Raw genomic sequence first — 144,179 nt, 5'->3', positions numbered from 1 at the left:
CCTCCCATTTCAGCCCCCAAAGCAGCTGGGACTACAGGCTATATTACCGTTATTTTATTTATTTTTATTTATTTTTATTTTTTTATTTTTTGAGACGGAGTCTCGCTCTGTAGCCCAGGCTGGAGGACAGTGGCCGGATCTCAGCTCACTGCAAGCTCCGCCTCCCGGGTTCACGCCATTCTCCGGCCTCAGCCTCCCGAGTAGCTGGGACTACAGGCGCTGCCACCTCGCCCGGCTATTTTTTGTATTTCTTAGTAGAGACGGGGTTTCACCGTGTTAGCCAGGATGGTCTCGATCTCCTGACCTCGTGATCCGCCCATCTCGGCCTCCCAAAGTGCTGGGATTACAGGCTTGAGCCACCGCGCCCGGCCTACCGTTATTTTAAAAAAGACTCTTTATCCTTTAGAGATATATGCTGAAGTATCTTTGGATCAAATGACATGATGTCTTCAAATGATATGATTAACTATAAAAGAGTCTAAGTATAGGAGGTCAGGACCAGCATGGGCAGATAAAACAAGATTGGCCACATGTACATGACTGCTGAAAATAAGAGATTCAAGAGATCTTTGCTATTCTTTTTACTTGTGCATATGATTGAAACATCTTTTTATAAAATTGGGTTTATGTACTTGGTTTTATAGACAGGACCTCGCTCTGTCACCCAGGCTGGAGTGCAGTGGTGCAATCATGACTTACTGCAGTCTCTACCTCCTGGGCTCAAGTGATCCTCCTGCCTCAGCCACTCGAGTAGCTGGGACTACAGGTGCACACCACCATACCAGGCTGTTTTTGTTTTTGTTTTTGTTTTTTCATTTTTTGTAGAGACAAAGGTCTCAGTATACTGCCCAGGCTGGTCTTGAAGTCCTGGTCTCAAGTGAACCTCCTGCCTCAGCCTCCCAATGCTCTGGGATTATAGGCATGAGTCACTCTGCCTGGCTTTGACATTTCTTATAATTAAAAAAAAAAGCAAGTACAGGAAAAAAGAATATATGTAAATATATGGAATATATGGAATTAATATCTATATTATTTTTACACAAACATCATAGTATAAAAATATCTAAACATACAGAATAGGAAATCATATTACTATCACCCAAAAATACAGTTCGCCCTCAGTATCTGCCAAGTTCTGCATCCCGGGATTCTTCTCTTTTCTTTTTTCTACACCATCTGGAAATCAAAGTCTGTATCCCAGGATTCAACCAATCACTAATGGAATATTTTCCATCAGGTCAGGCAGAAGCCTCCATATTGAGGCAAACTGTAAGGGATCTGAGAATCCATCTGAATTTTGTTATCCAAGGGAGTCCTGGAGCCAATCCTCTGCAGATACCGAAGGATGATTGTAATCATATTCTAAAGTTTGTATATTGAGACTTTTTTTTGTTTTTTTAGAGAGAGGGAGTGTCACTCTGTCGCCCAGGCTAGGGTGCAGTGGTGCTATCATGGCTCACTACAGCCTCAAGCTCTTGGGCTCAAGCAATCCTCCCTCTTCAGCCTCCCAAGGAACTGGTACTACAGGCATGGACCACCATTCTGGCTAATTTTTTTTATCGTAGAGACAGTCTTGCTAAGTTGTCCAGACTGGTCTTGAACTCCTGGGCTTAAGACATCCTCCAGCCTCAGCAGCAGTATATTTTTTCAAAAAGTATATTGTAAACCTTTTTCTAGAGAATATATTTAGTACTCTTTCTCTCTCTTTATATATATATACTCTATTTATATATATATATACTCTATATACTTTATATATATATTCTCTCTATATATACTCTATTTAGTACCTCTTAGGGTCATACAGCATCATGTAAGTACAGTATAATTTATTAAATCACTCTCAATATCTAGGCTGTTTTAAAATTTTGACATTAAATATAAGGCTATGGGAAAATTCCTTGCAATTTCGGCAAGGATTCCTTTTCTCTTTTCTTTCCTTTTCTTTTCGTTTCTTTTTAGTAGAGACGAGGTTTCTCCATGTTGGTCAGGCTGGTCTTGAACTCCTGAGCTCAGGCAATCTGCCCACCTCAGCTTCTAGGATTACAGGCGTGAGCCACCGAGCCTGGTGTGAGCTAGTCTCAACACTGCACTCCAGCCTGTGCAACAGAGACCTGTCTCTAAGTTTTGTTTTTGTTTTTGTTTTTGTTTTGAGACGGAGTCTCGCTCTGTCCCCCAGGCTGGAGTGCAGTGGCCGGATCTCAGCTCACTGCAAGCTCCGCCTCCCAGGTTTACGCCATTCTCCTGCCTCAGCCTCCCGAGTAGCTGGGACTACAGGCGCCCGCCACCTCGCCCGGCTAGTTTTTTGTATTTTTTAGTAGAGACGGAGTTTCACCGGGTTAGGCAGGATGGTCTTGATCTCCTGACCTCGTGATCCGCCCGTCTCAGCCTCCCAAAGTGCTGGGATTACAGACTTGAGCCACCGCGCCCTGCCTAAGTTTTACATATAAATAGAATTTACATATAAGGAAAAGACTTCCAAGGCAGCCTTGTTCACCTATGGTCCATTATGCACAACATTCACTATACTCAGCAGCCCGAAAACCAAACAGACCTAAGGATAAAAAATGCAAATCAATGTTTGGAAGATCTTGAATGTTTGTGTCCAAAGAAATCTGTGTTATTTAATACCAAAATATCCCATTAGCTCTCTACATTCTTCCTGTCTTTCCAAAAAGGCAGGGAGGTGACGGGTGTTTTCCTTGTGTCCTGAATCCTTGTCAGTTAGAGGGTTAAATGATTTATCTCAACCAGGTTACACTGGGAGGAAGTAAGCAGTAAGTCTGGATTCCAACTCACCTAACATCTACTTGAATCCAAATAGTTTGCTTTTATTACAGCTCCAGTCTGCCTCAGTAGAGTGATTTGGGGTGCCCAGGGTGTGGAAGGGAGGAAAAGAGAAAATGGGGCTTGGAGGGATGGGTGGTCATTAAGTGTGGGAGGGAAAAAAAATGCAGTTAACTTGATAGGAAGAGGGGCCTTTGGGGGAGGGGAATCAGCAGGGGGCCGGACATGCCATCTTCTCACCTACAGAAATGAAATAGGGCCAGCTAGGCAGCCAGTCTTCCCATTACCTCTGAGTGTTCTATTTATGTCGTTTCCCCTCCAGGGTCAAAGATCTTTCCTTTAAAACACAGCACTTTCTTCAGTGCCCTCGGCTGTGTCTTGTGGCATTCCTTTCATTAGTTTCAATTGTTTATAAGCAATTACAGTACAAGATACTATGCTAACTAAGGCTTTGGTCAAACGGTTGGATAGCTTCAGTCTCTGCTTTCGCTGAGGAGGGCGTTTATAAATCTAGTCATAGGACAGACACTGCAAGAGTCATTTTACTAGGTGTCCTGAGTGGGTTTTTTTGCTGTTGTTTGTTTGTTTTGAGACAGGGTTTCACTGTGTCGCCTCACCTGGGCGGTGGAATGCGGTGGCACAATTAGGGATCATTGCAGTCTCTTACAAATCCCAGTCTCAAGTGATCCCCAAACTTCAGCCTACCAAGTAGCTGAGACTACACGCATGGGCCACCATGCCCGGCTAATTTTTTCCATGTTTTTGTAGAGGCAGGGGTCTCACTGTGTTGCCCAAGATGATCTCTCAAACTCCTGTGCTCAAGCGATTTTCCTGGCCTCCTAAAGTGTTGAGATTATAGGCATGAACCACTGCGCCCAGCAGTCCTGGATGCCGCAGAACAGTGGCCTACAGGAGCAGATGACAGGCTTACCTCCCCTAGTGCGACCCGGCCTATGAAGGCTTCCTGGGGAAATGGCTAAGATCAAGCTAAGGCCTCAGTCTAAATCAGGGGTAACCAATCTTTTGGCTTCTCTGGGCCACATTGGAAGAATTGTCTTGGACCACACATAAAATACATTAACACTAACAAACAGCTGATGACCTTAAAAAAAAAATGCAAAAATGGGCCGGACACGGTGGCTCACACCTGTAATCCCAGCACTTTGGGCAGAGGCAGGCAGATCACAAGGTCACGCATTGGAGACCACCCTGACCAACATGGTTAAACCCCGTCTCTACTAAAAATACAAAAATTAGCCGGGTGTGGTGGCCAGCATGCCTGTAATCCCAGCCACTCAGGAGGCTGAGGTAGGAGAATTGCTTGAACCCGGAGGCAGAGGTTGCAGTAAGCCCAGATACGGAGGTCCTGGAGGTTGCAGTGAGCCGAGACCGCGCCACTGAACTCCAGCCTGGGCGACAGAGCAAGACTCTAAATAAATAAATAAATGCAAAAAAATCTCATGTTTTAAGAAAGTTTATGAATTTATGTTGGGCTGCACTCACAGCTGTTTTAGGATGCATGCAGCCTGCAGGTTGTGGGTTAGACAAGCTTGGTCTAAGTAGTGATCATCTGGGTGAAGGAGACTATACTTGTACAGCACGTATAACGGTAACTTTGTGCCGTTTTACCAACATCTCCCCACTCTCCCGCCTCCCAGGCCCTGTTGACTACCATTCTACTCCCTGCTTCTATGTATTCAATCTTTTAAGATTTCACATATATGTGAGATCACGCCATAGTTTTATTTATTTATTTTTTGTTTTGCTTTTGAGACGGAGTCTCGCTCTGTCACCCAGGCTGGAATGCAGTGGCGCGGTCTCGGCTCACTGCAACCTCTGCCTCCTGGGTTCAAGCGATTCTACTCCCTCAGCCTCCCAAGTAGCTGATACGACAGGCACACAACGCCACGCCTGGTTAATTTTTTTTTTTTTGAGACGGAGGCTCGCTCTGTTGCCAGGCTGGAGTGCAGTGGTGCGATCTCCACTCACTGCAAGCTCCGCCTCCCAGGTTCACGCCATTCTCCTGCCTCAGCCTCCCGAGTAGCTGGGATTACAGGCGCCCGCCACCGCGCCCGGCTAATTTTTGTATTTTTAGTGGAGACGGGGTTTCATCATGTTGGCGAGGATAGTCTCGATCTCTTGACCTCATGATCCACCCTCCTCAGCCTCCCCAAGTGCAAGGATTACAGGCGTGAGGCACCACGCCCAGCTGCCATAGCTTTATTTCTGTGTCTGGTTTATTTCATTCAGCATAATGTCCTCCAGGTCCGCCCATGTTGTCACAAATGCCAAGATCTCCTTTTCTTTTTTCTTTTTGGCTGTAAATTTATTCATTGCAAAATAATCTTCTCCAGTTTTACCGAGGTGGCTGACCACGTCCATGACCAAATCTGCCTGTAAACTGGAATTCAGTTGCTGACCCAGCCCCAGCCTCAGCTTTCTTGTTGGCACCAGGGGGCACAGCACTCCGTCGGTTGGTATCTCTGTCGGCTTCCCCTCTTGTGAGTCTTGCAGGTCACTCACCCTACAGACCTTCAGGCCAAGGCCTGCCAGTCTCCAGACAGCTGCGGCGTCGAGTGGCAGGCCCAATCTCTCGGGGGTAGATGAAGGTAATCATGGAGATACTGGAGGTAATCATGGAGATACTTTACCTCAGTGGTAAGGTAACAGTAGAAATGTCTCCAGGCACTGGGCCTGGTGGCTCATGCCTGTAATCCCAACATTTTGGGAGGCTGAGGTGGGTGGATCATCTAAGATTGGGAGTTCGAGATCAGCCTGACCAACATGGAGAAACTCTGTCTCTACTAAAAATACAAAATTAGCCGGGGGTGGTGGTCAATGTCTGTAATCCCAGCTACTCAGGAGACTGAGGCAGGAGAATCACTTGAACCTGGGAGGTGGAGGTTGTGGTGAGCCGAGATCGCACCACTGCACTCCAGCCTGGGGACAGAGTGAGTATTGGTATTATTTTATTCTTAATATGTATTGAAAATTCCCCAAGTGCCTTATAAAATGTCTTTTTGGCCAGGTGCCATGGCTTACGCCTGTAATCCCAGCATTTTAGGAGGCAGAGGTGGGTGGATCACCTGAGGTCGGGAGTTCAAGACCAGCCTGGACAACGTGGTGAAACCCCATCTCTACTAAAAATACAAAAATTAGCTGGGTGTGGTGGCACGTGCCTGTCATCCCAGCTACTTGGGAGGCTGAGGCAGTAGAATCACTTGAGCCTGGGAGGCAGAGGTTGCAGTGAGCCTAGATTGTGCCATTGCACTCCAGCCTGGGTGACAGAGCAAGACTCCATCTCAAAAAAAATTAAAATAAAATAAAATGTCTTTTTTTTTTTTTTTTTGAGACAGAGTTTCGCTCTTTTTGCATGAACTACCGTGCCCGGCCAATAAAATGTCTTTTTAAAGTTGGTTTGTTCAAATCTGGATTGAAAGAAGTTTTATGTTTTACATTTAGAAATTTTATTGGTTTCAACTAAAAAAATATCATTGCCTTGTTGAGTAGAGTAGGTAACTGTCCTGTATTATTTCACACATTTCTGTGTCATTTCCTGTGTCACTTAACTTATTCCTTGACCCCCATATTTTCTGTAAACTGAGAGTTAGTTATAAAGGCTTGCTAAATTCAGATTTAACTTTTTTCTTGACAATAATTCATAGATGATGTAGTGTACAGTTGACTCTTGAACAACATGGGTACAAGCTGAGCAGATCCACTTATACAGATTTTATTCTGCCTCTGCTACCCGAGACCAACTTCTCCTTTTCTTCCTCAGCCTACTCAACCTGAAGATGACGAGGATGTAGAGCTTTATGATCTACTTCCACTTAATGAATAGTAAATATATTTTTCCTATGATTTTTTCCTTTTTTCTTTTTTGAGACAGGGTTTCTTTCTGTCACCCAGGCTGGAGTGCAGTAGCACAATTATAGTTCACCGCAGCCTCGGCCTCCTGGACTTAAGTGATCCTCCTGCCTCAGCCTCCCAAGTAGCCAGGACAACAGGTACTCACCACCATGCCTGGCTAAATTTTAACATTTTTTGTAGAGGTAGCATCCCACTATGTTGTTCAGGTTGGTCTCAAACTCCTGGGCTCAAGTGACCTCCCATAGTGCTGGGATTACAGGTGTAAGCCTCTGTGTCCAGCCTTCAGCATTTTTTTTTTTTTTTAAATTTTTTGCCTTCCTGAGCTGTAAACATCCACTTTTAATAAGGATTTAACTTTCTCATATCAGAAACAGGGCTTGGTTGCCCTTAATATTGTTACCAGTTCTCTAGTTCTGTTCCTCAACGTATTTGATCCAGGTATCTGCCTTATACAACAGCCTCCTGGTGACCATCTCCCTAATAAGACATGTAGATAAAACCTACTTGACTCACCCCACTGGCCTGCGCACCCCACAGGGGACTGTATACATTTGCTGCAAGGACTACCTCTCATACAGTGTGACCCCACAAAACTCATGCCTGCTTACCTCAAATCCACCAACTAGAATGCCCCTTGGGAAATGCACTGGACCCCAATAAAGGCCTTGGCCCATTGGTCTCTCTCTCTCTCTGGCTCCTCAACCGCTAGGTGAGCAGCACTGCCCCTGCAGCCTTCTCATCAGCCCTCAACAGTACTGTCTTCTCTCATGGACCTGTAATAAAACTGTTTCTGTTATTTAATGTGTTTTTGTTGCGTTACCTCCTCTATGTCAAACTCTACTAACACATGGGCTTAACTTTTCTCCTGGTCAGGGCTCTCCTACAGAGTGGCTGTCTTGGCATGAATAAGCTGGAAATAGGTCCGACAAGAGCCACAGGGTGTTTGTCAGTATAAACAAGTTTCCTGTGAGAGGGACTCCTGGTCACAGATTGGATACTCAGGCATTAGGCCATCCACTAGGATAAAGAAATATCCCATCAAAGGCACCCTGTAAATATCCACTACCAAATCCCCTGGAGTTGGGGCAGGGCAGGGCTGGAGGGTATAGCCACTCTCTGGAGAAACCCCAAGATCAAATAAGAGAGAAATATACTACCTCTCTGACCTTACTCCAGTATTTTTCTTTACTCACTACTTGTCACCGGCTTCCTTGCTATTATTACAGCTTGACAGTCCCTTCCCCATACACTTTCTCAAGCCATGCACTCTGAAATGAAATTTGATGAGGATCTATTTCCAAGCCTATTCCCTCAACTCAAATGTTTGCTCAGATTCCACGTTCTCCAAGATACCTACCCTGACCACCCACCTCACATAGCTAACTCTCCCGCATGCACAGCACTCTCATACAGGTGACATTGACCTGCTTTTCCCCATCACCACAGTATCTGATCAGCATCTAACACACTACAGCAATTCTTTGTGTTTACTATTTTATTGTTTCCTTTCTCCCCTCCAGGAAGTCTGCTGCTTAAGGATGGAAACCTTTGTTTTGCTCATCTAATACAATTCCAAATTGCAGGCAGATGTTCAGCATCCCTAATCAAAACACATAAAATCAAAATGCTCCATAATCTGAAACACTGAGTGCTGCCATGACACCCAAGTGGAAAATTCCACACCCTACACTTTTGCTTTCTGAGGGTTCAACGTACACAAACTTTGTTCCATGTAATTACCTGCAGGCTGTGTGTATAAAATGAATTTTTTCTTTCAAATTGTGTCCCATCCCCAAGATATCTCATCGTGCATAAGCAAATATTCCAAAATCCCCCCCAAAATCTGAAAGCTGAAACACTTCTGGTTGCAAGCATTTTGGAAAAGGGATACTACACTAAGCTTTGATTAGTCAGTAAAATAAACAAAGTCCAAACACTAGGGCTACAAAAGATCTTAAAGGATTATGAAAAACAGTGGTATCCAAGCATCAAGAATCAGACTGATATCAGACTTGTCAAAACCATCAAGTTTTAAAAATTAAAAGGATTCCAAATATTCTCTTTAACTGCCACCCAAATGTGGGAAAAGTCATTTGCAAATTTGTAGTCTGACAAACTTTACAATGCTGCAACATTTGGGTTGATGATACCCCAAAATGAAAAGATAAAGAGGAAAACAGAGGCTTAAACCAAGAAAGAAGCTAAGAGTAGAGGTCAATTCCTAGAATGGTAGTGCCTGGAAGTAGTCACGAGTGTAGTTGGTGTAGCTTGGCCGGTGATACACAGAAAGAGAAAAAGAGCTGTTAGAGATTACTTATGCATTGTGCACAGGTAAGTGTATGTGGGGAAAGTATTTAAACAAAGTGAAATCTTCATTAACCACAAAAATAAGTCAGTTGTTTCAACTGACACACACAAAAGAACAGAAACAAATTATGAGAAATATGGAGGTAAACAGAAGAATCCACTAAAAAGAAAGGTATGTGACAAGTATGATATTCATATAATGTATGCAACTTTAAATAATTGTCTTAACTAAAAAAAAAATTATAGGCAATTTGAAAACATTTTATTAGACATGTTAAGTAACATAATTCTAAAATATTTTATCTTAGAAATCAAAGCACTTGACAATTGATATTCATAGACTAAATATATGAAAGTGGCATTATGAACATCTTTTTATAGTTGCCAAAAATTTAGGAGAAAAATCAACTCTGGTTTTCAGTGGTAAAACTTAAAGATTCCAGAAATGAGATTAAATTTACTGGCTAAGTTACCTACAAAAACTGAAACAGACTCATTTACCAATTCCTTCTTTCAGAATCTGATACTGAGCAGATTTTAAGAGGTTCAGAATCTGTTCCAGTATAGAAATAAGGCCAAAGGGCTTCTGTGAAAGAATCATTAAAAGTATAGAGAACAGACCTATCATTCATATTATAAAAGGAAAGATCGCCCAATTCATAGTCCAGAAAAATACCAATCTTACTGGGTTTTACTACTGGCAAAAGCCGGGTTGTCTTAGGACCTGATGCAACATAACCACTCTTCATGTATCGCCCAATTGCCCAGAATCCACCCAGAACTGATGGCTGATCCTGCCAGTTCCTAAGAAGACAGGCTTGACACACACCCAATATCCATTTAGGTTTGTTTCCCACTTCTACCTCCCAGTAATGTCGCCCAGAACTCAATCGCTGAGAGCCTAGGACAGCAGGGCAGACATAAAATCTCTTTGGGTTATAACAAATGTTTGGTTTTGTTCTTCCATATCGCACAGCTTTTCTATCCTCAGAGACAATAAGTTGAGGATGTGCTGTGTCAAGATCTAGGATCACATCTACTTGAAATGGCTTGATAATTCTGTCCAAGCCAGAATATTGAGGAGGAAGACTGAAACCATATTTTGTTAATCTAAATGAAAAGAGTTCAGGACGTTTTAGATTTTGATAACTGTGGTGCACACTCTTAACACGTGTCAGTAATTCCAGGTTTGACTGCACAGACTTGCCCTCTACCTCCCTCAGTAGATGTTTTAACGTGGAAACATAATCTGAAAATTTTACAAGGTTTTCATTTAGTTTTTCTAAAATATTCATCTCTTCATCTTGTATCTGCCTAAGAATAGTCTCTTGCTCGTTCTGTAAAAACAATCTAATTTGCTCAAACTCAGAATTTATTTCTTCCCTCTTATATTCTACCTTCTTTTTCAGCTCCACTGATTTGCTGCCTTGCAGAATTATCACTTTTTCAACTCGTTCTATATTATTCTTCAAGGGCTCAATGCTACCTTCTAGAATTTCTCTGTGATAAGAGGCAGCTTTCTTAACAGGGCAAATGTAGTGCTTCTGGTGTTTAGTGGAGAAACTGCACTGTGTACATAAGATCTCTAGATCCTTCAAACAGAAGAGGGTCAGGAACTGATTGTGTTTTTCACACATGGCATTCTCTTTCTGTCTCTTTCTCTTGCTCCTCCTAATATGGAGTTGTTTAGCAATTTCAGTCAAATTACGGAGCTGGGGGTTCCTCCTGAAGCTCTTGTATGGAAAGCAAAAACGGCAGACAGGACAGGGAAAGGTATCATCTAGATCCTTCCAGGATACATTGAGGCAGGAGCGACAGAAGTTGTGCCCACAGTTGATGGTCACTGGGTCTTTCAAGTACTCCAGACAGATGGGACAGCTAGACTCCTCTTGGAGGTTCACCAGAGCCGTCACGAGTTCCATTGAGCTGCGAACAAAGGTAGTGCGTAAGGTAAGCTCCCTCTGGTCAGTGTGAAGGAACTGTGAAAAGGAAGTTGGGCTGAACTTGTCCGGCCTCCGTAGAACGCAAACCCACTGAGAAGTGGATACCCCTCCCAGACCTTGTAGATTGATCAGGTTTAGGTTTCACTGGCCTGGCATGCTGATGGCACCCACTGGAGTCTTGTTTAGTCCCCTGCTCGTTCACTTGGAGGATAATAATTCAAAGCTTACAGCTCTATTATAGATCAGCCCATCTGAATCTACCTGTAATGATTTTCTTCTTCAATAAACTAGCCACAGGTTATAATACGCAGTCATTCCTGTGGATGAGAAAAGATTTTTAATTTCAAAATCTCCTGGATTTGGAATCACAATATAATAATTTGTTCAGGCAAGAATCATCACTAACTATAAAAACTACCGGGTAGGCCGGGCGCGGTGGCTCAAGCCTGTAATCCCAGCACTTTGGGAGGCCGAGACGGGCGGATCACAAGGTCAGGAGATCGAGACCACAGTGAAACCCCATCTCTACTAAAAATACAAAAAATTAGCCGGGCGCGGTGGCGGGCGCCTGTAGTCCCAGCTACTCAGGAGGCTGAGGCAGGAGAATGGCGTGAACCCAGGAGGCGGAGCTTGCAGTGAGCCGAGATCGCGCCACTGCACTCCAGCCTGGGCAACAGCGTGAGACTCCGTCTCAAAAAAAAAAAAACAAAAACAAAACAAAACAAAAAAAAAACTACCGGGTAAAATGTTATGGGGGAATGATATTCACATTCTCAAAATTTTACTCTAGGATTATATTTTAATTACAAAGAGAAAAATAAGTACCTTTATAATGTAGAGAATACCACCTTATCCAATGATGGGGCAAACTGATGACCTGCAACGGGGAGCAAAGCATTACCATCTGTGGAGAACTTGTGCAGAATATATATATAAAATACATAAGATTCTATTATATGTAACTGTGTATTACATATAAAATTCTATTGTATATAACATACAATTGTTATTATTTTTTGAGATGGAGTTTCGCTGTCACCCAGGCTGGAGTGCAATGGCACAATCTTGGCTCATTGCAACCTCTGCCTGCTAGGTTCAAGTGATTCTCCTGCCTCAGGCTCCCAAGTAGCTGGGATTAAGGGGCCCACCACCACGCCTGGCTAATTTTTGTAGTTTTGTTAGAGACGGGGTTTCACGCTGGCCTCGAACTCCTGACCTCATGTGATCTGCCTGCCTCAGCCTCCCAAAGTGCTGGAATTACAGGTGTGAGCCACTGCACCTGACCTATAAAATTATATATAAAAATGTATGTATGTATATATAATAGTGAAGAAATCCAAATCATACAAGATTCAACATGAAAATGGTTCTTAACAGCACAAATGACAACAGTGCTGGGAAAAAAAGCAGGTTTTTTTTTTTTTTTTTTTTTTTTTTGAGACAGGATCTTGCTGTGTCTCCCAAGCCAGAGTGCAGTGGTATGACCATGGTTCTCTGCAGCCTCAGCCTGCAGAGTAACCGTGACCACAGGCTTGTGCCACCAGGCCCAGCTAATTTTTAAAATATTTTGTAGAGATGGGGGTCTCTCTATGTTGGCCAGGGTGGTTTTGAACAATCCTCCCACCTTGGCCTCCCAAAGTGCTGGGAGTATAGGTGTCAGCCCCTATGCCCAGCCTGTTTCCTAACATATGAGGAAAAACAAATGAACAAAAAAAAGCAATTCATTCTCTTAGCTTAGATTCTAGACTGAGAAAAAAAAAAAGTTGTAATAAAGTGGACAGTATAGGACAAAGTGAAAAAATGGAGGATGTACTCTTTATTAGATATTAGTAATACATCAAAGTTAAGCTTCCTGAATTTCCTAAGTGCACCATAGCTACAAAAGAAAATGTCCTCATTCTTAGGAAACACATGCTTAAATATTTACTGGTGAAGGGATCATGAACCTTATAAACACTTCTCTTTTCCTTCAGGTCACCTCACAACTCCTATCTGCTGCTCATCAATCTGACTGCCTCCCACCCCACCCTCTAGTCTCTCATTATCCCATCTCTTTACTTTCATAGAACTCAATCATACTTGAGATTGTTTTCTTCAGGTATTTGTTTCTCTTTTGGCCTTAGCTGGTGAATGAGATAGACTGGAAGTGGGTACTCAGTCTCCCTTATTCATAGGGAGGTAGTAGAAAATCAGTAAAGACCTTCAAGAAAGTGAATCATGAACAAGTGGATACATGAATGAAAAAAATCCGGCCGGGCGCGGTGGCTCAAGCCTGTAATCCCAGCACTTTGGGAGGCCGAGACGGGCGGATCACGAGGTCGGGAGATCGAGACCATCCTGGCTAACCCAGTGAAACCCCGTCTCTACTAAAAAATACAAAAAACTAGCCGGGCGAGGTGGCGGGCGCCTGTAGTCCCAGCTACTGGGGAGGCTGAGGCAGGAGAATGGCGTAAACCCGGGAGGCGGAGCTTGCAGTGAGCTGAGATCCGGCCACTGCACTCCAGCCTGGGCGGCAGAGCGAGACTCCGTCTCAAAAAAAAAAAAAAAAAAAAAAGAAAAAAATCCAAAAATAATACAAAAAGAGAATAATGTCAATGTTATAAAACATAAAATTTAGGTTGGGAGACTGTTCAAAATTAAAAGAGAGCCCCACTGCACTCAGCCCATTTCAGAATTATTCTAGTATGAATAGAATCATTCATCTTATATTTAATGAAACAGGAGCTGGGCGCATTAGCTCACACCTGTAATCCCAGCATTTTGGGAGGCCAAGGCAGGCGGATCACTGGAGGTCAGGAGTTCAAGATCAGTCTGGCCAACATGGTGAAACCCCATTTCTACTAAAAATACAAAAATTAATTGGGCGTGGTGGTGCTTGTCTGTAGTCCCAGCTACTTGGGAGGCTGAGGTGGGAGAATCACTTGAATCTAGGAGGTGCGGTTGCAGTGAGCCGAGATCACAGCACTGCACTCCAGCCTGGGTGACAGAGCATGTCTCAAAAAAAAAAAGAATGAAAAGAATTAATGAAACAGGTTATATGTAGTTGTCACAAATTTTAAGATCTACTCCTCACCCATTTCATTCCAACACACTTCAGCAGAACACACAGCTACATCAGGCTTAGGGTCCTGAAGGAACTGTGAAAAGGAAGTTGGGCTGAACTTGTCCTGCCTTCCTATATACACCTGCAAGTAATCCCAGTCTATAGGTAAATTCACTCCTTTTCCCTTTGACTCCGAATTACTTACCAGATCTTCTGGCCACTGCCATCCATGTGAGTGCTCTTAAATAGCTGTGCTAGGTCAGTGTGCGGATGGTAGAAACGGACTGGTGAAAGTGCATTCTCTAACATACACTGACTCACAGCTGTATCTTCCTCTGATCTAGTACGGTTCAGAATCTAACCATTCTATGTAAATGTCTCATCTTTGCAAACACTATTTCCTTTACCTAGAGGATCCTTTCCTCACCTTTTCCTCAAGACTGATCTCTCATATTTGGAAACAGCTCGAAAGTCTCCTTCTCTGGTAAGGTTTACTATGTGTCAGGAACAGTGCTTCCCACAAAATAACTGATCTCCTTAATTAAACCCTCACAACAAAGCAGGAGATCTGTCATAGGCCCTGAGTGTACTTCTCTGGTCTCCTGAATAGGCCAAAAATTTCACTATGACCACTCTATCTAGGATATTTCTTATGGTTGTGTTTGCAGGAAGTATCCTTGAAAGAAGACATAAAGTGTCAATTTGGGACAAAGAACAGGTTTGCTAAAAAAATAGGTTCCCAAGCTCGGGGTTCACTGGCTATGATGGAAACCTACATTGTGTATGACATCTACCATGGTCCCTCTGCACCACCTCTGTGGGACTTGGGAGGCATGGGGAACCAACACCAGCATGATGCACATGCTGCCAGCTGTGCCAGGAGTAATGAAGTTCTTTGTCTCCAATCCAAGAGTGTTATATCTTCTGAAAGTATCCATTAAATATTAACAGGATAACTTAATAGCTTGTGAGTAAGGTAAAACCCCAAACCCTGAGAGTTTGGTTATTATCTTCAATTACAAACATGGAATGTAAATGTAATGATTTGGCCAGGCGTGGTGGCTCATGCCTGTAATCCCATCACTTTGGGATGCCAAGGCAGGTGGATCACCTGAGGTCATGAGTTCGAGACCAGCCTGGCCAACATGGTGAAACCCCATCTCTACTAAAAAATATAAAAACTAGCTGGGCATGGTGGCACGTGCCTGTAGTCCCAGCTACTCAGGAGACTGAGGAGAATTGCTTGAACCCAGGAGGCAGAGGTTGCAGTGAGCCAAGATACTGCCACTGCACTCCAGCCCTGGGAACAGAGCGAGACTTAGCAAAACAAACAAAAAAAGTATAATGATTTGATAGGCTTATCCAAAGTCCTAATACTAACTGATGTGACTACTGGTGTGATACTAAATCACTAAGCACACTGTTTTTTTTTTGTTTTGTTTTGTTTTGTTTTTTTGTGAGACAGAGTTTTGCTCTCGTTGCCCAGGCTGGAGTGCAATGGCGCAGTCTCGGCTCACTGCAACCTCTGCCTCCTGGGTTCAAGCAATTCTCCTGCCTCAGCCTCAAGTAGCTGGGACTACAGGCACACACCACCATGCCCAGCTAATTTTTGTATTTTTAGTAGAGATGGGTCTCACCATGTTGGCCAGGCTGATCTCGAACTCCTGACCTCAGGTGATCCACCCACTTCAGCCTCCCAAAGTGCTGGGAACTGGGATTACAGGCGTGAGCCACCGTGCCCAGTCTCTCTCTCTCTCTCTTTTTTTTTTTTTTTTTTTTTTTTTGAGACGGAGTCTCGCTGTGTCACCCAGGCTGGAGTGCAGTGGCCGGATCTCAGCTCACTGCAAGCTCCGCCTCCCGGGTTCCCGCCATTCTGCCGCCTCAGCCTCCCAAGTAGCTGAGACTACAGGCGCCGCCACCTCGCCCGGCTAGTTTTTTGTATTTTTAGTAGAGACGGGGTTTCACCATGTTAGCCAGGATAGTCTCGATCTCCTGACCTCGTGATCCACCCGCCTCGGCCTCCCAAAGTGCTGGGATTACAGGCTTGAGCCACCGCGCCCGGCCTATCTCTCTTTTTTTTTTTTTTGAGACAGAGTTTCACTGTTGTCTCCCAGGCTGGAGTGCAATAGCATGATCTCAGCTCACTGCAACCTCTGCCTCCCAGGTTCAAGCAATTCCCCTGCCTTAGCCTCCCCAGTACCTGGGATTACAGGTGCCTGCCACCATGCCCGGCTAATTTTTGTATTTTTAGTAGAGACGGGGTTTCGCCATGTTGGCCAGGCTGGTCTTGAACTCCTGACCTCAAGTGATCTGCCTGCCTCAGTCTCTCAAAGTGAGACAGATGAGAAAGTCTCTACAGATGTGAGCCACCACGCCCGGCCTAAGCACATCATCTTTTTTTCATATTCACATTAGTGCATAGCCTTGAAAACCTTTATTAAAGTGCTTCATATAGCATTCTGTTTAACCCACCCAGATGGATATCCACAAATTGTTACTATATCAAATAGTCTAACGATGGGAAAATTAAGATTTTTAAACTTAAAAAAAAAAAAAAAAACAAAACTCATAAGATGATGTAAACAGATATCACACAAATTATTAGGTAGCAGTCTCTAATGGGATGGGTGTTTCACTCCAACATTTACTTACCTAGATCTGTATGTCATTGATCAACTAACTTAATTTCTCTGAGTCTGTTTCTATTTCAGAAAGCTGAAAGCATTAAATGAAAAAACCGTGTAAGGATAGTACAGTGCCTGACCCAGAACAGATGCTCACCGAGTGGCACTGTGCAGAAGAATGAGCACGGCAGGCCTAAGGCTGCCACCCTTAGAAAGCTGCTTGCAAGGCTGCTACTTGGCTCATGCCTGACAACTTTGATTTCCAGAATTTATAAGGAACTTACGAGGAAATGGGTCCTGCCATTCCCTTGTAAGAATGGCTCACTATTAGCCGGGCGCGTGGCTCACGCCGTAATCCCAGCACTTTGGGAGGCCAAGGCGGGCAGATCACCTGAGGTCAGGAGTTCAAGACCAGCCTGAACAACGTGATGAAAACCCGTCTCTACTAAAAATACAAAAACTAGCCGGGTGTGGTTGTGCATGCCTGTACTCCCAGCTACTAGGGAGGCTGAGGCAGGAGAATCACTTGAACCCAGGAGGTGGAAGTTGCAGTGAGCCGAGATCGCACCATTGCACTCCGGTCTGGGCAACAGGAGCAAAACTCTGTCTAAAAAAAAAAAAAGAAGAAAAAGAAAAAAGAATGGCTCACTACACCTACACCTACAGTGTTTATACAAACAATGAGGTTTATGATGAATAGCTGCTTTCCTTCTGAGAAACTAGAATTTTGATATAAGCTAGGTGGAGAAGCCTGCATGATCTCTTCTCAGTGAAAATTCTGGAAAGACAAATCTTTAATGAGTATCCTTGGTAGACAACAGTTCACTCATTTATCACTTTGTCTCCAGAGAAATTAAGCAGGTCCTGTGTGACATCACGTAGAGACGACTCTTGGAAGCTTATGCTCTGTTTCTTCCAGACTTCATCCCACACACCCTTTTCCTTTGCTGGTTTTGCTTTGTATCCTTTCACTATAATAAACCATAATTGTTGGCCAGGCATGGTGGTTCCCATCTGTAATCCCAGCACTTTGGGAGGCTGAGGCAAGAGGATCAATTGAGGCCAGACATTCAAGACCAGTCTGGGCAACAGAGCAAGACCTCATCTCTACAAAATTTTATAAAAATCAGCCAGGCATGATGGCATGTGCCTATAGTCCCAGCACTCGGAAGGCTGGGGTGAGAGGCTGTCTTGAGCCCAGGAATTCAAGGCTTCAGTGAGTCATGACTGTGCAGTTGTACTCCAATCTGGATGACAGAGCGAGAAGTCATCTCAAAATAATTAGGTTATAACCTCAAATAATACTATGCTGAGTCCTGAGGTCATTTTAGCAAATCACCAAACCCGGGGTTGGTCTTGGGGATACTAACACAAGTATTATTACAAAATCTTATAAAATTTCCAAGTGAAAAGAACATTTAGAAATCTAGTCAAACTGCCTCCATTTATGTCATTAACTGTTGTAGTATATATATTATAGTGTTATTTAGGTCTAAAACTACTGTATCTCTCATTTTTCCTTTTTTTTTTTTTGGTTTTGAGACGGAGTCTTGCTTTGTCACCCAGGCTAGAGTGCAGTGGCCGGATCTCAGCTCACTGCAAGCTCCGCCTCCCAGGTTCACGCCATTCTCCTGGCTCAGCCTCCCGCGTAGCTGGGACTACAGGCGCCCGACACCTCGCCCGGCTAGTTTTTTGTATGTTTTAGTAGAGATGGCGTTTCACCATGTTAGCCAGGATGGTCTCGATCTCCTGACCTCGTGATCCGCCCGTCTCGGCCTCCCAAAGTGCTGGGATTACAGGCTTGAGCCACCGCGCCCGGCCTTCATTTTTCCTAATTAGAAAAGGTGTTAACTGCTTATAGCAGTAGTTGGGCCAAAAGTATCATGTACATTCCAATTTTGAAGGGACAGTAAGGTATTATTACATCTTAAAAATTATAATATTTTTCAATAATAAGAAATTAAAATAAAATAATGTGTCCTTTAACTCTTCCCACCTTCCAGTTTAACATTTTCATAAATAACAATGTCATTGCATAGGCTCCTAATCCTTATTTCAACACACCATGTTTAATGGATGCTTTGGGGTTGGGTAAATTTGAAGAGGCAGTTTTAAGCATTCTGAACAAAGCTGTACAGCCAATACGTTGCAAAATATGACTGGAATTTTTTAAATTATAAGAAAGAACCACATTGCTATAAAAAAGGATATTTCATGGACGGGTGCAGTGGCTCATGCCTGTAATCCTAGAACTTTGGGAGGCCGAGGGGGGGGTGGATCATGAGGTCAGGAGTTCAAGACCAGCCTGACCAACATGGTGAAACCCTGTCTCTACTAAGAATACAAAAATTAGCCAGGTGTAGTGGCATGCACCTGTAATCCCAGCTCCTCGGGAAGCTGAGGCAGGAGAATTGCTTGAACCCAGGAGGTGGTAGCTGCAGTGAGCCAAGATCACGCCACTGCACTCTGTCTTGGGTGACAGAGTGAGAATCTGTCTTTTTTTTTTTTTTTTTTAAAAAAAAGTGTATTTCATTTAAAATAAAAAAGTGCAGGGAACATTCCTGCATAGATTGCGGGAACTCAATGGTCTGTCCTTCCCCACACACTCCAGCTTCCCCCAACCCATCTTCCAGACTCAGGCAATGAAGTTTATAAAGAACAGCATTGTAAGCCACCCTTCCCAGTCCGAGCTATAAACATTAGCCTACTATAGTAACTATCTTCTGATACCTGAAGACAGGGCCCCTGTCTCCCAGCATCTATGGGAGAGTTGGGGCTTGACTTCCTTAAGTGCCAGTGAGCAAACCCGGGTGTATTTCACGTGACCCAACCACCCCTTTCCCACTTTTTGTAATTTTTCACTTCCCTGACTCTACTGAGCCCCTACTCACTACCTTCATTCCCCAGTTCCCCTTTGAAACACTTGGTTACCTCTGTACAAATCACAGTTGAGTTCTGTTCATGCTGAATTCTTCTCCCTATTGCAATAGTACATTACTGATTAAAATCTGTCCTTATGACTACCCAGTGTCTGGCTTTATTTTTGACATGCTCTGTCTCCTCAGTCAATTCCATAACTCTATAGCTTCCAAACACAAATCCAACCCTATAACCTTCCGATTTCCAATGGAATGGCTTTTCTTACTCTTAAGTATTACAAGACTCACCAACATCTGGACTTTACTCTTTTCCTGGCTCCACATATCCGATCATACAGCAGACTGTAGTTGATATTTTTATATTTATTTTTGTCAACCTTTGGTTAAGGACACTGGAGAGTTCAGTTCGAGGTCTGAATTCTTCCTTGTTTTCCTCAAAACTGAATTACCAACTCAGATTCTTATGCTGGTGTTCGGTGTGTGTTCAATAATTATTAGGCTAATAAATCAAACCTGTGGTAGATTCCCTACTCTCAAAATTCAACCTTTACTGCTTGAGATCTTGTCACATTAAAAAAGAAAAAATTCAACCTCTACTACCTAATTCATTTTATTTTTTGAGACAGGATCTCACTCAGTTGCCAAGGCTGGAGTGCAGTGGCGCGATCTCCATTCACTGCAACCTCTGCCTCTGGGCTCAAGCGATCCTTGCACCTCAGCCTCCCGAGAAGCTGGGACCACAGGCACGCCCCACCATGCCCAGATTTTTTTTTTTTTTTTTTTTTTTTGTAGAGACGGGGGTCTCACTATGTTGCCCAGGCACCAGCGTGAGCTAGAACTCCTGGATTCAAGTGATCCTACCGCATCGGCCTCCTCATGTTGGGGGTTACAGGTGTGAACCACCGCGCCTGGCTCCTACTCTGATTCTTGTGCTAGTCCACAGTGCGGGATCAATGAATCAAATTGAATCAAAATGAATCAAATGAATCAAACCTGTGGGAGATTCCCAGCTCTCCAGATTCAACCTCTATTACTTTAGATGATACGAAACGTTAAGTGAGCCTAAACTTTCTCATCCGTAGCAGTTTCCTAACAGCCAGATCCTTGTGAGGACGGAAGGAGACGAAATCCGCCAGAGAAGTGCTGGCGCTGTAGGGTGGTAGATCCTTCCTTAACGCCCCCACTATAATTTTTGGAGATCACCTGGCCACTTCCCAAACTGGTGTTCAGATCAGAATCTTCATCAAAGTTCAATCATCGGGGTCCCACCACCTCCGCGGCTAAAACAGAAAACGGTGGCTCACGCCTGTAATCCCAGCACTTTGGAAGGCCGAAGCGGGTGGATCACCTGAAGTCGGAAGTTCGACACCAGCCTGGCCAACATGGAGAGACCCTGTCTGTACTAAAAATACAAAAATTAGCCGGGTGTGGTAGAGAGCGCCTGTAATCCTAGCTACTCAGGAGGCTGAGACAGGAGAATCGCTTGAATCCGTAAGGTGGAGGTTGCAGTGAGCCGCGATCGCGCCACTGCACTCCAGCCTGGGCGACTGAGCAAGACTCCGTCTCAAAAACAACAAAAAAAGGATCCACAGCCTGAGCTCAGTCGTGGACAGGTCGCGACCCCCAGGTGTGGGCACAGCTGATACTCAGGAAGCCCCTGCCCAGTTAAGGAGGCCTCCCGCCAGGCCCTACTGCGCCTTTCCTGCGGCCCTCCCAGCTTACCTGGAGCAGCTGGACCGGCGGTTCAGGCCTGATGCCGTGCAGGACCCGTGGAAGCCCGCGGGACGCAGAGCCGAACCCCCACACAACCCTGGGAGACTTGGTTTTCGAGTTTCGGGCGCACAATTGACCGGCGCGGTGGTTGGCTGCTCCACCGGAAGTGGGCGGGAAGGGCCTGAGCATGCTCAATGCCCCAGGGTGCAGGGAGAGTGGGAAGAGTGTGAGGAGAGCCTGGGGCGGCTCCCTCCGTCGTGGGGGCCCTGTCAGCGGGTCATTTAAATCACAATGGCCATCTTTTCAGATTTTTCATTCCTATGAGCAACTTTTTTTTTTTTTTTGAGACAGGGTCTGGTGCGGTCTTGGCTCACTATAGTCTCGACCATCCAGGCTCAAGCGATCCTCCTACCTTACAGGCGCGCGCCACCACGCCCGGCTGATTTTTGTATTTTTTTGGTGGAGGCTGGGTTTCGCCATGTTGCCCCGGCTGGTCTCGGACTCATGGGCTCAAGCGATCCGCCTGCCTCGCTGTGAGCCACCACGCCCGGCCAGGGTGGTTAGTTTTAACGTGCAAGGGGAATAATCAGCTCTTTGGATCAGTTTACGTCTCCGGTTGAGAGGCTGCGTAGTTACCACCCTGGAAATTAGGTCCCACCCTACCAACTCAGACTCACCAAGGTGTCTCCTGAGGAATTGATGTTTAAAGTAGATTTTAAGGGACGAGTATCAGTTTGTTGGACGAACTTGAGGGTAAAATCTTCAAGGCTGAAGGATGAGTAATTGTGAGGAGCCTCTTAAGTCTTATAACTTGGTAAATAAGACACTGAAAGAGGCTAATATTTGCAGAAGAAATCATAGAATTGGCATAGCATTTTTTTTTTTTTTTCGAGACAGAGTCTCGCTCTGTCACCCAGGCTGCAGTGCAGTGGCGCGATCTCAGCTCACTACAAGCTCCGCCTCCCGGGTTTACGCCATTCTCCTGCCTCAGCCTCCCGAGTAGCTGGCACTACAGGCGCCCACCACCGCGCCTGGCTAATTTTTTCTATTTTTTAGTAGAGACGGGGTTTCACCGTGTTAGCCAGGATGGTCTCCATCTTCTGACGTCGTGATCCGCCTGCCTCGGCCTCCCAAAGTGCTGGGATTACAGGCGTGAGCCACCGCGCCCGGCCGGCGCACTTTTCTGTTTAAAATTTAGGGCTACTTGGCCAGGCTTGGTGGTTCACGCCTGTAATCCAAACACTTTGGGAGGCCAAGACTCGCGGATCACCTGAGGTCGGGAGTTCGAGACAAGCCTGGCCAACGTGGCGAAACCCCATCTCTACTAAAAATACAAAAAATTAGCCGAGCATGGTGGTGCATCCCTGTAATCCCAGCTACTCGAGAGGCTGAGGCAGGAGAATCACTTGGACTGGGGAGGCGGAGGTTGCAGTGAGCCGAGATTGGGCCACTGTACTCCAACCTGGGCAACAGAGTGGGACTCAATCTCAAAAAAATAAAACAATAAAATAAAATAAATAAGTAAATAAAAAAACTTAGGGCTACCTTCCCAGAAAAATACCCTCCTGTGATGAAGTCTGAGATTTGATGGAAGAGTGGGAAGTAGGAACAGGGGACAAGTGAAATCTTCAAATCTTCACATCTTAGTGCAGAAGATGCAATCAGAGAGGATGATAAAGGCTGTAGTCAGGAGGACACTGACTGCATCTGGAGTCTGACCAATGGTACGAAGGAAAGGAAACTCCAAAAGCTTAAGGCTGAATGGGGCCAGACTCCACCATAACATTAAACCAAAGGCTGGGCGGGTGGTTCAAGCCTGTAATCCCAGCACTTTGGAAGATCGAATGGAGAGGATCGCTTGAGGCCCTGAGTTCAAGACCAGCCCGAGTGACAGAGCGAGACTGACTCAAAACAGAAAAAGAAAAGATGGATTGTGTTGTGCTCCTGCCCTGGATGGAGGACCACGAATCTGTTCTGCAAGGACATAAGGAGCTCACAATCCTCAGTGAACCCCTGACTGGTGCACACAAGGCATCTCTGAGCCTCTGCTGGGAACAGAATATCTCAGTGAGAATCACCTTAGGGGTACAGGTGAGGGAGACTCAGTGAAAGGCATGGAGCCTTCAGCAGGACCTAAGCTGGGGGTAGCCACATGGGAAAGAACCTTGCTGGCTCATGTATTTTAATTTTTAGCAATACTTATGTACTTTAGAAACATATTTTAATATATATTTAAAATTTCATATAATTATAAACATTTTTATTGTATTATAATAGCATATGTATATATTATATATAAATATTTCACATGATATGTATATATTACCTATAAATACTTAATTAAAATTAAAATTTTTCTTATGGTATTATGTTAACTATATATATATACACATAAACATGTACGGTTCACTTTTTACTCTTAAATCTTCAATGAGGAAGTTCTTTTTTTATCATATGGGAATTGAAGAATTATACTTCTTTGAAAAAGCTTTATGCCAATTTACTTGTGGTCCCTTTAATTTTGTCAAAGGTGCTCTCTATAAACAGAGTATCTATCATTACAGTCAGCAGAAACAAGAGAAACAAAAAAAGTCTTTGCAATATCTTGAATCTGTGCCACACCAAACTCCTATTATTAAAAAAATCGGCCGGGCGCGGTGGCTCAAGCCTGTAATCCCAGCACTTTGGGAGGCTGAAAAAAATTCTAGTCCATAGCTGGGCATGGTGGCTCAAGTCTGCTATCCCAGCACTTTGTAAGGTCAGGGAAGAAGAATCACTTTAGGCCAGGAGTTTAAGACTAGCCTGGGCACCATAGCCAGATCCTCCCCTCTACAAAAATAAGAAAAAATATACAGGTGTGGTGGTGCATGCTACTCTGGAGGCTGAGGCAGGAGGATTGCTTGAGCCTAGGAGTGCCAGGGTGCAGTGAGCTATGATGGCACCACTGCTCTTCAGTTTGAGTGACAAAGTGAGACCCTGTCTCAAAATGAAAAAAAAAATCCACAAACTACTCCAAGTTTCTTTGCCTAGATTCCCATTATGTTGAATATCATAGTTGAGATTTGATTTTACAACTAATTTTGCAATTCTTCACCTAACGTATCCAAATCCCCCATGGCACTATCAGCTTCTTGGTGGAAATATGTCTCAAACTTATTTGGGGAATAAATAAAACCTGTGGAAGATTTGAAGCACTCAGCTTCAACCATGGCCCTTCTGGATGATTCTTAACATGCCTACACCTAAACTGCCTCATCTACACATTTGAAATAATAATCCATACCTTAAAGATTTTTGTGAACATTAAAGGATGCTTCCATGGATTGGAGGATGCAGGCGATGTAGGGTGGTGGGTTCTCAAATGACAGCTACCACTTCACTCCCTTAACTCCCTGCCCCCACTCCCAAACACTTTGAAGATAACATACCATTTCATAAACCCTAATTCAGATTATAATCTTGAAAGCTTACTTTTTGCAGGCCCACCACACCTATTCTAACTGTACAATTCTGGGACCAGGAGTCTGAATGTTTCACAAGACCTTTGCAAAGTTCTCAGCTTTTTGCCTGGGGCTCAGCCTGCTCCGTGGTTGGCGGTTCCAGTGGAAATGGAAAAAGGGAGGGAATGGCCTGTGCATGTTCAGTGTCCTGGGTGCAGGGAGAGTGTGAAGATTTTGAGGAGTGCTGGGGCAGTCTCTTCCGTAATCAGGCTCGTGTTGGCTCCAACTAACATTTAATTTCCCTGGTTATCTTTTCAGATTCATACAATTTAAAAAAAATTTTATGAGCAACTTGAGGGTCAAAATAAGGCTGCAAGTTGGTTTTAAAAGCTTCACGAGCACAGCGTCCCCTCCCAGATGGTGAGGGAGGGGAGAGCTTCACAAGGTCAGCTGCTTCCCATAGCCCGGGGTTGCAGGGTGGAGTCGTGGAGAACTGGCTACCTTTGAAAGAGAAACAAATACCTTTTTGGATTAGTTTTTATCTCAGTGGGTGAGTGGGTGGGTCTCTCCCACCCTGAGGGATTGTGTCCCACCCTGAGGGATTGTGTCCCACCCTACCAATTTAGGTTCAGCAAGGTCTTTCCTGGGGAAGTGACATTTCAGGTGGAATGTGAGGGATGAAGATGCCTTAGCTGGACAAATTTGATGGCAAAACTCTTCAAGGCTGAAAAAAGAGCCAATGTGGAGCTTCTTAACTCTAAAGAATTTAGTACAGGATGGGCATGGTGGCTCACGCCTGTAATTTTAGCACTTTGTGAGGCTGAAGCAAGTAGAATTGCTTGAGTCTAGGAGTTTGAGACCAGCCTATTCAACTTAGAGAAACCCTGTCTGTAAAAAAAAATTAAAAAATAGTTGGGCTGGGTGTGGTGGATCATGCCAGTAATTTCAGCACTTTGTAAGGTTGAGGTGAGAAGATCTCTTGAGCCACCATGCCTGGCCACTTTTGTTTTCCAAGTTCCTGTTCCTGTAACAACCCAATGAGTTCACCTTGGTAGCTGCCTAGATAGAGCCAGTTTATTAAGACAGAGGAATTGCAATAGAGAAAGAATAATTCACACAGAGCTGGCTGTGCAGGAGACCAGAGTTTTATTATTTCTTAAATAGGTCTCCCAGAGCACTCAGGGATCAGAGTTTTAAAGGGCAGACTTTTAAAGGGCAACTCTCAGGGATCAGAGTTTTAAAGATTAGGGAAAGCCAGTGAGCCAGGAGTGCTGATTGATCAGGTCAGATATGAAATCATAGGGAGTTAAAGCTGTCTTCTTGCACTGAGTCAGTTTCTGGGTGGGGGACACAAGATCAGATGAGTCAGTCTGTTGATCTGAGTGATGCCAGCTGATCCATCAAGTGCAGCATCTGCAAAATAATCGCAAGCACTGATCTTAGAAACAATTAGGCCGGGCGCGGTGGCTCAAGCCTGTAATCCCAGCACTTTGGGAGGCCGAGACGGGCGGATCACGAGGTCAGGAGATCGAGACCATCCTGGCTAACACCGTGAAACCCCGTCTCTACTAAAAATACAAAAAACTAGCCGGGCGAGGTGGCGGGCCCCTGTAGTCCCAACTACTCCGGAGGCTGAGGCAGGAGAATGGCGTAAACCCGGGAGGCGGAGCTTTCAGTGAGCTGAGATCTGGCCACTGCACTCCAGCCCGGGCTACAGAGCAAGACTCCGTCTCAAAAAAAAAAAAAAAAAAAAAAGAAAAGAAACAATTAAGGGAGGGTCAGAATCTTGTAGCCTGCAGCTGCCTGAGTCCTAAACCATAATTTCTAATCTTGTGATTAGAAAACTAATAATTTATTAGTTTTACACAGGCAGTCTAGTCCAAAGGCAAGAAGGAGGTTTGTTTTGGAAAAGGGCTGCTATTGTGTTTGTTTTAATCTACAAATGATAAAGTTCCTCCCAAAGTTAGTTCAGTTTATGCCCAGAAATAAATAAGGACAGCTTGAAGGTTAGAAGCAAGATGGAGTTGTTTAGGTCAGATATTTTTCACTGTCTAAGTTGCCATTTTGCAATTTTGGTTTCATTTGCTCATTTCAGATGAGCAAAATAACATTCAATCCCACAGAGTTATTGGGAAACCACTTTGGGGGATTGGTAGTCCTTTCTTCCTCATTTGCTCTTTCTTCTCCTTCTTTTCTAATAAGTGGAATGATTACTTTTAATTAAACAAAAGTCTACATAATTTAAAGAAGAAGCCGAGACACTCTAAGAACAGAACTCCAAAAGTTCCAGTATAGAGAACAGCAATTATTCCCAATCCCATCAGTGAAGAGTCTTAACCAAAAAAACCTTGGTTTTCTGTTACATTTGAAGTTTATCTTAGATGTAGCTTCAGAAAAAAGGAAGGAAAAAGAGAAAAGAAACAGTTCTTAAAAATTACAAGTTTAGACCTTTTTTACTTTTCAGAGCTAATATTGTTTTAAAAGCCTTGACCAAATGCTGAAAAATTACAAATATTTTTGGTTTACTTGTAATATTTTAACTTTTCCTAACATTTATTTTTTATTTTTTTTTGAGACGGAGTCTTACGCTGTTGCCCAGGCTGGAGTGCAGTGGCGCGATCTCGGCTCACTGCAAGCTCCGCCTCCCGGGTTCCCGCCATTCTCCTGCCTCAGCCTCCTGAGTAGCTGGGACTACAGGCGCCCGCCACCGCGCCCGGCTAATTTTTTGTATTTTTAGTAGAGACGGGGTTTCACTGTGGTCTCGATCTCCTGACCTTGTGATCCGCCCGCCTCGGCCTCCCAAAGTGCTGGGATTACAGGCTTGAGCCACCGCGCCCGGCCAACTTTTCCTAACATTTATGATTCAGTTTGTACAAGTCACATTTAGTTAAGCATAACTATTTGAGTTATAAACACACGAGTTGTTTCCCCTAAGCTTGTGTCAGTAAACAAAAATAAAAACAAATGAAAAGATCACAAAAGCTTTGTTTATACATCATTGGAAAAGTATAGTACAGAAATAGATATACCCAAATAACCTCCCAGGCAATGTGACATCAAATACATTAAAAATAATGGGAACTGAAAAATGACTACACACCAGAATATTAATTTACTCTCTTTTATTTTATGCCCAAAGGCCCACAGTTAGAAAATGGTGGAGCTGGATTTGAACATGGGCAATGGACTCAAATCCCGCACTTCTAACACTGAGTTATGTTACTTCTGTTAAAAGAAAAACTTCAGCCAAATTAAATTTAAAGGAGTATAAATGAGCAATGAATGATTCTTGAATTGGTCAGCAGCCCCCAGAATCACAGCAGATTCAATGAGACTCCAGCACAGCCACATGGTAGAAGAAGATTTGTAGACAAAAAAACGAAGTGATGTACAGAAATCGGAAGTACAGAAACAACTGGCTTGGTTACCACTTGGCATTTTCCTTATTTGGAACACAGTTTGAATGCTCAGCAGTGTATAAGTGGTTGAAGTGTGGCTGCTGGGATTCGCCAAGACTCAGCTATTGTTACAGGTGCATACTCCTAAGTTGCGTTTTCAATCCTCTCTACTTATTAAGCTATGTTGCAGATCATCCACAAGGACTCAAATGTGGATGTATGAAGTCTTTCTCAGGCCATATTAAGTTCACTTTAACACTTCTCTTATAGAAACTAAGAAAATCGTAAACCACTCTACAAGTAAGAAGTACATTACTAACTAGTGGTCATTGAAAATGACTATTGATTAGTCAATACTAAAACAAAAAAGTAGATAGGAGGGGAAATCCTGCCAGAGAGAGTCCCTGAATCCAGTCTGTGAGGCTGGGAAAAGTCCCTGTGGTGAGGTGAGAAGGTTGAGGCAAGTGGGTGGAAAGGACCCTGGAGGAGGCCTGTCTGGTGCAGAGAAGCAGGGGCGGCCAGCCAGCTCACTTCCCCACCACTCGACACTTCCATTCTGTCATGACTCTTAAGTAGGGAGGACCTGGACCCCACGAAATCACAGTTCCATGGGCAGGTGAGTAGCTCAGGCTAGGCCAGTGAGTGGCCTTGCTCCCTGAAAATCCCTCCTGATCCTGCTCCTCCTACAGAAAGTATTACTGCACTGAATGACAACATGGCCTGCTGTTACCTCCTACAACCAACTAATAAAGCCAAAAATACTGTAGGGTATGTGGAGACCCCTTCTGGAGGTGAGGACTCACACGGGGTCCAGGTGACCCCTGACAGCTGAGACACACACACTACCCATTGCTTCACCGGGGCAATGTGTAAGTTCGCTCTGTGCATCAGCTCATTAATGTTCCCAAATTTCCCATGGGTTGCAGAAAGCCGAGATCGCGCCACTGCACTCCAGCCTGGGCGAAAGAGAGAGATTCCGTCTCTTATTTATTTTTTTTTTTTGAGACAGAGTCTCGCTTAGTCGCCCAGGCTGGAGTGCAGTGGCGCGATCTCGGCTCACTGCAAGCTCCGCCTCCCGGGTTCACGCCATTCTCCTGCCTCAGCCTCCCGAGTAGCTGGGACTACAGGCGCCCGCCGCCTCGCCCGGCTAATTTTTTGCATTTTTAGTAGAGACGGGGTTTCACAGTGTTAGCCAGGATGGTCTCGATCTCCTGACCTTGTGATCCGCCCGCCTCGGCCTCCCAAAGTGCTGGGATTACAGGCGTGAGCCACCGCGCCCGGCCTCCGTCTCTTATTAAAAAAAAAAAAAAAAAAAAAAAAAAATCATTTCTAAAATATTCTGTAGAGGCAGGGCCTGGCTATGTCCTAAACTTCTGTCCTCAAGCGATCCTCCCACCTCTGCCTCTGAAAGTGAGCCACTATGCCCGGTCTGTACTAAATTCTTTAAAGTTGAGAGGCTCCACATTAGCTCTTCTTCCAGTCTTGAAGACTTTGACCGTGCAATTGATCCAACGAATGCTTCCTCATCCCTCAAATTCCGCCTAAAATGTTACTTCCTCAGGTGAACCTGAGTTCATAGGATGGGGCACAATCCCATAGGGTGGGAGAGATCCACTCACTCACCCACTGAGATAAAAACTAATCCAAAAGGGTGTTTGTTTCTCTCTCTTTCAAAGGTAGCCAGTTCTCAACGACTCCACCCTGCGACCCCAGGCTATGGGAAGCAGTTGACCCTGCAAAGCTCTCCACTCCCTTACCATCTGGGAGGGGACGCTGTGCTGGTGAAGCTTTTAAAACCAACTTGCAAACTTACTTGGACCCTCAAGTTTACTCATATAAATAAAAAATGACAAGAATCCGAAAAAACAGCCAAGGGAATTAAATGCCAGTCGGGGTCAACAGGTCCCTGATCACAGAAGACGGCACACCCAGTTCTCAATTCTCACAGGATCCCTGCCCCCAGGATCACAGAGCATGCGCAGGCCCTTCCCGCCCACTTCGGAACCGCCAACCACCGCGCAGGCGGAGCCCCAGGCAGGAAGTCGCGCACTTGGCGGGGTTGGTTGTCTTGAGGCCTTCTTCGCGTGGGCCTGGTGGGTCCTGATCATCCTCTGGCCAGGGTTACTGATCCGTCTGCTCCAGGTGAGCTGGGAAGGCTACAGGAAAGGCCCAGAAGGGCCTCGCCAGGAAGCTTAACTGGGCAGGGGCTTCCTGAACAGTCGCTCTGCCTAAACCTCCGGGTCGCTGCCTGCCCACGACTGGATCTCCTTAGTCTCTGGCGTAGCTCTTGTGAAAAATTCAAGATTGTAGAGTTAGAATGGGGGTGGTGGGCCTGCGTCAGTTAAGCTTTAAATGTTATGATCTGAATTAGGGTTTATGAAGTGGCCATGTTTCTTCAAAGAGTTAACGTACGTGTTTGGAAGTGGGGTTTGGGGAGTTAAGGGAGCGAAGTGGTAGCTGCCAACTGAGAACCCACCAGCCTACATCGCCTGCACCCTCGAACTATGTAAACATCCTTTAATCCTCACAAGGGTCTTACAGGTACGAAATATCATTTCAACTTTGTAGATGAGGCGCTTTAGGTGCAGGCATGTTAACAATCAGCCAGTATGATGATGGTTGAAACTGAGAGCTTGGAATCTACCACAGGTTTTATTTATTCCTCAAATAAGCTAGAGACACATTCCCACCAAGAAGCTTGCTGCCTAATGAGGGGTTTTTACAGTTAGGTAAAGAATTGCAGAGTAGCTGTAAAATCACATTATAACTGTGATATATGACATGATGGGGAGCTAGGCAAAAAACTTGGACTAGATCTTATTGGATCTTTATGCTTTGTTTTCCTTAAAGCAGAGGTTCACAAAGTACAGTCCGCAGGCCAGCGTCATCATCTGGGAACTTAGGAAAAAACCAGCCCTACTGGATCAGAAACTGGAGATGTGGCCCAGGCAATCTCTTACCAAGACCTCCAGGTGATTATAATGCAAGGTAAGGTATGAGAACTGCTTCCATAAAGTAATAAAAGACCGGTGGAATGTTTTCAGTTGGAATATGAAAGGATTATGTTTGTATTTGAAAAGGTCAATTTAGCTACAGCCTTAAGAAATTGGAGGCACCATTGTGTATCTAGGAGAGAGACAGAAGTGGTTTATACTAGGGTGGTGACCATGCCTGCAGAGCTGTTGTGTTCACTTAATGTCCTGATTTTAAATAGTAGAGAAGACTGATTTGTGTGTATGCTTGGGGAAAGGAGGGCACAATGATACCTGGAGTGTGTACCTCTTGTGTCCTTTGCACTGTGCTAGAGTCCTTTTTTGTGCATGTTTTCTTAAAAGTATATTTCTTCTTCTGATTTTACCATTTTTTCCAATGATGTCTTGCAGTTTACTATGTGACATTGAGCAAGATTTTTTTTTTTTTTTTTTGACGGAGTCTTGCTGTGTCACCCAGGCTGGAGTACAGTGGCGCTATCTCGGCTCACTGCAAGCTCCGCCTCCCAGGTTCGCGCCATTCTCCTGCCTCAGCCTCCTGAGTAGCTGGGACTACAGGCGCCCACCACCACGCCCGGCTGATTTTTTGTATTTTTTTTAGTAGAGACGGGGTTTCACCGTGTTAGCCACGATGGTCTCGATCTCCTGACCTTGTGATCCGCCCGCCTCAGCCTCCCAAAGTGCTGGGATTACAGGCGTGAGCAACCGCGCCCGGCTTTTTTTTTTTTTTTTAAGATGGAGTTTTGCTCTTGTCACCCAGGCTGGAGTGCCATGGCACCATCTCAGCGCACTGCAACCTCTGCCCCGGGATTGGAGCCATTCTCCTGCCTCAGCCTCTCCAGTAGCTGGGACTACAGGCGCGCCACCATGCCCGGCTAATTTTTGTATTTTTAGTAGAGACAGGGTTTCACCATGTTGTCCAGGCTGGACTTGAACACCTGACCTCAGGTGATCCACCCGCCTTGGCCTCCCAAAGTGCTGGCATTACAAGTGTGAGCCACCACACCCAGCTGGGCAAGATTCTTAAAACTTCTTCAGGCTCAATATTTCCAATCTCTGAGCACCCTGTGCACCCTCACTCCATTCCCATGTACTTTCTAACTTTCTTGTTCTGCTCTACAATACCCATTTGAAAGTATTAAGCAAGTATTGGGAGTTACCATAGCCACATTTAGTGTGGGCAGGTAGGAAGAGTGGTTTGTAAGAGACAGTATTCTTTTTCTTTTCCTATTCTTTCTTTTCCTTTTGTAGAGATGGGATTTTGCCATGTTGCTCAGGCTGGTCTTGAACTCTTGGGCTCAAGCGATCCACCCAGCTTGGCCTCCCAAAGTTCTGGGAATACAGTCCTGAAGCCACCACTCCCGGCCATTATTCTATGTTTTCTGTAGTGTTGTGTTAGAATTTTTCACAAGTTACTCTCATCCCTGGATATACACAGGGCATTGGTTCCAGGGCACCCTGAAGATACTGAAATCCATGAATGCTCAAGACCAGTGGATGCAGGTTCTGCATCCCAGGAATAATGTATTTTCGGTTCTATCTGAAGTTAATTGTGTTAGTGGATGCTGAACTTCCTGATATGGAGGGCTATTTAAAATAAAGAATGTATTTTAAAATTCTAAAACTTTTGTCTTACTCCAAAATTAGTATAGGAAAATTTTCTGAAGCATACCACTACTACAGTGAGCCTTTGGAAGTTACTGCCATTACTAATCATTTCAGGACTAGCAACCTTACAAGACATGACAGCTTTTAGGTGAAATGTCAATGTGCTGCTTTTTAGAGACGGAGCCTTGCTCTGTTGCCCAGGCTGGAGTGCAGTGGCACAATCTCTGCTCACTGCAACCTCTGCCTCCTGGGTTCAAGCAATTCTTCTGCCTTAGTCTTCCAAGTAGGTGGAATTATGGGCATGTGCACCACTGCCAGCTAAGTTTTAGATTTTCAGGAGAGATGAGGTTTTACCACGTTGGCCAGGCTGGTTCTCGAACTTCTGACCTCAAGTGATACGCTGCCTTGGCCTCCCAAAGTGCTGGGATTACAGGTGTGAGCCACCACACCTGGCCCGATGTGCTTTATATGTAAGTAAATATAGGTATCTCTATATATGTATTACATATAATACATAAACTATAATACGCTATAATATAAGTTTGTGGATTCAGCTAAATTTGTATGACCTCTTGAGAGATTTTCTGAGATAGTCCTATAATACTTTTTATTGTACATGTGTTAAATGCCAAGGACTATGACAGGTGTCTTACATAATTTATTCATTTATGCTTAAAACCTGAAATAGTATTATTTCCTACTTTCTGAAAAGTGAAACTCAGAGAAATTAACTTGACCAAGTACGTGCAGCTAACTGTTTGAATTGGATGAAAACCCAATTCTATTAGGTATTGTTAGCTCTCAGTTTGCATTTTATGTGTTTTCTCTATTGTAGTGTTGGATCAGCAAGCCCATTTTTCCCTGTTAAAATATTTGGGATGCATTATTAAATATGAGGTACTGAACATATCAAATAGGAAAAATGTAAGTTGATTTGATATATAGAGGGATGCATAGGATGCTGTGAGAGCGTAAAGAAGGAGCACTACAACTTAGTGATTGAGTATCATGCCAGTGGTTATGCCAATTAGCGTAATGTTGGATAAGCATGTTCAAATTCTCATAGACGGCACTTTTACAGCTCTAGGCTTTTACAGCTCTAATTGAGGATAATAGCTCCTAACTTATGGAGTTGTTCTGATCGTTTAATTGAACCTGTGACTATATGGAAGATGCTTAGCATAGTACCTGACATATAATTATCCTTGAGGACATGTCTCTTGGACTGAGTCTCTAGAAGGACCAAAACTTAGTCCTAGGAAAGAAGTGAGGGTAGGGTAATCTAAGCAGAAAGTGGTTTTTGCAGAAGCGGGAAAGCATGATACCTATGTTTGTTTGTTTGTTTTCGTTAAGTACTTTGGGGGGACTGTAGCCAGATGAAGATAATGAAATATGAAGGGTTCTGAATGGTGAGCTAAGGGTGAAAAACTGTCCTGACTTGTGGGGAGTTATAAACAGATTGTTATGAGGGGAAACAAAATTTAATTCGTTTGAAAAGTGAAGGCCTGAGGGACAAGTTAAATGATATCAAGAAGCAATAGGCATGTTGGGCGCGGTAGCTCATGCCTGTAATCCCAGCACTTTGGGAGGCCGAGGTGGGCCGACCACAGGGTCCAGAGTTCAAGACCAGCCTGGACAACATGGCAAAACCCTGTCTCCACTAAAGTTACAAAAATTAGCCGGGTGTGGTGGCACATGCCTGTAGTCCCAGCTACTCAGGAGGCTGAGGCAGGAGAATCACTTGAACCCTGGAGGTGGAGGCTGCAGTGAACCAAGATCGTGCCACTGCACTCCAGCCTGGGCCACAGGCTCCACCAAAAAAAGAAAAAAAAAAAAGCAATAGGCAAATCTTGAATTTGGGGTAGTCTAGGACAAAGGTGGATTTAGGGTGCATTATTCTAGATTGAAAAAGATTTAAAAGAACTAATAAGCAAATGCAATACATGGCTCTTGCTTGGATCCAGATTCTCATACATCTGACAGAAAGCTCCTTTGCTCAAGAATTAACTACCATTTACATGATATTCTTATAACAAAAAGAGGTTGTTATACTTCCCATTTTATAGGTCAAAGAAATGCAATTCAAAAAAAGACACATTGATTTTCTAAAGATACACAGTAAATAACTGAGCCAGGATTCAAATCTGGTGTCCTCTCAATAATGTTAGTGCTTACATTGTTAAATACTGCCTCCTGTAACATGTTGTGATAGCTTTTGCTTGTGCAGCCCTAGGATACTGAGTTAAAACTTTGTTTGGGAATAATTGATACATGGTGACTTTCTAGGGCTACTGCATTTTTTCCTATTCTTCTAGTCTAAAAAGAATGTCTGTATAGTAAAATAACTTGCTAGGTCACCAAGACAGAGCCAATTTCACATGTCAAAACCATGCATATGCTATTACTCTCACTGTCATTGGGTTATGAGGAAAGTGAGAAGAAGAGTTGAGAAGTGTCTAGGGAAAGAGGGTGAAGGGGAAAAAATACTGTATTGATGGTTAGGTGGCTTGCAAGCTTTGATGGAGGAATTTGACTTGCTTAAAATCGGGTACCTGTGGGTGTCTTGAAAGCAAGCCAGGAAGTTGTTCTGCCTCACTCTTGTTTTGAAGTGTCAAACTTACAGAAAGATTGAAAGGGTATGCATCCTTATACCTTTTCCCTGGATTCACCCCCATTGTTAACTGTTTGCTACATTCATATTTTCTCTATTTATACATATATATATATAAAATATATATATACACACTTCTTTTTTTCTTTTGAGACAGAGTTTCACTGTCGCCCAGGCTGGAGTGCGATGGTGCGATCTCAGCTCACCACAACCTCCTCCTCTCAGGTTCAAGCGATTCTCCGGCCTCAGCCTCCTGAGTAGCTGGGATTACAGGCATGTGCCACCATACCCAGCTAATTCTGTATTTTAAGTAGAGACGGGATTTCTCCATGTTGTTCAGCCTGGTCTGGAACACCTGACCTCAGGTAATCTGCCTGCCTTGGCCTCCCAAAGTGCTGGGATTACAGGCGTGAGCCACCGCACTTGGCTATACATTTTTTTAAATTGTTGAACCTTCGGGAACCTTCGGAAACCTTCGGAGAGCTTCAGGCTTCCAGATGGCTTCCTGCTGTGCGTCAATATATATATCTCCTAACAACAAGGGCATTTTACTTCTTACTGTGATAATTTTATTGTGCTCAATTTAACACTGGTACGACAGTATGTGATATACAGTCCATACTAAGAATCTCACATTTATTCGTTCCCAACTGTTTTTTTTTTTTTTTGGGAGATAGAGTTTCGCTCTGTCACCGAGGCTGGAGTGCCATGCTGCAGTCTCAGCTCCCTGCCATGTCTGCCTCCCAGGTTCCAGTGGTTCTCCTGCCTCAGCCTCCCAAGCAGCTGGGATTACAGGCACATGCCACCATGCCCAGCTAATTTTTTGTGTTTTTGGTAGAGATGGGGTTTCACCATGTTAGCCAGGATGCTCTTGAACTCCTGGCCTTAAAGGAGCCGAGCGCCTTGGCCCCCCAAAGTGCTGGGATTACAGGAGTGAGCCACCATACCCAGCCTGTTGCCAGCATTTTTTTGTTTTATTTTGTTTTGTTTTTATTTTAAGATCTCAGATGCAATCAGAGGTCACACATTGTATTTCTCATGTTTGTTTCCTCTCCTTAAATCTAGAAACCTTTTTTTATGCTTGTTTTTCCTGACATTGATATTTTTGAAGAATGCATACCAGTTGTCTTATAAGAATGCTCCACAATCTGAATTAATTTTCTCATGGTTAGCTTGAAGGTCAATATTTTTGGAAAGAATATTATACAGGCAATGTTGTATACTTGCCATAGCATCCTATCAGGAAGCCCGTAAGTTTGTCCCATATTTAGTTTTTTTAAAAAAATAAGTAATGTATGGGGTGAATCTCTGCAGTATTAATATCTTGTTTTTCCAAGAACTTCTACCCAGTGATTTTAGCATTCATTGATGATTCTTGTGTGAATGTTTAATACATTTGTGATTATGGAATCAGATTTTAAACGTGGTGTCTTTTCTCACTCATAGGAAGGATTCCCTGTCTTGGATGTGAGTCTGCTTTCTTGAAGAAAACTTGACTTTATTTCATTCAGTGGGAAGAGCAGCAGCACAGCTATTAAGTTCTAATATGCAATTGGCTGCAAGCTGTGAAGTGTTCGTGGCAGTAGACTCTGAAGCTAAGGAGCTGAGGGCTTAACAAGTTTCTAGAAGCTGCCATTAACATGCCAAGTCAGTAAAACTGAAAGCTGGCCAGATTTCAAGGTCTGGGGAGGATATCCACTGCGTACTGGGTCGTGAGCTCTAGAGAGCTACACCTTGCTAAAATAAAAGAATTATCTTACCTACTATCTTTGTTCAAGGCTCAATGGAATTTGTGGCGGCCCTGGCTGACCTCCGAGCAGAGGCTAGCTGTCCCATCTGTCTGGACTACTTGAAAGACCCAGTGACCATCAGCTGTGGGCATAACTTCTGTCTCTCCTGCATCATTATGTCCTGGAAGGATCTAGATGATAGTTTCCCCTGCCCCTTTTGCCACTTTTGCTGTCCAGAAAGGAAATTTGTAAGCAATCCCCAGCTGGGTAGTTTGACTGAACTTGCTAAGCAACTCCAGATAAGAAGCAAGAGGAAGAGGCAGGAAGAGAAGCATGTGTGTAAGAAGCATAATCAGCTTTTGACTTTCTTCTGTCAGAAAGACCTAGAGCTTTTATGTCCAAGGTGCAGTTTCTCCACTGATCACCAGCATCACTGTGTTTGGCCCATAAAGAAGGCTGCCTCGTATCATAGGAAGAAACTGGAGGAATATAATGCACCGTGGAAGGAGAGAGTGGAACTAATTGAAAAAGTCATAACTATGCAAACCAGAAAATCACTGGAACTGAAGAAACAGGTAAAACATAGGGCAGAAGAAGTCAAGTCTGAATTTGAGCAACTTAGGTTATTTCTGCAAAATCAGCAAGAGACTGTTCTTAGGCAATTACAAGATGAAGAGATGGATATTTTAGCACAACTAAATGAAAGCCTAACAAAATTTTCAGATTATACCTCCTCATTAAAATATCTCCTAAAGGAGATAGAGAGCATACATGTGAAGTCAGAACTGGAATTACTGGCTAATGTTAAGGATATCTATCACAGATATAAAAATTTAAAATTCCCTGAACCTTTTTCATTCAAATTAAAAGAATATGGTTACCATCTGCCTCCACAATATTCTGGCCTAAACAAAATCATCAAGCGATTTCAAGTAGATGTAATTCTAGATCCTGAAACAGCACATCGTAAACTTATAGTCTCAGAAGATAGAAAAACTGTGCGGTATGGAAATACAACACAAAACTTACCTCGTAACCCAAGAAGATTTTATCTCCTCCCAGCTGTCCTGGGTTCTAAGGGATATAGCTGTGGCAGGCAGTACTGGGAAGTAGAAGTGAAAGACAAGCCTGAATGGATTCTTGGTGTCTGTAATGACTCTCTTCCCAGAAGGAGGAAGAGTCAACCAATTTTAGTACAGGATGGACTATGGGGAATTTGGCGATCTAGTCAGAATAATTATATTGTATTGGGCCATAAGGAAATTATTCTGCTGCCCAAAGTAACACCTAGTAAGATTGGCATTTTCTTAGACTATGAAATGAATGAGGTTTCCTTTTATAATTTGAATGATAGATCTCTTCTCTATACTTTTAATGATGATTTTACAGGAGCACTTTGGCCTTATTTTTATACTGGAACTGACTCAGGACCTCTTAAAATTTCTACAGTAACAGATTCTGAATGAACTAGTAGAAGACTCATTTTCTTTCACCTATTGGACATAACTGAGCCAGTGAATCTAGTTTTGGCCATTCTGTATTTTGTCCAGTTTTTCCCACAAAAAAACATTTTTTATCTCAGTTTCAGCAACTTCCAAAAAATGTGATTATGGGACCTACTTTATGATAAATTATGGGGTCAATGACAAGGTAGTTTAGAAAGTCTACAGTAAAATACTTGAAAAATCTATTACTGAATAAATGTATTATGTAAGAAAATATATTACTTTTGTAATTGCCAATAAAGCCCAATAATTTTTTTCTGTATTATATACTTTTAAGAAAGATTAAGTCTTTATTCAAGGCATTCATCATTACTCTTGGACTACCTGCTATTTAAATATAGCCTCTTTTTCTTCTTTTTCCTCTTCTCCCCTCCCCTCTCCTTTTTTCGTTCCCCAGTGCAATGGCTGGGATCTCTGCTCACTCCAGCCTTCGTCTCCCAGGGTCAAGCAATTCTCCTGCCTCAGCCTCCCAAGTAGCTGGGATTATAGGTTTGTACCACCACACCCAGCTAATTTTTGTATTTTTAATAGAGACGGGGTTTCACCATGTTGGTCAGGCTAGTGTTGAACTCCTGACCTCCAGTGATTCACCTGCCTCGCCCTCCCAAAGTGCTGGGATTACAGGTGTGAGCCACTGCGCTGAGCCAGGTAGCTACTTTGAACCTTTTTTTTTTTTAAATTAAAGTTTTTATTTTTCTATTTTGCCCAGGGTGGTGTTGACCTCAAGCAATTCTCCTGCCTTAGCCTCTCAAAGCACTGGGATTACAGGCATGAACCACCATGTCCAGTGCCACTTTCACCTTGCATTTGTCTACCTCCGTTTTTTTTTTTTTTTTTTTTTTTTTTTTTTGAGACAGTCTCACTCACTCTCTCGCCAGGCCGAAGTGCGAGCTCATTGCGAGCTCCACCTCCCGGGTTCACGCCATTCTCCTGCCTCAGCTTCCTGAGTAGCTAGGACTACAGGTGCCTGGCACCATGCCCGGCTAACTTTTTTGTATTTTTAGTAGAGACGGGGTTTCACCATGTTAGCCAGGATGGTCTCGATCTGACCTTGTGATCCACCCGCCTCGGCCTCTCAAAGTGCTGGGAATACAGGTGTGAGTCACCACGCCCGGCCCTACCTCCGTATTTCTAAGTAACTTACTTTATTTTTTATTTTGTGTGTCTTTGTCAGTATTGCCTTAGTCCTATAGAAAATAAGATGGCACTCTTACGTCTTCCTCTGCCACACACACAACCAGTAGATAATCTGTTCCCACTGGACAGAGTACCCTCTAGTGCTGTGCAGCTACAGTCCTTCACTTTGGGAACTGATCACTAGTCTCAGAATCCATCTTAACTTAGTTGCGCGTTTTCCTCCTTAGGTTTATTCTGTTAATTCAGGCATTAACATCTTTCAATAGATCACAGATGGATGACATTTGGAAAAACTTGTGTCAACAAAAAAGACTAGAGCTTTTGATGGGATTATGTTTTATCTTTTTAGATTAATATGGAGAAAACTGACATATCAGCTAGTAGACATAACTGAGACAGTGAATCTATTCCATGCATTTTTATGTAATTGGAATTTAGTTTTTAGTGTATGTGTATTTAACATCTTTTGTCAGATTTGTCCTTAAGTATTAATTTTTTATGTTGATTATTTCAATTCTAATTGTTCATTACTAGTATATAGAAAACTAATTTTTGAATATTAATCTTATTTCCTATAGCTTGCTAAACTCATTTTTAGTAGCTCTTGTTTAGATTCCATTGGATTTTCCATAGAGATAGTCGTGTCATGGGCAGGTAAAGACATCTGTATCTCTTCCTGTGTTATATAGATTTTTTTTTGATAGAGCTCACTCTGTCACCCACATTGTAGTGCAGTGGCATGAATGATCTCGTCTCACTGCAACCTCTGCCTCCTGGGTTCAAGCAGTTCTGGAGCCTCAGCACCGCCCCCTCTCCACCCCAAGTAGCTGGGATTGCGGGTGCCCGCCACCATGCCCGGCTGATTTTTGTATTTTTAGTAGAGATGGGGTTTCATCATGTTGGCCAGGCTGGTCTGGATCTCCTGACCTCAGGTGATCCACCCATTCTGGCCTCCCAAAGTGCTGGAATTACAGACATGAGCCACTGCACCCAGCCCAAAAGCACAATTTTTAAAAATCTAAGTTTAATGTTTGAATTATTGTTCACAAAATTTATTTGATTTACAAATATTGCTCTGTAACCACTTTTGCAAGTTTTTCAGAGGCAGCCACTTTGAACTCCTCAGCTCTTTTGGTATTTGCTTTTATAGTCACTAAATCACGTTCCAGTAATACCTCTGGATTTTTCAGTTTGAAGTGTTAAAATATGATGTCCCACTTTGGAAAACAAGAATTTGGAACAGGCTTCACCTTGTGGCCCTCTTCTAATAGAATTTCTCATTTTTGTTTTAGAATATTTTCTCACATTTATTTTGACTATTTCAATACCATTCATTTCTGAGCCATGTATTGTCAAGTGATTTCCTTTTTGCTTTTTCTTTTTTTCTTTTTTTTTTTTTTTGAAGCGGAGTCTCGCTCTGTCGCCCAGGCTGGAGTGCAGTGGCGCGATCTCAGCTCACTGCAAGCTCCGCCTCCCGGGTTCCCGCCATTCTCCTGCCTCAGCCTCCCGAGTAGCTGGGACTACAGGCGCCGCCACCACGCCCGGCTAATTTTTTTGTATTTTTAGTGGAGACGGGGTTTCATTGTGTTAGCCAGGATGGTCTCGATCTCCTGACCTCGTGATCCGCCCGTCTCGGCCTCCCAAAGTGCTGGGATTACAGGCTTGAGCCACCGCGCCCGGCCCCTTTTTGCTTTTTCTATAACTGTTTCCTGTAGTTAATACTTATCTAATCTTCAATATGCTTTGTATTCCATGTTCTTCTTATTCATTCATTCCCAAACTGTCTGCTGCAGTTGTCTAGTTTTCTGAATTCATTTAAAGGCATGTGGCTTTACACCATTTTCATCTTGCAGAATGCTCTCAAGGAGCCCTCTCATCTGCAACGCAGGCACCTTTGTTCACTAAGCCAGCTGCTCAGGTATCTTGGAGATATTCTTGGCATCTCTTGGATTGTTTTACCTGTCTATGTTTTTCCATTTGGAAGTTGGTTTCTTGTTTAATTGGAGCACATCCTTAAGTAGTTTTCTAATAAGGTGCATGAGAAATAAAGTTTTTGAGACCTTTGTATCTGAAAATGTCTTTAGTCTATCCTGATATTTAACCAGAAGTTTATCAGGGCCTAGAATTATAGTTTTAAAACAATTCACTCTTATGTATTTTTAACCTTTTAAATTGGGAAATATAATGTTGTGATATTTACAATGTATTATGAAATACATTAAGGCCAGGTGCGGTGGCTCATGCCTGTAATCCCAACACTTTGGGAGGCCGAGGCAGGCAGATCAGGTCAGGAGTTCGAGACTATCCTGGCTAACACAGTGAAACCCCGTCTCTACTAAAAATTCAAAAAATTAGCCGGGCTTGGTGGCATGCACCTGTAGTCCCAGCTACTCGGTAGGCTGAGACAGAAGAATCACTTGAACCCGGGAGGCAGAAGGTGCAGTGAGCCGAAATCGCGCCACTGCACTCCAGCCTGGGTATCATCTCAAAAAATTAAAAAAAAAATACAAAAAATGACACATTAGCATAGGCAGAATTCTATAAGCATGAGATTTAATCAATACATTACGTAGATTTGGTCATGAACTCACACCCAAGATCAGCTGGCCTTATAATGGATAAATTTAAGCTCCAGGTGCTATTGTAACGCTTCAGTTTAAGTTTTTTGTTTTTGGCTTTTTTGAGATGGAGGCTCGCTCTGTTGTCCAGGCTGGAGTGCAGTGGTGCAGTCTCAGCTCACTGCAGCCCCCCTCTCCTGGGTTCAAGCAACTCTCATGCCTTAGCCTCTGGAATAGTTGGAGTTACAGACTTGCGCCACCGCGCCCGGTCAATTTTTGTAATTTTAGTAGAGACGGGCTTTCACCAGTTTGGCCAGGCTCGCCTCAAACTCCTGATCTCAAGTGATCCACCCACCTCAGCTTCCCAATGTGCTGGGATTCCAGGTGTGAGCCACTGCAACCAACCAGTTATTTTACACCGATTCAGAGCAAATTACACGTCTCCTGGTTGAATTACAATAATTAGTAGACATCAAAAATAGGATGACATTGGTGAAATAAGTGTTATTAGAGATACATGGGTCAACTGAAATAGTCAAAGATCTATAAACTCGGTGGCTTCCGTGGACAAGAAAATAGTCATAGTTTAAAGACAGAATCATTTCTGTAAGTGAAAAGAGTTTTGTAAATGAAGAATGTAGAATGATGTATTTCCAGCATCCCTACTCTGCACTCCCCTTGCCAGTCTCTGGTTACTTAATATTCTACCACCAACCTTGTGTACCAAGAAATCATCACTATAATATTCTTACCCCATTTCCCCTACATAATCAGGCTTCTTAATTGTTCAATCCCTTACTCATTGCTGAGATACTGGAAAGAGCATGCATTTGAAATCCTATACTAGGTTGGGCAGTTTGTGGCAGTTATCAATATATTGCCTCTATCTTTATCTTTTCAAAGAATCAGCTTTGATTTTGTTGATTTTTCTCTCGTTTCCAATTTTCAGTTTTACTGAGTTGTTTCAATTTTTATTTTTGTCCTTCTGTATGCTTTACATTTAAAAGCTCTCCATCTCCTTTTTTTCCTCTAGTTTCTTTCTTTCTTTTTTTTTTTTTGAGATGGAGTCTCACTCTGTTGCCCAGGCTGGAGTGCAGTGGTGCGATCTTGGCTCATTGCAAGTTCTGCCTCCTGGGTTCATGCCATTCTCCTATCTCAGCCTCCTGAGTAGCTGCGACTACAGGTGCCCGCCACCACGCCCAGCAATTTTTTGTATTTTTAGTAGAGACAAGATTTCATCGTGTTAGCCAGGATGGTCTCGATCTCCTGACCTCGTGATCCGCCTGCCTCAGCCTCCCAAAGTGCTGAGATTACAGGCATGAGCCAGTGTGCCCGGCCATTTTTCTCTAGTTTCTTAAGGTAAAGGGTTAAGTTACTGATTTTAGATTTTTTTCTAATATATGTTATAAATTTAATGCTATAAATTTCACTCTAAATACTGCTTTAGCTGTGTTACACAAACATTGACATATTGTATTTTTATTTTTATTTTGCTCAAAATATTTATTTAATTTCCCTGAGACTCTTTGACCCAAGGGGTATTTAGAAGTGTACTAGTTTTAACTTTTTTGTGGATTTTCCAGAGATTTTTCTGTACTATCTAATTTTGTACAGTCTGATAATATAGTTTGTGTGATTTCTTTTTTTTTTTTTTTTTTTTCCTGAGACAGAGTTTCACTCTTGTTGCCCATGCTGGAGTGCAATGGCACAATGTCGCCTACTGGGTTCAAGCGATTCTCCTGTCTCAGCCTCCCGATTAGCTGGGATTACAGGTGCACACCACCACGCCTAGCTAATTTTTGTATTTTTAGTAGATACGAAGTTTCTCCATGTTGGCCAAGCTGGTCTCGAACTCCTGACCTCGGGTGATCTGCCTGCCTTGGCCCCCCAAAGTGTTGGGATTACAGGCATGAGCCACCATGCCCTGTCATTTGTGTGATTTCTATTCTTTAAATGTGTGAAGGCATGTTCCATAGCCCATGATGTGGTTTATCTTGGTGAGTGTCCCACAGGAACTTGAAAATAATGCTTATTTTGAGTTCTCTGTTTTTAGTTTTTACTGGAGACAAGATCTCACCAATGTTGCCCAGGTTTGTCTCAAACTCCCGGCCCCAAGTGATCCACCCAACTTGGACTTCAAAAGTGCTAGGATTGGCCGGGCGCGGTGGCTCAAGCCTGTAATCCCAGCACTTTGGGAGGCCGAGACGGGCGGATCACGAGGTCAGGAGATCGAGATCATCCTGGCTAACACGGTGAAACCCCGTCTCTACTAAAAAATACAAAAAACTAGCTGGGCGAGGTGGCGGACACCTGTAGTCCCAGCTACTCGGGAGGCTGAGGCAGGAGAATGGTGTAAACCCGGGAGGCAGAGCTTGCAGTGAGCTGAGATCTGGCCACTGCACTCCAGCCTGGGCGACAGAGCGAGACTCTGTCTCAAAAAAAAAAAAAAAAAAAATGCTAGGATTAAAACAGGCTCTGACTATATTGCCCAGGCTGGCATTCAATAGCCTATTCATAGGCACAATCATAGCCCACAGCAGCCCCAAACTCCTACTCTCAAGAGATCTTCCTGCCTCAGTCTCCTGAATAGCTGGACTACAGGTGCACTCCACCATGCCTGGCTTCTCTCGGTTTAATCAAGCATGTTTTAGGATTACATTTTAATCTCTTCTATTAACTTATTTTATACATCTTTTAAGAACATTTTCAGTGGTTCTCCCAGGGTTTATAGTATATATTTTAAAATAATTTGGGGCCTCCTTTAAATGAATTATACTGTTTCCCTTTCAGTATAAGAACCTTGTGGCCGGGCGCGGTGGCTCAAGCCTGTAATCCCAGCACTTTGGGAGGCCGAGGCGGGTGGATCACAAGGTCAGGAGATCGAGACTATCCTGGCTAACATGGTGAAACCCCGTCTCTACTAAAAATACAAAAAACTAGCCGGGCGTGGTGGCGGGCGCCTGTAGTCTCAGCTACTTGGGAGGCTGAGGCGGGAGAATGGCGTGAACCCGGGAGGCGGAGCTTGCAGTGAGCCGAGATCACGCCACCGCACTCCAGCCTGGGAGACACAGCGAGACTCCGTCTCAAAAAAAAAAAAAAAAAAAAAAAAAAAAGAACCTTGTAATAGTATATTCCCAATTCTCACTGATCCTTTGTGGTCCTGTATTCATACAATACTTTTACATATGCTGGAAAAACGCCATATATTATTGTTTTAAACTGCTAGTTATCTTTTAGAGCAATTACCTTTATTTTATTTTTATGCACTTTATTTCTTTGTGTAAACACAAGCTTCTGACATGTATAATATACCTTTGGTCCGAAGTACTTTTATTAACATTTCTTGTAGTGTCCACTTGATGGCAATGAATTCTCTCCATTTTACTTTTTCTAAGTATTTCGACTTAGAAATTTTGATAAACATGCTAATTGGTTACAGAATTGTGAGTTGGCAGGGTTTTTTAATTTACAGAAGTAATATCATCTCCTGGATTTCACATTTTCTGATGAGAGGTCTGTTGTAATTCTTATCCTCCTTCCTTTGTCAGTAGTCATGCACTGCAAAACAGTGGTTCAGCCACTGACCGCATACACAACAGTGGTCCTATAAGATTAGAAAACTATTTTTACCGAACTTTTCTATGCTTAGATACACAAATATTTGCCATTGTATTATAATTGTCTATAGTATTCAGTACAGTAACTTGCTGTACAGGTTTATAGGCTTGGAGCATTAGGCTGTACCGTGTAGCTTACAGGCATAATAAGCTACACAACTGCAATCTAGGTTTGTGTAACATACTCTATGACGTTCACAGAATGATGAAATCGTCCTATGACGTACTCAGAACATATTCCCATAGTTAATGTATGCATGGCAGTAATGTAGTTTTTTACTTGGGCTGCCTTGAAAACTGTTTTTGATTTTAATTTTCAGCAGTTTCAATTTGATATGTTTGGGGATTTGCTATCATTTTTCTTGTTTTGGGTTTGTTTGGTGTTTTTTGATATTCATTATGCTTGTTGTTCTCTGGGCTTCTTGGTTCTGGAGTTTTGATGTCTGTAACTAAATTCTTGGCCTTTTTTTTTTTTTTCCAAATATTTTTCTGCTTTTTTTTGTTTTTAAATTTTTATTTATTTTTGCCATCATTTCCTAGTGATGAGATTTCTTCTTTCTGAGATGCCAAGTATCCACAAACGACACCATTTGATACTGTCCCACAGTGCTTAGGTTCTCTTTTGTATTCTTTTCACTTTATATTTCAGTTTGGGTAATTTGTTTATCTTCAAGTTCACTGATTATTTCCCTCAGTGTGTTGAGGGTACTGATGAGCCCATTGAAAGCATCTTCATCTCTTTTCTGTGGTTTTCATTGCTAGCATTTCCATTTGATCTTATAGTTTCTAACTCTCTGATAAAATTATCTATCTGATCCTGCATGTTGTCTTTATTTTCTGCCAAAGCCTTTAATATGTAAATTATCGTTATTTTTCCTTTTCTTTTTTTGCCTGAGAGTTCTTACTTTGTGTCATAGCTTAGTCTGGTTCTGAATGTTTTGTTTTGTCAGAGTATGGTTTATTGTCCTCTTACATTGTCTTTTTGTATGCCTTATGTTTTTTTTTTTTTTTTTTTTTTTTTTCTTTTGTAAAAACCAGACATGTATAGGCAAATATATACTGAGGTAAATATATGTATACATTTTTTTTTTTAGCCAGAGTCTCACTCTGCCACCCGGGTTTCAGTGCAGTAGCACCATCTTGGCTCACTACGACCTCTGCTTCCTGGTTTCAAGTGATTTTCCTGCCACAGCCTCCTGAATAGCTGGGATTATAGGTATGTGTCACCACGCCCGGCTAATTTTTGTATATTCAGTAGAGATGGGGATTCTCCATGTGGGTCAGGCTGGTCTTGAATTCCTGACCTCAGGTGATCCGCCTGCCTCCGGCCTCCCAAAGTGCTGGGATTACGGTCGTGAGCCACCACACCCAGTTGGTAAATATTTTTATACTTGTAGATTATATTAGTTTTATAGGGAATACCCTAATAAGGTATCACAAACTGGGTGGTTTATGTAACAGGACATTTTCTTTTCTTTTTTTTTTTGAGACAGAGTCTTACTCTGTCACCCAGATTGGAGTGCAGTGGTGCCGTCTCGGCTCACTGCAACCTCCAACCCTCGGGTTCAAGCGAATCTCCTGCCTCAGCCTCCCAAGTAGCTGGGATTACAGGAGCCTGCTGCTGCACCTGGGTAATTTTTTTTTGTTTTTGGATTTTTAGTAGAGATGGAGTTTCGTCATCTTGGCAAGGCTGGTCTTGAACTTCTGACCTCGTGATCCACCCACCTCGGCCTCAAAAAGTGATGGGATTACGGGGTGTGAGCCATCGCGCCCAGCCCATAACAGGAAATTTATTGTCTCACAGTTCTGGAGACTGGGTCTAAATTATGGCTGTTGGCAGGATTGATTTGTACTGAGGGCTGTGATACAGAATTGCTTCCATGCCTCCAGGTTCTATTGTGTTGCTGCCAATGTTTGGCATTCCTTGGCTGGTAGATGCATCACGCCAATGGCATTCCCTCGTATTTCCTCATATAATCTTCCTCTATGCATAGCTTTGTGTCAAAATGTCATCTTTTTTTTTTTTTTTTTTTTTTGAGACGGAGTCTCACGCTGTTGCCCAGGCTGGAGTGCAGTGGCGCGATCTCGGCTCACTACAAGCTCCGCCTCCCAGGTTCCCGCCATTCTCCTGCCTCAGCCTCCTGAGTAGCTGGGACTACAGGCGCCCGCCACCGCGCCCGGCTAATTTTTTGTATTTTTAGTAGAGATGGGGTTTCACTGTGGTCTCGATCTCCTGACCTTGTGATCCGCCCGCCTCGGCCTCCCAAAGTGCTGGGATTACAGGCTTGAGCCACCGCGCCCGGCCAAAATGTCATCTTTTTATAAGGACAGCAGTGATACTAGATTAAGGCCCACCCTAATGACCTCATTTTGACCAATTACCTTCTAAAGACCTAATTTCCAAATAAGGTCACATCTGAAGTACTGGAGTTAGCACTTCAACATACTTTTTTGGGAAAACACAATTCAACCAATAGCAGAGATGAACTTATTTCCCTTCTGCTAGGCCTGTAGTGAGAGTGTGTTTGTATTAATCAAGCCAGAGGTTAGGCAGAGTTTGAAGTTTGTTATTTCTATGGTTACCCTTAGTGCATTCAAGGCTTCACACTCCCCTAGTGATATGTCTTTTTCATTTCTCAAACTGGATTCTACTGTTATTTTTACTCAACTCCTGTTAGTGTGGTTTTGGGAGTTGGGGAAGCTCGTGTTCTCTGATGTTCTGATTGAGTATGAGTCATGGTCAGTCACTCTGAATTCTGGTTTCAGGCATGTGTGGCCTTCACAAATGTTCTTGACCCTCTTCCAGATGTGATGCTGGGCCTAGCATACATTCCCACATCTCACAGCACACAGGGAAATGACTGGCACATCTTCCAAGTCCCCTTTCTCAGGGAACTACCTGGTGATACGCTCACCAAAAGAAGGGAAGAAAACTGAGAAGGGAAACAAGGGATCAGACAACAATAGACTTAAAACCTCTGGACATAAGACAGAAGATAAAAGATAATTCTTAGGGTAATGGAAACATGAAAGGCCTCACAGGATAGCTGTGCATCATGTTCAAATTTCAGTTCATGCTAAGATGATAGAGAGCTTCCGGAGATTGAGCGCTACAAAGAAAATGAATAAAATCAACAAATTACATGTCGAGATTACTTTTATTGAGAGGAACTTTAGAGATTAGCAGCTATGGGGCTGAAAGAGAAAAACAGAAAATGCAGCAAGAAATCAGGCAATTTTAATCACAGTAAAACAAAATTTGTGGGCCAGGGGTGGTGGCTCACACCTGTAATCCCAGAACTTTGGGAGGCCAAGGCGGGTGTATCACGAGGTCAGGAGATCGAGACCACCCTGGCTAACACAGTGAAACCCCATCTCTACTAAAAATACAAAAAATTAGCTGGGCATGGTGGCGGGCACCTGTAGTCCCAGCTACACGGGAGGCTGAGGCCAGAGAATGGTGTGAACCCGGGAGGCGGAGCTTGCAGTGAGCCGAGATCGCGCCACTGCACTCCAGCCTGGGCGACAGAGCCAGGTTCCGTCTCAAAAAAAAAAAAAAAAAATTGTGTATCAAATAAATTATAATTATAGTACCTAAGAGGCTCAGCTGTGAACAATTATATAGTTGTATGAATATCCAATTTTATTACCATAGTTGGATGTTTGTGGAGAAAGATAAGAGTATGTGCCTGGGTGGTGCGAGAGACCTAAATTCTCAGTTTACCTAATAGAATATTAATTTAAAATGTCTAACATTAGACATATTGCAGTTATGGAGAAATAGCAAGGTCACTGGAATAAATCATGTCTCTGTTTAACAGGGATTTGGTGTAGGATGGCATGACCCAGGAGGTTTTTGTTTTTATATAAGCCTGTTTTGTTGTTGGACTGAACTAACAGCTCTCTATATAATTTTGACAAAATTCATAAAGTGGAAAGCATTGAATTATTGACTGTGTAATACCATCTTTCATCTTAGAACATCAAAAGTACTTTACAATTTATTCCTATTACATCTCTGAAGAGTAGGCATTTCTAATACTGATAGTTGCTAAAATAATGAAAGAAAAAAACTTCCTTCTGCTTATAAGTGGCAGACAGAATTCAGAATTGAAGAACTCCTCTTCTAAATAAGACACAAAGTAGCTTTCAAGTAATTCATCCTTCATAATCTATTACTGTACAGATTATAAGAGGTTAGAAATCATACTCAGTGTGAAACACAGCCTAAATAGTTTCATAAAAATATGACTTGAAGAAAAGATATGAGACCTGGCATGCAAGTTATAAGATTAAACCTAATCTCCTTCATTGTCCAGAAAAATCCTAGTATTACTGGGTTTTACTTTTAATAGAACGATTGCCACTCTACGTACTGTAATTACTTTGGCAAAGTTATTACATTTCTGTAGCTGAATACTAAAGCATGAATCCTATTGTGACGGTGTCTTTTTCCATCTCTTGGGAAGACAATTCTAACAAACAAACAACTCTATTGTATCTGTCCAGTTTGATTTTGTCCTCTTTGTCTTCCTCCTAGTAATACCAGCCTTAATCTTTTTTGGACCATGAGTTTTTGTGGTGTCTTTCCAAATCTCACTGTATTCTATCTTCAGAGATAAAAGATTATGACTTTGTTTCAGAATCTAGAGTCAGATCTATGTAAAATGAATTAAGAATGTTTTGTCGACCATAATGTTGTGGCAGAAGTCTAGAATCATCATCCCTTGTTAAAATGGAAAAGCTCATAGAATTTTTATCTTAATACCTGTTGATACATACCCGTATATCAGTTACTAATTATCTGAGTGAATAGTTTGCTATCTCACTTATTAGAGCTTTAAGTAAGAAAACATGGTCTGAAAGTTTTGTTTTCATCTAGTGTGTGTATCATATCCTATTTATATTTTCAGGTTTTCAGAACTGCATCTTATTCATTTTCCGAATAAAGCATAAAGCGCTCAAAATCAGAGTTTACTCTCTTCCTCTAATATTCCACTATCTTCGGTAGCATCCATGTATTTTTAGTTAACATAACTATTGGTTTCGTTTTGGCTTATTTAAAGCATTTCACACTTGCTGTTTCAGAGGTCAGATGTCCCCTGTGAGCTTCTTCCTTGAGGCAGCCTGCTCTACAGGAGAGGCCAGTCCAGCGGGAAGACAGCCCACTGCAGACCAAACAAACCATCTAGTCCTTGTCACAAAAAGAGGCTGCAACCTGATGGTGATTCTCTTCCTGACTTTTCCTGGTGGTCCTTCTGACTTGGAGTGGCCTGGCAATTTCAGTGCCGTGACGGCCGGAATGTTGCCACTAAAATTCCTCTCTGGGCAGCATGAGCGGCTGACAGGGCACGCGGAGAAAACGATTCGCTTTCCCCAGGCTTGGTGGAGCGACTGCTGTTGGACGAGTGTGGTCGTCTCAGGATCTCTGAGCAAAGAGACACTGCCAAGGCGGCGGCTGTTCAACGTTTAAGGTATGTTAGGGAGACCCGAAGCCCTGCACCAGGAACGCAGTTTAGTTCGCCCAGGCCACCCTGAAGGGCTGCCTCTCCAGGCGCTGGGTCCGGGGAGAAGAGGGCAGCTGCCACGCCGCACTACGCATCCTTCCATCCACTGTGGTACCTGGCGCTGCCCCCGGTCTCCAAAGTCGAGCTCCACCTCCGCGGTCTCACCTGGAAGTCCGAAGCCCAGAGAAGGTGCCGGCCGCGGCCAATCACTGTTCTGCCGCCCCCACTTCCGCTACGGACTCGCGCAGCCTCCTGGGCCAAACGCTGCAGTGCTTGGGGCGCCGAGGCCTGCAGAGAGCTGTGTGTTCGGTGAGAAGTTTGCATTCTCAAGGAACCTCAGCTGTTGGGTTTGCTCTTCTGCCACCCACCCCTACGTGTGCCAGACTGAGGGCTCTCCCTGCCCCACCTTAACAGAAGAGAATTCCAGGTGCTGTTTTAATTTATTGAATCTTACTTATAAATGGTTGGAGAAAAATGTGGTTATAATTCACACTGAACAGCTTATTAAAAGTTACAGTATCACTATGATAATTGAGATATTGTCTTTTAGGGAATAAATAATGAAATTATAAGATGAAATATATAAGATGTCTGGGAATTTGCTCCATTGGCAGAAGTTGGTGGGGTTATAAAGACTGTTAATTCAAATGATAGAGGTTGGTTTCTTTTTATGTGTAGGTTCTTCATAATGTTCTCTCTACTATTGTGGATGCACGAAATACTCCACAATTTAAAAGCTTCCTTTCTTGGCCGGCATGGCAGCTCATGCCTGTAATCCCAGCACTTTGGTAGGCTGTGGGCGGATAATATGAGCTCTGGAGTTTGAGATCAGCCAGGCCAACCTGGTGAAACCCCATCTCTACAAAAAATACAAAAATTAGCCTGGCATGTTGGCCCGCCCCTGTGGTCTCAGCTACATCGGAGGCTGAGGTGGGAAAATCGCTTGAACCGGGGGAGCCAAGGTTGCAGTGAGCCAGGATGGCGCCACTGCACCCAAGTCTGGACGACAGAACGAGACCCTGTCTCAAAAAAATAAAAATAAATAAACAAAAGATTTATTTCAAAAGTCTAATCATGTTTCAGCGTTATCAATGCTTCGTTCCAGAAAATCTCATTTCTCTTACTTTTTTCTTTGAGCCGCCTCCCCGCTTTCAGTCCACCTCAGGGCTTTCAGATTCTGTCTGCTTTTCTCTTCCTCCTCACAGTTGTCCCTAATCTTAATCGATTTTCCATCCTCTACCAATCCTATCTCCTTTCCTGTCTGCACCCTTTTTTTATCTCATAAAACTGCCAAATTAGTTTAAACTGGGATTGAGGAAAGACCGAGACCAGGCATTGTGCTTCCATCTGGGCGTGTGTCCGGTGTGTGGATCCCAGGCCTGGTCTCAGATTACCTGAGTCACCTGGGGCTGGTTCCTTGATCCCCCTCTTCACCCTGTAGTGGTCACATGAAAACAAGGACAATCAACCTCAATTGGACTGCAGTGGCAAGATTGTAGCTCACTGTATCCTCAAACTCCTGACCTCAAGCAATCTTCCTGCCTGGGCCTCCGTGCTACTCAGGTTGCTGTCTTGAGCCATTGAGCTCAACCTGGAAAAATTTTTTTAAAACAGGATTTGGTGTGGCACTGAACTCAAGATATTCCAAGAATGGTTTGTGTTTCTCATACTTCTGTTGACTGTTTAATGGTAGATATGCTGATTATGCAGAACAGTTCAGACATAATTAGATGTAATTAGGGCAAACCAGCATGAGGCCCCTTATGAGAAATCCAAATCTGTGATTGTTATACAACATACAAAAGAACTTTCTCATATACGAGTCAGAGTAAAGAATAAACCGCATAGGTATATGTGTAGGATATGTATATGCCACTATAATACCATTATACACACACACACACACACACACATATATATATATATTTTAAGATGGAGTCTCCCTCTGTCACCAGGCTGGAGTGCAGTTGTGCGATCTCAGCTCACTCCAACCTCCGCCTCCCAGGTTCACACGATTCTCCTGCCTCTGGCTCCCGAGTAGCTGGGACTACAGGCACGCGCCACCAAGCCCAGCTAATTTTTGTATTTCTAGTAGAGACAGGGTTTCACCATGTTGGCCAGATGGTCTCGATCTCTTGAACTTTGTGATCTGCCTGCCTCGGCCTCCCAAAATGCTGGGATTACAGGCGTGAGCCACCATGCTGGGCCAATAAAATTTTAAGTAAATATAAAAACATATTTATATTTTATTTTTAGTAGAGATGGTTGTCCAGTCTGGTCTGGAACTCCTGACCTCAAGCGATCCTCCTGCTTTGACCTCCCAGACTGCTGGGATTATAGCCATGCTGCCAGCCATGTGTAGGGTATGTATATGTTCATATAATACTATAAAATTTTAATTACATTTGTAAGATATGTAATTATATGTATTTCTGTATAATATGTTCATATAAATATGCTAATACAAGAACATATTGAAGTATAATCAAATATATATAATTTTAGATGTATATTGAAATATCTTTCTTTCTTTTTTTTTTTTTTTTTGAGACGGAGTCTCGCTCTGTCGCCCAGGCTGGAGTGCAGTGGCCAGATCTCAGCTCACTGCAAGCTCCGCCTCCCGGGTTTACGCCATTCTCCTGCCTCAGCCTCCCGAGTAGCTGGGACTACAGGCGCCCGCCACCTTGCCCGGCTGGTTTTTTGTACTTTTTAGTAGAGACGGGGTTTCACCGGGTTAGCCAGGATGGTCTCGATCTCCTGACCTCGTGATCCGCCCGTCTCGGCCTCCCAAAGTGCTGGGATTACAGGCTTGAGCCACCGCGCCCGGCCGAAATATCTTTCTAAAAACACAAAACTGATGGTTGAAAAATAAAATGCATGAACTCCCCAGGGTTCCTTCTTATGTGGCTACTTTCCCCAGCTTAGGTCCAGCCAAAGGCTGCACACCCTTTACTGAGTGCAGCTCACCTGTGTCTCCTGGTGCAATCCTCACTCAGATATTCTGCTGCAAGCAGAGGGTTAGTGTAGGGTGCGGAGCCTACCTGTATTCACTTGTCAGCAGTTCACTGGGGATTGTCAGTTTTTTCCATCCTTGCAGAGCTGATGTTTCTTCCTCGATCCAGGTCAGAAGACACAACACAGTCCCTATTTCTTGTTCACCAAAATGGTGACCTCAGAATGAATTCAGTCTTATACCTTGTAGGGAGTTTTTTCCTTATGCAGTCAGCATAGGGGAAGTGACAGGTCCCAGAGGGCAATTCTGTCTTGTTCTCTGATTGCTCCTCCAGGGTCCTGGGTTGGTAAAGGGGACAGGGGTAGGGACCTGCAGAATGGTCATGAAGGGGTGGGAGCTGCGGAAGTAACACATCATGCACTGAGTGGAGCATAAGGGCAATTGCTGGGTGTCGCTCTGTCACCCTGTAGTGCAGTGATGCAGTCATGGTTCATTGTAACCTGGAACTCCTGGGCTCAAGCAATCCTGCAGCCTCAACCTTCCAAATAGCTAGGACTGCAGGCACATATCACCATGCCCAGCTAATTTTTAAAAATTATTCTTTTTGTAGAAATGGTGTCTCACTATGTAGGCCAGGCTAGCTGGGAACTCCTGGCCTTATCCTCCTTTCTTGAACTCCCAAAGTCCTGGGATTACAGCCATGGCTCCCAGCCAGTTTTTTGTTATTCATAATAAGCCCCTTTGGATCAACTGGATTTATGCTAATGAGGTGGGTTGGGTTGGGGCCCGGGGTAGCCTCAGGATAGGGCTGCTCAACAGAAGACCAAGTGATTAGAACTTTCAGTAGGATGGTGGGGGGTACCTGGAAAATAAACTTTATACAAACTCTTGAAGAATGTAATATGAGGAGCTTTGAGATTTGTGAACACTTTGAGGTGCGGGGAGGGTGGAACACCCAAGGAGGGAATGAAACTATATTTAAATATTAAATGTGATACCTATACTGCACTTACACTTTTAAAATCATTCTTTTAGTGATTTAAGATATAGATAAAATGATATGATATATGAATACTGCATTAAAATGATTTGGGGAAAGTAGAAAGAGGCTGAGTGCCTGTGAGAGCTTAATGTACTGCAATTTAGAGTCTGTAGGCCTTTCTTGAAGGTGGCCCCATTAAAGATGGGTGGATTTGGAAGTAACAGCATAAGTGACCTTAAGCAAAATTTATAAATGATGAATATGTTTCCTTCAGAATCCAAACAGGGTTAAAGATACTGGGCTTGTTTTCACATTGTGGGCATTGAGAGGTTTAATAGCTGTTTCTCCATAGTATCAGAGATGGAGTTGCTTTCAGTTTACCAAATAATTTTCAGGCAATTAATCAAATGAGGGGCTTGCACTGTGTGGGGGTAATGACCCATTCCCTTTGTGTAAACTCCTTTGTGAGTATTTTCATGGCTTGAATGAGTGTTTCAAATGGATCACCATGGAGGAGAATGTCATCCATTTAAATCATACCTGCTGTTCTGGAAGAAGTTGAATGAAGTTGAAATCTTCCCTACAAGGTTTGTGTGCAAAGGCAAGACTGCTGAGGTGCCCAAGATTGGTGGGTAGAGATGCATAAAATTCCTTTGAGGTAAAGGGAAAGCATGGCCAGGAAGCTGTCGAAATAGGCCTGAAAAAAAAAAAAAAATTAGCCAAATCCTTAGTAGCCAGATATTTACCACTTGCTGATTGGACGGAGTAAGTCATGTCAATAACATTGGGAGAGATCATCCCATTACAGCCGTCATCAATTTCACTCTGAGATGTCATACTTCTTTCAAAGTCTAAGAACACACAAAATTGGGGTTGAAGGCAGAAACAGTGAGATAATCACTCCTAGGTCTTGTATCATGGGTTTCAATTCTTGAATATCCTATTTTAACTAATATTTAGCTATATTATCTCTTTTTCACTGGGGTCAGGAATATCCTTTGGATACCATTTTGTAAAGCTAGTTTGAAAATTCGAAAGAATTTAATTGCATTTATGACTTATCCTATCTCTTTTTTTCTCTTTGATATGTCATCCCAGTGTGTGCTCTGACTATGGAAAATTTAGGGAAACCAGTGATTCTCATAGTTAAAGGATACTTCTTCTACCTCCGTTTTATGTGCGGTAACATCACTAAGTGTTCATCATTTAAAATCAGAGGGATCCCTGGTTAACTAATTAGAGGCAAAGGATTACATCTATGAAAGTTTTCCAACTGATGCATTGTAACAGATGCTGAGGTTCAATCATCCAAGTTACAGAGAAAGAAAAGTCAACCAGCACCATTAAATCTTCTGTGTTGTGCAGATTCTTTTGGTAAATTTTGCATATTCAACTGGAAATTGCAAATTAGGAACTTCTGTTCCAGTTTTTTTTTTTTTTTTTTGGTCCTCTCCTTGAATCTGTAATTTGGTTTTATCTTTCTCTTTATTCCCCATTTCTCTGACTTTCATGTCCATTTTTTTTTTATTCTGTTTTTGTAGACATGCAATACACTTTACGGGTTTTTCCTTTTAATGTGATTATGCTTTGACAATACATAATAACCATTTAAAGTGATTATTGTCTATGACAATACTGATTGTAACACCTTGTGAAGAAGGTTCAATAGAGAAATAAGACAAACTTTTCTGTAAACGTATTAGTGAAAGTATACACACAGGATTTGTTTTTTAAATTACAAAAGACACAGCAGAATGTCTGGACTGAGATGCATGACTCAGGGAGACATTAAAAGGGATCTGAGTCCATGTTCCTGTTCTTAAATACCAAAATGTTATCTAAATTACTGACCTAGGTCAGAGAAATCTCTCAAAGAGCCTCAACCGAACTCAGTAAAAGCAGCACAAAACAGCTGAGCTGAAAGTTCAGGCTTGTCATGGGGCACAGAGCCAGTGACAAAGCAAAGCTAAAACAGCAATTCCCTGATGGCGGCAGCCAACATCTGGATAATCCTGCTCACAATGGCCATTGCAGGGGTCAGTCTGCATACACTTTGGTTCAGTATTGAGACTGCTAATGCCAATGCCACACACTCCAAGCCCGTGTGAAATGGATTCTTACTCCTGTAATGAGGTTTGTGGGGGAGAGCAGGGTGTCTACGCAGTTGGTCCAAAAGTGACTTGAGAGAGCAGGGAAGGGAGACTGGTTTGGGGCTGTGATGGTGGTCATGGGTGGGGCTGCTGAAACGGTCCTGCACTACCAGGGACTTGCTAGGTCTGAACCTTCCACCTGCACCAACAGAGGGAGCACCCAGGGCTTTGTCATCAGCTTGTCCAGGGTGGGCAGACGGGAAGAGAGAAGAGTGAATCCCCCCAAAAATACCAGCAGTCAAACATAAACATGGAATCAGAAGCTTTATTACAAATGCCCTCCAAGAACACAGGAAGAAAAAGATAGCCACATGCAAAGGGTGCTCTAAGTAATTCCTCACTGGCCTATGACAATATGATTGTAACAGCTTGTGTAGAAGGTGCAATAGAGAAATAAGGCATAAGCTTTTCTGTAAACGTATCAGTGAAAGTGTACACATAGGATCTGTTTGTTTTTGTTTTTGTTTTTTTTGAGACAGAGTCTCGCCCTGTCGCCCAGGCTGGAGTGCAGTGGCACCATCTCCGCTCACTGCAAACTCCGCTGCCTCCCGGGTTCACACCATTCTGCTGCCTCAGCCTCCTGAGAAGCTGGGACTACAGGTGGCTGCCACCACACCTGGCTAATTTTTTTTGTATTTTTTGTAGAGACGGGGTTTCACCGTGTTCGCCAGGATGGTCTTGATCTCCTGACCTCGTGATCTGCCTGCCTCGGCCTCCCAAAGTGCTGGGATTACAGGCGTAAGCCACCACGCCCGGCCTATATGATCTGGTTTTTAAATTATAAAATGAAACCTCTCCCAACTCATAGTCCAGAAAAACACCAATTTGCAGGACTTCTGTATTCCTTGTACTGCGTGGACTACAGAATGGCTGAATTTGCCAGCACCCCATCTGTGGAGTTGGTGATGTAAGACCATCTCTGGGAAATGTTTCTTTACGCCCACCAAGGGAGCATGCACCTGTGCCTCTCACTTCTACTTGCCAAAAGTGTCTCCCAGCATCAAAGCCGTCACAGCTCCAGACAGCTGGGTAAAAAGTAAATGATTGAGGATTATCAGTAAAGTGTGGCTTCCTCATCCTAAATAATCACACTTTTTCTCTCTCTTGAGATAGTAAGACTACGGTGGGCTGTTTCTGGATCTAGCATCAAATCTTCTTGAAATGTGCTCATAATTCTTTGCAGGCCAAAATAATGTGGAGAGAGACTCAAACTCTCCTTCTTTGATTCATATGAGAAGACTGCAGGGGTTTTCAGGTTTTCATATGTGTTGTAGATGTTCTCAATACCTGTCAGCACATCCAGGTCTGCTTGAAAACACTTCTCCGTTACTTCATTTAAGAGATTCTGTAGTGTGGATAAGTGGTCTGAAATTTGTCTTTGGTTTTCAGTGAGTTTTTCTTTAGCATCCTTCTCTTCAGTAAGTAATCTTGCATGAATTGCAGCTTGTTCCTTTACCAAGAAAGACTTAATTTCTTTAAATTCAGATTGTAATTCCTTCCATGTTACTGTCTTCCTTTTCACATTAAGAGATCTCAAAATTGGGACTTCACAACGCATCTTGGCATGTTCAATTTCTTTCTTTAGTGGCTTAATGTAGCTTTTGAGCTTTCTCCCATTTCTTGCTGCAGCTTGCTCAGTGGGCATCAGGCAGTGATATTGGTGGTCAGAGGAGACCCTGTGCTGGGGACCCAATAGCTCCAGGTCCTTCTCACAGAACAGGGCCAGACGCTGACTGTGCTTCCCACACAGGCGCTCCTCTTCCTGCCATTTCCTCTTGCTTCTCATGGTGAGAAGCTGCTGAACCACATCAGTCATGTGGCTCCACTGGGTGTTGCTCCTGAGGTTCTCAGGGCAGTGGTAGAGGCAGTCAGGACAGGGGAGGACATCCTGCAGGTCTTCCCAGCACTGGTGGATGCAGGAGTGACAGAAGTTGTGCCCACAGTGAGTGGTGACTGGGTCCTTCATGTAATCCAGGCAGATGGGGCAGCTGGCCTCTGCTTGGAGCTCAGCCAGAGAGGCTGCAAAGGCCATGGTGTGGGGAGGGATCTGTGTGGGGAGACTCCCTTCAGAAGGTGTGATCCTCCAGGAAGGAGGGAAAGTGAGAAGCTGGTGCCTCCTCAGCGTTCTGTCTCCTGCAAGCACTTCACAAGCCTGTGTCTGCTTCTTTCCCTTTGGCTCTAGAAACAGCTCCGGGGGTGGGGAGGTCACAGGGCACTGGCTGATCCCTTGGCACCAGTTCTTCCTTTAGTAAAATCCAAGCTGGGCTCTTTCGTTGTCTTTCTCAGCAAGGGCCACAATTACAAGAGGCGATGGAAACTAATGACCACGTAAAATATTCCAGACAGACTCTCAACAGAACAATAAAACAGTTTTCTTCAGCTTCAAAAGGAGAAAAAAGAATAGATATATTAAAGCACTGAAGAGCATGTATATCAATGAAAATAACTACCTAATAATTTTCCTTATTTCTACATAAACACTTCTAAAGATAAAGTCCATTGGGATAGAGGAAATTTCAGAAGTATTCACTAGTTATGATTTCTGATAATGATATTACGAGCTTAATATTTGAAGGAAGCTCTATATTTCAGACATTCATAGTGCAGTATTTACCTATAAGATTATATGTGATCCTGGGTTTGCTTCAAACTATTGCAAAGTATAGGGATTGGGAAATAAATTTATAAGTGGATACACAGTGTTTGTTGCACTAATTTTGCTACTATTTTATATACTTTAGATGCTCTCCAGTAGAAAACGTTATTGAAAAGACTGATAGCCTGGACAAAATGGCGACACTCCATGTCTATGAAAAAAATACAACAATTAGCCAGGCATAGTGGCACACACCTGTAGTCCAAGCTACTAGGTAAGCTCTGGTAGGAGGAACAATTGAGCCTGTGAGGTTGAGGCTGCAGTGAGCGGTTAGTGTGCCACTGGACTCTAGCCTTGGCAACAGAGCATGATCCTGTCTCAAATAAAATAAAATAAAAAGTGAAGTCTTATTGTCTCTGTGTCATTGTCTCCAAGCCAGACCAGCTTCTCTCTTACTCTCATTTCTGAACCTTATCTTTCACTTCTGCTACATCTAGAAACTCTAAAATCCCTTGTGGGTGGCTCACGCTTGTAATCCCAGAACTTTTTGGCAGGCCGAGGTGGGCAGATCACCTGAGGTCAGAAGTTTGAGACCAGCCTGGCCAACATGGTGAAACCCCATCTCTACTAAAAAACAAAAATTAGCTAGGCGTGGTGGTGGGCACCTGTAATCCCAGCTACTTGGGAGGCTGAGGCAGGAGGATCACTTGAACCTGCAAGCAGAAGTTGCAGTGAGCTGAGAGGCTGCCATTGTGCTACAGCCTGGGCAACAAGAGTGAAACTGCATCTTGATACATACATACATACATAAAAATAAATAAATACATAAAATCCCCTGTGTCTTCCTCTTTCTTCTTCACACTTCACACAAATCTCTCCCACATTCTTTTTTTACTCCAACTCCATCTGGCTTCCAGGACTGACTTCTCTATGGCCACACAAATCTCCCAAGTTCAGATGAACTAAAGTAGTGGCAAGAACAAGGTCAGGCATTATGGCTTCGTGTTCTAATATTTTGGGGTCGCTGACCACAAGCACAACGGGCCCTTCCTCCTCGCTCTCAACTACTGCATCATCCTCTGACCTCACCTACATTATCCACTCCACTGGCTAGGTCTCTGCAAAGTGAATTTCCCAAGCACTTCCTCAGTATAGCCTCCTATTCCATCCTGGTGTGTTGGGAGTGTCGCCATTTTGTGCAGGGTGTCCAATGTAGCCTCCTATTCCATCCATTTTCGTCCTCATGGACTGTGAGGAGAAGTCCTCACAGGATCGCTCCAAGCGCAGCCTGAGCCTCCGAGGTCTCCCCCAACGCATAACCTGGCCCAAGGCGCCTGCCCCTTCCCTGAGTCCCCGCTCACCTGTAGTTGTGGTCCGAGGGGCGCTTCCTGATGTCAAATCTCCACTTGGGTCCAGGCTCTGTGAGTATTCGGGAGCTGCCCTTAAATTTCCAGATGTGGGGGTGGTTCCCTCAGCACCACTGCCGACTAAGAATGCCTGGTCCTGTCTTTGCAGGTCAGTCGTGTCCTTCTTGGTCCAGGTCAGGACAGGAACACAGCACAGCCTCTCTCTTCACCTGAGAGTTCTGAATCTGGCGCCTTCAGAGCTTATAAGCCCGTGGATAGTTTCCTTTCTGTTTCCTTATTGGACAGACTCTAGATGCAATTATTGTCTGGCCAATGACAGGCTCTGATGAACATTTCCCACCTTTTCTGATTGCATTTTCAGCCTGGGAGGTGGGGTGAGTGAGGAGAACGTGAGGAGACTAAAAGTGGAAGATTGGATTTCCTTGTCTCTCAGTAGTCCGTTGAAACTCCTCTAACTTAATCAGTGATTTGGTCCTGGGTTAATTGAATATTGGAAATATTTTAGTCTTGTTTTTCTCAGGCAGGTAGATGTAGGATTTGTTGGCTAACGTTGGCCTTTTCCTTCTCAGGCAGTTTTAATTCTTTTTATCCCTTGAAGGAAATGCTTCCAGAGTCAGTCCTTGCCTCTGTTTTCTGGATTCCCAAACTCATTCTAGCGTTTTCAGCCTCCACAGGCTCAGACATAGCAGACAAACTGCTGGTTGAGACATTTATATGCTATCTGCTCATTCTGTAGGTGGGGGTTTCGTAGGGGTGTGGAGAGTGGAGGGGCTATGTAGGGGTGTGGAGAGTGGAGGGGCTATGTCTGGGCAGTGCCGGGCAGCTGTAGAGTAGGCTTTCCTAGGTGGATGATTCAGACGTTTCCTGTGCGGTACCTGGGCTATAGTTAAAAGAAATCTCCCTGGTGACTCTGGCAGTTTGTGAGATCCTTGGCAATGTCATGCATAGCACATGGTTTCAGCTACTACCCGCGTGGGGACAGTATCCAAGTCGGACCCCATCTCAGGATCTTTATATTAATATACACAGTGTCTGCCTGTCATCCCATTCACTGACAGATATTTGCTCACATATTCTTCGAGTGCTAGCTGTCTATGGACTCTGACAGGAAGCGTGGCACACAGGGGTAATGGTACCCTCCTCAGCGGCAGGAAGCTGCAGTGCGGAAGAGAGAAAAGCAATGCAATGATGGCATGGCCTCCTCTTCATGAGGACTCAGTTTACTAAAAGGAGAGAATACGAATATTCTTTTGTCAGGAGCACAAACACATATACTGCAGAAGGATTCGATGGAAATATTTTAAAGAGTAAATGTGTGTGCTGTATAGGAGAGAACACCCTACTTGGCAAAATAGTTACACAGTGACTTGCTGTCATCTATTTGCCTTCCAAATGATAATTGCTCTTAATGGCTTCTTGTAAATGTTCCCAAATGGTCTAGGCATATACAACCACCCCCCCCCCGCCGCATTTATATGAGTAGGGGTTATGTATAGAACACTCCGCCTTGTTACCTACAAATAGGAGCTACTTGCATATTCCACAGCTGCCCGTCATTCGTTTTCGTCCTATATCACTATATATACTTCAGGCTATTTTAAAATGGATTACCAAATTTAAGGAAAATCTTCTACAGGAAGTACTATAAATGAAACGGATGTGTTCTGAACCACCTGTAGGGCATCCAGTCTTCTAGGTTGTTTCCCACAATATACTTGGCCCTCTGGTTTGTTCCTAGAGAACAGCTAGTGTTACTTCATTATGAACCTTGATACATGCACTACTTCACCTAAACATTCAATGGAACCTATGCATTAGAACAGAGAGGTAGTGATAATTGCCTCCTATACAAAGCACAAGAAAGTGAGTCCTAGAATGGGTAATTCATCCGAAGTTGTTGATTCTTCTATCACTTCTCCATCCTCCCATAGCACCCTCTATACCCTTTCGTATCACCATCAAAACATGTCTGACATCATTCTTTTTTTTACTTTAAGTTCTGGGTTACAAGTGCAAAACATGCAAGTTTGTTACATAGGTATACATGTGCCAGTTTAATCAGATTAAACTCTGATTTTGAGCACTTTATGCTCTATTTGGAAAATGAATAAGATGCAGTTCTGAAAACCCGGAAATACAAAGAATAGGATATGATACACACACTAGATGAAAACAAAACTTTCAGAGCATATTTTCTAATTTAAAGCTCTATTAAATGAGATAGCAAACTATTCACTCAAATAGACAACCAGTAACTAGTATAAAGGTATGTATCAATAACAAGTTTTAAGATAAAACTTTCATGAGCTTTTCCATTTTAACTAAGGAATGATGATTCTAGACTTCTGCCACAACATTATGGTCGACAAAAGATTCTTCATTTTACATAGATTTCATTCTAGGTCCTGAAACAGCATGTCACAATCTTGTATCTCTGAAGATAGAATACAGTGAGATTTGGAAAGACACTACAAAAACTCATGATCCAAAAAAGATTAAGGCTGGTATTACTAGCAAGAAGAGAGAAGAAAAAATCAAACTGGATAGATATAATAGAGTTGTTTGTTAGAATTGTCTTCCCAGGAGATGGAAAAAGACACCGTCACAATAGGATTCATGCTTTAGTATTCAGCTACAGAAATGTAATAACTTTGCTGAAGTCATTACAGTAGGTAGAGCGGCAATTGTTCTTCTATTAAAAGTAAAACCCGGTAATATTAGGATTTTTCTGGACAATGAAGTGGGTGACGTTTAATCTTATAACTTGAATGCCAGGTCTCATATCTTTTCTTCAAGTGATATTTTTATGAAACTACTTAGGCTGTGTTTCACACCGGGTATGATTTGTAACCTCTTGTAACCTGTACGGTAATAGATTATGAAGGATGAATTATTTGAAAACTATTTTTTATTTTTATTTAGGTGAGGAGATCTACAATTCTGAATTCTGTGTTTACCACTTATAAGCAGAAGAAGGGCTCTTTTCCCCATTATTTTAGCAGCTATCAATAAAATATTATTAGAAATGCCTACTCTTCAGAGATGTAATGGGAATACATTGTAAAGTACTTTTGATATTCTAAGATGAAAAATGGTATTACTTACACAGTCGATAATTCAATATGTTCCACATTATGAATTTTATCAAAATTATATGGAGAGTTATCCAGTACAGCAACAGGCTTATATAAAAAACAAAAAATGTCCTGGGTCAGGCTATCCTACGCCAAATTCCTGTTAAACAGAGGCATGACTTATTCTAGTGACCTTGCTATTTCTCCACAACTATTAATTGGATTAATATTTTCATATGACTATCTAATTGTTCATAGCTGAGCCACTTAGGTACTATAATCATAATATCTTTGATATACAAATTTTGTTTTACTGTGATTAAAATTGCCTGATACTTTACTTGCTGCATTTTCTGTTTATCTCTTTCAGCCCCATAGCTGCTAATCTCTAAAGTTCCTCTCTAAACTCCCATGTAATTTGTTGATTATATTCATTTTCTTTGTAGCGTTCAATCTCCTGAAGCCCTCTATCATCTTAGAACTGAAATTTGGTGATATGATGCACGGCTGTCATCTGAGGCCTTTCATGTTTCCATTACCCTAAGAATTACGTTTTATCTTCTACCTTAAGTCCAGAGGTTTTAAGTCTATTGTTGTCTGATCCCTTGTTTTCCTTCTTAGTTTTCTTCCGTTCTTTTGGTGAGTGTATCACCAGGTAGTTCCCTGAGAAAGGGGACTTGGAAGATGTGCCAGTCATTTCCCTGTGTGCTGTGAGATGTGGGAATGTGTGCTAGGCCCAGCATCACATCTGGAAGAGGGTCAAGAACATCTGTGAAGGCCACACATGCCTGAGACCAGAGTTCAGAGTGCCTGACCACGACTCATACTCAATCAGAACATCAGAGAACACGAGCTTCCCCAACTCCCAAAACCACACTAACAGGAGTTGAGTAAAAATAACAGTAGAATCCAGTTTGAGAAATGAAAGAGACATATCACGAGGGGAGTCTGAAGCCTTGAATGCACTAAGGGTAACCATAGAAATAACAAACTTCAAACTCTGCCTAACTCCTGGCTCGATTAATACAAACACACCCTCCCTACAGGCCTAGCAGAAGGGAAACAAGTTCATTTCTTCTATTGGTTGAATTGTGTTCTGCCAAAAACATCTATTGAAGTGCTAACCCCAGTGCTTCAGATGTGACCTCATTAGGAAATTAGGTCTTTATCAAGGTAATCTGTTAAGGTCGGGTGCGGTGGCTCACGCCTGTAATGCCAGCACTTTAGGAGGCCCAGGCGGGTGGATCACCTGAGGTCAGGAAATCGAGACCAACCTGGCCAACATGGTGAAACCCCGTCTCTAGTAAAAATACAAAAATTAGCTGGGCGTGGTGGCGGGCACCTGTAATCCCAGCTACTCGGGAGGCTGAGTCAGGAGAATCTCCTGAACCCGGGAGGTGGAGGTGGCAGTGAGCCAAGATCGTGCCGTTGCACTCCAGCCTGGGTGACAACAGCAAAACCCCATCTCAAAAAAATAAAATGAAATAAAGGTAATCGTTCAAATGAGGTCATTAGGGTGGTCCTTAATCCAATATGACTGCTGCCCTTATAAAAAGATGAAGTTTTGACACGAAGATATGCACAGAGGAAGGTTATATGAGGAAACATGGGGGAATGCCATTGCAGTGATGCATCTACTAGCCAAGGAATGCCAAAGATTGGCAGCAACCCACCAGAGCCTGGAGGCATGGAAGCAATTCTGTATCACAGCCCTCAGAAAGAACCAATTCTGCCAACACCCATATTTTTCGACTTGGCCTCCAGAACTGTGAGACAATAAATTTCCTGTTATGTAAACGATCCAGTTTGTGATACCTTATTAGGGTATTCCCTCCAAAACTAATATAATCTACAAGTATAAAAATGTTTACCTCAGTATGTATTTTTCTATATATGTCTGGTTTTCACCAAAAACAAAAAAGTACAAGGCATACAAAAAAAAAAGTAAAAGGAAAATAAACCACACTCTGAAGAGATGAAATGAACATCAGAACCATACTATGACACAAATGTAGGAAATCTCATGCAAAACAATGAAAAATAATTGCAATTGATATGTTAAAGGCTTTAGTGGAAAATAAAGACAATATGCAGGATGCAGGATCAGATACATAACTTTATCAGCGAGTTGGAAACTATAAAATCAAATGGATAAGCTGGGCACGGTGGCTCACACCTGTAACCCTAGCACTTTGGGAGGCTGAGGTGGGCAGATCACTTAAGGTCAGGTGTTTGAAACCAGGCTGGCCAACATGGTGAAACCCCTTCTCTACTAAAAATACAAAAAAAAAAAAAAAAAAAAAAAATTGCCAGGTATGGTTGCAGGCGCCTGTAATCCCAGCTACTTGGGAGGCTGAGGCAGGAGAATTGCTTGAACCCAGGAGGTGGAGGTTGCAGTGAGCCAAGATAGTGCTACCATACTCCAGCCTGGGCGACAAAGTGAGACTCCGTCTCAAAAAACAAAACAAAAAACAAACAAACAAACAAAACAAATGGAAATGCTAGCAATGAAAATGACAGAAAAGAGATGAAGATGCCCTCAATGGGCTAATTAGTACCCTCAACACACTGAGGGAAATAATCAGTGAACTTGAAGATAGATAAACGAACTACCCAAACTGGATTATAAAGTGAAAAGAATAAAAAATAGAGAATCTAAGAACTGTTGGACAGTATCAAACAATGTCATTTATGGATACTTGGAATCTCAGAAAGAATAAATCTCATCACTATAAATAAAGGCAAAAATAAACCAAAATTTACACATAAAAACAAGAAATATTTGAAAAACACCATGGCTAAGAATTTAGTTACAGACACCAACACTCCAAAACCAAGAAGCATATCTCCAAACATAGGTATATCAATCAAATTCAAACTGCTGAAAATTAAAATCAAAAACAATTTTGAAGGCAGCCCAAGTAAAAACCTACCTTACTGCCATGCATACATTAACTATGGGAATATGTTCTGAAAAGTACGTCATAGGATGATTTCATCATTCTGTAAACATCATAGAGTATGTCACACAAACCTAGATTGCAGTTGTGTAGCTTATGATGCCTGTAAGTTACACAGTACAGGTGAATGCTCCTAGGCTATAAACCTGTACAGCACGTTACTGCACTGAATACTATAGAAATTGTAACACAATGGCAACTATTTGTGTATTTAAGTATATATAAACACAGAAAAATTCCATAAAAATGCAGTTTTATAATCTTATAGGACCACTGTCATGTATGCAATCAGTGGCTGAAACGCTGTTTTGCAGTGCATGACTACTGACGAAGGAAGAAGGATAAGAATTACAACAGACCTCTCATCGGAAAATGTGAAATCAAAGAGACAGTAGTTCCTTCCGTAAATTAAAAAAAACCCTGCCAACTCACAATTCTATAACCAATTAGCATATTTCTCAAAAGCAATGGAGAAATACTTAGAAAAATAATATGAGGGCCGGGCGCGGTGGCTCAAGCCTGTAATCCCAGCACTTTGGGAGGCCGAGACGGGCGGATCACGAGGTCGGGAGATCGAGACCATCCTGGCTAACACGGTGAAACCCCGTCTCTACTAAAAAGTACAAAAAACTAGCCGGGCGAGGTGGCGGGCGCCTGTAGTCCCAGTTACTCGGGAGGCTGAGGCAGGAGAATGGCGTGAACCCGGGAGGCAGAGCTTGCAGTGAGCTGAGATCCGGCCACTGCACTCCAGCCTGGGCGACAGTGAGACTCCGTCTCAAAAAAAAAAAAAAAAAAAAAAAAAAAAAGAAAAATAATATGAAATTTGTTGCCACAAGCAGACACTATAAGGAATGTTAAAGTACTTCAGGCCGAAGGAATATTATATATGTCAGAAACTTGTGTTTACACAAAGAAATAAAGTACATAAAATAAAATAAAGGTAATTGCTCTAAAAGATAACTAGCTTTTTGAAACAACAACAATAATAATGTATAGTGTTCTTCCAGCATATGTAAAAGTAGAGTATAACTACAAGACCACAAAGGATCAGTGAGAATTGGGAATATACTATTACAAGGTTCTTATACTTAAAGGGAAACAGTACATTTCATTTAAAGGAGGTCTCAAATTATTTTAAAATATAAACTGCAAGCCCATGGGAGAACCACGAAAAAATGTTTTAAAATATGTATAAAATAAGAAGGCCAGGCGCAGTGGCTCATGCCTGTAATCCCAGAACTTTGGGAGGCCGAGGCGGACAGATCACGAGGCCACGAGATCAAGATCATCCTGGCCAAAATGGTGAAACCCCATCTCTATTAAAAATACAAAAATTAGCTGGGCGTGGTGGTGTGCACCTGTAGGCCCAGATGCTTGGGAGGCTGAGGCAGGAGAATCTCTTGAAACTGGGGGGCAGAGATTGCAATGAGTGGAGATCATGCCAATGCACTCCAGCCTGGCAACAGAGCGAGACTCTGTCTCAAAAAAAAAAAAAAAAAAAAAAAGAAGTTAATAGAACAGATTAAAATGTAATCATAAAACATGGTTGATTAAACCCAGAAAAGCAAGACATGGTGGTGTGCTCCTGTAGTCCCAGCTATTTGGGAGGCTGAAGCAGGAGTATCTCTTGAGCCCAGGAGTCTGGGGATGCAGTGGGCTATGATTATGCCTGTGAATAGCTATTGAATGCCAGTCTGGACAATATAGCCAGACCCTGTCTTAATCCTAGCACTTTGAAGTCCAAAGTGGGCGGATCACTTGGGGCCAGAAGTTTGAGACCAATTTGGGCAACATTAGTGAGATCTTATCTCCAATAAAAACAAAAAACAGAGAAGTCAAAATCAGCATTCTTTTCAAGTTCCTATGGGAAACTCACCAAGATAAACCACATCATGGGGCTATGAAACATGCTTTCACACATTTAAAGACTAGAAATCATACAAACTACATTATCGGACCATACAAAATTAAAGTTGATGTTATAGAAAAGTCTCTAAGAAATCCACAAAAATGTGAAAATTAGTACTCTTCTAAATACCCCTTGGGTCAAAGAGTAGTCTCAGGAAAATTAAATATTTTGAGCAAAATACAAATACAATATTCAGTATTGTATTAGTATTGTAAATACTAAAGCAGTATTTACAGGGAAATTTATAGCATTAAATTTATAACATATATTAGAAAAGAAGATCTAAAATCAGTAACTTAACCCTGTACCTTGAGAAAATAGAGAGAAAAAAAGCAAATGTAAAGCTTTTCAATATAAAGCATACAGAAGGACAAAAATAAAAATTAGAGCAGAAATCAATAAAATTGAAATTGGAAACAAGACAGAAAATCAACAAAACCAAAGCTGATTCTTTGAAAGATAAAAATAGAGGCAATAAATTGATAACTGCCACAAACTGCCCAACATAGTATGGGATTTCAAATGCATGCTCTTTCCACTATCTCAGTGCCTTAGTTTCGGCAATGAGTGAGGGATAGAACAATTAGGAAGAAGCCTGATTATGTAGGGAAAATGGGGAAAAGAATATTACAGTGATGATTTCTTGGGACATAAGGTTGGTGGTGGAATATTAAGTAGCCCGAAACTGGCAAGGGGAGTGCAGAGTAGGGATGCCGGAAATACACAATTATATTTTTCATTTATGAAACTCTTATCACTTACAAAAATGATTCTGTCATTAAACTATGATTGTTTTCTTATCCAAGGAAGCCACTGCATTTACAGATCCTCAAATATTTCAGTCAATCCATATATCTCTAATAACACTTACCTCACCAATGTCATCCAATTTTTGATGTCTACTATAATTCATTATTGTAATTTAGTCAGGAGATGTGTAATTTTCTCTGGATTGGTGTAAGATTAAGATAACTGGCCAGGTATAATAGTTCATGCCTGTAATCCCAGCACTTTGGGAGGCTGAGGCAGGTGGGTCACTTGAGGTCGGGAGTTCAACACCAGCCTGACCAATATGGTGAAACCCCATCTCTACTAAAAATACAAAAATTGACCAGGCGTGGTGGCATGTGTCTGTAATTCCAGCTACTCAGGAGGCTGAGGTGGGAGAACTGCTTGAACCTAGGAGGTAGAGGCTGCAATTAGCAGAGATGGCGCCACTGCACTCCAGCCTGGGTGACAGAGACGCCATCTCAAAAAAAGAAAAATAAATAAATAAAAATAACTGAAACATTACAATGGTACCTGGAGCTTAAATTTATCCATTATAATGCCAGCTGACCTTGGGTGAGAGCTCATTACCAAATTTGTGTAATATATTGACTAAATCTCATGTTTATAGGACATTTGTTTATGCTAATGTATTTCATAATACATTGTAGATAGCATAGCAATATATTTCCCAGTTTAAAAGGTTTAAAATATGTAAGAGTAAATTGTTTCAAAACTATAATTCCAGACTCTGAAAAACTTCTGATTAAATATCAGGATAGACTAAAGATATTTTCAAATACAAAGGTCTCAAAAACTTTATTTCCCATGAACCTTGTTAGAAAGCTACTGAAGAATGTGCTCCAATTAAACAAGAAACCAACTTCCAAATGGAAAAACATAAAAACAGGTAAAACAATTCAAGAGATGCCAAGAACATCTCCGAGATACCTGAGCAGCTGGCTTAGTGAACCAATGTGCCTGCGTTGCAGATGAGAGGGCTCCTTGAAAGTATTCTGCAAGATGAAAATGGCATAAAGCCAGATGCCTTTAAAAAAATTCAGGAAATTAGACAAGTGCAGGGGACAGTTTGGGAATGAATTAAAAATAAGAACATGGAGCTCTTCCCTTTTGCAGCCATCACTGAAGTGGGAGTGACCAAAATGAAGTTTAGTATATATGGGGTTTCACCACTTTGGCCAGGCTGGTCTCAAACTCCTGACCTCGAGTGATCCGCCCGCCTTGGCCTTCAAAATGCTGGGATTACAGGCATGAACACTATACCTGGCCTAATTATTTGTCTATTAAAAGTTATTTGTAATTTCTAACATTTTCAGAACACAAAGGAAAATACTTTTTTAAAGACCTTGATCAAGATGGTTAAGGGGATCAGTAGTAATGGCATCACCCCAATTTGGATCCCAGGGGTGAAATCAGTGAGTAGACCAGATGGAGGGTAGTGGACCAAAGAAAATGTAAAGGCTGATCCCTTCTTTCATGTATTGCCCTTCTTACAGCTTCCTTTGAGGAACAAAAATCATTGTTTCCTGAACATTTGATCAGAAGGAAAAAGAAAAACTGAAATTAGTGAAGTCAGTGAAGTCTTCGGTCCCATCCTGAATCATTTTTGCCCTCTGTTCAGGGACAGGTCTAGAACGAGTGAGCACAAAACTGAAGAATGTGCCAAAAATCTCAGCAATCAAGATAACATTTGAACTCCATTTTTGAAAAAAATAAAAACACCCACGAAACATACATGATGAATAAAACATCGAAATTTTAGATAAACACAGGATAATCAGGAATGAGTGTGGCGGCTCACCCACCCAAAGTGTAATCCCAGCACTTTGGGAAACTAAGACAGGAGAATTGCTTGAAGCAAAGAGTTAGAGACCAGCCTGTGCAACATAGCAGGTCTTCATCTCTAAAACAAAATAATTAGCCAGGCATGGTGATGAATGCCTGTCTAAGCTACCGGGGAGGCTGAAGTGGGAGAATCACTTGAGCTTAGGAGTTGAAGGCTACAGTCAGTTATGATCACCACTGCATTCTAGCCTGGGCAATAGGAAGACCCTGTTGAAAGGAAGAGAGAGGGCCGGGCACGGAGACTCATACCTGTAATCCCAGCACCGAGGCGGATAGATCACTTGAGGTCAGGCTTTGAAAACAAGCCTGGCCAACATGGTGAAACCCTGTCTCTACTAAAAATACAAAAGTTAGCCAGGCGTGATGTGCGTGCCTGCAGTCCCAGCTACTCAGGAGACTGAGGCAGGAGAATCTCTTGAACTCAGGAAAATGAGGTTGCAGTGAGCCGAGGTTGCAGTGAGCCGAGACTGCACCACTGCACACTGGCCTGGGCAACAGAGCAAGACTCTGTCTCAAAAATAAATAAATAAATAAATAAATAAATGGAAGAGGAAGGAAGGAAGGAGGGAGGGAGGAGGGAGGGAAGGAAGGAAGGAGGGAAGGAAGGAAGCAAGGAAGGAAGGAAGGAAGGAAGGAAGGAAGGAAGGAAGGAAGGAAGGAAAGAAAATTAGTTAAACCATGTTAGAGCCTTTGGCAAAAGGAAAAATCACTCATTTGAAACCCATCGGTAACAAGAGCCTTGTCTAGGCATATTGGCGCCTAAGTTTCAGCCCTCTATTTCCTCCCTTCATTCTCACCTCCCAAAATGACCTCATTCCCTAAACTCCATGTCTGTAGCCCATTTTCCATTCTTGGCTTCCACTTGCCAACGTGTTCTTGGAAAGAACACCAGATTCTAGCCCTGGCTTCTTTTACGTCTAAGTTCTCATTTCACTATAAATCATACTATTGGATTCTAAGGAAAAGGAAGATAGCAACATGGAGGAAGGAATTACAATCTGAATTTAAAGAAATTAAGTCTTTCTTGGTAAAGGAACGAGCTGTAATTAATGCCAGGCTACTTACTGAAGAGAAGGATGCTAAAGAAAAACTCACTGAAAACCAAAGACAAATTTCAGACCACTCATCCACACTACAGAATCTCTTAAATGAAGTAACAGGGAAGTGTTTTCAGGCAGACCTGGATGTGTTGATAGGTGTTGAGAACATCTACAACACATGACAACTTGAAAACCCCTGCAGTCTTCTTATACGACTCAAAGAAGGAGAGTTTGAGTCTCCCTCCACATTATTTTGGCCTGCAAAAAATGATGAGTACTTTTCAGGATTTGACACTAGATCCAGAAACAGCCCACCCTAGTCTTATTATCTCAAGAGATAGAAAAAGTGTGATATTTAGAATGATGAACCCACACTTCATTGATAATCTCCAGTCATTTAGTTTTTATCCAGCTGTCCGAAGCTGTGAGGGATTTGATGCTGGGAGACACTTTTGGCAAGTAGAAGTGTTATGCCCAGACCGTTTGTTCCCCAAAGAAGACCACCAGAGTCCAGAGTCAAAGCCAAGCAGCAAGGATCTTTACTACAAGTTTGAACTTGGTCCCTCCATTCCACAGCATACAGGAGGGCCTCGAACAATGCGAGTGCTTGCTTTTTATAGCCCGATGTAAACAGGATATGTAAAGTTATAGGGAACAAGGTAATTCTCTCGGTTACAGCATTACAATTGGTTAACATTATACATTTAGCATTCCTTATCGGAGATCTCCCAGGTGATGTTTTTCTGAAATTTGAAAGAAATATGGAGGAATGTGTTTGTGCTGGACTCAGGAAGTTGGGAGATATATGGGGGATGTGCCTCATTCCTTTCAGAAGTTGAGAGGCAAAGTACATGCTTCATTGGTGGGCGTAAAGAAACATTTCCCAGAGATGGTCTTACATCACCAACTCCACAGATTGGGTGCTGGCAAATTCAGCCATTCTGTAGTCCATGCAGTACAAGGAATACAGAAGTCCTGCAAATTGGTGTTTTTCTGGACTATGAGTTGGGAGAGGGTTCATCTTATAATTTAGAAACTGTTTGGGTGAGGGAGAAGGGACAAGATGGAGGAAGGTGAACAAGATGGAGCAGTCCCTGTTGTTTCCGGGTTCTTCATCACAGATTTTCCCGCGCTGGGGAAAAATTCCCGCGCCCGGGGAAGAACCAAATCAACTGAGCATGCGCAGAGTGACGGGGGGGCGCGGGGGCGGGGGGGGACACCGAAATTCAAGAAGCCACTCCTACACACACCCCAAACTCCTCCCCTTCCAGCTCCCAGGCATAAAAGTCCGAGGCCGGTAAGCGCCAGCGTGACTTTTTGGGCCCCCGCGTTTGTGGAGCAGGGAACCTCACGGAGAGCTCTGGTGCGACTTCCCTGGCCCTATACCTGAGGACTGGAGAACCTCGCCTGAGAGTGTGTGCATATTTGCAATAAAGGGCTGCCGCTTTCTTGTGTACTTTGGCCTCATGTTTAATTATTTAGGTCTCCTAAATTAAGTATTAAATTAAGGCAATTATTAAATTAAATTAAGACAGAAACCAGATCCTATGTGTACACTTTCACTGATAAGTTTACAGAAAAGCTTATGCCTTATTTCTCTATTGCACCTTCTTCACAAGCTGTTACAATCATATTGTCATAGGCCAGTGAGGAACTACTTAGAGCACCCTTTGTATGTAGCTATCTTTTCTTCCTGTGTTCTTGGAGGGCATTTGTAATAAAGCTTCTGATTCCATGTTTATGTTTGACTGCTGGTATTTTTGGGGGGATTCACTCTTCTCTCTTCCCTTCTGCCCTCCCTGGACAAGCTGATGAGAAAGCCTGGGTGCTCCCTCTGTTGGTGCAGGTGGGAGGTTCAGACCTAGCAAGTCCCTGGTAGTGCAGGACCCTTTCAGCAGCCCCACCCATGACCACCATCACAGCCCCAAACCAGTCTCCCTTCCCTGCTCTCTCAAGTCACTTCTGCATCAACTCTGTAGACACCCTTCTTTCCTCATAAACCTCATTACAAGAGTAAGAATCCATTTCACACAGTCTTGGAGTGTGTGGCATCAGCAGTCTCAACACTGAACCAGTTGTCAGGCAGGGTCCACCCTATCTATGCAAACGGACTCTTTCAATGGCCATTGTGAGCAGGATTATCCAGATGTTGGCTGCCACCTTCAGGGAATTGCTGTTTTAGCTTTGCTTTGCTCAGTGGCTCTGTGCCCCGTCATGAGCCTGCACTTTCAGCTCAGCTGCTTTGTGCTGCTTTTACTGAGTTTGGCTGAGACTCTTTGAAAGAATTCTCTGACCTAGGTCAGTAATTTAGATAATATTTTGCTATTTAAGTATAGGAACATGGACTCAGGTCCCCTTTAATGTCTCCCTGAGTCATGCATCTCAGTCCAGACATACTGCTATGTCTTTTATAATTTAAAAAACAGATCCTCGTGTACACTTCCACTGATAAGTTTACAGAAAAGTTTATGCCTTATTTCTCTATTGAACCTTCTTCACAAGCTGTTACGATCAGTATTGTCATAGACAATAATCATGTTAAATGGTTATTATGTATTGTCAAAGCATAATCACATGAAAAGGAACAGCCCATAAAGTGTATTGAATGTCTACAAAACAAACAAACAAAAAAACAAAACAATGGACATGAACATCAGGGAGACAGGGAATAAAAAGAAAAATAAAACTGAATTACAGATTCAAGGAGAGGAACAACAACAACAACAAAAACTGGAAGAGAAGTTCCTAATTTGCAATTTCCTGTTGAATATGCAAAATTTACCAAAAGAATCTGTGAAGGGGTGGTCTGCCCCTCCACACCTGTGGGTGTTTCTCGTTAGGTGGACCGAGAGACTTGAGAAAAGAAATGAGACACAGAGACAAAGTATAGAGAAAGTGGGCCCAGGGGACCGGTGCTCAGCATACAGAGGACCCACGCTGGCACCGGTCTCTGAGTTCCCTCAGTATTTATTGATCATTATCTTTACCATCTTAGAAAAAGGGAAGTGACAGGATAATAGGATCATAGTAGGGAGAAGGTCAGCATAAGACATATGAATAAAGATCTCTGCGACATAAGTTTAAGGAAAAGTGCTGTGCACATGTAAACATCTCTATAAACCTTTTTAGTGTATAAAGAGCAGCACTGTGCTAGCAAGTCCCACCTTTTGCCCTAAGGTGGTTTTCTCCTTTCTCAGTAAACAGAACATACAATTGGGTTTTACACCGAGATGTTCCATTGCCCAGGGAAGGGCAGGAGACAGATGCTTTTCTCTCTCAACTGCCAACAGGCCTTCTTTCCTCTTATACTAGTCCTCCTCAGCACAGACCCTTCACGGGTGTCAGGCTGGGGGACGATCAGGTCTTTCCCTTCCCACGAGGCCATATTTCAGACTTTCACATGGGGAGAAACCTTGGACAACACCTAGCTTTCCTAGGCAGAGGTCCCTGTGACCTTTGGCAGTGTATGTGTCCCTGGGTACTTAAGAGAATGGTGATGACTTTTAACCAGCATACTGCCTTCAGGCAATTGTTTAACAAAGCACACCCTGCACAGCCCCAAATCCATTAAACCTTGAGTCACCACAGCACATGTTTCTTTCAAGGACAAGGTTGGGGGTAGGGTCACAGATTAATAGCATCTCAAATACAGAACAAAATGGAGTCTCTTATATCTACTTATTTCTACATAGACACAGTAACAGTCTGATCTTTCTTTTCCCCACAATCTGTACAACACAAAAGATTAAAAGGTGCCAGTTGACTTTTCTGTTTCTGTAACCTGGATGGTGATTGAACTTCAACATCTGCTGAAATGCATCAATTGGAAAACCTTCACGGACTTAATCCTTTGCCTCCAATTAGGTAACCAGGGATTGCTCTGCTTTTAAATGAAGAGTCCTCTATTACCTCAGTGACATTACTAATCATAAAATGAAGGCAAAAAAGGTATCCCATGTCTTAACTATAAGAATCACTGCCTTTCCTAAATTTTCCATGGTGTGTTTCTAGATTCTAACATAAGCTGTGACTGACTGATGTAAGTTCAGGGGGAACTCTAATTTGTGACCAATTGTTAGTGTGTCTCACCTCCAAACTGGTGCCTGTTCTATAGAGCACATAGTGGAAAAATTGTATCCTGTGCCACATATGAGCTCGTTTGGTGGTCACTTGTGTGAAGCAAGGAGTCACTATTTGGAGATTTAGCATTATTCGAAAATTACAATTACTTACGTTAATCCATTTTGTTCTGATTTGAGAGAATACCTGAGATTTGGTAATTTATAAAGAAGAGAAATTAATTTCTCACAGTTCTGGAAATTGGGAGGCTCAAGATCAAGGCAGTGACAGGTTTGGTGTCTGGTGAGTGCCTGGTCTCTGCTTCCAAGATGGTGCCTTCAATGCTGCAGCCTCTGGAGGGAGAAACACTGTTCATCATATGGCTAAAGAGCAGAGGCGGAGTTGCTGAGTGCAGTGGCTCACGCCTGTAATCCCAGCACTTTGGAAGGCCTAGGTAGGCAGATCACTTGAGGCCAGGAGTTGAAGACCAGCTTAGCCAACATGGCAAAACCCTATCTCTACTAAAAGTACAAAACTTAGCTGGGCATGATGGCATGCAGCTGTAGTCTTACCTACTCAGGAGGCTGAAGTGGGAGGATCATTTGAACCCCAGAAGCAGAGATGGCAGAGCCGAGATTGTGTCATTGCACTCCAGCCTGGGTGACTGAGAAAGACTCCATCTCAAAGAAAAGAAAGAGAGAGCAGAGTGAAGGCATATACCCTCAAAAGCTCTTTTTTAGCCTAGCATGAATCCATGAGGGGGAGCCCTTGAGACCTAAACACCTGTCATTAGGTTCCTCCTCTCAGTGGAATCACATGGGTGATTGTTTATAACACATGAGGTTTGTGGAGACAAACATTTAAACAGTAGCTATTGAGGCTCACACTCATAAGAGCAGATGGCTAATTAGGACCCTAGAAATATCTTTGCTTTCTGCTGCTGTCTAGGCCTTTGTTACAACAAAGATTCTAATCCTCAGAATTATAGGGAGATAGCTGGGAACAGTATCTCACACCTGTAATGATCGCTTGAGCTCAGGAGCTTGACACCAGCCTGGGCAACATAATGTGACCTTGTTTCAAACAAAAGAAAAGACAAGAAAAGAAAGAAAAGAAAAAGAAAGAAGAAAAAGAATTATGGGGAGAAACCAGTGACCCCTGTGGCTCACTGAAGTGGTCAATTTCAACCAAGCTTACAACCAGGGTTCCTAAACTCTGTAACCCTCCAGTGCCCATAGAACTGTGATGGTACTAATAGAAGGCTTTCTGCAGTCAGAAACTTCAAAACATAATAACATGAAAAGGAACAGCCCCTAAAGTGTATTGCTTGTCAACCAAAAAAAAAAAAAAAAAAAAAGAATGAAAAACAATGGACATGAAAAGTCAAGGATATAGGGAAGAAAGAGGAAGAAAAATAACACCAAATTATAGATTCAAGGAGAGGACCAAACAACAACAACAACAAAACCACCAAACAAAAACAAAACAAAAAAACTGGAGGAAAATTCCTAATTTGCAACTTCAAGTTGAAAATGCAAAATTGCCAGGCTCCGTGGCTCACGCCTGTAATCCCAGCACTTTGGGAGGCCGAGACGGGCGGATCACGAGGTCAGGAGATCAAGACCATCCTGGCTAACACGGTGAAACCCCGTCTCTAGTAAAAAATACAAAAAACTGGCCAGGCGAAGTGGCGGGCGCCTGTAGTCCCAGCTACTCAGGAGGCTGAGGCAGGAGAATGGTGTAAACCCGGGAGGCGGAGCTTGCAGTGAGCTGAGATCCAGCCACTGCACTCCAGCCTGGGCGACAGAGGGAGACTCCGTCTCAAAAAAAAAAAAAAAAAAAGAAAATGCAAAATTTACCAAAAACAATCTAAAGAACACAAAAGATTAAAAGGTGCTGGTTGACTTTTCTGTCTGTGTAACCTGGATGATGATTGAACCTAAGCATCTGTTGATATGCATCATTGGAAAACCTTTATAGACTTTATTATTTCCCTCTAATTAGTTTACCAGGAGTCCCTCTGATTTTAAATGAAGAATCCTCTATTACCTTAGTGATGTTACTGAAGATAAAATGGAGGTAAAAGAGGTATCCTTTATCTTAACTATGAAAATCACTGGTTTCCCTAAATTTTCCATGGTGAGAACACACACTGGGATGAAATAGTAAAGAGAAAAGAGAAATACAATAAGTAATAAATGCAAATTAAATTACATCATCTGCATTTTCAAATTAGCTTTACAAAATGGGATCCATGGATGTTCCTGACCCCAGTGAAAAATGATATGATTAAATATTAGTTAAAATAGATACTCAAGATTTGAAACCCATGATGCAAGACCTAGGAGTGATTATCTCACTATTTCTGGGTTCAACCCCAATTTTGTGTGTTCTTATGCTTTGAAAGAAATATGACATCTCAGAGTGAATTGATGACAGCTTTAATGGGGTGATCTCTCCCAATGTTATTGACGTGACTTACTCTATCCAATCAGCAAATGGTAAATATCTGGCTACTACAGATTTGGCCAGGTTTTTTAAGGCTTATTTCGACAACTTCCTGGCCATGCTTTCCCTTTGCCTCAAAGGAATATTATGCATCTCTACCCACCAATCATGGTAATTTGAAAAAACTAGCTGGGTATGGTGACCTGTGCCGGCAGTCCTGGCTATTTGGAAGGTTGAGGCTGGAAGATCCCTTGAGCTCAGCAGTTCCAGGTTACAGTGAACCATGACTGCCCACTGCACTACAAGGTGACAGAGCAACCTCCTGGGTCCAAAACAATATATGAAATTTAAAAACCCAGCCCACTGGGCTCGGTAGCTCATGCCTGTAATCCCAGCACTTTGGGAGGTCGAGGTGGGCAGATCACTTGAGGTCGGGAGTTCGAGATCAGCCTGGCCAACATGGTGAAAGTGCGTCTCTACCAAAAATACAAAAATTAGCTGGGCGTGGTGGCGGGCTCCTGTAATCCCAGCTACTCCGGAGGCCGAGGCAGAAGAATCGCTTGCCTCGGGAGGCAGAGGTTACAGAGAGCGAAGATCCTGCCATTGCACTCCAGCCTGGGGGAAAGAGCGAAACTCCATCTCTCCATCTCAAACAAACACACACAACGCAGCCCTTGCCCTTGTGTTCCACCCAGCGCATGTGTCGCTCCCGCAGTTCCCACCCCATCATGACCATCATGCACGAACCCGGTGACCTGGCAGAGCTCAGGTTCTAAGATCTTCACTTTCGACCTCTCCCGGAGCCCGCAGAGGCCCCAGCCTCACCCCAGCGCCTCTCAAGGGCACCGAATGGGGAGCTGCAAAGTCCTCTACCCTCCAGGGGTCGGGTGCCAGCTGCCAGTAAAGGAACTGAACCCTGCTAAAGAGGCTTCTCTTTCTCCTGCTCACTTCATCTTCTGCCAGATCCCATAGCTGGAGTGTGCCGGCGCCCCTGCTTCTGGAGGACGCCCCGACCCCTGCGCGCCGGTCCTCAAGTCTTTAATCTGACTTGGGAGCCCTGGGACTCCGTGCTGGACCTCAGCACTGTTCTCCAGCACCACCAGGCCGACTTCTAACCCTGACTCCCCGCAATCCCCCCAAAAGAATCAGAAAAACCAAAGAAAACACCAGGCGTATCTGGTGCTGGAGAGCGTATTTCAATCTGGGACTGCCCAGGGAACTCAGACTCAGAACATTAGAGCAGAGAGGCCAGCTGCTGCTTGTGGGGAGACCGAGTAACAGAAGACTGAGGCACAGACGCTACAGGGCTACGCCGGGTGGGAAAAACCCAGAGAACGTCGTTAATTTATTTCTCATTGCTCCTAGTTAATATTTACTTGTATTCCCATATGTCTGCCTAGGTGATGGAGGAGTGTGTGTAATATTTGTTTTAACTTATGCAAGGGTGTGAGATGTCGCCCCTGCTGTAAATGGAGACCTCTCAGTATTTGAGCTTTGTGGGACTGGTGGAAGGGGGACACTTGGAACTACAGCAGAGTAGGAGAAGAAAAGGGGAGGACTCCAGTTAAGGAGGCCTTCCTGGCTGGAATCAAGTCTAGTGGTGGTGAGGCAGGAAAATAGAGTCTGGAGGCAGGGAACATAAGGCCAATTCACACTTCAGCTATAACAGGAAATATCCTCTCCATAAGGTGTAGACTGTAAATGACTTTATAATTTTACTTCATTCCCTCCATTTACATAGGGTGTACCCAAAGTAACCAATGGAATCCTCTAGGGGCTATTTAAACTCCCGAAAATTCTGTTAACAGGGCCTTTGAGCCCCTATGTTCAGACCTGCTCCCGCACTGCAAAGGGTGCTTTCATTTTCAAGAAAACCCTTCATTCTTTCCTTGCTTTGTGCATTTTGTCCAATTCTTCGTTCAAGACGCCAAGAACCTGAACACTCTCCACCGTTAACAGTGGGTTGTAGGTTTAGGAATGACACTCCGTCCTCCAGGATCTCCACTCTGTCCACTGTGTGAGGCATCTGCGGACCTCAGGAAAGATCTTCTGGGTCTTCTGGAATTTTCCCTTAGTGGGCAGCTGCAGGGTTAGGGGTTGGAGGGCTGTCACCTGGCAGCTGTCAAGATCACCTGGTATGTTTCGTGAATACAGAGAAACTTGAAATACTGTCCAAAAATTAAAAAGTAAAATAAAATAAACCAAAACATACAACTGGGGACATTCCAAGGGACTTCAGGGACTCCACAAAAGGAAAAGGAACAAAGACCAAATGTGTTTCTTATATCCCACACAGAGACTGACAACATACCAGATTCACCACACGGACTTTAATTTAAACTACATGCTCCCGGGTGAACTGGCTACAATAGGAGCTTTGACACTGCTCATAGCCCCATTCCCTCTACCACAACTACAGAGCTACCACCTCCAGAAGAGCAGGGAGGAGCCAGTGAGTTTTCTCCTGGGAGGCTGGCTGCTGCATGAGACTGCCCAGTTGGAGAGCTGCCTGAGAGTGTGAGAATCCAGAAAACACAGTCGAGGACAACTCTGGAAATAAGCCTCTTAGGGGGCAAACAGTATTACAACAACTGCAGAAAGAGCCTGACAAGATTTCTTAGTACAGGGGCCCCAATCCCTGGCCGCAGACTGGGACCTGATGGTGGCCTGTTAAGAACTGGGCTACCCAGCAGGAGGTGAGCCTGGAGAGTGAGCTTTACTACCTGAGCTCCACCTCCTGGAAGATCAGCAATGGTATTAGATTCTCATAGGAGCTCCAACCCTATTTTGTTTTTTTGGTTTTCTTTTAGTTTTTTATTTTGTTCCTTATCTTCACTTGATTGATCTCTTCTTTGCTTCTTTTTGTTGTTTTTTTTCTGTTTATTTTATTTTTGTTGTTGTTGTTTTGCCCAGACTGGAGTGCAGTGGCACAATCTTAGCTCACTGCAACCTCTGCCTCCCGGGTTCAAGTGATTCTCCTGCCTTGGACTCCCGAATAGCTGGGAGTACAGGAATGCACTTCCATGTCCAGCTTATTTTTTATTTTTAGTAGAGGCGGGGTTTCACCATGTTGTCCAGGCTGGTCTTGAACTCCTGACCTCAAGTGATCTGCCCACCTCGGCCTCCCAAAGTGCTGGGATTACAGGCATGAGCCACCACACCCGGCCTCCCCAACCCTATTTTGAACTGCACATATGAAGGATCTAGGTTGTGTGCTTTTTGTGAGAATCTAATGCCTGATATGAGCTGGAAGAGTTTCATCTCAAAACCATTCCACCCACTGCATGTCTGTGGAAAAATTATCTTCCATGAAACCAGTTCCTGATGCCAAAAAGGTTGGGGGGACCATTGCTTTAGCAAAGCTGCAGTTGAAAAAATGAAGGCTTTTCAAAATATTCAATCAAACCAGAAAGCAGATCCTTGATTACATTTGAGAGATCTTTTCAGTGCAGTGATAGGAGGTGGAAATGAAGGAAAATGAGTCAAATCTTTCAGACCCCAGTTCAGAAGATGCAATCAGAGAACAAGATAGAATTACCTTTCACTTTCCCTATGCTGACTGCATAAAGGAAAGAAAACTCCCTGCAGGGTTATAAGACTAAATTGGTCCTGAGGTCACCATACTGGTGAACAAGAAGTGGGGACTATGTTGTGTCTTTTGACCTGGATCGAGGAAGACACATCAGCTCTATAAGGACGGAAAAAGCTGACAATCCCCAGTGAACATCTGACAGGTGAATACAGGGCAGCTCCTTGCCCCACACCAAGTCTCTACTGGGAGCAGAATATCTGAGTGAGGATTGCACCAGGAGGCTCAGGTGAGCTACACTCAGTAAAGGTCCTGCAGCCTTTGGCTGGACCTAATCTGGGGAAAATAACCACATTGGAAAGAACCTTGGGAAGCTCATGTATTTTACTTTTTAAGCATCAGTTTTGTTTTTTAGATATTTTAATATACATCTAAAATTATACATATTTATGATTCAATATTTTCTCATATTAATTTGCATATTTATATGTACACATACAGAAATATATATAATTACATATCTTACATATGTAATTATAATTTTATTATGTTATCATATGAACATATATATACCTGACACATGGCTGGCACCATGGCTAAAATCCCAGCATTTTGGGAGGTCAAAGCAGGAGGATCGCTTGAGGCCAGGAGTTCCAGACCAGCTTGGCTAACATAGTAAGACCCCCATCTTTACAAAAAATAGTTTTTTATATTTACTTAAAATTTTATTATATTATAGTAGCATATACATACCCTTCACATATACCTATATATTTCACTCTTTACTCTGATATGTTATATGAGGAAGTTCTTTTGTATGTTGTATGAAAATCACAGATTTCGATTTCTCAAAAGGGGCCTAATGCTCTTTTGCCCTAATAACATCTAATAATGTCTGAGATGTTCTGCATAATCAGCTATCTACCATTAAACAGTCAACAGAAGTATGAGAAACACAAACCATTCTTGGAATATCTTGAATCCTGTGCCAAACCAAATCCTATTTTTTTAAAAAAATGTTTTCCAGGCTGAACTCAATGGCTCAGAATTGTAATCCTAGTACTGTGGGAGACCTAGGCAGGAAGATTGCTTGAGGTCAGGAGTTTGAGGCTACAGTGAGCTACGATCTTGCCACTGCATTTCTGTACTTCAATCTCAAAAAAAAAAAAAAAAAAGAAAAAAAGAAAAGGAAAACAAAACAAATTTTCCAGAAGATATGTCTTTATTGGTGTTTACATAAAACTTAAAGGGAAATTGAGGTTGATTGTCCTTGTTTTCATGTGACCACTACAGGGTGAAGAGGGGGATCAAGGAACCAGCCCCAGATGACTCAGGTAATCTGAGACCAGGCCTGGGATCCACACACCGGACACACAAGCACAATGCCTGGTCTCGCTCTTTCCTCAATCCCAATTTAAACGAATTTGGCAGTTTCATGAGATTAAAAAGAGTGCAGACAGGAAAGGAGATGGGATTGGCAGAGGAAGGAAAATTGATTAAGATTAGGGACAATTGTGAGGGAGAAGAGAAAAGGAGACAGAATCTGAGAGCTGTGAGACAGATTGAAAGGGGGCAGGTGGCTCAAAGAAAACAGTAAGAGAAATTAGCTTTCTGCATTGAGGTATTGATACGCTGAAAAGTGATTAGCTTTTTGAAGGAAACATTTTGTTTATTTATTTTTTTGAGACAGGATCTCGTTCTGTTGTCCAGAACGCAGGGCAGTGGCGCCATCCTGGCTCACTGCAACCTCTGTTCTCTGGGTCCAAGCGATTTTCCCACCTCAGCCTCCGGAGTAGCTGAGACCACAGAGACAGGCCACCACACCTGGCTAATTTTTGTATTTTTTGTAGAGATGGGGTTTCACCATGTTGGCCTGGCTGACCTCAAACTCCAGAGCTCAAGTGATTGGCCCGCGTCAGCTTACCAAATTGGTGGGATTACAGGCATGAGCTTCATCCCGGCTACGAAAGGAAGCTTTTAAATTGTACAGTATTTCATACATCCGTAATAGTAGAGAGAACAGTATGAAGAACCTACGAATAAAAAGAAACCAATTTCTATCATTTGAATTAACAATCTTTATAACCCCACCAGCTTCTCGTGCCAATGGAGCAAATTCCCAGACATCGTATAATTTTATCTGTACTTTATATTTCACCTTATAATTTCATTATTTCCTAAAATACATTATTTCAATTATAGTGTTACTATAACTTTTAATAAGCTGTTCAGTGTGAATTATTATTATTATTATTATTTTTGAGACGGAGTCTTGCTCTGTCACCCAGGCTGGAGTGCAGTGGCCGGATCTCAGCTCACTGCAAGCTCCTCCTCTCAGGTTCACGCCTTTCTCCTGCCTCAGCCTCCAGAGTAGCAGGGACTACAGGCACCCGCCACTTCGCCCAGCTAGTTTTTTGTATTTTTTAGTAGAGACGGGGTTTACCGGGTTAGCCAGGATGGTCTCGATGTCCTGACCTCGTGATCCGCCCGTCTCGGCCTCCCAAATTGCTGGGATTACAGGCTTGAGCCACCGCGCCCGGCCTTCAGTGTGAATTATAACCACATTTTTCTCCCACCAGTTGCAAATAACATTCAGTAAATTAAAACAGCAACTGGAATCCTATTCTCTTAGGGTGGAGCAGGGAGTGCCCTCAGTCCAGCACAGGTAGGGGTGGGTGGCAGAAGAGCAAACCAAACAGCTGAGGTTCCTTGAGAATGCAAACTTCTCACAGAATACAAAGTGCTCCGGAGGCCTAGGCGTCCCAAGAGCCCTGCAGTGCTTCCCGCAGCGGGCTAGGCGACACCTCCAGTAAGTCTGTACTGAAGTCAGGGCAGCAGAGCAGTGATTGTGCACGCAGCACCACCTCTGGGCTTCAACTTCCGGGTGAGATGGTGGAGGTCGAGCCTGACGTTGGAGACCAGGTGCAGCACCAGGTACCACAGTGGATGGAAGGATGTGCCCTGGGGTTGGGCAGCTATCCTCTTGAGAGGTGAAGCCAGCTGGACTTCCTGGGTCCAGTCTGGACTTGGAGAACTTTTCTGTCTAGCTAAAGGATTGTGAACACACCAATCAGCACTCTGTAAAAACACACCAATCAGCACTCTGTAAAAACGCACCAATAAGTGCTCTGTGTCTAGCTAAAGGTTTGTAAACACACCAATCAGCCCTCTGTAAAATGGACCAATCAGCAGGATGTGGGCGAGGCCAAATAAGGGAATAAAAGCTGGCCACTCAAGCCAGCAGAGGCAACCACTTGCATAACCTTCCACACTGTGGAAGCTTTGTTCTTTTGCTCTTCACAATAAATCTTGCTGCTGCTCACTCTTTGGGTCTGCACTACCTTTAGGAGCTGTAACACTCACCACAAGGGTCTGCAGCTTCATTCCTCAAGTCAGCGAGACCACAAACCCACCAGGAGGAACAAACAACTCCGGACGTGCCACCTTTACCAGCTGTAACACCCACTAGGAAGGTCTGCGGCTTCACTCCTGAAGTCAGCCAGACCACGAACCCACCAGAAGGAAGAAACTCCAGACACATCTGAACACTGCAAGGAACAAACTCCGGACACACCATCTTTAAGAGCTGTCACACTCACCGCGAAGAAGGTCCGTGACTTCATTCTTGAAGTCGGCGAGACCAAGAACCCACTGGAAGGAACCAATTCCGGACACGCTTTTTCCCCAGACCCAGCACCTGGAGAGCCATCCCTGCAGGGTGGGCTGAGCGAGCACTGCGTTCCTGGCGCAGGGCTTCAGGTCTCCCTGACAGACCTTACGCTAAACTGCAGTCTCTTTGCATAGTGATCCAATGACAAGCATACTGGTCCAACAGCGGTCGCTCCACCAGTCCTGGGAATCGTTTTCTCCTCGTGCCCTGTCAGTCGTTCATGCAGCCCAGGGAGGAATTTTAGTAGCAACACTCCGGCTTTCATACCACTGAAATTACCAGGCAACTCCAACTCAGAAGGACTACCAGGAAAAGGCAAGAAGAGAATCACCATCAGGCCCCAGTCCCTTTTTGTGACAAGTACTAGAGGGTTTGGGTCTGCTTGGGCTGTCTCCCGCTGGGCTCACCTGCCCTATTGAGCAGGCTGCCTCAAGGAAGAAGCTCACAGGGGAAATCTGACCTCTGAAACAGCAAGTATAAAATGCTTTAAATAAGCCAAAACTAAACTAATAGTTATGTTAACTAAAAATACATGGATGCTACCGAAGATAGTCGAATATTAGAGGAAGAGATTAAACTCTGATTTTGAGCACTTTATACTCTATTTAGAAAATGAATAAGATGCAGTTCTGAAAACCTGAAAATACAAAGAATAGGATATGATACACACACTAGATGAAAAAGAAACTTTCAGACCATATTATCTTAAAGCTCTAATAAGTGAGATAGCAAACTATTCACTGAAATAGACAACCAGTAATTGATATAAGGGTATGTATCAATAACATGTTTTAAGATAAAAAACTTCATGAGCTTTTCCATTTTAACTAAGGAATGATGGTTCTAGACTTCTGCCACAACATTATGGTCGACAAAAGATTCTTCATTTTACATAGATTTCACTCTAGGTCCTGAAACAGCACGTCATAATCTTGTATCTCTGAAGATAGAATACAGTGAGATTTGGAAAGACACCACAAAAACTCATGATCCAAAAAAGATTAAGGCTGGTACTACTAGGAGGAAGAGAGAGGACAAAATCAAACGGGATAGATATAATAGAGTTGTTTGTTAGAATTGTCTTCCCAGGAGATGGAAAAAGACACCATCACAATAGGATTTATGCTTTAGTATTCAGCTATCGAAATGTAATAACTTTGCTGAAGTCATTACTGTAGGTAGAGTGGCAAACGTTCTTCTATTAAAAGTAAAACCCGGTAATATTAGGATTTTTCTGGACAATGAAGTGGGTGACATTTAATCTTATAACTTGAATGCCAGGTCTCATATCTTTTCTTCAAGTGATATTTTTATGAAACTACTTAGGCTGTGTTTCACACCGGGTATGATTTGCAACCTCTTGTAACCTGTACAGCAAGATTATGAAGGATGAATTATTTGAAAACTATTTTGTATTTTTATTTAGGTGAGGAGATCTACAATTCTGAATTATGTGTTTACCACTTATAAGCAGAGAAAAGGTTTTCCTCTTCCATTATTTTAGCAGCTGTCAATAAAATAGTATTAGAAATGCATACTCTTCAGAGATGTAATGGTAGTAAATTATAAAGTATTTTTGATAGTCTAAGATGAAAGACGTTATTACTTACACAGTCATCAATGCATTCCACATTATGAATTAAAATTCCACATTATGAATTTTATCAAAATTACATAGAAAATTATTAGTTCAGTCCAGCAACAAGTCTAATATAAAAATGAAAATCTCCTGGGTCATGCTATCCTATGCCAAATTCCTGTTAAACAGAGGCATGATTTATTCCAGTGACCTTGCTGTTTCTCCATAACTGTAATATGTCTAATGCTAGACATTTCAAATTAACATTCTATTAGGTAAACTGAGAATTTAGGTCTCTCACACCACCCAGACACATACTCTATCTTTACCCACAAAATCCAAATATGGTAATGTAACTGGATTAATATGTTCATATGACTATATAATTGTTCACAGCTGAGCCACTTAGGTACTATAATTTGATACACAAATTTTGTTTTACTGTGATTAAAATTGCCTGATACTTTACTTGCTGCATTTTCTGTTTATCTCTTTCAGCCCCATAGCTGCTAATCTCTAAAGTTCCTCTCTAAACTCCACATGTAATTTGTTGATTATATTCATTTTCTTTGTAGTGCTCAATCTCCTGAAGCCCTCTATCATCTTAGCATGAACTGAAATTTGATGATATGATGCACGGCTGTCATCTGAGGCCTTTCATGTTTCCATTACCCTAAGCATCAACTGTTATTTTTTGTCTTATGTCCAGAGGTTTTAAGTCTATTGTTGTCTGAGTCGCTTGTTTCCCTTCTTAGTTTTTCCCTTCTTTTGGTGAGCGTATCACCAGGTAGTTCCCTGAGAAAGGGGTCTTGGAAGATGTGCCAGTCATTTCCCTGTGTGCTGTGAGATGTGGGAATGTGTGCTAGGCTCAGCATCACATCTGGAAGAGGGTCAAGAACATTTGTGAAGGCCACACATGCCTGAGACCAGAGTTCAGAGTGCCTGACCACGACTCATACTCAATCAGAACATCAGAGAACACGAGCTTCCCCAACTCCCAAAACCACACTAACAGGAGTTGAGTAAAAATAACAGTAGAATCCAGTTTGAGAAATGAAAGAGACATATCACGAGGGGAGTCTGAAGCCTTGAATGCACTAAGGGTAACCATAGAAATAACAAACTTCAAACTCTGCCTAACCTCTGGCTCGATTAATACAAACACACCCTCCCTACAGGCCTAGCAGAAGGGAAACAAGTTCATTTCTTCTATTGGTTGAATTGTGTTCTGCCAAAAACATCTATTGAAGTGCCTACCCCAGTGCTTCAGATGTGACCTCATTTGGAAATTAGGTCTTTACCAAGGTAATCTGTTAAGGGCGGGTGCGGTGGCTCACGCCTGTAATCCCAGCACTTTAGGAGGCCGAGGCGGGTGGATCACCTGAGGTCAGGAAATCGAGACCAACCTGGCCAACACGGTGAAACCCTGTCTCTAGTAAAAATACAAAAATTAGCTGGGCGTGGTGGCGGGCACCTGCAATCCCAGCTACTCGGGAGGCTGAGGCAGCATCGCTTGAACTTGGGAGGGGGAGGTTGCAGTGAGCCGAGATTGTCCGTTGCACTCCAGCCTGGGCGACAACAGTGAAACTCCATCTCAAAAAAAAAAAAAAGTAATCAGTTCAAATGAGGCCATTAGGGTGGGCCTTAATCTGAGTGCTGTCCTTATAAAAATAGAAAATTTTGACACAAATATATGCACAGAGGAAGGTTACGTGAGGAAACATGGGGAGAATGCCATCGGAGTGATGCATCTACTAGCCAAGGAATGACAGATTGGCAGCAACCCACCAGAGCCTGGAGGCATGGAAGCAATTCTGTATCACAGCCCTCAGAAAGAACCAATTCTGCTAACACCCATATTTTGGACTTGGCCTCCAGAACTGTGAGACAATAAATTTCCTGTTATGTAAACGATCCAGTTTGTGATACCTTATTAGGGTATTCCCTCCAAAACTAATATAATCTACAAGTATAAAAATGTTTACCTCAGTATGTATTTTTCTATATATGTCTGGTTTTCACCAAAAACAAAAAAGTACAAGGCATACAAAAAAAGTAAAAGGAAAATAAACCACACTCTAAAGAGACAAAATGAACATCAGAACCATACTAAGCTATGACGCAAATGTAGGAAATCTCATGAAAAATAATTGTAATTGATATATTAAAGGCTTTAGTGGAAAATAAAGACAATATGCAGGAGTAAATAGATAATTTCATCAGCGAGTTGGAAACTATAAAATCAAATGGAAGAGCTAGGCGCGGTGGCTCACACCTGTAATCCTAGCACTTTGGGAGGCTGAGGTGGACCATCGCTTGAGGTTAGGAGTTCGAAACCAGGCTGACCAACATGGTGAATCCCTGTCTCTACTAAAAATAATATTTAAAAAATTGCCAGGTGTGGTGGCAGGCACCTGTAATCCCAGCTACTCGGGAGGCTGAGGGAGAATTACTTGAACCCGAGAGGTGGAGGCTGCAGTGAGCCAAGATCGTGCCACTGCACTCTAGCCTGGGTGACAAAGTGAGACTCCGTCTCAAAAAAAAAAAAAAAAATCAGATAGAAATGCTAGCAGTGAAAACCACAGAAAAGAGATGAAGATGCCTTCAATGGGCTCATTAGTACCCTCAATACACTGAGGGAAATAATCAGTGAACTTGAAGATAGATAAACAAACTACCCAAACTGAAATATAAAGTGAAAAGAATAAAAAACAAAAACCAAGAACTGTGGGACAGTATCAAACAGTGTCATTTATGGACACTTGGAATCTGAGAAAGAAGAAATCTCATCACTAGGAAATGAAGGCAAAAATAAATAAAATTTAAAAAGAAAAACAGAGGAAATACTCATAAAATATCATGGCCAAGTATTTAGTTACAGACACTAAAACTCCAGAAACAAGAAGTCCAGAGAACACCAAGCATGATGAATATTAAAACACACACACACCCCCCCCAAAACAAGAAAAAAATGACAACATATCTCCAAACATATGAACATATCAATCAAATTCAAACTGCTTAAAATTAAAATCAAAAACAATCTTGAAGGCAGTCCAAATAAAAAACTACATTACTGCTATGCATGCCTTAACTACGGGAATATGTTCTGAGAAGTACGTCATAGGATGATTTCATCATTCTGTGAACGTCACAGAGTTATGTTATGTTAGATTGCAGTTGTGTAGCTTATTATGCCTGTAAGCTACACGGTACAGGTGAATGCTCCTAGGCTATAAACCTGTACAGCACATTACTGTACTGAATACTATAGAAATTGTAACACAATGGCAAGTATTTGTGTATCTAAGTATATGTAAGCATAGAAAATTTCCGTAAAAATGCAATTTTATAATCTTATAGGACCACCGTCATGTATGTGGTCAGTGGCTGAACCACTGTTTTGCAGTGCATGACTACTGACAAAGGAAGGAGGATAAGAATTACAACAGACCTCTCATCAGAAAATGTGAAATCAAGGAGACAATAGTTACTTCTGTAAATAAAAAAAAATCTTGCCAACTCACAATTCTATAACCGATTAGCACATTTCTCAAAAGTAATTGAAAAATACTTAGAAAAATAAAATGGAGGGAATTTGTTGCCATCAAGCAGACACTACAAGGAATGTTAAAGTACTTCAGGCCAAAGGAATATTATAGATGTCAGAAACTTGTGTTTACACAAAGAAATAAAGTGCATAAAATAAAGGTAATTGCTCTAACAGATAACTAGCTGTTTAAAACAATAATAAGGTCAGGCACGGTGGCTCACGCCTGTAATCCCCGCACTTTGGGAGGCCGAGGCAGGTGGATCACGAAGTCACCAGACTGAGACCATCTTGGCTAACACGGTGAAACTCCATTTCTTCTTAAAAAAAAAAAATACAACAACAACAAAAATAGCCGGGCATGGTGGCAGGCACCTGTAGTCCCAGCTATCCGCAGGCTGGGGCAGGAGAATGGCGTGAACCCGGGACGCGGAGCTGGCAGTGAGCTGAGATCGGGCCACTGCACTCCAGCCTGGGCGACAGAGCGAGACTCCATCTCAAAAAAAAAAAAGAGTATTTTTCCAGCATATGTAAAAGTATTGCATGAATACAAGACCACAAAGAATCAGTGAGAATTGGGAATATACTATTATTACAAGGTTCTTAAACTGAAAGGGAAACAGTATAATTTCACTTAAAGGAGGCCTCAAATTATTTTCAAATGTATACTGTAAACCCCTAGAAGAACCACTAAAAAATGTTTTTAAAAGATGTATACAATAAGGCCAGACACAATGGCTCATGCCTGTAATCCCAGCACTTTGGGAGGCCGAGGCAGGTGGATGACCGAGGTCAAGAGCGATATCATCCTGGCCAACATGGTGAAACCCAGTTTCTATTAAAAGTACAAAAATTAGGCTGGACGCGGTGGCTCATGCCTATAATCCCAACACTTTGGGCAGCTGAGGCGGGCATACTACGAGGTCAAGAGATCAAGACCATCCTGGCCAAGATAGTGAAACCCCGTCTCTACTAAAAATACAAAAATTAGCTGGGCATGGTGGTGTGCGCCTGTAGTCTCAGCTATTTGAGAGGCTGAGGTTGCAGTGAGCCAAGATTGCACCACTGCACTCCAGCCTGGTGACACAGCGAGACTCCATCTCAAAAAAAACAAAAAAACAACAAAAAAAACCTAGCTGGGCGTGGTGGCACATACCTGTAGTCCCAGCTACTCAGGAGGCTGAGGCAGGAGAATCACTTGAACCTGGGAGGCGGAAATTGCAATAAGCCGAGATTGCACTACTACACTCCAGCCTGGTGACAGAGCGAGACTCTGTCTCAAAAAACAAATAAATAAAAAGTTAATAGAAGAGATTAAAATTTAATCATTAAAACATGGTTGTTTAAACCCAGAGAAGCAAGGCATGGTGGTGTGCACCTATAGTCCCAGCTATTCAGGAGGCTGAGGCAGGAAGATCTCCTGAGTCCAGGAGTTTGGGGATGCAGTGGGCTATGATTGTGCCTGTGAATAGCTATTGAATGCTAGCCTGGGCAATATAGCCAGACCCTGTCTTAATCCTAGCACTTTTGAAGTCCAAGGTGGGTGGATCACTTGGAGCCAGGAGTTTGAGTCCAACCTGGGCAACATTAGTTAAGATCTTGTCTCTAATAAAAACAAAAAACAGAGAATTCAAAATCAGCCTTCTTTTCAAGTTTCTATGAGACACTCACCAAGATAAACCATATCATAGGCTATGAAACACACCCTCACACATTTAAAGAATAGAAACATACAAAATAAAGTTGATATTATAGAAAAATCTCTGAGAAATCCGCAAAAATGTGAAAATTAGTACACTTCTAAATACCCCTTGGGTCAAAGACTAAGTCTCAGGAAAATTAAATATTTTGAGCAAAATACAAATACAGTATTTCCAGGGAAATTTACAGCATTAAATTTATAACATATATTAGAAAAGAAGATCTAAAATCAGTAACTTAACCCTTTACCTTAAGAAACTAGAAAGAAAAAAAGCAAATGTAACGCTTTTCAATGTAAAGCATACAGAAGGACGAAAATAAAAATTAGAGCAGAAATCAATAAAATTGAAATTGGAAACAAGACAGAAAATCAACAAAACCAAAGCTGATTCTTTGAAAGATAAAAATAGAGGCAATAAATTGATAACTGCCACAAACTGCCCAACCTAGTATGGGATTTCAAATGCATGCTCTTTCCACTACCTCAGTGCCTTAGTTTCGGCAATGAGTGAGGGATAGAACAATTAGGAAGAAGCCTGATTATGTACGGGAAATAGGGAAAAGAATATTATAGCAATGATTTCTTGGGACATAAGGTTGGTGGTGGAATATTAAGTAGCCAGAAACTGGCAAGAGGAGTGCAGAGTAGGGATGCTGGAAATACACAATTATATTTTTCATTTACGAAACCCTTTATCACCTACAAAAATGATTGTCTTTAAACTATGATTGTTTTCTTGTCCAAGGAAGCCACTGCGTTCACAGTTCACAGATCCTCAAATATTTCAGTTAATCCATATTTCTCTAATAACACATTTCACCAATGTCATCCTGTTTTTGATGTCTACTATAATTCATTACTGTAATTTAGCCAGGAGGTATGTAATTTTCTCTGGATGGGTTAAGATTAAGATAACTGGCCAGGCGTGGGGGCTCATGCCTGTAATCTCAGCACTTTGGGAGGCTGAGGCAGGTGGATCACTTGATGTCAGGAGTTCAAGACCAATATGGTGAAATATGGTGAAACCCTGACTCTACCAAAAAATACAAAAATTGACCAGGTGTGGTGGCACGTGTCTGTAATTCCAGCTACTTGGGAGGCTGAGGTGCAAGAAATTGCTTAAACCCAGGAGGCAGAGGCCACAGTTAGCAGAGATCACGCCACTGCACTCCAGCCTGGGCAACAGAGCTAGACTCCATCTCAAAAAAATAAAAAATAAAAATAATTGAAGCATTGCAATAGTACCTGGAGCTTAAATTTATCCATTATAATGCCAGCTGACTTTGGGTGCAAGTTCCTGACCAAATTTGTGTAACTGACTAAATGTCATGCTTATAGAACATTTGTTTATGCTCATGTATTTCATAATACATTGCAGATATAACTATATATTTCTCAATTTAAAAGGTTACAAATATGTAAGAGTAAATTGTCTCAAAACTATAATTCCAGACCCAGCAAAACTTCTGATTAAATATCAGGATAGACTAAAGACATTTTCAGAGGCCGGGCATGGTGGCTCACGCCTGTAATCCCAGCACTTTGGGAAGCCGAGGTGGGTGGATCACAAGGTCAGGAGATGGAGACCATCCTGTCTAACATGATGAACCCCCGACTGTACTAAAAATACAAAAAAATTAGCGGGCCGTGGTGGTAGGCGCCTGTAGTCCCAGCTACTTGGGAGGATGAGGCAGGAGAATGGCATGAACCCGGGAGGCGGAGCTTGCAGTGAGCCAAGATCACGCTACTGCACTCGAGCCTGGGCAACAGATCAAGACTCCGTCTCAAAAAAAGAAAAAACAAAAAAAGGTCTCAAAAACTTTATTTCCCATGAGCCTTATTAGAAAGCTACTGAAGGATGTGCTCCAATTAAACAAGAAACCAACTTCCAAATGGAAAAACATAAAAACAGGTAAAACAATTCAAGAGATGCCAAGAATATCTCCAAGATACCTGAGCAGCTGGCTTAGTGAACCAATGTGCCTGCGTTGCAGATTAGACGGCTCCTTGAGACTATTCTGCAAGATGAAAATGGTGTAAAGCCAGAAGCCTTTAAATGAATTCAGGAAATCAGACAAGTGCAGGGGACAGTTTGGGAACGAATTAAGAATAAGAACATGGAGCTCTTTCCTTTTGCAGCCATCACTGAAGTGGGAGCGGCCAAAATGAAGTTCAGTCCCTTTGTGACTTCTGACAGAAGCAAGAACCACAAAAGGCATTTCAATGCACCTTCCCACAGTCACAGGAAGACTTTGTCTTCCTTTCTTTCCAAATTGCTGAGACAGAAGTACGACGTTTGATCCATGCCCATCCAATAGGATTATGAAGTTCAGGTTGTACGAGGACACTATAAAGGTCAGCAACTTGGGAAAGCAGTCCAGGTTACAGGAAGAAATACGTCATCTACACTGAACAGGTGCAGTGGGAAAAGGCTAATGGCACAACTGTCCATGTAGGCATTCACGCCAGTAAGGTAGTTATCACTAGGCTAAATCTGGACAAAGACTGCAAAAAGATCCTTGAAAAGAAAGTCAAATCTCGCCAAGTAGGAAAAGAAAAGGGCAAAACAAGAAAGAAACAATTGAGAAGATGCAGAAATAAAGTAATCTTATATAGAAGCTTTGGTTAAAACTTTAAATGAAAAAAAAAAAAAAGGTTAAGAACATGGAAAACAAAGCATACTGACAATGAGATTATTTACTACAGGGAACAGTTATAGAAAAAACAAAATGCCAATCACTGCACAATGCATGGCTGATAAATGAATGTTATTCAAATAGTCAAAATAAATGTGAGACCGTATTTTAAAATAAAAATGATAAATTCTATTTCAATGGCATTGAAATAATCAAAATAAATATGATAAAATATTCTAAAACAAAAATGATAAATTCTATTAGAAGGGCCACTGGGTGAAGGCTGTTCCAAATTCTTATCTTCCAAAGTGGGACATAATACTTCAAACTAAAAAATCCAAAAGTATTATTAGAATGTGATTTGGTGACTATAAAGGAGCTGAAAAGTTCAGAGTGGCTGCTTCTGAACTTTTGCTGGCAGGAATGGTTATAAAGCAATATTTGTAAATCAAAAAAATTTTGTAAACAATAATTGAAACTATAAGCCTAGATTTTTAAAAACTGTGCTTTTGGGCTGGGTGCAGTGGCTCACGTCTGTAATCCCAGCTCTTTGGGAGGCCGAGGTGGGCAGAACACCTGAGGTCAGGAGTTCAAGACCAGATTGGCCAACATGGTGAAACTCCGTCTCTACTAAAAACACAAAAATTAGCCAGGTGTGGTAGTAGGAGCCTATAATCCCAGCTACACTGGAGGCTGAGGCACGAGAATCGCTTGAACCCGGGAGGCAGAGGTTGCAGTGAGCCAAGATAGGGCCATTGCACTCAAGCCTAGGCAACAGAGTGAGACTCCATCTCAAAAAAGAAAGAAAGAAAAGAAAGAAAAGAAAAGAAAAGAAAAGAAAAGAAAAGAAAAGAAAAGAAAAGAAAAGAAAAGAAAGAAAGAAAGAAAGAAAGAAAGAAAGAGAAAGAAAGAAAGACGGATGATCAATGATCTAGCTTACACAGGAAGAAATATCGATGTCTCTATTTGCCCATGACATGACTACCTCTGCAGAAAATCCAATGGAATCTACATAAGAGCTCCTAGAAGTGAGTTTAGCAAGCTAATAGGAAATAAGATTAATGCACAAAAATCAATTTCTATATTCTAGTAATGAACAATTAGAATTGAAATAATCAACATAAAAATATCAAATACTTAAGGACAAATCTGACAAAAGATGCTAAACACATGTACATTGAAAACTACACATTTCAGACAAGTTAATGACATAAAAATTGATGGAACAGACTAGATTCATTGTCTCAGTTATATCTGCTAGCTGACGTGTTAAGATGTCAATTTTCTCCACATTAATCTAAAAAGATACAACATAATCCCATCAAAAGCTCACCAGTCTTTTTTGTTGACACAAGTTTTTCCAAATGTTACATGCGTGATCTATTGAATGATATTAATCTCTGAATTAACAGAATAAACCTAAGGAGGAAAACATGGAACTAAGTTAAGATGGATTCTGAGCCTAGAGATCAGTTCCCAAAGTGAAGTGAAGGACAGGAGCTGAACAGCACTAGAAGGTACTCTGTCCGGAGGGAACAGAAGAAGATTATCTACTGGTTATGTGTATACATGTGTGTGGTAGAGGAGGATGTTAAGAGTGCCATCTCATTTTCTTTCCTTTGTTTTTGAGATTGAGTTTCGCTCTTGTCGCCCAGGCTGGAGTGCAATGGCCCAATCTTGGCTCACTGCAACCTCCGCCTCCCGGGTTCAAAAGATTCTCCTGCCTCAGCCTCCTGAGTAGCTGGGATTACAGGCATGTGCCACTACGTGCGACAATTTTTTTTTTTTTTTTTTTGAGTCTTTCTCTGTCGCCCAGGCTGGAGTGCAATGGCGCAATCTCGGCTCACTGCAAACTCTGCCTCCGGGGTTCACACCATTCTCCTGCCTCAGCCTCCCGGCCGATGAATGCCTTTAATAAAGACTTAATCTTGGCCAGGCGCAGTGGCTCACGCCTGTAATCCCAGCACTTTGAGAGGCCGAGGCAGGTGGATCACCTGAGGTCGGGAGTTCGAAACCAGCCTGACCAACATGGAGAAACCACGTCTCTACTAAAAATTCAAAATTAGCCAGGCATGGTGGTGCATGCCTGTAATCCCAGCTACTCAGGAGGCCGAGGCAGGAGAATCACTTGAAGCCAGGAGGCAGAGGTTGCAGTGAGCCGAGATCGCACCACTACACTCCAGCCTGGGTGACAGAGCGAGACTCCATTTCAAAAAAAAACAAAAAACAAAAAACAAAAAAACAAAAAAACAAAACTTAATCTTAAAGGAAAAATATTTAGGCAACACAGAAAAAACATTATTGGGCTTCTATTGGCAATTACAGGAGTGATAGTTTTCTTATATAATACATTCCTTCAGTAATATATTTTTCAAGTATTTTGTCTTAGAATTTCTAAGGTAGTTTGTCATTGACCCCGTAATTTTTTTTTTTTTTTCTTGAGAGGGAGTTTCGCTCTTGTTGCCCAGGCTACAGGCTAGAGTGCAATGGTGCAATCTAGGCTCACTGCAACCTCCGCCTCCCGGGTTCAAGTGATTCTCCTGCCTCAGCCTCCCGAGTAGCTGGCATTACAGGCATGCGCTACCACGCCCAGCTAATGTAGTATTTTTAGTAGAGACGGGATTTTTCCATATTGATCAGGCTGGTCTTGAACTCCCAACCACAGGTGATCTGCGTGCCTCGGCCTTTCAAAGTGCTGGGATTACAGCCTTGAGCTACCACGCCTGGCCGACTCCATAATTTATTATAAAGTAGGTCCTATAATCACATATTTTTAGAAGTTGCTGAAACTGAGATATAAACGATTCTGTTTTTTTGGTGGGGAAAACTGGACAAATTACAGAATGGCCAAAACTAGATTCACTGGCTCAGTTATGTCTAATAGTTGAAACAAAATGACAGTCTTTTAACAGTTCTTCATTCAGAATCTGTTACTGTAGAAATTTTAAGAGGTCTTGAGTCAGTTCCAGTATAAAAATAAGGCCAAAGTGCTCCTGTAAAATCATCATTAAAAGTATAGAGAAGAGATCTATCATTCAAATTATAAAAGGAAACCTCATTCATTTCATAGTCTAAAAAAATGCCAATCTTACTAGGTGTTACTTTGGGCAGCAGAATAATTTCCTTATGGCCCAATACAATATAATTATTCTGACTAGATCGTCAAATTCCCCATAGTCCATCCTGTACTAAAATTGGTTGACTCTTCCTCCTTCTGGGAAGAGAGTCATTACAGACACCAAGAATCCATTCAGGCTTGTCTTTCACTTCTACTTCCCAGTACTGCCTGCCACAGCTATATCCCTTAGAACCCAGGACAGCTGGGAGGAGATAAAATCTTCTTGGGTTACGAGGTAAGTTTTGTGTTGTATTTCCATACCGCACAGTTCTTCTATCTTCTGAGACTATAAGTTTACGATGTGCTGTTTCAGGATCTAGAATTACATCTACTTGAAATCGCTTGATGATTTTGTTTAGGCCAGAATATTGTGGAGGCAGATGGTAACCATATTCTTTTAATTTGAATGAAAAAGGTTCAGGGAATTTTAAATTTTTATATCTGTGATAGATATCCTTAACATTAGCCAGTAATTCCAGTTCTGACTTCACATGTATGCTCTCTATCTCCTTTAGGAGATATTTTAATGAGGAGGTATAATCTGAAAATTTTGTTAGGCTTTCATTTAGTTGTGCTAAAATATCCATCTCTTCATCTTGTAATTGCCTAAGAACAGTCTCTTGCTGATTTTGCAGAAATAACCTAAGTTGCTCAAATTCAGACTTGACTTCTTCTGCCCTATGTTTTACCTGTTTCTTCAGTTCCAGTGATTTTCTGGTTTGCATAGTTATGACTTTTTCAATTAGTTCCACTCTCTCCTTCCACGGTGCATTATATTCCTCCAGTTTCTTCCTATGATACGAGGCAGCCTTCTTTATGGGCCAAACACAGTGATGCTGGTGATCAGTGGAGAAACTGCACCTTGGACATAAAAGCTCTAGGTCTTTCTGACAGAAGAAAGTCAAAAGCTGATTATGCTTCTTACACACATGCTTCTCTTCCTGCCTCTTCCTCTTGCTTCTTATCTGGAGTTGCTTAGCAAGTTCAGTCAAACTACCCAGCTGGGGATTGCTTACAAATTTCCTTTCTGGACAGCAAAAGTGGCAAAAGGGGCAGGGGAAACTATCACCTAGATCTTCCAGGACATAATGATGTAGGAGAGACAGAAGTTATGCCCACAGCTGATGGTCACTGGGTCTTTCAAGTAGTCCAGACAGATGGGACAGCTAGCCTCTGCTCAGAGGTCAGCCAGGGCCGCCACAAATTCCACTGAGCCTTGAACAAAGATGGTAGGTAAGATAATTCTTTTAGTTTAGCAAGGCCTAGCTCTCTAGAGCTCATGACCCACAAGGTCTGGGGAAGAAGTGGATATCTTCCCCAGACCTTGAAATCTGGCCAGCTTTCAGTTTTACTGACTTGGCATGTTAATGGCAGCTTCTGGAAACTTGTTAAGCCCTCAATCTGTTCATAACTCCCCATAAGTCAGGACAACATTTTTCACCTTAGCTCACCATTCAGAGCCCTTCATATTTCACTATCTTCATCTGGCTACAGTCCCCTAAAGTACTGGGCCAAAATCATCCAACCAACCAACCTAGGTGCCACGCTTTCCCTCTTCACAAACTACTTGCTGCATAGATTACCCCACCCTCACTTCTTTCCTAGGACTAAGTTTTGGTCCTTCTAGAGACTCAGCCCAAGAGAAATGTTCTCTAAGATAATTTATTATATGTCAGGCACTATGCTAAGGATCTAGGATCTTCCACATAGTCACAGGTTCAACTAAACCATCAGAACAACTAAACCATCAGAACAACTCCATAAATTGTTCAACAACTAAACCATCAGAACAACTCCATAAGTTAGGAGCTATTATCCTCAATTAGAGCTGTAAAAGCAGAGTCTACAAGAATTTGAACACGCTTATCCAACATTATGCTAATTGGCATAACCACTGGCATGATACTCAATTACTAAGTTGTAGTGCTCCTTCTTTACACTCCCACATCATCCTATGCATCTCTCTATATATCAAATCACCTTACATTTTTCATATTTGATATGTTCAGTTGTTCATATTTAATAACTTACCCCAATTTTTTTTTTTTTTTTTTTTTTAGCTGGAGTTTTTCACTCTTGTCACCCAGGCTGGAGTACAATGGCGCAATCTTGGCACAGTGTAGCCTCTGCCTCCCAGGTTCAAGTGATTCTCCTGCCTCAGGCTCCCAAGTAGCTGGGATTACAGGCATGCACCACCGTGCCTGGCTAATTTTTCTATTTAGTAGAGATGGGGTTTCACCATGTTGGTCAGGCTGGTCTCAAACTCCTGATCTCTGGTGATCCACCCACCTTGGCCTCCCAAAGTGCTGGGATCACAGGTGTGAGCCACCGTGCCTGGCCAACATATCCCAAATATTTTAACGGGTTAAAATGGGCTTATTGATCCAACACTACAACGGTGAAAAAAGAAAAAATACAAATTGACAGATAGCAATACCTAACAGAATTGGGTATTCATCCAATGGTAACACTTAACTAGTTACATGTACTTGGTCAAGTTAATTTCTCTGAGTTTCACTTCTCAGAAAGTAGGAAAAAATACTATATTACGTTTTAAGCATAAATGAATAAATTAAGACACCTGCCACAGTACTTGGCATTTAACACATATACAGTAAAAAGTATTATAGGCTGGGCACGGTGGCTCACACCGGTAATCCCAGCACTTTGGGAGGCCCAGGCAGGTGGATCACCTGAGGTCAGGAGTTCAAGACTAGCCTGGACAACATGGTGAAACCCTGTCTCTACTAAAAATACAAAAATCAGCTGGGCATGGGGGCAGGTGACTGTAATCCCAGCTACTCAGGAGGCGGAGGCAGGAGAATCACTTCAACCTGGGAGGCGGAGGTTGCAGTGAGCTGAGATCATGCCATTGCACTCCAGCCTGGATGACAAGAGTAAAACTGTCTCAAAAATAAAAATAAATAAAAAGTATTATAAGACAATCTCAGAAAATCTCAAGAGCACATACAAATTTAGGTGAATCCATATAATTCTATTATCCCATGTTATATTTTATTACATGAAATACATATATATAGAGAGATAGATATATTTACTTGCATATAAAGCACATTTGGCCAGGCATGTTGGCTCACACCTGTAAGCCCAGCACTTTTGGAGGACAAGGCAGCAGATCACTTGAGGTCAGGAGTTCGAGACCAGCCTGGCCTCATGGTAAAACCCTGTTTCTACTGAAAATACAAAAATTAGCTGGGTATGGGTGTGGTGGCGTACACCTGTAATCCCAGGTACTTGGAAGTCTGAGACAGGAGAATCACTTGAACCCAGGACGTGCAGGTTGCAGTGGGCTGAGATCATGTCACTGCACTCCAACCTGGGCAACAGAGCAAGATTCTGTTTAAAAAAAAAAAACCCAAAGCACATTAATATTTAACCTAAAAGTTGTTATGTCTTATAAGGTTGCTAATCTTCAAATGATTGATAAAGGCAGTAACTTCCAACAGGTTCACTGTAGTAGTGGTGTGCTTCAAAAATTTTCCTATACTAATTCTGGAGTAAGACAGAAATTTCAGGATTTTAAAATATATCCTTTACTTAAATAGTCAGCCCTCTGTATCAGCAAGTTCAGTATCCACTAACACAATTGACTGTGAATACAATTGAAAATACAGTATTCCTGGGATGCAGAATCTGCATCCATTGGTCTTGAGCATTCATGGATTTTGGTATCTTCAGGGTGCCCTGGAACAAATACCCTGTGTATATCCAAGGATTAGAGTACATTTAACTTGTGAAAAATTTGAACACAGAACTACAGAAAATAAGGACAATGACTGGGCATGGTGGCTCACAATTGTCATCCCAAAACTTTGGGAGGCAAGGTGGGCAGATCCCTTGAGCCCAGGAGTTCGAGGCCAGTCTGAGCAAAATGGCAAAATCTCATCTCAACGAAAGGGAAGGGGAAGGGGAAGGGGAAAGAAAGGGGAAAGGAAAGGAAAAAAAAAAAAAGGAAAAAGGAAAGGAAAGGAAAAGAATAAAAATTCTTTTAAAAGAATAAAAGAGAGGAGAAAGAAAGAAAATAAAGAATACTGTCTCTTATAAACCGCTCTTCCCACCATCCCACACTAAGCGAGGATATGGTAACTCCCAATTCTTAACACTTTTTTTTTTCCCCACACGGAGTCCCACTCTGTCTTCCAGGCTGAGGGGTAGTGGCACGATCTTGCCTCACTGTAACCTCCACCTCCTGGATTCAAGTGATTCTCCTGCCTCAGCCTCCCGAGTAGCTGGGATTACAGGCATGTGCCACTACACCTGGCTAAGTTTTGTATTTCTAGTAGAGGTGGAAAGGTTTCGCCATGTTGGCCAGGCTAGTCTTGAACTCCTGGCCTAAGGTGATCTACCCACCTCGGCCTCCCAAAGTGCTGGGATTACAGGTCTGAGCCACCGCACCTGGCCTGCTAAATACTTTCAAATGGGTACTTTTGAGCAGAGCAAGAAAGACAGAAAGTGCATGGGAATAGGGGTGAGGTTGCATAGGGTGTTCAGTGTCAGGCCTCTGAGCCCAACCTAAGCCATCATATCCCCAGTAACCTGCACGTATACATCCACATGGCCTGAAGCAACCGAAGAGCCACAGAAGTGAAAATAGTGCTTAACTGATGACATTCCACCATTGTGATTTGTTTCTACCCTACCCTAACTGATCAATGTTCTTTATAATCTCCCCCACCCTTGAGAAGTTTCTTTGTAATTCTCCCCACCCTTGAGAATGTACTTTGTGAGATCCACCCCCTCCCCCAGAACATTGCTCTTAACTCCACCGCCTATACCAAAACCTATAAGAACTCATGATAATCCCATTACCTTTGCTGACTCCTTTTTCGGACTCAGCCCCCCTGCACCTAGGTGAAATAAACAGTCATGTTGTTCACACAAAGCCTGTTTGGTGATCTCTTCACACGGACGTGTGAAACACTCAGAGACTGGAAAAAACTGAGGCTGAAGAAATTTTAAGAATCTTGCCCAATGTCAACAGTTAGTAAACTGCAGAGCATCATTACAAAAAATTGTCAAATCAGAAGAAAAAATATATTTTTAAGAAAACATGTATAAAAAAGGACTCTAGCACGGGGCAAAGGACACGACAGGTATTCACTCCAGGTATCATTGTGCCCTCCTTTCCCCAAGCATACACACAAATCAGTCTTCTCTACTATTTAAAATCAGGACATTAAGTGAACACAACAGCTCTGCAGGCATGGTCACCACGCTCGTTTAAACCACTATGTCTCTCTCCTAGATACACAATGGTGCCTCCAATTTCTTAAGTCTGTAGCTAAATTGATCTTCTCAAATACAAATAGAATCCTTTCATCTTCCAAGTGAAAACATTCCACTGGTCTTTTATTACTTTATGGAGGCAGTTCTCAAATCTTACCTTGCATTATAATAACGTGGAGGTCTTGGTATAAGATTGCTTGGGCCACATCTCCAGCTTCTGATTCAGTAGGGCTGTTTTTTTCCTAAGTTCCCAGATGATGACGCTGGCCTGCGAACTGTACTTTGTGAACCTACGCTTTAAGGAAAACAAAGCAAAAAGATCCATTAAGATCTAGTTCGAGTTTTTTGCCTAGCTCCCCATCATGTCATATATCACCGTTATAATGTGATTTTACAGCTACTCTGCAATTCTTTACCTAACGTGTAAAAATCCCTCATCAGGCAGCAAGCTTATTGGTGGGAATATGTCTCTAGCTTGTTTAAGGAATAAATAAAACCTGTGGTAGATTCCAAGCTCTCAGTTTCAACCGTCATCATACTGGCTGATTGTTAACATGCCTGCACCTAATGCGCCTCATCTACAAAGTAGAAGTAATAATTCGTACCTGTAAGACCCTTGTGAGGATTAACGGATGCTTACATAGGTCAAGGGTGCAGGCGATGTAGGCTGGTGGGTTCTCAACTGGCAGCTACCACTTCACTCCCTTAACTCCCGAAACCCCACTCCCAAACACGTACATTAACTCTTTGAAGAAACATGGCCACTTCATAAACCCTAACTTGGATCGTAACATTGAAAGCTTGATTGATGCAGGCCCACCACCCCCATTCTAACGCTACAATCTTGAATTTCTCACAAAAGCCTCGCCAGAGAATAAGGAGATCCAGTCGTGGGCAGGCAGCGACTCGGAGGTCTGGGCACAGAGAATGTTCAGGAAGCCCCTGCCCAGTTAAGCCTCCTGTCGAGACCCTTCTGGGCCTTTCCTCCGGCTTTCTCAGCTCACCTGAAGCACACAGATCGGTAACCCTGGCCACAGGATAGACAGGAGCCACCTAGCCGGCGAGGAAGTACTCAAACCCCAATCCCACCAAGTTCGCGGCTTCCTGCCTGGGGCTCAGCCTGCGCGGTGATTGGCGGTTCCTCCGGAAGTGGTTGGGAAGGCTCTGCGCATGCTCTGTGACCCGGGGTGCAGGGACCGTGTGAAGACTATGAGAGCTGGGGGCGCCCTCCTGTGTGATGAGGGCCCAGTTGACCCCAACTAACATTTAATTCCCCTGGCTATCTTTTCAGATTTTTTTTTTTGAGACGAGTGTAGCTCTGTCACCCAGGCTGGAGTGCAGTGGCGCGATCTCGGCTCACTGCAAGCTCCGCCTCCCGGGTTCACGCCATTCTCCTGCCTCAGCCTCCCAAGCAGCTGGGACTACAGGTGCCCGCCACCACGCCAGGCCAATTTTTTTTGCATTTTTAGTAGAGAAGGGGTTTCACTGTGTTAGCCAGGATGGTCTCGATCTGCTGACCTCGTGATCCGCCCGCCTCAGCCTCCCAAAGTGCTGGGATTACAGGCATGAGCCACTGCACCCGGCAGATCTTTTCGGATTCTTATAATTTTTGATCAAACTTGAGGGTCCAAGTAAGTCGTATCATTTTTGATCAAACTTGAGGGTCCAAGTAAGTCTGCAAGTTGATTTTAAAAGCTTCACCAGCACAGCACCTTCCCAGATGGTGAGAGAGTGGAGAGCTTTGCAGGGTCAACTGCTTCCCATAGCCTGGGGTCACAGGGTGGAGTCCTTGAGCATCCTTTACCCTTGAAAGAGGAACAAACTCCCCTTTGGATTAGTTTGCATCTCAGTGGATGAGTGGGTACATCTAGCGTGCCCTGTGGTATTGTGCCCCACCCTATGAACTCAGGTTCACCTGAGGAAGTGACGTCAGGCAGAATTTGAGGGATGAAGAGGCATTCGTTGGATCAATTCCACCGTTAGAGTTCAAGGCTGAAGGAAGAGCTAATGTGGAGCCTCTCAACTTTAAAGAATTTAGCATGGTGGCTCACACCTGTAATCCAAGCACCTTCTGAGGCAGAGGTGGGAGGATCACTTGAGGGCAGGAGTTCAGGACAATCCTGGGTAACATAGCCAGGCCTTGCCTCTACAGATGATGATTTTTAAAAACTTGGTACAAGAGGAACTGAAAGAGGCCATTTGGCTGGCACTAAAACGTAGGGAGGTGTAAGAAGTAGAAAAGATGGAAAATAGCTTTTGTGAGGCTGATGAGATGGGCGAGAATGAATGCTGCAAGGCCCTTTAGGCAAAGTTGAGGATTTTTGCTTTTATCAAATGCAAAGGAAAGCCGGTCAAGCATTTTAAACATGACGTAATAATAATTTGAATTGCGAAATAATGACTTTACAATTCGGGAAAAAGACCTGTTGATGCCTTTAATAGATCCTAGAAAGGGTGTGTGGTGGGCAGTTAAATAGAGGTGTGACCTAGACAATCAACAGATGAAGTCTAGTTCCTAAACTTTTGAAATTCCAGTGGCTCCTGAAAAAGGAAGAAAAAGAAATACCAGTAGCAGCAGCTTCCCCCATATTACTTTGTGGTGGGGTGGGTGCATGGTATGTATGTATGTATGTATGTATGTATGTATGTATGTATTTATGCCCAGGCTGGAGTGCAGTGGCGCCATCTTCGCTCACTGCAACCTCTGCCTCCTGGGTTCAGCCTCCCGGGTTCAAGTGATTCTTCCGCCTCAGCTTCCCAAGTAGCTGGGATTACAGGCCCACACCATCATGCCCAGCTAATTTTTTGTGTTTTCAGTACAGACGGGTGGTTCACTGTGTTGGACAGGCTGATCTCGAACACCTGGGCTCAAGCAATCCACCCACCTCAGGTTCCCAAAGTGCTGGGATTACTTACAGATGTGAGCCACCATGCCCAACATGTATATTATAGTATTTAAACTGAAACTGTGCACCCGGGCATGGTGATTTCTTTCCCCATCACAGTACATGGCGTTACCAATTACTTAAGATTGCTGGGCACGGTGCTCATGCGTGTAATCCCAGCACTTTGAGAGGCTGAGGTGGGCAGATCATGAGGTTAGGAGATCAAGACCATCCTGGCTAACACGGTGAAACCTCATCTGTACTAAAAATACAAAAAATTAGCCAGGTGTGGTGGTGGGCACCTGTAGTCCCAGCTACTCGGGAGGCTGAGTCAGAAGAATGGAGTGAAACCGGGAGGCGAAGCTTGCAGTGAGCCGAGATCATGCCACTGCACTCCAGCCTGGGTGACAGAGTGAGACCCCGTCTCAAAAAAAAAATTAAGATACTTAAAAGATTATAAATCATTCTACTATAGACACATACATATGTTTATTGCAGCACTATTTACAATAGCAAAGACTTGGAACCAACCCAAATGCCAGTCAATGACAGACTAGATAAAGAAAATGTGGCACATATACACCATGGAATACTATGCAGCCATAAAAATGAATGAGATCATGTCCTTTGCAGGGACATGGATGAAGCTGGAAGCCATCATTCTCAGCAAACTAACACAGGAATGGAAAACCAAACGCTGTGTGTGTTCTCACTCATAAGTGGGAGTTGAACAGTGAGAACACATGGACAAAGGGAGGGAAACAACACACATCAGGGTCTGTTGGGGGGTAGGGGGTGTGGGGAGGAATAGCATTAGGTCAAATACCTAATGCATGCTGGTCTTAAAACCCAGATGACGGGTTGATAGGTGCAGCAAACCACCATGGCACATGTATACCTATGTAACAAACCTGTACGTTCTACTTACGTATCCTGGAACATAAAGTAAAACTAAAAAAAAAAACCCAAAAAACAAAAACATCACTCAAGAGGCCAGGCATGGTGGCTCACGCCTATAATCCCAGCACTTTGGGAGGCCAAATCACTTGAGGTCAGAAGTTCCAGACCAGCCTGACCAACATGGTGAAATCCTATCTCTACTAAAAATACAAAAATTAGCCAGGCCTGGTGGTTGGTGCCTGTAATCCCAGCTACTCACTCAGGAGACTGAAGCAGGAGAATCACTTGAACCCAGGAGGCAGAGTTTACAATGAGCTGCTATGGCGCCACTGCACTCTAGCCTGGGTGACAGAGAGACTCTGTCTCAAAAAAAAAAAAAAAAAAAAAAATTACTTAAGATAGAAAGAAACCCTATCAGCTGGGCGTGGTGGCTCATGCCTGTAACCCTAGCACTTTGGGAGGCCGAGGCAGGCGGATCACCTGAGATCAGGAGTTCGAGACCAGCGTGGCCAACATGATGAAACCCCGTTTCTACTAAAAATACAAAAATTGGCTGGGCGCGGTGGTGGGCGCCTGTACTCCCAGCTACTGGGGAGCCTGAGGCAGGAGAATCACTTGAATCCGGGAGGCAGAGGTTGCAGTGAACCTAGATGGCGCCACTGCTTTTGTTTTTTGTTTTTGTTGTTGTGGTTGTTTTGTTTTTGAGACAGAGTCTCACCCTGTTGCTAGGTTGGAGTGCAATGATGCGATCTCAGCTCACTGCAACCTCTACCTCCCGGGTTCAAACGGTTCTCCTGCCTCACAGCCTCCCGAGCAGCTGGGATTACAGGCATATGCCACCATGCCCAGGTTTTTTTGTTTTGTTTTGTTTTGTTTTTTGTTTGTTTGTTTTTCAGTAGAGACGGAGGTTTTACCGTGTTGGCCAGGCTGGTCTTGAACTCTTGACCTTGTGATCCACCTGCCTTGGCCTCCCAAAGTGCTGGGATTACAGGCGTGAGCCACTGCGCCCGGCCAAGATGGCACCATCTGTACTCCAGCCTGGGTGACAGAGCAAGACTTTGTCTCAAAAAAAAAAAAAAAAAAAAGGTGAGAACCCCATCAGTATGGCACTGAATCCTCCTGCAAGGCTGACCACCCCTCATAGGGTACAGTGTAATTTAACAGGATGGGGCCCACCTGCTACATGCTAATTAACCTGAAGCAATGTGATTCATTTAATTATTCTTCTGGACCAATTGCTCTTAAGAATTATGTTCTTCCCTACAAAAAGAGGTCAGAAGCAATCTGGCTTTCACCCATACTCCTTCACTGAGACTGTTCCAAGTTTATCAATTATCTAGTTTTTCAGCCAAGGAATATTTTTCATGCCTGTTACATTCTAAGATGCTTTGTAGCCTTGCTTTGTGTCTGTTCAATCTGGATTTAGCAGATTACTCTTCCTCTTCCTGTCCATATATATATGTAAAGTTCTGGAAGGACATATGACAGACTTTTTACAGGTAGTCTGAAATATGTACGTTTGTGTATATATGTGTGCATACACATATGTGTGTCTGTGTACTTGTGCAGGTTAGAGGAAGAAAATAAAGAGTGGTGGTGAAGGCTTAACTTTAAACCAGGCTTCCAGGAGTTCAAATCCATGCTCTGTCATCTTCTACCTTGTGTGACCTTAGCAGGTTATCTTTTTCTGCCTTTCTCATCTAGTTAAAAAAAAGAAGGGATGGGGCAAAAATAGTTCAACTTACTTCTTAGATTTGTTGAGTACTAAATGAATTTTCATGAGTGAAAGCACATTGAACAGTGACTGGTGTGGTAAACGTAGTGTAAAATACACATAAAACATATTTTGTTAACATAAATACATACCAATTGTTTATAAATTCTAAAAAATTTTTCTGTTTCTCTCTGAGGGCGGAAGTAAGATTACAGAGGGAGGATATTTGTGTACCATTTTGCTCTGTATCATTTTGAGCATTTTTTAAAGTATCAAAATGTATTTTCTATTTGAAAGTAATTTTTGAAAGAAAAAAAAATCAAGCTTTTTTGATGCAATTATTTTTAAAATAGATTGAAATATTCTGCTTAAATATGGTGCTAAACAAAAGGAAAAGGAAGAGCTCTGTGTGTGTGTGTATGTATGTGTGTGTGTGTGTGTGTGTTTTTAATTGAGACAGAGTCTCACCCTGTCGCCCAGGCTGGAGTGCAATGGTGTGATCTTGGCTCACTGCAACCTCTGCCTCCCGGGTTCAGGCAATTCTGCCTCAGCCTCCTGAGTAGCTGGGATTACAGGTGTGTGCCACCTCGCCTGGCTAATTTTTTGTATCTTTAGTAGAGATGAGGTTTTACCATGTTGGCCAGGCTGGTCTCGAACTCCTGACCTCGTGATCTGCCCACCTCGGCTCCCAAAGTGCTGGGATTACAGGTGTGAGACACCGTGCCTGGCTAGAAGAGCTGTTTTATGTAGATACTTTTTCTTTTTAAAAAGCGGTTAAAGCTGCCAGGTGAGATGGCTCATGCCTGTAATCCCAGCACTTTGGGAGGCCGAGGTGGCAGGATCGCTTGAGCTGAGGGTTTTGAGATCAGCCTGGGAACATCTCGAAACCTCATTTCATAAATATATATATATACACACACACACACACAGAAGGTTTTTAAAGAAGAAAAAAGTGTTAAAACAATAATGTTTACATTTCCTTAAAAGGGAGGGAAGGAAAGTTGAAAGGGATCGAATCCAAACTTTGTTGAATTAAGTGTGAGTCATAGACAGAGAAGTACACGGGTCTATGGCTAAACTATAATGATCACTATGCTGATGTGCCTCGTAGAGAAGTTATAAGTCTGTGTCCCAGAAAATAGCCTCCAATTTTTTAGTTGCAGGTTGCAAGACTATATTTTGTTCCATTACAAAATGTGTGACTTTAATAAATAATTTAAAGCTCCCTCTTACATCTTAGAGCTTAAGCCCACAACTTGGCAGCCACTTGGATTGGTATTCCAAGTCTACCATTATACTAACATGTGTGATTTTAGGTGACTTTTTATTTTTTATTTTTTTAAGAGACAGGGTCTCATTCTCTTGCCCAGGCTGGAGTGCAGTTGCACAATCATAGCTCACTGCAGCCTGAATAACTACACCCAGACCATCCTCCTGCCTTACCCTCCCAGACAGCTAAGACTATAGGCATGGGCCACCATGCCTGGCTAATTTTTTTTTTTTTTTGGTAGAGATCGGGGGCATCTCGCTATGTTGACTAACCTGGTTTTGAACTCATGGCCTCAAGCAGTCCTCTCACCTTGGCCTCCTAAATTTCTGGGAATATAGGCATAAGCCACTGTGCCTGACCACTTTTGTTTTCTAAGTTTCTATTTTCTCATTTAAAATAAGCAAAATAATTCTTAATCTCACAGTCATTGCGAAACAGCTTTGCAGGGATTGAAGCCCTTCCCTCCTCCTTCCTTCTTTTTTTTTTTCTTCCTTTCTAACAAGTGCAATTACTTTTTTAATTAAACAAAATATCTTAAAATTTTTCCTGAAGGGCTTAGACACTATAAAAACCTAACTCTAAAAATTCTAATATGGAGAATAAAATCTATCTTCTACAACCCCATCATCTGGAAGAGCTTCTTAACAGAAAGCGTCATTTTTCCTTTTTCCTTTTTCTTTGGGGGAGAGAGGGAGTCTCACTCTGTCGCCCAAGGCTGCAGTATAGTGGTGTGATCTTACCACACTATAGCTTTGACCTCCCAGGCTCAAGTGATTCTCCCACCTCTGCCTCCCAAGTAACTGGGACCACAGGAATGTGCCACCATGCCTGGCAATTTTTTTTTTCTTTTTTCTTTTTTTTTTTTTGTAGAGACAGGCTTTTGCCATGTTGCCCAGGCTGGTCTCAAACTCCTGTGTTCAAGTGATCCACCTTCCTTGGCCTCTCACAGTGCTGGAATTACAGGCATGCACCACAGTGCCCAGCCTTAACACAAAACATCCTGATTTTCTGTGAAATTGCAAGTTAATCTTCAGAGGTAGCTACAGTAGGGAAAATAAACAAGAAAAAAGTTTTTGGCTGGGCACGGTGGCTCATGCCTGTAATCTCAGCACTTTGGGAGGCCGAGGCAGGTGGATCACCTGAGGTCAGGAGTTTGAGATCCTGGCCAGTGAAACCTTGTCTATACTGAAAATACAAAACTTAGCTTGGCCTGGTGGTGCGTGCCTGTAATCCCAGCTACTCGGGAGGCTGAGGCAGGAGAATGGCTCAAACCTGGGGGCGGAGGTTGCAGTGTGCCACTGCACTCCAGCCTGGGTGGCAGAGACTCCATCTCAAGAAAAGAAAAAAAGTTTCATTAAAGTTTTAAAAAGTGACAAGTTTAGAACTTTTTTCATTTTTTCAAAGCTAATATTGTTAAAAGATTTTACCAAATGCTGAAGAATTAGAAATATTTTTGCTTTTTATTTACTTGTAGTATTTGAACTCTTCATAACATTTATTATTCAGTTTATACAAGTCATATTTAGGTATGCATAACTGTTTGAGTTATGACACACAAATGCTTTAGCCACCAAGTGGTATGTCAGTAAATTAAAAAAAAACAAAAAACAAACAATACAAAATATTTGTTTACATCACATTGGGAGAGAAAATAGTGCTGAAATAGACATACTAGCATAGCCTCCCAGGAAATGTTACATTAAAAATAGGAAAACTGAGAAATGGAGCTGGATTTGAACCTGGGCCATGGACTCAAATCCCATACTTCTAACACCAAGTTATGTCACTTTCCTTCTGGACATGAAAATAGTCATGAACCACTCTACAAATAAGAAACATATTGGCCGGGCACAGTGGCTTATGCCTGTAATCCCAGTACTTTGGGAGGCCGAGGTGGGCAGATCACCTGAGGTCAGGAGTTCGAAACCAGCCTGGCTAACATGGTGAAACCCCATTTCTACAAAAAATACAAAAAATTAGCCAGGCATGGTGGCGCGCGCCTGTAATCCCAGCTACTTGGGAGGCTGAGGCAGGAGAATCACTTGAACCCGGGAGGCGGAGATTGCAGTGAGCTGAGATTGCATCACTGCACTCCAGCTAGGGCAAGAAGAGCGAAACTCAAAAAAGAAAGAAAGAAAGAAAGAAAAAGAAAGAAAGAAAGAAAGAAAGAAAGAAAGAAAGAAAGAAAGAAAGAAAGAAAGAAAGAAAGAAAGAAAGAAAGAAAGAGAAAGAAAGAAAGAAAGAAAGAAAGAAAGAAAGAAAGAAAGAAAGAAAGAAAGAAAGAAAGAAAGAAAGAAAGAAAGAAAGAGGGAGGGAGGGAGGGAGGGAGGGAGGGAGGGAGGGAGGGAGGAAGGAAGGAAGGATACACATTAACAATTAGCAGTCACTGATAAGTACTATTTATTAATCAATAGTAAGACAAAAAAGTAGCAGGCAGAGTCCCTAACCCCACTCTGTGAGGCTGGGAAGGGGTCCCTGTGGTGAAGTTGGGAAGAGATGCAAGCGGGGGGAAAGGATATAGGAAGAGGTCTGTCTGGGGAAGAGAAGCAGGGGCAGTCAGCCATTCACTCCCCCACCACTTGACACTCCCATTTCTTGTCATGGCCCTTAAGAGGGGAGCACCTGGATCCCACGAGACCACAGTTGCAGGGCAGGTGGGTACCTCGGGCTAGGCCAGTGAGTGGCCCTGCTCCCCAAAAATCCCTCCTGACCCTGTTCCCACTGCAGGAGGTATCATTGCACTAAATAACACCATGGCCTGCTGTCACCTCCTGTGGCCAAGTGATCAAGTGGACAGCACTGCAGGGTGTACGGAGACCCTCTCTGTGGGAAGGGACTCACACTGGGTCCATGTGATCTCTGACAGCAGAGACAGACACCATCCATTGCTGAGCCAAGGCAATGTGTGAGCACTCTTCATGCATCAGCTCATTAATGCTCCCTAATGCCCCATGGGTTTCATGCTGTGTGACCCTGTTCATGGATGGGAACACTGAAATGGAGGCTCTGGGTCTTGTCTAAGATTTGAGCTGAGATTTGAATCCAAGTGGACATCCTCAGCTGGGGCATCAGTTGTGGCATCCCTAACAAGCCAGGCCACCACTCGCCGGTCTGTGCTGATGAAGCCTGGATAGAGCCTGGATTCAGGACGATGCACACAGGACATCACCATTTAGACGGGGCCCCTCCTGTTCCCAAATCTCTCCACTCCATCTCCACCTGCCTCATCTGGGGGATGAGGGGCACCTGCTGGCCTGCCTCTAGGAACTTCTTGGTCCCCACTATCCACACCCTCCCCTTGCTCTCCTTCCTTAGAAGCACAGGATCTAAAGCTGCCAACTCTGTACCTAACGACGCTGAGATTAAGAAGGAAACACTCAGCCTGGCCAAGACATCTTTCCACCAGTTACCTGTCCACTGCCTCAAGACTCCAGGCATGGAGCAGAGAGAGAGGCTTAGCAGGGGCTGGGATTGTTCATGGCCCTGGGAGCCAGGAGGGAGCCAGGGCTGCCCTGGGGTCAGGGGTAGGGGCTGCACTGAGGTACAGTGAGAGAAGTCACACGAGGGGCAGGGACTTTAGAAGACTCCTGAGGAGCCAAAGCTACATGGCAGAAGTAATAATAACTATAGTTATACCTTAGAAAACACCTGTTGGGTACTAACACTTGGTGAGGCTCTACACACTTTTTTCTTTTTTCAGACGGAGTTTCACTCTTGTTGCCCAGGCTGGAGTGCAATGGCATGATCTTGGCTCACTGCAACCTCTGCCTCCTGGGTTCAAGTGACTCTCCTGCCTCAGCCTCCCAAGTAGCTGGGATTACAGGCATGCACAACCATGCCTGGCTAATTTTGTATTTTTAGTAGAGATGGGATTTCACTATATTTTGGCCAGGCTGTTCTCAAATTCCTGACATCATGTGATCCACCCACCTCGGCCTCCCAGAGTGCTGGGATTATAGGAGTGAGCCACCACACCTGATCTCTACACAGTTTACAAACTGTTCATATCACAGTTTAAAGCGCCATGTAGGGCGCAGGCAGCAGCAGCAGCGTCAGATTCTGCACACTCTCAACAACCCTCAACTCACAGCCCCAGGACTGCAGAGCTCTTAGGTGACCAGAGCAACACGCTGGCTTGTCTCTAAGTGTGTCTCCTCAGACACATGCCCGTCAACAACCAAGTGTAGACTGTCTGGCCCCACTTGGTGTGACTGTAATTTGAGGTGCCACCAAAATGACAGTCTAACACCAAAGAAGGACAATCTTGGTGGAAGGAGAGGCCAACCAAGGAAATCAAGTCTACAGGCCCTTCCAGAGCAAGAATGCAGCTGGTCAGGAAAGCAGATGGGTACCCAAGACTCCTGGGGCAAGGGGACTGCCACTGTTCTTTTCCTGGGGAGTGCCATCCCCAGCCTCGACCAGGCCTCCTCTTTTATCCCAGGAAGTTCACTCACCCTAAGTTCCACTCCCTAAGCCCAACAGCAGCTTCTAGGGCTCCTTACTGGCCATAAAGCCTCTTGGAACTGGATTCAACAAGGTTTATACCCACTCCTGGGGTGTGGAAAGAGGAACATTTTTCCAATAGAGTAGCCAGAGGTCAAAATTTCCAATCTTCCCAAAATGTCCACCCATATAGCCCTGCCCCGCAAGCCCCTTCACAACGCAGCCCATGGCTTTCTGAGGTGCCCCGTGGCCAAGATGCATATTATTCATTCACCCACCCCGGGATGTGGAGTCCTCTATACTTGCTATGAGTAGGGCCACATCAACATGGGGACCTTGCCTCTGCCACTCCCAAGATGGCACCACTGCTTCTCACGTCCCCCCATGAGCTTAATCACTCCCACATCAGCATGTCCCATAATATTCCTTTACTTTCTCCTATTGAAGACTTTTTTTTTTTTTTTTTGAGACAAGATGTTGCTCTGTCTCCCAGGCTGGAGTGCAGTGGCACAATTATGGCTCATTGAAGCCTCAAACTCCCAGTAGCTTGGGACCATGGATGCATGTCACCACACCTGGCTATTTTTTTCTATTTTTCTATAGAGATAAGGTCTTGCTATGTTGCCCAAGCTGGTCTCGAACTCCTGGACTCAAGCGATCCTCCTGCGTCAGCCTCCCAAAGTGCTGGATTACAGGCACGAGCCACTGTGCCCAGCTTGAAGACTAGTATAAAGTCACTTACATGGCAAGTGCCACAAAACCAAGCTGATATGAGGTATTAAGGGGACACTTAAAAAAATAGGGAGTGTTGTAGTAATTCTAAAAGTGTTCAGAATCAGGAGATGGTGTGGATAGTCCTTGTGAATTCCTGATGCACAATCAGATGGCCGACTTCCAGATGGGGTTAATAATACTTTCTGCAGAGCAGTTGACAGGGGCCAGAGCCTCAAATCATCAACCTCACTTGAACTGTCTTACTCCTTGGAATCCAATAATACGATTTATAGTGAAATGAAAGCTTAGATGCAAAAGAAGCCAGGGCTAGAATCTGGTGTTCTTTCCATGAACACTTTAGCAAGTGGAAGCCAAGAATGGAAAATGGGCTACAGACACGGAGTTTGGGGAGTGAGGTCATTTTGGGAAGTGAGAGTGAAGGGAGGAAGCAGAGGGCTGAAACTCAGGCCCCAATATGCCTAGAGAAGCCTCTTGTTATTGATGAGATTCAAACGAGTGATTTTTCCTTTTGCCAAAGGCTCTAACATGGTTTAACTAATTTTCTCCTTCCTTCCTTCCTTCCTTCCTTCCTTCCTTCCTTCCTTCCTTCCTTCCTTCCTTCCTTCCTTCCTTCCTTCCTTCTCTCTCTTTCTTCTTTCTTTCCTTTCCGGTGTGGTGGTGGTGGTGGTGGTGTTTTTTTGAGACAAGGGTCTTGCTCTGTTGCCCAGGCCAGAGTGCAGTAGTGCAATCTGGGCTCACTGCAACCTCATCCTCCTGGGTTCAAGAGATTCTCCTGCCTCAGCCTCCTGAGTAGCTGGGATTCAGGCAGGCACCACCACACTTGGCTAATTTTTGTGTTTTCAGTAGAAACGGGGTTTCACCATGTTGGCCAGACTGGTCTCAAAAGCCTGATCTCAAGTGATCTATCTCCCTCGGCCTCCCAAAGTGCTGGGATTACAGGTGTGAGCCAACGCGCCCGGCCCTCTCTCTTCCTTTCAACAGGGTCTTCCTATTGCCCAGGCTAGAATGCAGTGGTGATCATAACTGACTGTAGCCTTCAACTCCTAAGCTCAAGTGATTCTCCCACTTCAGCCTCCCCGGTAGCTTAGACGACAGGCATTCATCACCATGCCTGGCTAATTATTTTGTTTTAGAGATGAAGACTTGCTATGTTGCACAGGCTGGTCTCTAACTCTTTGCTTCAAGCAATCTTTCTGTCTTAGATTCCCAAAGTGCTGGGATTACACTTCGGGTGGGTGAGCCGCCACACTCATTCCTAATATCCTGTGTTTATCTAAAACTTTGATGTTTTATTCATCATGTGTTTTCCGTGGGTGTTAATTTTTTTTTCCCCAAAAATGGAGTTCAAATGTTAACTTGATTGCGGAGATTTTCAGCACACTCTTCAGTTTTGTGCTCACTCGTTCTAGACCTGTCCCTGAACGGAGGGTAAAATGATTCAGGATGGGACCGAAGACTTCACTGACCACTAATTTCAGTTTTTCTTTTTCCTTCTGATCAAATGTACAACAAACAATGATTTTTGTTCCTCAAAGGAAGCTGTAAGAACGGCAAAACCTGAAAGAAGGGATCAGCCTTTACAATTCTCTTTGGTCCACTACCCTCCATCTGGTCTACTCACTGACTCACCCCTGGGATCCAAATTGGGGTGACACCGTTACTACTGATCCCCTTAACCATCTTGATCAAGCTCTGTAAAAAGTCTTTTCCTTTGTGTTCTGAAAAATGTTAGAAATTACAAATAACTTTTTTTTTTTTTTTGGAGACAGAGTTTCGCTCTCATTGCACAGGCTGGAGTGCAATGGCGTGATCTCGACTCACCACAACCTCTTCCTCCCAGGTTCAAGCAATTCTCCTGCCTCAGCCTCCTGCGTAGCTGGGATTACAGGCACCCGACACCACGCCCAGCTAATTTTTGTATTTTTAGTAGAGACGGGTTTCTCCATGTTGGTCAGGCTAGTCTTGAACTCCTTACCTCAGGTGATCCACCAGCCTCAGCCTCCCAAAGTGCTGGGATTACAGGTGTGAGCCATCATGCCTGGCCACAAAAAACTTTTAATAGAAAAATAATTAGGCCAGGTGCAGTGGTGGCGGGCGCCTATAATCCCAGCTACTTGGGAGGCTGAGGCACCAGAATCGTGTGAACCTGGGAGGTAGAGGTTGCAGTGAGCTGAAAGCATGTCACTGCACTCCTGCTGGGGCAACAGAGTGAGACTCTATCTCCAAGAAAAATACTTAAAAGAATAGCAACCCATAAAAATTGTTAAGTTTAAAGAACACAGATTTGGCACCCCTCTGGTCTCATTCACCTCCCAGTGAATAAAAGATAGCTGTATATCAAGGACCTGTTCTGGTATGTAAACAAGCATACGTGCCACTGGTTATTGAGTTTTGGTAGATTTTGAGAGAATCTTTGCCCTTGCTCTGATAATCTTGAATGACGTAAAAGATCTGCAGTGGTAAGGGATGTATCGAGACTGTTCAGTCTTAAATGCCTCAATTAATATGAACAAACACTGGAAACACAGACAGGTATCAGGACCATTTCTACCATACTATACTCAACACTGAACACTTCTTATACAAAGTAAGGACAGCCAGACATTCAAATCACTGAGTGTTTTATTGAACAATTAAGAAATGTATAACCATTTCATTACTTTACAATGGTAAAACCGATTTGTGACTTTTTCTGTGAATATGCGAATTTGTACTTGAAAGAGTTTAGACTTGTATTGAATGAGGTGTCTCTTGACAATCAAGTGGTTTTTTTTTTCAGTACAAAATATACAAACAAGTACGTGTTTTAAACATAAATATAAACATAACTGAGACTAGCTTATGTTTCTACTCAAATGCACTTGCGGAAAGTACCATTCATCTGAAAAGACACTTTTAATAAGCTTTGAAAGGAAGACAAATTCCACAGTATTGTCAGATTTTCTATTTAAAATTACATATATATTAACCCCAACCTTTCATTTTAGCAAAATAAGGGTTAATGGTTTATGGTTTCTTCTACTTTATAATGTTTACAAAGTAAAACTTCTACTCCAGATATGAACTTTTGGCCCAGCATGGTGGCACGTGCCTGTAAACCCAACATTGTGGGAGGCCGAGGAGGCGGATCCCTTGAGCTCACCAGCCTGAGTTTGAGACCAACCTGGGCAACATGGCGATACCCCATCTCTACAAAACATACAAAAATTAGCCAGGTGTGGCCGTAAATGCCTGTAGTCCCAGGTACTCGGGAGGCTAAGGCGGAAGGATCGCTTGAGCCAGGGAGGTGGAGGTTGAGCCTAGATCATGACACTGCACTTTAGCCTGGGTGATAGAGCCAGATCTCATCTCAAAAAAAAAAAAAAAAAAAAAGAAAGAAAGAAAAAAGATATAAACTTGTAAATTTCTTATCTGGAATTAACATAAAGTAAGAAAAATTCTGTGGCATTAAGCTAACAATCCTTCAATAAATACAAATTAAGAACATCTTAGCATCTGAGGAACAACTAGTTATCAACACAACTCAAATTTAGACCGGATAGTTTCTTTTTTGAGTAATCATATCCCTAAATTCCTTCTGATTTTTTATTTCCATGTCTCAGCATCTCGGGATGAACAACACCAAGACAAAGCCTAATAGGATGTTGAGCACTCATCTTTTAGATACAGATATCACCCTGAGTAGGACTTCATTGGCATAACTGTATTTTAGATGTCAACTTTAAGTAAGACTTTTTAAGAAATTATCTATACAAAATAATAGAGGACGTAACAAAATTTCAAAGGAAATCAAACACTGAGTTCTTATAATTACATGATGAGAAAGGTTAAAAAATGAATGGTTCCAGCCTGAGTTCAAGACCAACCTGGGCAACAGGGTGAAACCTCATCTCTACAAAAAATACAAGAATTAGCTGGGTGTGGTGGCACACACCTATAATCCCAGCCTATAATTGGGAGGTTAAGGGACGAGAATCACTTGAACTTGGTAGGTGGAGGTTGCAGTGAGTCAAAAGCGTGCCATTTCACTCCAGCCTGGGCAACAGAGCAAGACTCTGTCTCAAAACAAAAACAAAAACAAAAACAATGGTTTCATTTGAACATAAAATGAACTACAATTAGGATTTCAAATGGACAACATTACTCATGAAATCAAGAAATCATACTTTCATAAACCTTAAAGCCTATCATAAAATTGGCAGCAATTAATAGCTTTTCTTAGTCTTTATCTATAATCAAAGAACCAATTATTTTCTCCCTTTTGTGCGAAGCCAAATGGTCACTGCAGTTGATTTCAGGTTGAGCAGTTTTTAGAAAATCACTCAAACATATACTTTTGGAGAATTATAGGAATATGAAAGCAACATTTTAAATTATTGCACCTTTTACCGTGAGAGAGTTGTAAGACACTAAAAGGTATTTTTCTTTTTAACCCATAAGAGAATAATAATGTGCAGGAAAAGATGAGATATTTTTGTTATGTAGGCAAACAATTTGGGCTTCAGATTGGAATCCTTTTGAATTTATGTTACTTTCCCTCTAAAGAGAAGCCAAGAAGAATAAAATCCTCTGAAGCTAATAAACCATCCCAGGTGCTTTCAAATGATCCTTTTTTTGTGTAGGAACTTCTAAGCAATCACACTGTTGGCATCATGAAGTTCTTTTGGGTGGCTGGATGTCTTTTCTTCACTCCTCTTCTTCTTCTGATAGATCCAGTAAAGTTAGCTAGAGAGATCTATATCTGAGAGGCAAAGGAAAAAGAAATACATCAAAGAAATACTATCCAGCACACCAATAAACACATGCTTCATTTTTTTTTTAATAATGAGTTATGGAAGTTTACCAGTGTTTTTCAGTGCTGAAAGCATCTTTATATATTCTTACTTTTCAACAGAAATGCAGCACCTGTGTGTCTTTAAAAGGTTGAATTTAAATTTTTATTTTATCTTATTAATTTTTTGAGACAGTCTCACTCTGTTGCCCAGGCTGGAGTGCAGTGGTATAGTCTCGGCTCACTGCAACCTCTGCCTCTCAAGTTCAAGTGATTCTCATGCCTCAGCCTCTTGAGTAACTGGGATTACAGGTGTGCACCACTGGTGTCAATGTTTCCCTAGGTAGGTTCTTTTTGGCCCCCTCCCGAAGACGTGAAGGCTGCTTCTTGCTTCATTTCTGGAAGTTTCCACCTCCTTCATATTTCACTTTCACTTCACATCTCACAGTCATAGTGGGGTGCTAACTATGACTAATTTAGCAATACAAATATGCAGATGCCTCTTCTGGAATCATCTCTCTCAACTCAGATTGCCTAAATTTGAACATAAAAATGAAATGGGGCCAGGCATGATGGCTCATACCTACTGGTGAGGCTGAGGTGAGAGAAAGGCTTCAGCACAGAAGTTTAAAACCAGCCTGGAAAACATAGCAAGAGCTCATCTAGAAAAAATATGTATGTGTGGCTGGGCGTGGTGGCTCACGCCTATAATCCTAGCACTTTGGGAAGCCGAGGCAGGTGGATTGCTTAAGCCCAGGAGTCTGAGACCAGCCTGGCCAACATGGTGAAACCCAGTCTCTACCAAAAACACAAAATTTAGCCGGGCATGGTGGTGCATACTTATATTCCCAGCTACTCAGGAGGCTGAGGCACGAGAATTGCTTGAAGCTGGAAGAAAGAGGTGGCAGTGACCCCAGATTATGCCACTGTACTCCAGCCTGGGCAAGAGAGCCTGTCTCAAAAAAAAAAAAAAAAAAAAAAAAGAAAGAAAGAAAGAAAAAAGAAAATAATATGTATATGTGTGTGTGTTTTGTAAAAAACAGATGAAAATGAGATGGATTTTTTTTGCTTATCAAACTTACAATATATACATATTTGTTACCCAGGTTGAAGCACAGTGGCACGATCTTGGCTCTCCACAACCTTCACTTTCTGGGTTCAAGTGATTCTCCTGCCTCAGCCTCTTGAGTAGCTGGGATTACAGGCGTGCGCCAAGACACCTGGCTAATTTTTTTGTATTTGTAGTAGAGACAAATACTCTACCATGTTGGCCAGGCTAGTCTTGAACTCCTGATCTCAAGTGATCCGTCTGCCTCGGCCTCCCAAAGTCCTGAGATTATAGGTGTGAGCCACCTCTCCCAGCTGAAAAATTGTTAAATAAATTAAAATGTTATACTGCACAATATTCTTAATTTTTCTTTCCTTTTTTTTTTTTTTTGTGACCAAACAACAAACCCAAGAAAATACTCATTTAATGCAGAGGAAGCAGTAGAGGAGGAAGAGAGTAACAAAAAAAGACATGAGACGTATAGAAAAGAAAAAGTAAAATTGCATAAGTAAGTTCGACCATATACATAATAAAATTAAACATGAACTTACTAAATAATCCATTCAAAAGGCAGATTGTGTCAGACTGGGTAAAAAAACAAACAAAAAACATGATCTAACCATATGTTCTTTGCAAAGACATATTTCTGATTCAAAGCCAAAAACAGATTGAAAGTCAAAGGATGGAAAAAGAGATATCATGCAAGCAGCAAGTGTAAGAGAGAGCTGAAGTGAATATACTAATAATAATGTCATATTTTAAAAAATTAAGACAAAGCCGGGCACGGTGGCTCATGCCTGTAATCCCAGCACTTTGGGAGGCCGAGGTGGGTGGATCATAAGGTCAGGAGTTCTAGACCAGCCTGGCCAACACGGTGAAACCCCATCTCTACTAAAAATACAAAAATTAGCCGGGCGTGGTGGCGGGCTCCTGTAATCCCAGCTACTCAGGAGGCTGAGGCAGGAGAATCGGTTGAACCTGGGAGGCGGAGGTTGCAGTGAGCCAAGATCGTGCCACTGCACTCCAGCCTGGGCGACAGAGCAAGAATCCGCCTCAAAAAAAAAAAAAAAAGAAAAAAAAAAGACAAAAATTGTTACTAGAGACAAAGAAGGACATTTATAATGCTAAAAGGGTCAATTGAGGAAGATAGAACAGTTAAGAAGATAAATATACTTAAAAACAGAGCCCTAAAATACATGAAGCGAAATCTGGCAGAATTGAAAGGAGAAATAGATGATTCAACAATGGAATCAAATTAGAAATCAATAACAAAAGAAATCTGAGAAATTCTCAAATATATGGAAATTAACAACAGACTCCTAAACAACCAGTAACTCAAAGAAGACTCACAAGGGAAATAAGAGACTATTTTGAGATGAATGACAATGAATACTTAGGGAATACAGCTAAAGTAGCACTTGGAGAGAAATTTATACCTATAAACATCTATAGTAAAAGAGAAGAAAGATCCCAATTGAATACCTAACATTTCACTTAAGACCCTAAAAATGGAAGAGCAAACAAAACCTAAATCAGGCAGAAGCAAGGAAATAATGATGATTATGGCAGAAACGAATGAACTGGAGAATGGAAAAACCATAGCAAAAATCAACAAAATGAAAGTTGTTTCTTTGGAAATAGCAACCAAATTGATGAACCTTATTTAGACTGACCAAGAATAAAAAAGACTCAAAATACTACTCTGAAATGAAAGAGAGAACATCACTACTAACCTTACAGGAACAAAAAATAACTATAAGAAAATAATATAAACAACTGTGTGACAACAAATTTGATAACTTAGATAAGATAGACAAATTCCTAGAAAGAGACAAATTCCTAGAAAGACACAAATTACCAAAACTGACTCAAAAAGAAATAAAAATCTTAAATAGATCTATAACAAGAAAAAAGATCGAATTAGCAATTAAGAAACTTTCCAAAAAGAACCACATGGCTTCACTGGTGAATCCTATAAATCAATTAAAGAATAATTAGTATCATTTTTTCCCAAACTCTTCCAAAATTCAGAAGAGGAGAAAACACTTCCCAAGTCATTTTATGGTTACCCTGATACCAAAATCGGAAAAAGACATCATAAGAAAAGTACAGAACAATATCTCTTATGAATGTAGCTGTAAAAATTCTCAACAAAATACTAACAATCTAAATTCAGCAACATATGAAGAACGTTGTGATTTAGTGGGATTTACCTCAGAAGTACAAAGTTAATTTAACATCCAAAAATCATTTAATGTGATGCATAATATTAATAGAATAAGAGACAAAACATATAACACATGATAATATATATACATATATATGTGTGTGTGAATATATATTTGGTTTTCTGTATTTTTTTTTCTTTTTTTTCTTTTGAGACAGGGTCACACTCCATTGCTCAGGCTAGAATGCAGTGGTTTGATCACAGCTCACTCAGTCTCAACTTTCTGGACCTGGGATCAGGCAATTCTTTCACTTCAGCTTCCTGAGTAGTTGGGACTGTAGGTGCATACCACCACACCTTCTTGGCTAATTCTTTGCATTTTTTGCAGAGATGGGGTTTTGCTGTGTTGCCCAGGCTGGCCTCAAACTCCCTGGCTCAAGCAATCTGCCCCCCTCAGCCTCCCAAAGTGTTGGGATTACAGGCGTGAGCCACCACACCTGGTTACACATGATAATTTAGATACAGAAAAAGAAGTTGACCAAAACAAACATCCTCCCTTCATAATAACAACATTCAGCAATCTTGCAATAGAAAAAAATTTCTCAATCCGATAAAGGTCATCTACAAAGACCCATAGCTAACGTAATACTTAATGGATGAAAGACTAAATCTGGGACCAAGAATAAGACAAACATGTTTGCTTGAACTACTTTGGAGGTTCTCATCAGGGCACTTAGGCAAGAAAAGAAAAAAGACACCCAAATTAGAAAGGAAGAAGAAACTACCTCAATTTGCAGGTGATCTTGTACGTGAGCTTGTACACAGCAAATCCTAAGGAACCTACTGAAAAACCTATGAGAATGAATCAATAATTTTATTAAGATTTCAGGATGTAAGATCAATAAAAAATCAATTGTATTCCTATGCATTAGCAATGGACAATTCAGAAATGAAATTAAGAAAATTCCATTTGCAATAGCATCAAAAGAATAAAACACTTAGGAATAAATTTAACAAAGGAAGTACGAAACTTGTACTCTGAATACTACAAAAGCAATTAAAATAGACCTGAACAAAGAGAAATACATTCCATTTCATGGATCGGAAGACTTAATTTTGTCAAGATGGCAATACTTGCTACATTGATCTATAAATTTAAAACTATCCCTATCCAAATACCAGATGGCTCTTTGCAGAAATTGACAAAGTAGATGTAAATCTTTGTGACCTTCGATTAATTAAAAAAAAAATACATAATAGCTAAAGAACAAGCTACCAAAGAAAACATAGACTAATTTGACGTCAATAAAATTAAAAACTTTCTTGCTCCAAGGACAACACCAAAAAAAGACATCCACAGAATGGAAGAAAATATTTGCCCATCATATTTCAGATAAGGGCTTTGTATTCAGAATATATACATATATGTGTATCTTACAGCTCAACAATATAAAGACAAATAATCCAACTGAAAAATGGGCAAAGGATTTGAATAGCCATTTCCCCAAAGAGACACAAATATCCAATAAGCACGTGAAAAGATACTCAACATTTCGGTCATTATGGAAATGCAAATCAAAACCACAGTAAGATGTCACTTCACACCCTCTAGGATAGCTATAACAACAAGTGTTTGCAAGTATGTGGAGAAATTAGAACCCACATATACTGCTGGTGGGAATGTGAAATGATGCCACTCCCATGAAAAACAGCTTGGCAGTTCCTCAATGAGTTACACATGGAATAACCATATGACCCAACAATTCCTCTCTTTTAATTCCCAGAGAACCAAAAACATATGTTCCAACAAAAACTTATATACTAATGTTCACAGCAGAATGATTCATATTAGCCAAATAGCGGGAATAACCCAAATGTTCATCAATAGTTGACAGGACAAACAAACTGTGATTTTTCCATATTATGGAATTGTATTCAGTCATAAATTGGAGTGGAGTACTGATACATGCTACTACATGGATGGGCCCTGAAAACATTAAGTAAAAAAAGCTAATTACAAAGACCATGTATCACAGGAATTCATTTATATGGAATATCTAGAATAGGGAAATCTGTAGAGACAGAAAGTAGATTAGTGGTTGTTCAGGACTGAACAACTGGGGAGAAACGGGGAGTGCCTGCTAATGGGTATGGGGTTTCTTTATGGGATGATGAAAATGTTCTAAAATTGATCATGGTGATGGTTGCACAACTTAGGAATATAGTAAAAGCCATTAAATTGTACACCTTAAATGGGTGAATTGTCTGGTGTATAAATGATATCTGAAAAAAAATTAAACATACATATCCTCATAATTCCACTTCTAGGAATATTTTGTAAGAAAATAAGTGTACATATGTTCAAATATGTATGCATGCCTGTTCACTGCAACAGTGTTCAAAATAGCATAAATAAATACTACAAAACGTAAATATTTGTCAATAAAGTCAAGATAAATAAATTAAGGCTATCCATACAGTGAAATGCAATCATCCCTCAGTGTCCCTGGGAACTGGTTCTAGGACTTCCCTTGGATACCAAAATCCATGGATGCTGAAGTCCCTTATATAAAATGGTGTAGTATTTGCATGTAAATTACATCCAGCCTTCCGTATACTTTAAATTGTTTCCAGATACTTATAATACCTAATACAATATAAATGGTATGGAAATAGTTGTTATACTGTATTGTTTAGGGAATAATGACAAGGAAAAAAGTTTGAACATGTTCAGTACAGATACTACCATTCTGGTTTTTTCCAAATATTTTCAATATGCCATTGGCTGATTTAATGAAAAACCCATGGATATGGAGGGCTGACTGGACTACAGTGTCATTCAAAATGACATTCTTAATACCTAGGTGACGGGTTGATAGGTGCAGCAAACCACCATGGCACACGTTTATCTATGTAACAAACCTGTGCGTTCTACACATGTATTCTGAAACTTAAAGTAAAAGAAAAATAACTTACTGTTTTCATATGTACAAATAAATACATCTAAGTAAAAGACAAATCAGTAAATGGATTTCATATGTTTAAATAATGTGTATATATGTCATATTTATACACATATAAAAGTAAATTAGATTTAATGTCATTTAGATGCTAAGTAAAAGACGAAGCTGTAAATGGTTTTCAAATGTGTTTAAATAATGTGTATATATGTCATATTTATGCACATAATTTTTGTATATATAAAAATGTTGCTATTAGAAAAAAATGTGAAGACAACTAGTATAAAATTGAACTAAACTCCAGCACAATTTTGACATAAATGAAATGTGATACCTAAAGAACTCCAAGCCCCCACATACCCCCCACCCTCACCCCCACTCCCACCCCACCCTCACCAAGGTTACTTTGGCCAGTGTAATAAAAGAAGTTATTGGGAGGCTGAGGCAGGAGAATCGCTTGAACCTGGGAAGCAGAGGTTGCAGTGAGCCGAGATTACGCCATTGCACTCCAGCCTGGGCAACAAGAGGGAAACTCCGTCTTGAAAAAAAAAAGTTATATATGGTACACACACACCCACACATACATACACACTCAAGCGAAGTGACATTTAATCAAAATTTTCACTGAGTAGGAAAAAGGTGAAGAGTAGGAAAAAAGCATGTCTAGGCAGAAGAAAACAATGTGTAAAAGCCCTGAAGTGCTAAGGAACATGACATATTTGACAAACTCACAGAGAAGCGCCTTTGTGGTTGACATTCAGAGTTTTATTTCAATTGTAAGAGTAATGAGAAATCACTAAAGGACCTTAAGCAGTATAGAAGCCATAATACAAAGAATGGATAGAAGAGAAGCAATAGTGGAGGTGTGAAGGTTGCTGCAAGGTAAACAGTAGTTGAGCTTATGTGACGTGAACTGGTGACAAATTGGGAACTGGGAGACTGAATGTGTACAAGTGTACAATGGCCAGATCCTATATTAATGCTTTGACCCACAGACTGCAGCAATCAGCCCAGGAAGCCGAATCACAACCTCTGCAGCAGCTGATCCCAGATGGTCAAGATTTGGTCAAGAACTACTAGTGTCCTTTCTATCCCTCCTCCCCTGATTCTAACTTAGGACTAACTGAAGAAACCACATATACTCCCCAAATTAAATAGGTTATCCTGCTTCTAGATAGCCTGCCTTCAGCTTTCCCAGGCCAACCATCTCCAGTCACATCACACCTAAAGCCTTCCCTGTTTCTCACAATGAAGCTTTCCAGATTCTCTGCCTGTCTTGGTCCCCTGCCAAACTCAAGTGATGCTGGCTGACTCCCTTGCTATGTAAACTCTGAATAAATAGCCCTGGCTTGATCTCATTTGAGTGGTTGTCTTCTATTTTTCTTTTTTCCCTCAGGAGTATGATAATTAAGTGTAAAGCAGTAATTGGGGCTAAAGGAATGGATGAAACAGAGCAGGAGAGAGAAGAGATACATTTTATTACACCTTGAAGGGTACAACAACCTGCTTAGGGGAAGAGGGTCAGCTGAGGATTTAGTGGAAATAAGTATGGTGCCCTGGAATTGAAGGGAAGGGACTTTTGCAGGCCAAGTAGCCAGCTGCTAAATTCTGCTGTGAAATCAGGAAGAAGACTAAAATTTGTCAATTAATTTAGAAAGACCAGACTGGGCGCAGTGGCTCAAACCTGTAATCCCAGTACTTTGGGAGGCCGAGGCAGATGGATCACCTGAGGTCAGGAGTTCAAGACCAGCCTGGCCAACATAGTGAAACCCTGTCTCTACTAAAAATACAAAAACTAGCTGGGTGTGGTGGCGCATGCCTGTGATCCCAGCTACTCAGGAGGCTGAGGCAGGAGAATCACTTGAACCCAGGAGGCAGAGGTTGTGGTGAGCTGAGATAGAATCATTGCAATCCAGCCTGGGCGACAAAAGCGAAACTCCATCTCAAAAAAAAAAAAAATTAGTAAGATAAGGATAATTCTAAAGGAGATGTAAGACAGATTAAAGTGGATTTAGATGTGAATGCAAAATAATGAATCGGGGACAATGAGTACAGAAAAATCATGAGTATTGACAGAGGGGTGTGTGGATGTGTATATGTGTGTCTTGTTTGTTTTAATATATAGGCTTATCACCATTTAAACTTTCAATTTGACATGATGATCCAGAGAAGTAAAGGTGTAAGTGGCAGCTTGAAATTCCTAAGAAATCTTAGGGAGAGAATGGGACCCACAGCACATATGAAGGACTGGCCATGCCTTCCGTGATACCAAGAAGGAAGAGGAAGATGGGGGTGGGTAAGGGGGGGAATGGATTAGATGGGATTTATGCTAAAAAGAAATTTTAGATTCCTGAACAACATGGTAGAGAGCAGCTAGTTTAGCTAACTATGGAAAGAATTGTTACACATTTTGTAAAGAGAAATCAGTTTTTGAAATGAAGAAAACTGGCCGGGCGTGGTGGCTCACGCCTTTAATCCCAGCATTTTAGGAGGCCGAGGTGGGCAGATCACCTGAGGTCAAGAGTTCGAGACCCGCCTGGCCAACATGGTGAAATCCCATCTCTACTAAAAATACAAAAAAATTAGACGGGCGTGGTGGTATGCACCTGTAATCCCAGCTACTTGGGAGGCCGAGCCAGAATTGCTTGAAACTGGGAGGCAGAGGTTGCAGTGAGCCGAGATCGTGCCACTGTACTACACTCCAGCCTAGGCAACAAGAGTGAAACTCTGTCTCAAAAGAAAAGAAAAGAAAACTTTGAAACTCTAGAACATTGTATACATACTTTGTTCAGACGAATATACAATTATCTTAATAAATGTTTATAATATAAACTTCACTATATTTATGTATTTGATATATAAATGTATAAGTAAATATATTTATCATTAAGGCACCATAATCTTTTTTTTTTTTTTAAGGCGGAGTCTCACTCTGTCTCTCAGGCTGGAGTGCAGTGGTGTGATCACAGCTCACTGCAGCCTCAACCGCTCGGCTCAAGCAATCCTCCCACCTCAGCCTCCTGAGTAGCTGGAACTACAGATATGCACCACCATGCCAGCTAATGTATTTTTTGTAGAGACAGTGTCTTGCAATGTTGCTCAGTCTGTTCTCAAACTCCTGGTCTTAAAAGATCCTCCCACCTCAGACTCCCAAAGTGCTGGGTTTACAAGTGTGAGCCACTGTGGCCGGCTGGCATCATAATCTTTACAGAAAAGTTTTATCTCATCAGTAAATTAGGGACATTAGGGATTTCCTCCAAGCATGACCTTTGGACACTGGGCTGTGATTAATTTAGAAAAGAGTAATTTTCTGTATTTCATTTAGCTTTATGCAATACGTCCTGCAGATATTTCAGCCCTCACAGGAATGTCCCATATTTAAGGCAGTTCTTGGGCCATTCATATTAAGCAAAGGTTTGTACCTTAAGCTTTAGGGGCTACATCTTGTCTTCAAGGAGCTCATATTTCAATACTGACAAAAATCTAAAGAAACAAAGTCGAATGTGATAAATGGCTTTAAAAGCTTACTGCTAAAAGTGCTATGACTGTTAGGAGGATTGAAGATTATTTTAAACTAACTGAATTCAGGTGGGCCTCATGAGGAAAATGGGATTTATGAGAACTCTCAAGGAGGCAGAGAGTTTGGACTTGATGAGAGAAGGAATTCCTAGAAGAGGAAATATCTCCACCACAGAGATAGAAAATCATAGTTCCATCCTAGAAATATTAGAAAATAAATCTGAAAATGTGTGTATGTGTCTATTGAGAACAAGTATTAAATTTATTATATTAAATTAAAAGATAATAAGTAAAAGCTTCATTTCATTTCATCTTTCTTTTTTGCTTTTCTTTTTTTTTGAGACATGGTCTCGCTCTGTCACCCAGGCTGGAGTGCAATGGCGTGATCTTGGCTCACTGCAACCTTTGCCTCCTGGGTTCAAGTGATTCTCCTGCCTCAGCTTCCTGAGCAGCTGGGATTACAGGTGCCTGCCACAACATCTGGCTAATTTTTGTATTTTCAGTAGAGATGGCATTTCACCGTGTTGGTCAGGCTGGTCTCGAACTCCCAACCTCAAGCCATCTGCCCGCCTTGACCTCCCAAAGTGCTGGGATTATAGGCGTGAGCCACCACTCCCAGCCTATTTTACTTCTTTTAGCAACATTATGAGGCTGGGCATGATGGATCACGCCTGTAACCCTAGCACTTTGGGAGGCTGAGGCAGGCATATCACTTGAAGTCAGGAGTTCGAGACCAGTCTGGCCAACATGGTGAAAACCTGTCTCTACTAAAACTACACAAATTAGTTGGGTGTGGTGGCACAAACCTGTAATGCCAGCTACTTGGGAGGCTGAGTCAGGAGAATTGCTTGAGCCCAAAAGGCAGAGGCTGCAGTGAACTGAGATTGCACCACTGCCCTCTAGCCTGGGCGACAGAGCAAGACTCCATCTCAAAAACAAAACAAAACAAAGCAAACAAACAAACAAACAAACAAAAACACTTATGAAGTACCTGCTGTATTGCAGGCACTTTTTTTGGCGGAAGATACAAAGATAAGTAAAACCTACCCTCGGGCTTCAGGGAATTGACAGCATGCAGAGGGAAGAGGGGAGGACTGCAGTCTGTTAACACTTTCTAATGCCAGGCGTTAAGGATTTTAACAGAAGTATGTAAATAGTGCTCTGAGAGCAAAAGTGGGCATATCTCTTGTAATTAGTAGGGGTATTAAAATCAGAGAAGGTTTCCTAAAGGATGAATGATACTGAGAGCAAAAGTGAAAAAATTTTCCTTTTAGGTAAAAGCATAGCTTGAAGAACAGCTAAGAGGTGAAGAATGGACCGATTTTAAAGTAATAATAAGTCTAACTACTATTTATTTAGCACTTACTATGCGCCAAGTATTGTTATCATAGGGTAAGGGCCATAACACGTTGCGTCTTATAGATCTGGAAGTGGAGGGAAGCTCAGAGAGAATAAATGACTTACCAACAATGATCACAGAGAGTGAGCTATGTGGCCAGAGCTTGAATCCAGTTGGTCCAAACACAGTCTTAACTCTTATGCCCTCTGGGGCAGGCAAGGGGGAAAGAATCAGGAAACAGATGAAACTGGAAAGGCATATGTTGTAAGGTGTTGTTTGTCAAATTATTGTTATTATTTTGTGTTCCATTTGACCTACAGCGGGATAACTGAGATCAGGACTGAAACACATTCACTGGATTAAGAAGGAGGAAGTCATAATGAACCTTCCCCAGAAAGAAAAAGGGGAGAATGTGTTGAAAATAGTTGGGAGGAAAGAAACAGCTGTCTTTTCCAAAAATGTGGCTTTGAAGAGATGAAGAGAACATGGGTTGGTCACTTGAGAGCACTATGGAGTCAATGGTGGAACTCTTTTCTTTCTTTCCTTCTCTTCCTCCCTCTTTTTCTTTCTTCTCTCCCTCTCTGTTTCTTTCTTCTCTCCTTCTTTCTTTCTCTTCCCCTTCCTTCCTCCCTCCCTCCCTTTCTCTCTCTCTTTCTCTTTCTTTTCTTTTCTCTTTCTCTCTTTCTTTCCCTGTTTCTCTTTCCTTTTTTCTTCCCTTCTCTTTCTTCTCTCCTTCTCTCTTTGTTTCTTCTTCTCTCCTTTCTTTTCTCCTTTCTTTCTTTCTCTCTTTCTTTCCCTGTTTCTCTCTTTCTTTCCTTTTTTCTTCCCTTCTCTCTCTTCTCTTCCTCTCTGTCTTCTTTCTTTCTTTGTTTCATTTCTTCTCTTTCTCTTTCTGTCTTTGTCTCTTTCATCTGTCTTTTTTTTTTTTTTAAAGATAAAATAGATCAGTGTTGACATATTGAACATTCTGGGGGAGCAAGGGAGTATAATTGCTAGATCAAGGTACTTGAGGTTAGGGAGATTACCCATATCCAAGAGAGGTATCTTTTATTGAAAGACTAGGGTCCACATACAGTGGCTCATGCCTATAATCCCAGCACTTTGGGAGGCCAAGGTCGGAGGATTGCTTGAACCCAGAAGGTCAAGACCAGACTGGCAACAAAGTTAGACCCTGTCTCTACAAAAAATCTTAAAATTAGCCAAGCATGGTGTCATACACCTGTACTTTCACATACTTGGAAGGCTGAGGCAGGAGGATAAACTGAGCCCAAGACTTTGAGGCTACAATGAACTATGATCACACCACGGCACCCAGCCTGGGTGACAGAATGAGATCCTGTCTCAAAAAAAAAAAAAAAAAAAAAAAAGACTAGGAAGGGAACACAAAAGAAGCATTGTAGATGTAGATGTCTGTAGCTTCAGGGTAAGGTTGGATTTCCAGGCTTAATGACCTCCTATTTCACCATGAAGAGGAGTTATCTTTTGCTGTGAGTTGAAAGAGGAGATTAAGAAGTGTAAAGAAACTAGAGGTTATTAGTTTGAAATAATAGTTGAATAGGAATATGAAGTGTGGAAGAGTTCTTCCCAGAAAACTCAGCTAAAGTTGGAGATGAAGTGCTCCACGAAGGTAGAGATTCTATGCTGAAAGCAGAGTTGGGTTTCAGTTAAACTCAAGAGGTGGAGAGAATGGAGTGAGAAGGATGAAGATGCTAGGATAATTGCAGGAAGAGTTGGGAAGCAGGGCAGGTTTGGTTAAGGGGTTCAGATGCCCATGACTGAAAGGGGGTAAGAATAAGGCAGAAAATAGGAAACTAGAAGCAAAGTTTGAATAGCAAGTGAGGGTGACAAGAGAGTGTTAGCTGGACTCAATTAAAAATAATGTATTAAAAGATACTTTTTCCAAAAATCTTTTCATAGTCATTACCTCTGGAACATGAAAATGGGCAATAGGGTAGGATGGGGAACTTGTACTTTTGACTTTACATTCTATGCTGTTAGAAATATATTCTACACCATGAACATGTGTTACAATTGTTATTAAAAAGCTAGCTAGACCGGGCGCGGTGGCTCACGCCTGTAATCCCAGCACTTTGGGAGACCGAGACGGGCAGATCACCTGAGGTCAGGAGTTCGAGACCAATCTGACCAACATGGAGAAACTCTATCTCTACTAAAAATACAAAATTAGCCGGGTATGGTGGTGCATGCCTGTAATCCCAGCTACTCGGGAGGCTGAGGCAGGAGAATCATTTGAACCCGGAAGGTGGAGGCTGTGGTGAGCCAAGATGGCACTATCGCACTCCAGCCTGGGCAACGAGAATGAAAACTCCGTCTCAAAAAATAAAAATTAAAAAAAAAAAAAAGTGAGTAGAGTATATATTGATGGGGTATGTAGTTATCTAAAGTACATATTAATTAAGTAATTTTTTAGAGATAGGGTCTAGACTGGAGTGCACAATCATAGCTCACTGCAGCCTCAAACTCCTGGGCTCAAATGATCCTCCCTGGAGGCCTCAGCTCCCCAAACAGCTAGGACTAGAGGGACACGCCACCATGCCGTGCTAATTTTTTTTTTTTTTTTTGGTAGAGACAAGATTTAATCATGTTGTCCAGACTGGTCTTGAACTTCTGCACTCAAGCAATCCACCTATCTCCGCCTCCCAAAGTGCTAAGATTATAGGCATGAGCCACTGGACCTGGCCTTAGAGTACATACTTATAGATAAAAGCATTGATGTGGTGAGATTTTACTATTGGAAGGGAGAAGTCATTCCAGTCTTAAGTCGCGACCTCATTTTCCACTCTAGGGCCCTCACATTAACCTGTAGACTTGCATTTCCTGACACCCCTTCTCTTGCTCTCCTTCACTCTAAATCACTTAGGACTGAAGGTGATGCCAAAATGTTTTTAAGAAAAAAATCAAGGAAATGAACTGCATACAGCATGGATTTTTCTGCGTAATTAATTCAGTTGCGTAGGCTGGGATCATTGAGGATGACCCTAGGAGGTGGAAAAATTGAATGAGTAAAGATAATATGACATTCCTATTAAATGAGCTAAAGGTCTGAACACTCTAATAAAGGGTTCATCTGGAAAACTTTCAAAGTCAATTGTTTACCTTACCTATCCTTTTACGAAGTCTTACTTGATCCTAACTGATCAAATAACCACATGTGATTTTATCTAAAGCATCCAAAAAATTAGAGGGGGAGAAATGAAATGGGTGTTTTGCCTTAGAGTCCACTACCTAGGTTTACAGTACATTGACCCAGTTACCAAAGTGCCTTTGTTGCAAAACATATAAAAAATGGGAAAGTATTTAGGACAGTGAGAATTATGTTATCAGATCTGAAGGTAGCACTTGTTATTATAGTGCTGGTTGAGCAAGGTCTTGAAAAATCATCTAATGTTTATCTTACATTAACTCTTACAGTAGATTCCAACAGGTGACTTTTAAGCATTCTTCAAAGAACTGTAGCTGGAATGTAGAACTAGTCTAAAACTGAGAAAATGGATGCTGTAACCCAAGCAGTTTTATAAGTTATCAGTCAACTTTTGTAAAGGGTTGCTATTATTAAGTAGTTTGCAAAGCTTTAATTACATTTCCTTTTGGTTTACAAACTTGATTTATAAGTCAAAATTTCCCTCAACTTTAAAAATTCAAATTTCACTACTCATGCTTACTTGTAACACTGGTTTTTATGGTATGTGATTTGAGGATAATCTGTGGTTATCTAAAGACTTGTGTTTATATTTTGAAAGGTGTCTTTCTTTGTATATGCAGGAATTCTCTTGCTATTGTGAAATGTGTCCTCTCCTCTTTGTTATTTATGAAGGAGTGCTGGAAAAATCTGGGGTGTCTCTATTCCTCTTAAGCACAGATTTTTACCATTGTTTTATACATGACACTGAAATGCCCTGCTGGAAACATTATCAACACACACCAAAGGATATTTTAACACAGAAAATCTTTTTAAAGCATGTTTCAATCACCATTAATTGGCTTCTCAGTAAACCTCCTACTGTATCTTCCTGGATTCCTCCACCAAAGCTATTTTTTGTATTTTGATAACAAAGATTAATTTGTTACAGATATAGGCATAGAGAACTTGACATTTTTTGTCTCAGTCCTTTTGATAAATGTTTCTTACTAAATTGCTCCTCCTTCATTTAATTTTCTACTACAGGGCTTTCCCTGGCTTTGAAAAGCATGCATTAAACAATAGACATAGCAACTGTTCTTTCCACTGAATGAATGGAACCATAAAAGCTACTCTACAGGCCAACTGAATAAGCTAATTTAGCCATTGCCTGTGTATGTTAACCAGATGAGGGATATTTCTGTGACATTTTTAAAGGAAGATATATCTTTAATGAATTAATGAGCTTGAAATACTTACAATGGAATGCCAAACTGTGTATTTTTTAGTATGAAGTAACTTAAACTTGGACAGTGTTTGAAGTTAGCTGATTCAAGCAGTATTACCGGTAATCGTGGTGGTGTAAAAGTATTTAGCAAGTGTAAAAACAAGAAAAGGGAGGTGCAAAACTCTACCAGAATTTATCCTTAAGATGTGACTATGAAGGTCACTACTATTGGTGAGACTGGAAAGCTGCCATTTCATTAGTGTTAAGTTTACTTTATCTATTAAAGGAAATATTTTCGGAAAAAAATAAACCCTGAGGGCTGGGTGTGGTGGCTCACATCTGAAATCCCAGCACTTTGGAAGGCCAAGGCAGGTGGATCACTTGAGGCTAGGAGTTCGAGACCAGCCTGCGCAACATGGGGAACCCTCATCTCTACAAAAAATACAAAAATTACCCAAGAGTGGTGGCACACACCTGTAGTCCCAGCTACTTGGGGGGCTGAGGTGGGAGGATCACTTGAGCCCGGGAGGTTGGGTCTGCAACGAGCTGAGATCACATCATTGCACTCCAGCCTGGGTGACAGAGCAAGACCCTGGGGGAGAGGGGAGAGTGGAGAGGAGACAGGAGTTGAGGGAGGGGGAGGAGAGGAGGAGAGGAGGAAAGGAGAAGAGGAAAAGAAAACCCTGAAGTATTGATGGTAGTTCATTGATGGTATGATGTTGGGTGAATATGTCCAAATGCTTTCATACACACTGGGCTTAATAGGGGAATCGGCTTATTCTGCATAACATCCACAATAATATTAGCCCCCATAGAGCTGTTACTCAGATTCAACAGTTATCAAGATTTTCCTACATTGTCCTCGTCTGTCTAATTTTCTTCCTTAGCTATTAAAGTAATTCTCAAAAGTCATGTCATTCATTTCACTCTTTCATTTATTGGTATGCATCTCTAAAGTCTTGACATCGCCATAAGCCATTATCACATGTTACAAACTGTGAAGAAACATTCTCTGGTATATCTAATTTGGAACATCGCCTAAGTGTAGCAAAACTATTTTTGGTCAGAAATACCTCAGGGGAAGGGTACTCGTGAATGCAGAGGTATACATCTCCTCTGAAGGCAATTGTGTTTGCGCAATTTTCTTCTCATGGTCAAATTAACTGAAGGAAAAAGAGAGAAACATTAAGAGCATTTTTCAGAGGCTTAATTGTTGTTTAATCTAGACAATTCAAACATATTTTGGAGCCAAACTAGACTGTGGTTATTTGCAATTTGTTCAAATGTGATTATAAAATTAAAAATCAATGTGATGCATATACAAAAGGGGTGTTCCTAACAGTTAATGTTAATAGCAAGATCTTCTTTTACTCTTATTTATTTTTCTATTAACATCGTTAAGCAATATAGCAACATCTTAAGAGTAATATCCTCCTCCTTTTACATGATTTTTTCCTAAATACTCCTAGATCTTTTTTTATGTAGTAAATTAATCACAGATATTTTGTAAGAACATTGCCCAAGCTACTCTGTATTTCCGAAAAGTATAAATGGTTTGAATACTGACTGCCATAAACAATGAGAAGGGATCAAGCTGCTTTCTCAGAGTTGCTGACTTGGAACTTTTTCTTATTTATGTAAAAGAACAGATCGGGGACATCATTTGAAATAAACTCACAGTGATCAAACTTCTAATTCACTAAAAAGCAAAGTCTGAATTTTTAACAAGTAATGCATCACTTTCTTTTCTAACTGAAGAAGTATATTATCAAGTGAATAATCTAACATATTTGGATGTAAATATTACCATCTTTTTATTTAAAGTTGGGTTTGTGGTTTTCCTGAGTCAGAAAACTTTAACTTTCTAATTTTTTTTCCTGTTCTTTTCTTCCTTTTTTCCTTCCCTCTTTTCTCTCTCTCTTTCTTTCTTTCTTTTTAACTTACCAGTTCTTTGAAATCTTAGCTATTTCAAAGAAAGGTTTTGAAGTAAATGTACATTAGAATACTTTTGTGTACTAAATTTCTGTTAGTTAAGTACAATACAGTTGATATCATCTTTGAAAATGTGTCAAGTAAATTAATATTATGTATCTTTACCATACATATTTTTGATGCTTTTTAGCTCTATAAGCATAATAATAATAAAAACTGCACTTGTTTTAAGTGACATTCCTAGTTACATAATTAGAAATAACAGCTATTGAAATTTTAAAATTTCATCTGCATTTTGTTGCATTATGCTTTTTGTATGTTAATTCAGTCCCTACTCCGGGCAGCAACATACTTTTTAAATAAACTGCTTTGGAGTTTGCATTTTACCTAAAAATCTATAGATTTATTTACCTTTATAATGAATAGACGAACATTTCTGTTTCATTTTACTTGTAAAGACAACATCATCTGCAATAGCTTAGAGATCTATTTTCTTTGCATTTAGAAAAAATAGTGGTAAAATACTTATCATTTCGAAGTTTGGCTGTTAATATTGAAATAATACACCAGGCCGGGCGCGGTGGCTCACGCCTGTAATCCCAGCACTTTGGGAGGCCGAGGCGGGCGGATCACAAGGTCAGGAGATCGAGACCACGGTGAAACCCCGTCTCTACTAAAAATACAAAAAATTAGCCGGGCGCGGTTGTGGGCGCCTGTAGTCCCAGCTACTCGGGAGGCTGAGGCAGGAGAATGGCGTGAACCCGGGAGGCGGAGCTTGCAGGGAGCCGAGATCGCGCCACTGCACTCCAGCCTGGGCGACAGAGCGAGACTCCGTCTCAAAAAAAAAAAAAAAAAAAAAAAAAAAAAAAAAAAAGAAATAATACACCCAACAGGATAGACAGCATACTTTCAAAATCCTACACATTTATCCCCAATACTACTAACTGCAAGCACAAAGTGGTTTTCAGATAAACACAATCACGCTCAGAGACCCAGGGATGCAAAGAGGCAAAACAAGTTACTTGTACAAATACATCAAAGACCTACCTGGTCTGTGTCCGCTGATAAGGAGAAGACTCATAATAAAAATACAAAATGCAAAAAGGAATTGCTGAAATTTCATTTTCCTACCGCACAGAAGTGGAGCAATGACTCTCAATGTAAACCGAACGATCTGTAAGTAGTCTGTGCAATATCCGTGTGGCTGTCTTCACATTCTAATGCCAAACCTCAGAGAACTGCCAGCTGTGTTTTGCAGGAAGGTTAATGATCACATCAGACAAGGTTGCCGGTGCTCGGTGCTGTGGTCAGAGCCTCCCTCAGCCTCAAACCCCTCCTCCATTCCTCTTCTCCTTTCCCCTCGGCCACTCCCCTTTATTTCCATAAGCAAATATCGGTGAAATAAACCATTCAAGCATGCTCTAACTTTAGTGGTAGTGTACTCTGAAAGCTCCAAGAAGAGAATGACTTAAATCCAATCTGGATATGAAGAAATACGTAAAACAAGACGTGACACTGCCTCCTCCCCTTACCATTTACATCTGTTTAAACTTTACCCATATTGGTCCCACGTGCAGAAACCAGTGGAAATGACAGGAAGTCTCTCTTTTGTCTTCTTCGGAAGGAATTCTGAAGCTCTAACATAAGAGTCCCAAACGCTTTGTGGCAGAACATGTGCTGAAATGCTTTATCTTTACCAAACTTACTACAAAGTGGTGCCTGTTTACACTAACTCTCCAAATTGCCTCATTCATGTGGGTTTGTATCAGTAAAGATTTTGGGAATTTAGAATGTTTTGAAATAAATCTGCAAAACACTTACATTTATATGAATATTTTGTAAAGTGCAATTTTAAAGGTAACAGAGATTATTTTCATCTGCAAGTGTCCGGATTTTAAAAAAGGAAGTTAAGGCAAGCCACAAACTCATGAAATCTGTGTTTGGTTAAAAATTTATATGTGGTGGAATACCAGGCTAACATACCACAGTCACAGAAATTGGAGATGGAGAAAAAAAGCCTTAGTTCATCTCCCAATGAATTCAGAAAACACAAAAACAGTCTAGCCTTGTCTTTTGCACACATGCACCAAGATCTCTTTTTGTTTCAAGAGCTCCCTTATATGTCAGATATAGCTGTTATAAATGGAAATGACTATACTTATGTAAGTATAATAAATTCCATTTATAACAGTTATATCGAACATATTTTAGGTAAAATGCAAAATGCCAAAAGAATAGTGTAGATATGCCCTGAAACACAAGGACAGCCAAAGTACTAACTCTAAAGCATGTGTAATTTGTTTTGAACTGTTAGGAATTTTGTTGTATTTGGCTTCTTTCCACTTGGGTAGTTGATACATAACCTTGGGCTTCCTGAGGTTTGCATTTAATGTACAATTTATCTTGATTTTATAAGTCAATCTGTAAATTTCCCTGCCTGTCTAGTTAGGCATGGAGTTTATAGTAGGTAATGGCATACAAAAATTCTTAAAATCTCTTTATTGAAGTCTTGAGAATATATTGACCTGTTTGGGAACTAGAAGCATAGTGTTAAAGTGTCCTACTTTACCATGCTGTACATCGTTTCATAAAATCAATGGAATATAATAGAGTTTGAACTCATGATATAAAACTGACTTATGAATGGCAAAGAGTTTATTCAGATTTTTAAATCCCTCCCCCTTTCCCGCCCCAGTCTTCTTAGTACAGCACTCAGGAAAACAGCATGCTAACAAAGTTGAATGTTAAATCAATAAGAGATCAATATAGATTTTGGCACTATATTTTCAGGCCAACTTTCAAGTCTATTCAAAGGTGTAGTAGTGAATCTTCTTTATAGATAAGATAGAGACCGACCACAGACAGCAAATATTGACTAACATTTTTATATTTCATTACCAGGTGATCAACAATGAATTCCTAGAATGTCAGTAATATACACCGGGGCTGTGGAAGATACAAATCTCCACTGATCAGGACAGAGCACACTGTTATACTTAAGTCATGTAACCACATAGAACATCATTTTTCTCACTAAAAAAATAGATACGATAAAATACCTGGATTTCTACCTGAAAGAGTGATTATGTATTAAACTCATAAAAATTTAGACATGATTTATTTACATGTTTTAAAATTATTCTTTCCAAAAAACAAAGAAAAAGATGTTGCTTAACTAGTTGACTTTTGGAGTATAGTAATAACATGATTATACAGTCAATGGGCAAACTGAAATGTTAGACATGGAGGTGTAATGAAAAGTGATCCAGCATTTCTGTGGAATGTGAGTCAACAATAGCAATAAATCATTCATCTTAGTACTGAATAACTAGGTGTGGAGAAATATTGGTAGGAAAATGTCAGAACAATGCAACTGGCTCTGCAAACAGCACTTTTAGCCTGCAAGTATAAGAGAACAAGGAATCTTCTTTGTTTACATGAACACAAACCTAGACTTCCACCCTACAGACAGCTTTTGTGAGGGAGGCAAGCACTGTGCCCAGGGCCAAATCCTATGTTAAGTGTGTTGCATATGTTACTTCGCATAATCCTCCCAAAAAACACTCTGAAGTATCATGCCTCCCTGTTTACTAGATGAGAAAACTGACATCTGAAGAGGTGTAGCCTCAAAGGGCTAGATGACTGGAAGAGGAATAGATGGGATCCAAATTCCATAATCTCAGCCCTCAAACATTTTGCTATCCTCCCGTTTAAGGCCCAAATCCTGGTTCTTATTTAAAAAAAAAAAAAAAAAAAAAAAAAAGCTATTGAAGCTATTATAAAACAAAAGATAAGTTAACAATATATTTCTTGTACAAGGTTGAATATTGTGCCCCGTAAAATTTATGTCCATCTGGAACCCAAAATGTGGCCTTATTTTGAAATAGGGTCATTGCAAATGTAATCAGTTAAGACTGAAGTCATACTGGAGTAGGGTGGGTCCGAAATCCAATATGGCAGCTGTCCTTATAGGAAAAGGAAGAGACAGAGACACAGAGGGAATGGTGGGGAGGAGCTCTGTGATGATAGAGGCAAAGATGAGAGTTATGCTGCCATGAGCCAAGGAACCAATGCCAAGGATAGCCAGCAACCACCAGAAGTTAGGGGAGAGGCATGGAACAAAATCATCCTCTGAGTTTCCAAAAATCAACACTACTGACACTTTGATTTTGGACTTCTAGCCTCCTGAATTTGAAAGAACAAATTTATGTTGTTTTAAGCCACTCAATTTGTGGCTCTCTAACAGCCCTAGAAAATCAACACATTTCTGTATCTACATATATTCTATAAGGATATAAATATTCTCTATATAATACAATAAAAATACATTTATTTTATAGTAGTATACTATATATGCCAGCTATTTAACAAATGTTATTTTGTTTACACATCATAATTTTATGATGTAAGCTCTGTCTCCATTTTACAGAAAAGGCAGCAAACTCAGAGGATTAAGTGATTTGACCCAAATAAAATCGCTTATAGCAAAGTCAATATGAGGCCCGTGTCTTTCAGTCCTGGGCCTGTTATCCCTTTGATTTGGATCTTGTGCCCCAACTTTTCCTAGGAGATCCTTCCCAATTGATCTCATCTTTGCCACTTGCATCTTCAGTCTTTCCTTCTTTACTGCATCCCACTCTCCCTGTAAAAATACTCTTTCCAACCTAAAATTTCTCTCCCGTTGCCCATTATCATTCATTCAGCTAGATGTCTGAAATAGAGTCCAAGCATTAAACTAACCTTCCTTCCCCCCTTCCTCCCTTCCTCCTTTCTCCCTTTCTTCCCTTTTTCCTTCCTGGCCAGGCTGGTCTCGAACTCCTGACCTCAGGTGATCCACCTGCCTTGACCTCCCAAAGTGCTAGGATTACAGGCATGAGCCATCATGTCCGGCCTAAACTTTCAAATATGACTTTTTCTGTGGACACTTCACTGCAGCCAAATTAGATTACTCTCTGCTCACCTTTTTCTCTTTTCTTGTTTTGTCATGCTTTGTGTTTCTTTTCTTTTTTCTTTTTATTTTTTTGAGATGGAGTCTGGCTCTGTCACCCAGGCTGGAGTGCAGGGGAACAATTTTGGCTCACTGTAACCTCTGCCTCCTTGGTTAAAGCATTCTCCTGCCTCAGCCTCCCGAGTAGCTGGGATTACAGGCATGTGCCACCACGCCCAGCTAATTTTTCTAATTTTAGTAGAGATGGGGTTTCATCATGTTGACCAGGCTGGTCTTGAACTCCTGACCTCAGGTGATCTGCCTGTCTCAGCCTCCCAAAGTGCTGGGAATACAGACATGAGTCACTGTGCCCGGCCTTGTGTTTCTTTTCTTTAGAAAAAAATCTGCTGGGTTTGTTCTAATTTTCCTTAATTAAAGTCCTACTCGTTCTACAGGGTTTAATCAATCATTCCAGATCAGTTCAACAAATATTTGTTGAGTACTTAAAGTACTTTTGTGTCCCAGACTTTGTTGTGCATACTAGGGATAAAATCAGGAATCAGACATGCATGTCACTACTCTTGAATATAATGCTTATGCATTAAATTTAATTAGCTAAATTTTCTTATAAATTAATTGAATTTTCTCTATAAGCATTTCCTGATTCCTACCAACTGAAGTGATTTTAGTCATGTTTCAGGGATCTGGAAATTTTCCTGTTATCATAGC

General features: G+C 42.1%; 4 protein-coding genes, 2 long non-coding RNA genes and 2 pseudogenes across 13 annotated transcripts; 2 read left to right on the top strand and 6 right to left on the bottom strand.

The window, feature by feature from the left end:
* Positions 1-9,207: 9,207 nt before the first annotated feature.
* TRIM60 (tripartite motif containing 60) lies at positions 9,208-21,721 on the bottom strand. 6 transcript variants are annotated; one of them, XM_065545665.1, is made up of 4 exons: positions 21,179-21,303; positions 19,745-20,853; positions 11,736-11,787; positions 9,208-11,227 (listed from the first exon to the last, which is right to left on the bottom strand). In XM_065545665.1, exon 4 carries the CDS (start codon positions 10,887-10,889, stop codon positions 9,465-9,467), a length of 1,425 nt encoding a protein of 474 aa, XP_065401737.1. In that variant the 5' UTR covers positions 10,890-11,227; positions 11,736-11,787; positions 19,745-20,853; positions 21,179-21,303; the 3' UTR covers positions 9,208-9,464. The 6 variants fall into 6 exon arrangements, with proteins under 6 accessions (XP_065401737.1, XP_045248953.1, XP_015306482.1 ...); XM_045393018.2 differs by having other exon boundaries at positions 20,450-20,853; XM_015450996.3 differs by lacking the exon at positions 19,745-20,853.
* Positions 21,722-30,043: 8,322 nt separating this feature from the next.
* LOC102126915 (tripartite motif-containing protein 60) lies at positions 30,044-128,722 on the top strand. Its single transcript, XM_065545663.2, has 9 exons — positions 30,044-30,149; positions 30,861-30,995; positions 35,370-35,581; positions 36,663-41,506; positions 46,858-46,979; positions 50,852-51,697; positions 53,527-53,633; positions 84,265-84,305; positions 128,362-128,722. The coding sequence occupies exon 4, from the start codon at positions 37,000-37,002 to the stop codon at positions 38,410-38,412; it is 1,413 nt and encodes a 470-aa protein (XP_065401735.1). The 5' UTR covers positions 30,044-30,149; positions 30,861-30,995; positions 35,370-35,581; positions 36,663-36,999; the 3' UTR covers positions 38,413-41,506; positions 46,858-46,979; positions 50,852-51,697; positions 53,527-53,633; positions 84,265-84,305; positions 128,362-128,722.
* Positions 50,855-51,444, bottom strand: LOC102125882 (protein FAM218A). Its single transcript, XR_006698359.3, has one exon. It is a non-coding gene; the product is annotated as a protein FAM218A (long non-coding RNA).
* LOC123573650 (putative tripartite motif-containing protein 61) lies at positions 51,699-60,335 on the bottom strand. The gene is made up of 2 exons (XM_065545664.1): positions 54,312-60,335; positions 51,699-52,705 (listed from the first exon to the last, which is right to left on the bottom strand). Exon 1 carries the CDS (start codon positions 59,385-59,387, stop codon positions 58,434-58,436), a length of 954 nt encoding a protein of 317 aa, XP_065401736.1. The 5' UTR covers positions 59,388-60,335; the 3' UTR covers positions 51,699-52,705; positions 54,312-58,433.
* LOC123573649 (uncharacterized) lies at positions 80,856-105,554 on the bottom strand. Its single transcript, XR_006698361.2, has 6 exons — positions 105,478-105,554; positions 104,631-104,768; positions 86,571-86,943; positions 84,896-85,004; positions 83,545-83,659; positions 80,856-81,574 (listed from the first exon to the last, which is right to left on the bottom strand). It is a non-coding gene; the product is annotated as an uncharacterized lncRNA (long non-coding RNA).
* On the top strand, positions 93,560-97,563 carry LOC107129857 (large ribosomal subunit protein uL24-like; annotated as a pseudogene).
* On the bottom strand, positions 99,010-101,174 carry LOC102125515 (tripartite motif-containing protein 60-like; annotated as a pseudogene).
* Positions 119,025-139,988, bottom strand: APELA (apelin receptor early endogenous ligand). 3 transcript variants are annotated; one of them, XR_010587062.2, is made up of 4 exons: positions 139,571-139,988; positions 137,665-137,754; positions 125,192-125,258; positions 119,025-121,161 (listed from the first exon to the last, which is right to left on the bottom strand). XR_010587062.2 is itself a non-coding variant. In XM_015451002.4 (3 exons), exons 1-2 carry the CDS (start codon positions 139,644-139,646, stop codon positions 137,666-137,668), a joined length of 165 nt encoding a protein of 54 aa, XP_015306488.1. In that variant the 5' UTR covers positions 139,647-139,988; the 3' UTR covers positions 119,025-121,161; position 137,665. The 3 variants fall into 3 exon arrangements, 1 of the variants encoding a protein (XP_015306488.1); XR_010587061.2 differs by lacking the exon at positions 125,192-125,258 and adding an exon at positions 122,455-122,553; XM_015451002.4 differs by lacking the exon at positions 125,192-125,258.
* Between the last annotated feature and the right edge of the window lie 4,191 nt (positions 139,989-144,179).

The sequence above is a fragment of the Macaca fascicularis genome, chromosome 5, assembly GCF_037993035.2.
Source record: "Macaca fascicularis isolate 582-1 chromosome 5, T2T-MFA8v1.1".
In the NCBI taxonomy this organism is placed as follows: Eukaryota; Metazoa; Chordata; class Mammalia; order Primates; family Cercopithecidae; genus Macaca; species Macaca fascicularis.
The sequence above is the reverse complement of the archived record's forward strand: the minus strand, read 5'-3'. Positions and strand labels throughout refer to the sequence as shown.

Excerpts from the sequence above, each read along its gene's own strand:
- TRIM60 (XM_065545665.1), bottom strand. The coding sequence starts at position 10,889 with ATGGAACTCGTGACGGCTCTGGTGAACCTCCAAGAGGAGTCTAGCTGT.
- LOC102126915 (XM_065545663.2), top strand. The coding sequence starts at position 37,000 with ATGGAATTTGTGGCGGCCCTGGCTGACCTCCGAGCAGAGGCTAGCTGT.
- LOC123573650 (XM_065545664.1), bottom strand. The coding sequence starts at position 59,387 with ATGGCCTTTGCAGCCTCTCTGGCTGAGCTCCAAGCAGAGGCCAGCTGC.
- APELA (XM_015451002.4), bottom strand. The coding sequence starts at position 139,646 with ATGAAATTTCAGCAATTCCTTTTTGCATTTTGTATTTTTATTATGAGT. Across the intron at positions 137,755-139,570 it reads TATCAGCGGACACAGACCAG|TTAATTTGACCATGAGAAGA; the intron begins GTAGGTCTTTGA and ends TTTTTCCTTCAG.